The sequence below is a fragment of the Anabrus simplex genome, chromosome X, assembly GCF_040414725.1.
Source record: "Anabrus simplex isolate iqAnaSimp1 chromosome X, ASM4041472v1, whole genome shotgun sequence".
NCBI lineage: Eukaryota > Metazoa > Arthropoda > Insecta > Orthoptera > Tettigoniidae > Anabrus > Anabrus simplex.
In genome coordinates, this window is record NC_090279.1 from 153794628 (window position 1) to 153938806 (window position 144179).

The 144179-nt window shown below is 38.8% G+C and overlaps 2 protein-coding genes across 4 annotated transcripts; one reads left to right on the forward strand and one right to left on the reverse strand.

Moving 5' to 3' along the window:
- Nucleotides 1–9905: 9905 nt before the first annotated feature.
- Nucleotides 9906–18835, forward strand: LOC136885884 (F-box/LRR-repeat protein fbxl-1). 2 transcript variants are annotated; one of them, XM_067158571.2, is made up of 3 exons: nucleotides 9906–10302; nucleotides 14829–15000; nucleotides 17550–18835. In XM_067158571.2, the coding sequence occupies exons 2-3, from the start codon at nucleotides 14994–14996 to the stop codon at nucleotides 18833–18835; spliced, it is 1293 nt and encodes a 430-aa protein (XP_067014672.2). In that variant the 5' UTR covers nucleotides 9906–10302; nucleotides 14829–14993. The 2 variants fall into 2 exon arrangements, with proteins under 2 accessions (XP_067014672.2, XP_068086754.1); XM_068230653.1 differs by lacking the exon at nucleotides 9906–10302 and adding an exon at nucleotides 10407–10532.
- A 22003-nt stretch (nucleotides 18836–40838) lies between these two features.
- On the reverse strand, nucleotides 40839–65635 carry LOC136886304 (F-box/LRR-repeat protein 2). 2 transcript variants are annotated; one of them, XM_067159045.2, is made up of 2 exons: nucleotides 65333–65635; nucleotides 40839–46450 (listed from the first exon to the last, which is right to left on the reverse strand). In XM_067159045.2, the coding sequence occupies exon 2, from the start codon at nucleotides 46437–46439 to the stop codon at nucleotides 45174–45176; it is 1266 nt and encodes a 421-aa protein (XP_067015146.1). In that variant the 5' UTR covers nucleotides 46440–46450; nucleotides 65333–65635; the 3' UTR covers nucleotides 40839–45173. The 2 variants fall into 2 exon arrangements, with proteins under 2 accessions (XP_067015146.1, XP_067015145.1); XM_067159044.2 differs by having other exon boundaries at nucleotides 65153–65635.
- Nucleotides 65636–144179: the final 78544 nt, after the last annotated feature.

Below are 144179 nucleotides of genomic sequence, written 5' to 3' on the forward strand. Positions count from 1 at the left end.
CGTTGGTAAGGCAGTTGACCGCCTCAGCCTTGTACATCCCTCTTTATTACTGTTCTCCACGCTAGAAAACAATGCTAAACTAACATTCTGTAAAAATACTCATTCTCAGTATTACTCAAACGGTTACTTAACATGAATATTAGTATATTTCGTACATTATTGTGTAATTTTTACTCGAGACGGTGACTGTAAAAGCAAGGTCGTTGATAAATTACCTTTTAACAATCAAACTAGACATGTACTCTCACTGGAGCAATATTAGAATAAATCGGTTTTTTATTATTATTATTATTATTATTATTATTATTATTATTATTATTATTATTATTATTATTATTATTATTGATAAGTAGAATGGGTTGTTCGTAAACTATGCGCAACGGTATCTTCAAATGAAATGAGGGACACCGTGGTATTGATATAGGCTACTGTCATTCTTAAATCATGGAATTTGACGTGGTACGCGGTCAGTGTCGAAGATACATAAATTGTGATAGAAGATTTTGATACCATACTTGCGGGAACTTGATTTAGTGCTATTTTCAAAGAAAAATATTCTTTGAACAAAAATAACGCTGAAATGTGATGTACGAAGACGAACACACCCAAGTAACTGGGATTCTTTAAGTTTATTTCTCTCTTCTAAAATCTAGTCCCTTTTATTTACCGCCAACGGCCGTAGCCGTGTTGAAACACCGGATCCCGTGAAATCTCCGAAGTTAAGCAACGCTGGGCGTGGTCAAGATTTGGATGGGTTGCCACGCGCTGTTGGTGGGAGGTAAGGGAATGGAGGAGCGGAAAGGAACTGGCCACCCTACCGTACGTAAACTCCGGCTCAGACACACCTTTGCGGAGGTTCGGACCTGCCTGCGGGCAGAAGGCATTCTATGTGCAAAATAAACTTTTTGATGAGTGTTATGAATCTCATCAGCTTATGCAGTTGTAATGAACGAGGATTTTAGTTTATTCAACCGAATATTCATGAAACAAATGTTATATTATTATAAATTACATTCGGGAAGAGAATAGGAATAGAGTAACTACTTCTATAGCTGAATCTTCTCTCCCAACCTGAAGTATTGCACTGATAATCAGTTACCAGTGACTTGTAAGGAGAGTGACCCACGAGCTGTAGAAAATATTTTAAAAAAACTTTGGCAAAGTTAACAGTACTTTTTTACAGAGATTCCTCTGGTTTGAAGAGAAGTAGCATGATTTCACCTTATTAAACTTGAAAGGGTTGCAACATTGGTTAAATTGCTCAGGCGGCACATTAAAAATAATGTAAGTAATATTTTACGAATTGACTGTCTCCTTTTATTACAATATTTACAAAACAATAACATTCCATTCGTTGTTTACATTTTTCTCTTATTTTCCGAAGTCGTCCCATACATTTTACCTGTTTCCGTACATTCTTATTAAAGTCCACAACAGCATAGGATCGAATTTTGAAGAAGTGTCTAATATTTTTTCTTTTAAATTACAGCACGTTGGAGAACATGTACTGGTACATTTATCATTCAACATTTTCTCCATTACAAGATTTGCACCATTTTGCATTATATAATGCCTATAGTCCCTATAGCAGACCTCACAGTTACAAATTAATTTCATAACTTCACAATTTGGTTTCTTAAGACCACCCAAATTAAAAAAAAACGAATGTTTCAGAGCTTGAGCCAGAAAGCTCATAGTTTAAACCTGTCTGTATATAGGCCTACCACAGATCTTTGTTTACAATAATGCATTTGTTGTACAACCACCAATGTTAAACAAATTATTTCTGTCATATGAAGTTGGTTTTGACAAATATTGTAACTGTGGTGTTTGAATGTTGAACTCCTGTTGCCGGACTTTGGGGCAGAACTGAATATTGAATGATCAGTGTGACTGAATTAAGGGGTGTAGTAATGTAAGTGGGAGCTGGATGCAGGTTTAAGTCAGCAGTTGAAGTAGGTGTAGCAGAGACAGTGGAGGCATAATGCAGGTCAGAAGCAAATCTAAACAACCTGTATCCCGCAGCAGAGACATTACTACAATTAGGTGCAGAACGATCCACCATTATGTAGTAAATACCCTCACAAATATAGCACTATTCTGTCCCTGCACGCGATGATTAAAGCAGTGACGAAGCGAGCGCTCGTAGGAGAAACTAGAGTTTGATCACACGGCCCACTGCGGATGTATGAACCAAAATGGCGGCTAAGCATACCCATCTTATAGAGCCTTAGGCACAGCTATGACGACATACTTACGGGACCTCCTGGGTAGGAGGGGTTTCGGGTGGGGAGAACTTAAAAGATACTGAAGAACTTTCACCTTGTATTTCCTCTCCCTTCACTTTCTTTCAGCCCCCGCCTGTATTTCACCGGCATCCATTTAACCTATTTTATACGTAGTTATTTCACTTATATATTCGCATACTAATCTAATTTTACTTACCTGTTATAAATTCCTGGCGACAGGCCTTTTTGAACCAGCGATCTTCAACTCCGTAGTCCATCACCTTATCCACTCAGCTAACATGTTACTTGATAATTTGAAGCGTAAACGATGTATATATAGGTACATATAGTACATTACCAGTAATAGAGATGACATTGCAATGTAATTAATATTTACCCCAAAAGATGACTCTGTCGTCTCTCTCTGAACTGTCGCCAACTTAACTTTTACGAGGAACAAAAATACATCAAACTCAAATCACGAGTTTCATTACCAGCAGTGTGATTATTGTTTGAAGAGGGAGTACAAGTAGACGAAAACAAAGCAGTCGTGTGTCCAGCTATGTTATAGTCTTGATTGCTGTCTTAAGAGGAAATAGGCCTACAACTAGACGAAAACAATCGAGTTGTGTGTCCAGCTTTGTCATAGTCGTGATTATAGTTTTAAGAGGAAGTATAACTAGAGATAAACAGTCGAGTCGTGTGTTCAGTTCTGTGATAGTCGTGATGATTGTTTTAAGACGAAGTAGAACTAGCCAAAACAATTAAAACTCCCATTCAGTGCTGCATCCATACTAGTAATTATTATTTTAAGAGGGAGTACATCTACGCAAACACAAGAAGTCCATCTTCTGTCTACTCCTGTGCCAACTTTTGGTGAGTACCCATAAATTCATACCCTGTCTCAGTGGTTGCAATATACTCGTGTGTATAGTGTTGCTTTCCTATTCGTGATGTCATCACCGAAAGTGTACTTTCAACAACAGTCGCTCAATTAGCAATGCTGTCGCACCTAACCGAACCTAACCTAACGTGTCACTACCAGTGGTTTTCGGTGGATCACAACCTAACCTGTCACTATCAGTGGTTTTCGGTGGATCACAACCTAACCTGACACTACCAGTGGTTTTCGGTGGATCACCCCGCTAAATTAGTAATGCTGTCGCACCTAACCAAACCTAACCGAACGTGTCACTATCAGTGGTTTTCGGTGGATCACCCCGCTAAATTAGTAATGCTGTCGCACCTAACCAAACCTAACCGAACGTGTCACTATCAGTGGTTTTCGGTGGATCAACCCGCTAAATTAGTAATGCTCTCGCACCTAACCAAACCTAACCTAACCTGTCACTAGCTTTGGTTTTCGGTGGATCACTACCTAACCTGACACTACCAGTGGTTTTCGGTGGATCACCCCGCTAAATTAGTAATGCTGTCGCACCTAACCAAACCTAACCTAACCTGTCACTAGCTTTGGTTTTCGGTGGATCACCCCGCTAAATTATTAATGCTGTCGCACCTAACCAAACCTAACCTAACGTGTCTCTACCAGTGCTTTTTGGTGGATCACAACCTAACCTGTCACTATCAGTGGTTTTCGGTGGATCACCCCGCTAAATTAGTAATGCTGTCGCACCTAACCAAACCTAACCTGTCACTATCAGTGGTTTTCGGTGGATCGCAAGCTAACCTGTCACTATCAGTGGTTTTTGGTGGATCACAACCTAACCTGTCACTATCAGTGGTTTTTGGTGGATCACAACCTAACCTGTCACTATCAGTGGATTTCGGTGGATCACCGCGCTAAATTGGTAATGCTGTCGCACCTAACCAAACCTAACCTAACGTGTCACTACCAGTGGTTTTTGGTGGATCACAACCTAACCTGTCACTATCAGTGGTTTTAGGGGGATCACAACCTAACCTGTCACTATCAGTGGATTTCGGTGGATCACCGCGCTAAATTAGTAATGCTGTCGCACCTAACCAAACCTAACCTAACGTGTCACTACCAGTGGTTTTTGGTGGATCACAACCTAACCTGTCACTATCAGTGGTTTTTGGTGGATCACAATCTAACCTGACACTATCAGTGGATTTCGGTGGATCACCGCGCTAAATTAGTAATGCTGTCGCACCTAACCAAACCTAAACTAACGTGTCATTAACAGTGGTTTTCGGTGGATCACCGCGCTAAATTAGTAATGCTGTCGGCAGCCCTGAATATGGTTTTCCGTGGTTTCCCATTTTCACACCAGGCAAATGCTGGGGCTGTACCTTAATTAAGGCCACGGCCACTTCCTTCCCATTCCCACCTATCTGCGTCAGTGCGACGTAAGCAACTAGCAAATAAAAGTGTTTTTCGGTGAATCACAATTGCTTTCGTAAAGAATGCTAGGGGCTGTTGGCCGCTTCGCGGCCCTAACATGGGGGCTTATGCCCACCGACCCCCTTTTGCTTGTCTCTAGACCAATGGTTTTGCCACTAGCCGGACTTAACCAAACCAGATCAGTGCTTTTCCTACTTGCCGGACGTACTTAATATTCGTAAAGTTTTCGCGAAATCAAGTCAGCCCCATCATATCGCGCGGTTAATATCTATTTCACTATCCAACTAGTCAATTTTTAACCCAATCTAGTGCCAATCTAGTGGCTGTGAATTGTGTTACGCAGTCTCAAACAACTAAATATATCAGACCATTAATTCATACATTTAGCGGCTGCTACAGGTTCCTTCGAATTATCCGCCATGTTTGCAAACATCAACTCGCTAAACACGTCATACATGACGTCATATAGACGCACGAGCAGCAGCCGCGGAGCCCGTGCTCGCCCGTGCCGGCGGATCCTGGACTTATACCGAATGTACCATTTTGAATTTATTTCCAACATCCTCTCAGCATGTAGGGGATCTTTTCTGGACTCAGTGAATATAAAATGTGGAAGTACAATTAGGTTTTCTTCCTTAAGTTCAAATGAACATGAATGGAGCAAAAACAGTTGTATGACATCTCTCAATACAGTTACTGTTAATGTATTCAAGTGCTTAATATTTAGGTGGACAATATCATATGCTCAATGTAATTTTATTGCTGTTTTGCCTACTGTAAGAACCATAGAGGGACCATAAGAACCATAATACATGTTTATGAATGAATGACATTATGAGATTTGAAAATCAATACCCTGCATTCACTGTAGTAGAGGAGGAAAAAATGGTACCATTCTTATTGTTTTTTCTTGTGCATGTAGGTGTGCCTGAACACGAGTCTGGTCCTCGGCCAAGGCCTTCAGCTGCTATGACTGCTGCTCCCACCACCTGCACTCCTACTGCCTCTGCTACTGCTACTACTACTACTACTACTACTACAACTACTACTAATACTACTACTATCACCGGTGATGTTGCTGCCACCACCATCTCCACGCCTGCTGCTACTACGAATAAACTTTTAATGAGTCATTGCTCGTCTGTGCTGACAGTGATATATAACCCTTAGAAAGAAATCTTCCCTTCCTGAGTGGATGTCGTTCATTGTAAAGAGTTGTTATTATGAAGAACTATTGAGGTAATTTCTTATTCTCTTCAGCCTGTGGACTGTAATTGTTGTTTCACTAATTGGTATTTATGTGCTCAGTGTTCTCCCTAGGACCTTTCTAATGGGTGCACCACCCTGCCGGTTTTAGAGACCGCTTGACTAAACCTAGATATATGCTAATTACATAATATTATTAATAGGTACACATTTGAGTCATTGGGTGCTCCAAATTCACCTATAAATACTGTAAATCTGCCAATTTAAATGATAAATCATTACCATAATTGCATCAGTTACATCGGAGATCAAATGTTTAGCTTGACCACTATGTAGTCGCGAGCAGGGGTCTGGATTAGCGTGGAATTGCATGCGAGCCCTCTATTCCGTATGACATCACAAACCTGTATGGCAGTCCACATGTCCACAGCAACCGAGTGGGAGGCCTAAGTCCAGTGTTACATGATTTGGAAGGAGCAATAGAACACTAGACGTTCAACGTACTCTGTTATAACTTGTTCATGATAATAACATTCAAATAGTTCAATTGTGCAGTTAATATTTACCTGTCTGATATTATTGTTAATGCCCTGAGGGGAACGAATTGAAATTTATATTCATATTGAAGTTTTACGTAGTATTCCCCGCCCGGCTACTCATTCTTGCCACCCGCCTGACAAACATTTCTGGGGAGAACACTGGTGCTAATGTTATTATTGTTAATTTTACATTCAAATTAAGCAATTTCAGTTTATGAATGCTAATGATTGTTTAGCAATATATTTAATTTTGTATTACAAAACACCCAACAAGTAGGCTGTGCAGTGTGGTCATGTATCTATGAAATTGCGCTTGGGCAGTGGTGGGTTCGAACCCCACTGTCAGCTGTCTTGAAGATGGTTTCCCTTCTTTGCAATAGGCAGGCAGATACTAAGGCCATACCGTAATTAAGGCCACAGTTGCATCCTTCTGAGGCCCATTCCATCGTTGCCATGAATCGGTGTATGAGCCTCATAGGCAAAAAAATGAGATCATTATGAAGCCCAGAACATCATTATAATTGTTCATAAAGGTGGAAAAATGTTAAGTTCATGTTCAGTGTTGTAATTCAAAATATGCCATACATCTGCATGTTTCAGACCCCCATTTGTCTTAATTGCATTCATAATGACTTTTATAAATTCCTGCCCTACAGTTGTTATATAATCAAACACTTTATTTAAACTTCATGGAACATGTATTATTATCATTAAGATTAGTATTACTATTAATATTATTATAGGGAGATTAAGTACAGCATGAAACATATCTGCTAAATGGGAAGTGAAAAACTGTAATGTGGAGTTATTTTCAAGAGCAATGAACCTTTCAAACATGTGGTTTACTGAACTCATAGTCTGTTCCTTTATATGAGATCATCATTTGTATGATAATATTCAAATACTGAAGTGGAAGTGTCGTGTGATATTGTGTGAATGATTTGTGTAAAGAAGTCATAGTTTTGGTTAAGCATCCATTTCTACCAAAGGAGGTTTCACTGAAAATCTTGTATTTTGGAGAACATTTCTCATCAGAACACAGGAAATATATTATGCTCTCTCCTCTCTTATTTGCAGTTTGTATGCACATCCTCCTATACAAAAGTATGTACTGGTATGTATGCAATGTCCAAGTAACTAAATTAATATTTGTGAATTTTGTGATGTTGGTAACCCATTCACTAGATGTGATGGTAACAGTTCTACAAACTTTCCTTATCATAGTACTGGGCAAGTTGGCCGTGCGGTTAGGAGCGCACAGCTGTGAGCTCACATCCGGGAGATAGTGGGTTCGCAATCCACTGTCGGCAGCCCTGAAAATGGTTTTCTGTGGTTTCCAATTTTCACACCAGGCAAATGCTGGGGCTGTACCTTAATTAAGGCCACAGCTGCTTCCTTCCCATTCCTAGGCCTTTCCTGTCCCATCGTCGCCATAAGACCTATCTGTGTCAGTGCAACGTAAAGAAACTAGCCTTATCATAATTGTCCCCCTGTGGGTAGGGGGTGGGCAACCACGCAGCCCTTAATTGAATTTTGGCATTGTTTCCGCTTACTTGTGCCAGGCTCCCCACTTGGTTGGCCGGGTGGAGTGCATGCTGTCAGACCACAGATCAGCCTACTCTGCAACCACCAACATAGATTTCCGCCTTCGATATACAGTAGGTACAAATGGCACTGTCTGAAGTGAGTTTCCACTGTCTTCAACAGGCATTTCGTCTAGATCACAGCAAAGGCCCTTGCACACCATAATGTGGAAGTAGCAGCATATTGTTCATAATACTGTACTAAATTAGCATACAATTCCTTGGACATAGCTCTTAATAGGCGGAGCTATGTTGTGCCTTGGCATGGTAATGTTTTGTGCTGGATCAGCTGCCATATTATTGTACGTAGATCCTGATGCTACATATTTCTGTCCATTTATTGGAACTCCTCTCCTGCGGATGGACTGAAAGGAAGCATTATTTGTACCTCCTGCATGTTGTAAGAGGGAACAATCAGAGAATCTGTAAGCGCTCTCTTGTCTTTTAAACCCACAAACATATTCATGATTCCATTTTTTTCCATGTAGCAGAAAAATTTAGATATATCCTACTGTCATATAAAATAGAACATTTTTATGTATTGTAAATAGTGCAGATCAATGAATACACGGGATGCATACAATTTTGTAGCTTGACATTGTTTATCATCTAAATGCAGATGACTGATTGAATGATATGTTGTGTTTTGGTGCAGTATGTAGGAACAGAGTATGTGCTATCATGTCTTGGTTTCTTCAAACACTACTCTGCCAGAGATTTGCCATCCTCTAGTAGATGCAAAAGAAGTACAAATCTCAATATTTCTCAGTGTGTGGCCCTAGGTGCCTCATTTGACAGACTGAAAGATGTATCATACAGTAAGTTCCTTGGGACAATACAAATGGTGTTGCTGAAAACTTTTGCAATGTCAGTGCAACGTTAGACTGCAATAAGAGAGAAAAGTATTATGTTGTAACTTGTCAGTTCCAGTCTTTCTTTCCTAAATGAATGATTTTGTATTTGTGTTGTATTGCATAGTTTTCTGGCTGATGAATATTAATTGATGATTGACACTGCTGAATGTAATGTCATGAGATTATGATATACTATGATCACTAAAACTTTTGTGCAAATTTCTACACAATTTTATACCTGTAACACTGTGGATAGTAGGTAGAATATAGCTTCATAAACCAAAAGATCATGTTTCATTTCAATTTATCTTTGAATCCTACAAACTCCCTCCTTATCATATGAGTTTCCTTTCATCATTGTGGTTCCTGTGTATGGTTTTTTTTCTTACATTGTATTTATATTTTATTTCCTGCATAAGTGGCATATCTTGATACTATTGACTGTTACGGTTGGCTTAAGTAGTGTTAAAGAGGACTGATGTACGAGGGGATGTTAGTGTCTATTTCTGTCATAGGTCTTAATCTGAGATAGGGATTGCCAATCCCACTCACCTTCTGGTCACTTCCTTCCTCCCTTTGTGAGTTAGTTTCCATTTTCCTCAGCAGAAACAAACAAAAGCAGCACAGGCAAGGCCCATCCTTCATGGCTTTGTGAATTAGTAAAAGTAAAATATAACTCCATAAACGAAATAATTATAATAAGCAGCACAAGCTGGTAAGCTTTTTTTCTCCAGCAAAAAATTATTATTAATAATAATAATGATAAAGCACAGGCCATCCTCCAGGTGTATTGTTGTTCAGAATGCAGTATTTCAGAAAAAGGTAACAAAGAAGGAAAGAAAGAAAAGGAAATGAAAGAAAAAATATGAGGAAAAAAAAGAACAAAAATATATTTAATATAATATTTAAGAGGGGGGGGGGGGGGGGGCGAGAACCTGGGGACCCTCCGCGCGCTAAACGATTTAAATTGCCCGCCCGGTAATTTTAGTTCAGCCCTGTGCTCACTAGAGGCGTATTGTGCAATCCCTGGCGATCTTTGCGCAACCGTTGCGTACAGAAGTGAAAAATAATGTTGAGAGTCATCTCTTACTCATTCTCTTTGAACAGAATAATAATAAGAAGAAGAAGAAGAAGAATGTTATATTTGATAAATGTCACCCAAACCCGAAATATTTTTATATATAAAGAAGTGTCCCATTTATATGAGGTCCGGCGTCACGGGTTAGATTTGTGTTTTCATAATTATTTCCTCGCTTTTACTTTCACTTGAGAACTCATCGAAGTCAGGGAGCATGGAAGAAAAATCCAAGTTCTCTTAAAGCAGTGTATCGCAGTAGTTCATTGCACATCGTGGGCGAAGTGTATAATACCATATGTGAAAATCTTCATATCTCTAAAAATTAATTATGACACTTCCAAATTCTTGGACAGATATTTACCATGATTATACTATGGCGAGATGATGATACCGTCTCTTCCGGAATATGAAGTAATTTTCCTGTTTTTAGTGTCAGCCGGCAAACAACAGCTCATCCGTAGTCCATTCTCACGTTTTTGGATATGGTACGCACATTATTTCTTTCTTCTGGGAAGTTGCATATCTTTGTTCTATTATTACCCTTATTATAAGCGAAATGAGTGTGCTTCATTCGTTTTGCTATGTATTACAGCTGTACAGGCTACAGGTTATTAGAACAAATTAGCAGTTGAGAATAGGAAGCGTAGAGATCGGTGATAGTGGTGTAATGTGGTGTTTATTGTTTGTATAATTATTGTGATACTAAGATAAACAAGTACGTCCATTAAAACCCAATATGCTCTGAATGGGGAGGTTTATGGTTGAAGTGTACGATTTACCAGTAAGCTCTTGGGCTTATTCAAGTATCAGTTTTGAGTGAAGAGCAGCGCAGATGTACTCTTGTCACAACTTAGGGGTTTGGTTCCACCAATAGACCATCCTCCATTAACACTAATAAGAGTTGTTTCAAACCATTCTGAATGACCGTCACCAATTCTGGTGCAACGGTAGCTCTTATTATACTGACTGGTCCACCAGCCCCTTGTGATCCAGTTTTTTGCATCCCTTCACATTTACTACAATTCTGAAAGACATCGGTCCCTCTTCCTAAACTGGAGTAATATAACGAGATGTATGTTTACAGGCTAGATGACAGCAGGAATCATGAGTGTTGCTATTAATTCATCATAGGTACCTCGAATGAACCCTTGAAAACGAGTGCAGATATGCAGAACACATACTTTAAAACAGCGGGTGGATGCACAGACCAGGAGCACGGTACTGTATAGGCTGGGAAGTGGGCACTGTAGATCAAGTGTCGCAGTAGCTCACATGGCAAGCGGGCGGGGAGATAAGTGATAGTGGACAGTGCTCAAGGTAGGAGGTTCAAATCCCACATAACTTTTTTTAACAGCCAGTTGCCTGGGATGTGGTAACGTTGCATACTTGATAGCTTCCAAGGACTGATTTGTTTATTTGACCCTGCAAAAGACCATATGTATCGTTGCATTGGGTATGATACTGGGATAGACGAGGATGTGGAGATGATGGTCTGTGGCCAGTATAGGCTGCAAAGTGGGCGCCGTAGGTCAAGTGTCGCAGTAGCTCACATGGCTAGTGCGCGGTAGGATGTGTGATAGTTTAGACAGTGCTCGAGGGTTAGAAGGTTCAAGTCCCATGCAAGTACTTTTTTAAGCCAGTTGCCTGGTATGTGGCAAGGTTGTATACTTAATACTGGTATTTTTCACAGACTGATTTGTTTATTTGGCCCTGAAAAGGGCCGTTGGTATGGAGCTGGGTTGATAGAAGCTGGGAAACATGTGACTGGATTTCGGTTATCCACGTCATTTAATGCAGCACCTGCTCGAAGTGACGACCTCTGGCGAAACGGATCAGCATGCCTCAATGATGAGCTGCCTAAGGTGACAAGGACTGGCAGGCTCCTGTGCATACACAAGTTGTTTTACATGGCCCCACAGAAAAAATCCAGGGGCGTACGATTGGGCGACCTGGCGGGCCAGGGGATAGGTCCTTCCCTACGTTGCATGGAGATGGTTCCAGACGACCTCCGCTGCGTGTGGTGGAGCTCCGTCATGTTGAAACCACATCCTGCAGAGGTCAAGGAGAGGCACTCTAATTAACTGCCAGTGAAGCACGAGACATTGATAGGTCTCTGAATTCAGCCAACTTTGAGTGATCATAAAATCAAATCATTAAAAGATTACTCCAATAATTGCAGGCGATGGCTTACCCTAAATATATTCTGTTCTTTGCAGGTTGCTAATCAACTAACACTTTAATTAATATTCTGATATATGTGATTTCCATCCTTAGTAATGTCATTGCACGCAGCCATGTTTGTTGACTACCTGTCAAGCCAGAGAGTATACACTTCCTCTGATGATGGAAGAATACTATTCTCTGCTAGATACTCTTTGATTCTCAGACCTTCCCCAGCAGAACGTTCCTAATAACTTACATGCTGCTAGGAGAAAACAGTCTACGTATGTACAGACGGGAAGGTATCAAGTCGACCAGCTTTCTGTATGACCATTCATAAAGCGCAGGGTCAAACTCTTGAAAAAGTGGGTAGTCTACTTACTTGAACCAGCATTCAGCCATGGCCAATTGTATGTCGCACTATCTCGGGCAAGATCGTTTGAAAATGATAGCGACAAAAATAGTATTGATTAGGTGGAACTTTTCTTTCATTTATGACTTATGGTGACTATCAATACGGAATTTTTAAAAAAAATTAAATTTATCCATCAAGAATGTTAAGAATGGTTGAAGCACAGAGAATATTGTATGGAAAGAATTGTTAGAGACTACATTACGAATGAATCAGTTGTTATATACCGGTATTAAATGTTCATAAAATAATTGAAAAGGGCAGGCAAAACAATATGATAGCGACAGGCATATTGAGACGAGTTATCTGATCTATTTATAAAGAATGCTGTGGAGTAGCACGGGTCCTGTGGTAAGTACTTCAGTTACTTTCCAACTCTGGTTTGATGACCGAGTAAAAACGACTCTTTCTTGTAGATGTCGAAACTCTGTACCAATTTGCTCCCTGAAACCAGAAACCAACTTAATATTCTCATCTGTTGAGAGACTTCATATGATACCGTAAACAAATTTTGCCTGTTTCGAGGACTAACGAAGTACAGTAGAGTCTCGTTAATCTGAACTAATTGGGACCGGAGTCTGTTCGAATTACAAAATTTTCGGATTAACCGGAAAATATTTTCCAATAATAATGTTATTGTTTTTACCTCCCACTAACTACTCCTACGGTTTCCTGAGACGCCTAGGTGCCGGGATTTTCTCCCGAAGGTGTTCTTTTACGTGCCAGTAAATCTACTTACACGAGGCTGACGTATTTGAGCACCTTCAAATACCACCAGACTGAGCCAGGATCGAACCTGCCAAGTTGGGGTCAGAAGGCCAGCGCCTCAACCGTCTGAGGAAAATATTCTATAATACAGTACAGTATATAGGCCTACTGTAATTTGAAAAACCCATTATTTAGCAGTTACATTAATAAAAAAAAACTGTATAAAATTACATTAGGGTAGTTAAGAACACGTAGAGGAGGTTAAAACTTGTCTCCTAAAACTGCTAAAATACGGTAACGGGTTACACTAGTCTCATATTCAGATGCCGCGACCGCCTAGAACTTGCCGTACACTACGTCGAGCAACACTCCGCTACTACGCTCACTGATGTGATGTTCATGAGATTCTGGTTTAACGCTGCATCTTCGAGTAGGTTCCAATCACTACGGCAAAAGAAACTAACAGACTTTATAAAGATGAACGCCCAGTGATTGATGGTTTATGATGTGTAATTATGTTTACATTAAGTTATTCTAATAAAATATGACTAAAAGTGCAAGTAAATCTTCATTCTATAATATGGTCTTTCATTTCAATAAGGACAACTTAAATAAAATGTATATTTCAGTTCGGATTAACCGGACTTTCGGATTAACGGGGTTCGGATTAACGGGACTCTACTGTACGAGGATTTTGATGAATATTGAATTTTCACAACCGCATTGTAATCAAAATCAACTTTCAACCTATTAGGTCGTGTTACGTATGTATAGTACGTGTTAAAGAGATATTACGTACAGAACAAAAGTGGCCAACCGGATATGAGCGGAATCCGAACCCACAATCTTCCGATTTCATGTCGGTTGCTCTAGTAAATAGCGTAATGAGTGAATAAATACTACTACTACTAGGATATATGTTTTACCTAAAAATTATGCAGATTAATTTCTTCAACCACCAGCTTAGAATCACTACAATTTCCTGCCATTCCGTTTCTAAAATTGTTTCCTTTTTCGGCAACTTTATCACAAACTTATCCATTCTGATTATAGCACAGAAGAACTCTACGCACTCCTGTTTACTTGGGTTAAATAGGAAAACAAAGTACTATATAGTAGATGCAGTGTAAAGAAGCCAACATGCAGGGAGTTGATTTCCCAGTTTAGGTCACTTAGCTGTCAGCTTACACTGGAGCCCACTGTCAGTATCCCTGAAGATGGTTTACTGTGGATTCCCATTTTCACATCAGGCAAATGCTGAGGCTGTACCTTAATTAAGGTCTCAGTCACTTCCTTTCCCATTCCTAGACCTGTTCTATCATGTCATTGCTGTAAGACAGAAGCCCAATGAGTTCTTACTGGCTGACTTGTATTTACAATTATATAATGGGGATGGTTATGTAGACCAAAGGCATCCACGAAATGTCACTGTAATATTTGTCCCAAAATAATTCATTTTACTCAAATAAAGTGCAAAATCTGGAGTAAATTAAGAAATAATATGAAATACTTTACTTGCAAGGAATAATATGGATACATGCTTTATTACCTTACAACTATTTTTTCTGCTACGTCGCAGCGCTTCCATATGTGTTTTGTTTGCCCAACACTTCTGTGTGTGATGTCTTTGCTCACTGAAGTTGTTTGAATTAATTAGGTGCCGTTTTCTTCATGTTGCCCATTCGTTTTGTGCCCTAACTCATTCATTAAATGATATATTTATTGGTCCAGGAATCATGATATTTTGCTGTTTGAACTGCCCTCGCTAATCATATGGACAAAGATAATGACAGTTCACAGACATAGCACTCCCATTCATCGGTGCAAGCCCTGGACCTCAAGAAAGAAACAAAACACGGCACGAGCAGCGGAAAACAACACAAATGAGTCCTGTCTATGGCCTGTAAGTACGTATACATATTTCTCTAGTAACGACGGTATTTCTTAATTATTATTAAGAAATGCACACAAGTTGTGTATATATGTTACATAAGTTACATAAGTTTTGGCGATACATTTTACCCTGCATTTTGATTGTACACATTTTAATTAAGCACAATAATCTATCAGGGGTATTACTCGTTTTTTACAAGTGGTAATGTGGTAGCGATCACAAGGTTGATCGCACAAATCACATGTACAGTTATTCCCAGGATCGTGTAAATGCTTGTTCTTGCATACTTTGTGGTGGTACCCATGCACAACTATTGACGTCACCAGGTGACGCAGGTCTTGATTCGTGTTGGCCCAGGATCTATTTACTATGGCTTCTGTAGTATAAAAGTCCAGCCAGATTTCTCTTCATTTCTTTTGTCTTTCAAGGAGCAGTTTATTCGAGCTGTCGGTGGATGGGAGTCTCATACGCAGTTCTTCTATAAACAACGGTTCTCTCGCGAGCTCATATACTAGCCTCGACTTTGTGTGTTTCGAAACACTTAGAGCGGCTTTCAAGAATCTTGATTTAACTTCTTCTAAAGTCATTAGATCTTTTAGACTTAACTTATCCCAAATAATATTTATTCCGTATGTTGCGATGGGAACTATTTTTGCGTTGATTAAGGCCATAGCGGTTGTTAATGATAATCTGGATAATTCTTTGATGTCAAAAATTGCTTTACCGTGGATTTTTCACTTTATTGGTGTAAAAGCAATTATTATGTTCCATTTGGATACCTTTGGTCTACATAACCCAGATTAAAATCAATAAAATTTGATTTTCATGACCATAGATCCCGTATAAGGCTCATTACGCTTTCGTGTTGGAGTTCTGTATCTTTTTCCTGATTAAACTGCATTTCAAAAGTCCTGGTATGTTAATAATGGAACACTTTGTATCTTGTGTAATGCTTATATTGGTGAAGAACAAACTTGTCGAATGTGGTAATGTATGTTACATTTAGTGCTAACAGTGCTGTCCTAAAGCCAAAATGGATTAAATTGGCATTGTTTACCCTTCTAAATTGGCACACATTGACTTGGTGGAGATTGGTTGTCGTGTTCTGTTAATGTGAATTTTCTTACTGTTTATTATGCAGTTCGCATTCACACAGTACACAACGTGATTTTAATCTGTTATAAGTGTTGTTTACTATGCTTTTTAACTACATTCTTAGTTCATCTGCTCGCGCGGCCTGGCGTCATGTTCGTGCTCGCACGGACGGCAGCTTGGCCACCCATCATGTTTGATAATTTTCATTACATTTTCTCCACCTCACTTGCACCGCTTCAAAATAATCAGGACTGCAATTCTGACAAAACTTCACAAGCACTGTTTTAACCAAAAATATTTATTAAATAATTCACATAAATATTCATAATATACACTGCAGAAATCTACAAAATTAATTTATTTCTTCTTATCTTTTGGTTGATAAAATAAAAACACATCTTCAATCCTTCAAGTTTATTTTTTCATTACTATTTCTCCCAAAAAGTAGGTATTTATAGAGAAATATATATATATATATATATATATATATAATTAAAAAAACAGGTTTAAGTCTATGTATTTACATTTTTCTTTTAAAATAATAACGCAAATATTAAGCTGTTGCTTTGCCTTCTTCCTACCCCAGTTCCTCTGGAATTCAAAGAATATCTTCAGAATCGTTTTATCATTGAGTGCTGAACGAAAGAGTAGGTACCTAAGTTGGTAAACTCATCGTTAGTATTTTCTGGCAAAAAATATATATATTTCAACGAAAATATTAACAGGAAAAATTTTTTGTCTCACTAGTTTACTGAAAGATGAATATAATTCCAAAATAATAGCAAAAATAAGTAAATATTTACCTACTTCATCTGATGAGGGATTGAAAACTAATTGTCGTTTCCGCTCGCAAGACGGCAGCTTGGCCGTCACCGTCAGCTTTCGGACTGTACTGAGATGGTAGGGAGTAGTGGATGGGCTGAAATCAAACTTCGGCTAGCGGCAAGATGAATGACTAAGGAATACCTGTCCTTCCCAGGCCTTTTCTAACTCTCTGGCGAGAAATGTGTGACAATACAAAAATGCAGCCAATCTGCCGTCTTTGCGAGCAGATGAAGGTTAAGTGATGTTCAATGACATGTATATGTTATTTTATCTTATGTTCTGAAGCAGCTTAGGATGATCGATTATAGATCGAAACTGGTCCTGCAAATGATGTATTTTTAATGTAACTTGCAACAAGTAGTATTGATTAGATGTAATTATCCCCATTATATAATTGTGAGATACGTCAATACGGACATGAAAACAATAAATTTAGCCTCCAGATCTTTGCAACAAAGTTGATCAGTTGTTCACTTCTCTTCACAAACTTCATGTGGATTTCATCTTTGACCTCAAACTGAATTGTAGCATTAATAATAAGACCAAAATGATTTTTAAGGCTGATAATGGAAATGTCCCAAATGTTCTGTGCTTGAAAATTGTTACTTTTCCTTACGTATATATATCTTTCTTTTCAGCTGCTGCCAAGATGAGTGCGAGGCCAGAAAAGTTGCCTGCAGAGATACTGCTCAAAATATTTTCCTACTGTTCATACAGCGCTTTAGTGACATGCATTCCGTTTGTGTGCCGCTGGTGGCAGGAAGTGTGGAAGGATAGAACTTTGTGGAGGTGCATCGTGTACAGACCAATCTGCGACAGGGCAAGGATAAAATACTTGCTGAAATTGTCTCCCCAGTTTCATGCTATAGATCTATCTAGTTGTGACCTTGATTTTTCTATTGTTGAAACTATGGTTCAGTGTTGTCAGGATATTCATCAACTTTGTATGCCAATGCATGCTTTCTGGGACTATGTCAAATCAAAAGATACTCCCATATTTTCTAATATTAAGGTCCTAATTCTCACCCTAGAACAACATAGTAGCAATGATTTAGAATATCTCGGAGATAATTTACCAAACCTAGAGCATTTAGAGTTTCAAAGTCACTTCTGTACCAAGGCCGATCTTATATATTTCTTAGAGAAAAAGAAACACAAGTTACGCACGTTAGGACTCTATTGCATCACCTCTGATGGGTACTGTGTCCTGCCTCTTTTGTCAGTATGTACAAATTTGAATACCTTGTCCCTGAGAGAATTCTGTGGCAATGTTAGAAACAGACATTTAGAAAGTGTTCTTCAGCTTAGAAATGTATCATCTTTGGCACTTCAGTATTCTTCAGGGTTCTTTTTTTGGGGCCGTGTGCCAACATTTACATTTTTCCCAAATATTGTAGAACTCCAGTTGTACGACTACACCGTTGTAGGCGGTGACCCATTCCGTGTAGTCGCAGTCAACTGCCCGCTACTTAGAAAATTATCGTTCCATCGTTCCTCTTCACTGCAGGATCGTTCTTTAGGAAATCTTCATTATTTTCAGAAGCTCACATCAGTGAGTATTCTGAATAATCATTGTATTACCGATTGGGGAATGCAGCAACTCGAGACAGTGCCAGAACTGACTTACCTTGATGTGTACGACTGCTCGAAGCTCACTGTGGAGTGCTTGAAAATTATTTGTAACTTCAGGAACTTGCAAGTTCTCAAGTTCGATTTAGGGCACTGGGACTCCCCTATTGATCTCAAAGCTGGTGGTGATCGTTCCCTTCAGCTTAATGTCAGTGACATTAAGAACCGGGCCCTTCACCTGATGTTCTATCGCTGGAGGGATTTAACTACATTTGATCACTTGCGGAAGGAGAATATAAGGGTAACTATGCTAGAAGACAAAGAAGAAACTTTAGGTAAATCATTACTCCTTTAGTGATGTTGATAAGGATACATTTTATTCAAGGAAGAAGAAAGAACATTGTAAATACTAAACATTCATACATTGAAGCAAGTGCGGGAACAAACATCTGCGTTACTTTTTTTCTTCAATGGAATTATTTGCAAAAACAAAGATCTGTGATATGTCCTTGACATAAGCTTGCCATAATTCCTCTTGCACAAATCCGGGATTGATGTATTTGTGACAAAAATTGTCAGATTGTCGGCAAAAGAGCTGCAAAAATAATATAGTTATAATAGTAAAAATAAACCTTTTCACACTAAATATATACATTTATCATACTCTGGTACTTGCATTTACACAGGTTTCTTATCATATCAATCATATTTTTCAGAAGTTTGTACTTAATAAAGGCACTTTTTTTTTTTTTTCCAGTGCACATAAGTTAATGAAATTCAGTGCAAGGTACAAGTGATGTGCTATACTCTACTGAATGTAAAGAATGGCCCTAACTAATGATAGAGTTAATCTGTTCTATAGAAATACAATTCTGGACCTCACAGCAACACGTGAATCAAGCAAAGAGGAAACAGAATCGGGTGCTATTCTAAGCGAATCCATCACCGGTATTTGTTCTATCTGTTGTACAGTATTAGAGTTATTGTTGCAAGATGGGCCAGAACGAAACAGTGGGTAAATGTATAAAGAAACAGAGGACATTCACAGGAATTTTACTAAACCAACTGGAACGATTTTTCCATCCTTGAATCTGGAGGAATCTCGGTTTAATGGGGCATATGGCAACCCTATATTTATACTTACGTTGAACATAATAATAATCTGTGATATGCAGATGATACTGTTCTAATTAAAATGAACTTTCAACCTATTAGTTGTGTCCCGTACATATAGTACCATCCAACAACATTGTATTTTGTATTGAAAAAGGTGGAACCTGCTAGATTTTGATTCAATTGTGATCTCAGTTCAATACGGACAAATAATATGAAGTTCCTTACATTTACCGTCTTACTAATAAAAAGTCCTTATACAGTTGTTTAACTCTTAATTAGTTATACAGTGAATAAATCCTGTATAAGCATTTTACATTTTTCTTACTAATAAACGAGGTATACGCATTGTATTACTATACAGCATGTACACACTCTTCCAAGGCATAGGAATCTCTTCCTGCAGTTCACTGACGTATTTCGCACATTCACTGCCTTTATGATCGCTTCTGCTGGTTATCTACGAGCAAAACTTTCCGGAAAGTCGCACAGTAGCACGGCATATCGAAAAGGCAGTGGCAACACTAAGTGAGACAGCTGGAAATTGGCTTATACTGATATCAACATTTCTTCAGCTTACTTGTGTAATGAACGCCAAAAAAAAAGAAATGGAAAGGCGTAAGAAAAGATCAATAGCTCCTGACTGGGATAGTACATAAAACATAAGCAATTTTAATTGAATCGGCAAGTTGAAAGGGTACACATTCCAAAATCCTTACTTTTCAGGAGAAAAGCTAAACGAAAGGTTTGATCAAAAAAGTTTCTATTAGGCATTTATACATCATATTTCTGCATATTCAACTACAAGTATGGAAATCATATTACGTACGGTTTTCAAGTTATACCATTTTTTATGTCAAGCAATATGTCCTTTTTTATACTCAAATTTGAGAAAGATCTAAGATCTTTGTAGAGGCAGATAATGTATAATAAACTCGCAATTTCAAAAGTCTATTAAGCAGTAACACATTATTACACAAACATACGCCCAACTATCATTTCTTTTATAACACCTTATAAATTGATATGCCAGTTTGAAAAGTTAACCAGGATGAAAACTGAGAAGATTTTAAGATGTTATAAATTCTGCACAGTGCAGTCAAGTTGTGTAGGGGAAGAGTTTGTTTTCATCCACAAGAACACTTCTCAAAAATATTCAAGTTCATGAGGGTAAATTGACGCACATCTCTAGAATTTGGTTTTGGACAGCCAGTTTACTTTGAGAGTCTGTAATGAACACACGTGTTAACCGATTTAAGTGAAATAAAAATAATTTTGTGCCAAACACCCTGACATGCCAAAAGTCACGGGATAGGGTCACTGGTCAACAGGCCTGTCCAGGTCGATCAGTGGATCAAGCCTACACCATTATGGAGCTACGACCAACCTTTAAGGTAACTTGTTGACAACTGGGTTCCTTCGCTTCATGGGGCCAGCACCATATCAAAGCCCTACCGTCAGCTCGAAACAACTGGAAGAGTGACTCATCGGACCAAGCAATAGTCACCAGTCCTCCAGGGTCCAGTGCAGGTGAGATGCTGTGCCTTGTGTCATTGTGTTAACAAGGGTATTCTGCTCCCATATTCCACTGACATTAAAGAATGCTGTTGGATATGTGTCTGGTACCTCCTGCATTGTAGTATTGAAAAGGTGGAAACGTTTACGTTGTTATTATTATTACTTATATATTATATCACCGCTAATCGCAGTCGTTAAGTATCCGTGGTCAGCGACAGTGCTGTTCACTGTGGGTTGTAAACCCTTCCAGGAGGAATTCCTGATACACACGTGACACCGTCGATCGAGGAGTGTTATATGTCCACACAGCTTCAACATGGAATGTTCTATCCATCTGCCCCCACTATCATGCTCCGTTCAAATGATGGTAACTTACATCGTGTTCCCACACCCGGCACACACTGTGTTTACTCTTGCTCTTGTGATGTCAGATCATACCTGATACAGGTCTGGGCCACTTCCAAGAAGTTACGGTACGATGGCGCCACCGACTATTTCCTGTAAATACTATCCTGCTACTTCTGGCATTCCAGTGTATAGTAAACTATATGAAACACATTTAATGAGTTATAACTAGGACCTGGAATCTTATGTAATTACATATTGCATTAATTTACTTGTAGGCATCTGAAAATGTCAGCGAATTGTGGTTCTGATATGGTTATATCTATGTTTCATTTTACATATTACGTGAAGAATTTAACATTTTTGTAACATATCCAGCTAATTATTTAAAAATTCTGTCAGCTAGTTTAATTTTAGACTATAGCAAAATAACTGATGAATTTCATCTCATATAGAAGAATATATTTCAACTAGCAGGTGCCCGCATTTACTAATTCAACGGTATTAGATGTTTCTAAACCATTTAATTAAATGCCAAAGGAAAACTGTAATTATTAACATACATTGTTTACACTTTTAATATTGGTCATTTTCTATTATTTTAATATTTCACCCCCTTTCCACCCCCCCACCCATAATGGTGTCTACCCTACATTTTTTTTTTTTTCAAACAGTAAGTCATATGAGTATCATGTTTGGTGGAGAGCTATGCTGGAACATGCATACGTACGTTCATGATCTCAGTCATTTTGGACATTCCTTTCACCCCTTCTAACCCCCATCCTGATTGGGAATGAACTTTGGCTCAAACGACATCTCAGCTACCCCAAAGACTATGAACTCGCCACTAATATCGGTCATTTTTCAGATTTTTACATTTCACTCCTTTTAGGGGTGCTAGGAGTTTCTTTTCCCTACAGTAATTTTTCCAGATAGTAAGTTATATGTGTATCTAGTTCGGTTGAGAGCTATGCTGAAACATACACACACCCGTAATCTCTGTCATTTTCAACATTTTCTTTCTTCACTCCTTCTCACCCCCTATGCCACGGGGACTGAAGTTGGGCTTTTCTTTTTCATATACTGTTTATACAAGCAGAAGAAGAAGGTAAGTTTTAAGAAATACATCATAATCTTGTTGGTTAAGGCAACCCACTGATCAGATTTGTCATGCAGTTTACTTGCCTTTCCATATTTTCTTTTTTTTTCACCCTTCTCACACCCTATGCCGAACTACCTATCAGATTTTGTCCAAACCACTTCCTAAACCCTCCCAGGAGTAATAAGAACAAATTGTGAAATTTTCAGCCAGATTGCTCCAGTAGTTTTTGATTCCATTTGAGACATTCATTTTTATACATAGATTGCTAAAGTTGGCTTTAAAATTCCTTTAAAAAATTGAGATCTAAACCTTTCTCAGAATCTGGGATGGCTAGGTTCCTTTCAGTGGTCAGAGTTTCTAACAAACTCCATGAAGTTTTGAAACGAAATCTGCTTGCAAGGTCATTGGTGGTGAACAAGAAGAGCTCCAGAAGATACTTCACTAGCTAGTTCTATCTTTTAAAATATGCACCTGTGACTTCCTGCAGTGCTGAATGATCCTTCTCAGTATACACTTGATCGGATCAGTGTCAAAACATAAAGTAGTATTTGGTGGCACACTGCGCATCACGATAAAAAAACATTTCCATACTATATGTGTTATTAGGAGTTCAAACACAAAGGCCTACGAGAACACATTCCAAATTCTCGTAGAAAAACAAAGCTATATCTGGAACGACTTTTACTCAACAGATGCCATAATGACAGATGATTGGAAACAAGCAAATTACGAGCTTTGACATGTTATAACGCAATACGCATAACTTGGTTTTCATCACAAGTTCTGCCAAAATAAAAGATTTCATCACCTGCATGAAAATTGTGTGTGTAAATTGTGCAATGAACACTGTGAAAGATATCAGGCAAATATCTGCAGTAAAAGACAAATGCAAAACTAGGACTAGAGGAATGTAATGTAGTTCTTGTATTTTGCACATTGTGAGCATATTCATTAATAAAAATAAAAACATATTTTATACTAACTTATTTAGTAAAATTTATTTGTTTCATTTTCAGGGCATGAGAGCAACTTTGTGATCTACAGTGTATAACATTATTTTTAAATATTTGAAGTATTTTAATTATGCCTTTAATTTGATTATTTAATATGGTCCAAATTAGAAAACTATATCAATTATCTAAAGTAACAATGATGACTTTGTCATAAAATATGGAGGTATTTCAACCAATTTTATTGTCTTATATCATAAATAACAACAAGGCATAATAAAAGGATTATATGAACATTTTTGTAAATTTAGTAGAGTAATACTATTACAAATTTTATGAACATTACATTTTTATGTACATATTTTGTACTTTGATATAACATATACGTCCAGTCCCTAGTTATAACACTGCACTCTATAATAATTGCAAGTCGCTTAAGTGCGGCCAGTATCCAGTAATCGGGAGATAGTGGGTTCGAACCCCACTGTCGGCAGCCCTGAATATGGTTTTCCGTGGTTTCCCATTTTCACACCAGGCAAATGCTGGGGCTGTACCTTAATTAAGGCCACGGCCGCTTCCTTCCCATTCCTAGGCCTTTCCTATCCCATCGTCGCCATAAGACATATCTGTGTCGGCGCGACGTAAAGCAAAAAAAAAATAGCAAACAAATAGTGCATAAAATTTGACAGTGTGACAAATTGATACAAAGCAGAATTTTAGGAAATAACTTTGAGGAAAAAGTAATTACAAAATAAAAAGTTAATTAAGGTCGACCTGATCAATCCCTGTATAACTCGTGACGAATTACAACTGGTCAGTTAATGTTTCAAGTCATCATTATCATCATTTGTAATGATTAGAAGAAAGAGTAGGTCATAGCAATTCCAAAAAGATGCCACTTACCAGTGCTGAACGGAACATCGTCTAGAGGGAGAGGAAGACAATGTAAGCTTGAAGACACTGTCCAACTTCATACCAGTGCAGGCAAATGACTGTAATAAATATGTATTGAAACTGGTTTATTTTGTTAGGAATACAACATTTTTTCACTGTCAACTCAGTTAATAAAATGTTTAAGTTTTCTTGATTGTTGAGACACAAATGCTCATTTCATTTTTTTTACAGGTAATGTTTTAGTATTTCTAAATGTTATAATTCATGTTTCAACAGGCTGTGAATTTAAGACAAAAATAATATTGTGATAGCAAAATTATGTACAGTTGGTTGAAGCTACTATCTTTATTATAACTCTCTCCATTCACCCGATGTTTTCACGTTAAAATAAATCTAGCATCTATGTTCCAAGTCAGCCTACCCCATCTTTTTGCCAGGGTGTTGATGACAAAGACGTCAAGTCCCTTCAATTAATTAATGTGTCCATCAGATGTAATAGAAAAAGAGTACAAATCTGCAGACAAGGGACGGATCCAGAATGTGGATGTGCTGTTGCTTTTTTTTTTTTTTTTTTTTTTTTTTTATACAATGCCTATACAGTAGACTCCCATTTACTCAGCTCAAATGGGTCCAGGTTTGATCTGGAGAGAAGGCTTCGGAACCCACCAAGGGACCTTTTTGACATAACTTGTCTTAATGTGGGAAGAGTCGGGTGAGAAGAAAATTGGATAAACAGAGATAAAAATGAATACAGGTGAGCTTGTCGGAGACTGAAAAGAAATGGATGTAGAAGAACTGGGATTGGTGAGGAGAGAGCCAATCTGTTTGAAGACGGCACTCCCTCACTGTCCTGTCACAGTGTTTGTCCTATTCTGTATTCCTCTTAACCATTAAATGTGCTATTTATTACTTCTTGTAAACAAGGTGGTTTTTCATTCCAAAAGTAATACATTATTTTCAGAAAATGATTTCATAAAAATGATCTACTTCCAATGTAAAATCTGCTCGTCAAATCAAGACTAGTTCGAGGAAACGACTAATAGTTCCATTTCACCATCTACTACTAATACGTTATAGAAGCATGCCTCAAATCAACACATGAAGCAGAATTTTCCAATGCATTTAAGATTTTAAGCTTTAGACACTATTGAGTTTTAATGGAATTTACGACTCAAATTTTAATACAATAAGTCAACTAACAAATTTTTTTTAAACAACAAAGAATTTGAGAATTTTAGCCAAATCTTGTTATTGTGAATATATTACTATGTTTTGGACGTCAGTGTTGTTAGAATTAACGAATATCCCAATTTTAGCACTGTCATTTAAATTTTTAAACTGTCCATTGTGTTTACAAATGCCTATGTTTATGTATTTTACCGCTTAGTTTTTAGAATCATAATTTAGTACAAATTAGTTATAAGCAAATTAACAATGAGAGGTCTTAACCTTGAGAAAAATTACAAAGGCTGAGGATGCTTGAAACCAAGCAAAACATGTCCCTTTTAATGTAGTGTTGTAGCAATGTGAACTTCTAACAACACAAAATCAACTGTATTGAAAAGGTGGAATAGAAAAATAAAAAATACAAATTTGTATGCAAATGTCTGTAGATGTCGCTGATCCTACAAAGACTGACTGCAGCTTCAACCAGGTACCTTGGAATAGTGATGGGCAGTCTGAGACGAGGTCTTGAGATTTCTCGGGATTTCTTGAGACTAGCGCAGGCATTATTTCTCGCGAGAAATTTCGAGAAATCTCGAGAGCGTTGTCCCCACAATGTGCGGCGAGCAGCATTTGGTAGGCCTGCAGGTAGTCGGAGCTGAATGTTGTTTGTTCCGAATATGCGAATAGCCAACCACGGGCCTTCTCATTTTCGTAAATACGTGTCAACAAGCGACTAGGGCGTTCATTTAAACCGAGGTCTATTTTCACGCAGTATAACATAATTATAAAGGATACGCATTCGGGCATTGTATGCACTGGTAGGTACACGAATGAGTGGTTTAAGTACAGAACCTGACGGATACTGTAGGTACACGTAACTGGATACTAGAGGCGTGCATTATTCGAACTCGAGACGAGGCAAGATGCGTCTTGCTGCATATGCAACCAACATTACGCATGAGTGGAATGTGGAATCTAAATTGCTATAGAGTATTCGCGTCATAATCAGGTAGGTACCGTACTTCATATATGACTGTGCAATGTGAACTGTGTCGAATTGTGCGCGACAACTTGAAGACGATGTCCGAAACGCAACGTAAGTCGTGGATGTCGGTTATTTTTAAGAGATGTCACATAGCACAGCCCACTGTGTTGCTTATTCAAAAGAAGTAAAATACATCGGCAGAAATACTTCTGGGATGATCCGGCACTTACAAACGCATAATATGAATGAAGAGGAATCGTCACAGAACACCTCCGGCCCGGTCTGAATCACTAGAAACTACCCTGCCGACGATTGTGAGGCATCCAGGTAGGATTACATCCTAATAGCAATTATTAACAAATTATATGGATTATTCAGCTAAGAAGTCCACCTGAAATAACTCATGAACAGTTTAAGATACTGGCATTCTGTATTCACTTTCGTTAATGGTAAGGAGCTCATAGTTCAACATGCAGTGCTTTCATAGGATTTTGACAAAATTTATCGTCACACACGTTTCCATGTGAGAACTGCTGATGATAACTATCAAGCTTACATTCGTAGTTACTGGGACGTCTCACAGCTCGCAGCACACGAGAATCGGTCTCGAGAGCGTTGCCCATCACCCCTGTTACACGTTCCCCTCATGTGTAATGGGGGTTGCGTATGTAGCTAGGCACATCTTCCCCATCTCAGGTTCGAATAATGCATGCCTCTAGTATCCAAGTAGGTGTATATCCTATCTACAGTTATTCACAATCTGGCTCGAATTCTACTCAACGGAGGCGATGATGAATAGAACATGGACAAAGACCAATCAAGACATGCGACATTTCGTTAACTCGATGGCGGTCCATGCGTATCACCATAAACTTTGCAACACTGAGTACTTCCATGACCCCGACGAAACCTGTGTTTGCAAGCTGTGCAATGAACATTGCAGTCGATATCACGTAATCACATGCAAAAACCGGGGATTATCTATTGTGAACTTATGTAATAGTGAGAAGTGACAGTACATATGACAAACTTTGTTTATACAATGCACAATTTGTGTGCTGTATCTTTATTAATTATGATGATTAATAAAGTGTTTATTATTATTATTCACCTAAGTTGTCCACCCCAAATAAGTCGTGAACAGTTCAAGATACTGACATTCTGTTTCCACTTTAGTTAATGGTATTAGCGGGTTCATAGTTGAACATGCAGTACTTTTACAGGCTTTTGACAAAATGTATTGGCTCACACGTTTTCATAAGAGAACGTTATTTCACGCAATAACTGCCAATGATATACTATCAATTTTACAGTCGTAGTTAGTGGTACGTCGCACAGCTTGCGCTACAGGAGGATCAGTCTCGGGATTCTCGCGAGAGTCTCGAGATCTGCGACGTCAGTCTCGAGAGTGATATAGATGTTGAGCGAGAGCGTTGCCCATCACTACCTTGGAACCAGAAATGTGGCACAAGCCACTAGCGCATCTACCATTGAACACATAGTATCATGCATACAAACATGAACATAATAATATCAACTCTTATACTTTGCTTTTATACAGAAGCATTATATCTGTGTATTACAAAGGCCATGCACTGCACAGCCCTTTGTACTACAGTTCCATGAACCTACTATGCTGGCGTAGCAGGGGGAGAGGTGATACTCCCACGTGGCGCGTCCCACGTGGCGGATAGGGGTGTCCTAACCGGCTTATCGGCGGATTTGAGGGAAATAAAATACCTCTCGCGGACCAAACACACTACCCCCTGTGGGTGGGGGACGCATATGTAGAATACACCCACAGTATCCCCTGCCTGTTGTAAGAGGTGACTAAAAGGGGCAACCAAGGGATGATTGAATTAGGACCATGAAACTACTTTTGATTCGTACCATCATGCAGGGAACACCATGGGTTGCCTGTACTTGCGAGTAGTACCACTACATTAGGTACAAAATAGGTTTGTGATTAGTAGCAGCAAGAGGGGGTTCTCCTGTGGGTTTCCAGTTCCCGTGCGTCGTATCCATGTGAGCAACACCGCGGGTCTGGGCGTTGCCTGTGAGTTGTACCACTATATGAGCGACACCGTGGGTATGCGTTGCCTGTGATTAGTACCCACTATGTGAGGAACACCAAGGGATAGTGCGAGTCCCTGTGGTTAGTACACCTAGGTGAGAAACCTCATCGGTTTACATTGGCTATGAGTGGTGCCGTTGTGTGAGAAACACCATAGGTTTGCGTTACCTATACGAAGTACAATACTTGTGAGTAGTACCATCTTGTGTGGAACACCGTGAGTCTTTGCTACTTTTGATTAGTACCCCAACATGACAAATACCATGGTTCTACTTTACTCGTGACATGTACCATTCTGAGGGGCCTTAGACCTGGTTTTTGGACCCCTTTAGACATCAAGCACCCTCGATTCATTTTGTACAGTGGATTTTTTGAACTTTTTGTTGTCATTTCATTTCGTACCATTAGGGGCTGATGACCTCGATGTTAGGCCCCTTTAAACAACAAGCATCATCATCATCGTACTACAGTTGCCATGGCAATTAGGGCTCTGACAGGACCCAGGTTATGTAGTGCCAGGTTGTTCTTTTAATTTTTTACATAGAAACCAAACTTTTCTACAAGCCTAAAGTGAAAGTCACTTTTTTTTTTTTTGTTATTAAAAAATGCATGCATAATTTTTGAAAAAATCCTTTATTTTGTTACTTAACTGTATTCAAATAGTCAACTCAACTTTACAACATATCCATCCACTGGATGGAATGTACACTGCTGGCCAAGAAAAGCATAACACTTGGATGTTTTCAAATAATATGAATTTAATGAATCCAAAATTGAGTTATAAAATATAATAAATCATCATCTTCTTCCTCCATCCCTTTTCCCAGATCCTGATAATCGTGGGTGGACTTGGCTCTGTTTTATGGCTGGATGCCCTTCGTAACACCAACACTATACGGAGGGATGTATTCTTCAAGGGCGGTGCATGGTATTGTTGCAGTGCTGTACAACTCCCAACAATTTTACACTTTGTCGTCTTTTCTTCTCATTTTGTAGTTTAATAAATTTGACATATACTCTAACATCTTTGGCTGTTCAAAGTACTAATGCTTCGTAATGGACCAATAAACTCTGCCATCTTTGAATCAAACTCGCAGGGTTTACTTTCATATGGCAACTCCCTAGCGCTCAGCGTGCCACAATGTAGTTTCAACAAGGACTACCTAAGCCCGTATACAGTGCATAGCATCAGATAGCAAGCCCGCCAGTATCGGTCCTAGGGAGTTGCACGAGACAAGCAACTCCCCTATCGAGAAACAGTTCCATTTACCATTAGATTGCACCACTCTGCGGAGATGACTTCGAAAGTCAGCTCTTTAAGAATCTTGCCGAATTGTGTGATGTGAAGCTTAAGCGTACCACTCCCTATCATCTGCAGAGCAATGGTAAAGTTGAACGTCTGCATCGAACAATAAAAACTGCTATCAAAGCAGAACAGTCTGTCGTCTGATTGGATCTCGGAATGCACGACCTTTGATTGGGTCGTGCCAAGCAATGGATCCTCTGGTTGGTTGACTGTGGTGTTAGCCGTATGCAAGTCACTGAACGTCGCTGTAAATAACCACCAGCTGACGCAGAACTGCTAGATGGTGTTTCAACATCAATCAATGTAATAAAATGAAATGCTCTCGTAGTGCTTGTTAAAATCATGCTGAAATGTTGTTGGACACTGTCAGGACGGCATATAAAGATGTGGTTAAAACAGATACATTGTGTCTTGTATAAAATTTGCAATTCATTGCGGTGTCCATGAAGTTAACCTGAATAAAATTGGATAAAATTTAATTAATGAATTGAAGGAGAGAGCGTGTTGGTTAGATGGCATAGGTTATATGAGACTTACCTCTCATTGCGGCATGTGGTGTGTGGCCTATTGTTGTGTGTGCCTCGTACTAATGGTTGTGAGAATTAAAGGAAGAGGAAGAGGAAGGGGCAGGACAAGGAGGGAGAGGCAGGGCAGGGGAGAGAGGTGGGGCAAGGCGAGAGGTCGCAAAGGAGAGTGGGTGGAAGGGAGGGGGATTAAGGCTTAATAATTTAATATTTAATAATAATTAATATTAGTATTAATTAATATTAATAATAATTTAATAATTATTATTGTGATTACAATTCAATACAGATCAGAACCATGAAGTTTATATCCCATGATCTCAAATATCATTCCGACACATTCAGCCACAGGCCATGGTACACACTCCAGAGGAACAATACGGTTTCACAGCCGGTAAGTCCACATTACAAGCCATAGAGAAAGTACTATTCTACATATGGGATGCGACCAAGGTAATACAAGGACATTTATTTGCCGCTTTCATAGATTTCACTCAAACTTTCGACAATGTAAACTGGAACATCCTGATAAGATAACTACTATTGTGAGTAGACAAGATGATTTGTTGCTACTAATCGAGAGCATAATGGAGTAAGTCAATCAAGGCCAATAGTCCAAACTAACAGAGTCCTCCAAGATGACCCTCTCAGCCCCTTTCTATTCAGGATATTTAACCATGATGTAGTAAATGTCTGGCCAGTTAATCTGCTATGGTAATGGAGTAAACCATACAGCCAGTGTCTCCACGCAGAGTGTTGGGCGATGGTAAATAGCCTGACCCACTATAAGGACCAACGGCTAAGGGCGGAGGAATCCTTATAGAAGGGAAATGGGCCCTCAATGGAGGAAATGCCACTGAAACCCCATATCAGCTGTAGCGTCTGTACTCCAGAGGAGCTACAAAAAGCGTCTGGTCTCCAAGTTAGGAGCGGCCTACAAGTTTCGGCGGGCAGTAGCTCTAAAATGCCTTTGGGAGTGGCGAACCCATCGTAATAAAAGCCTATATGATGAAAAGTGTACTGAAGCCTCGGAAAATGCTAGGGCGTTCCCTACAAGTGACGAGCAATTCTTGTGATGCTGGAAGAAATATGAGAAATGGGCGACCAGCAACCAAATACATCAAGATAGCGACCATCAATGCAGTGACACTAACAGGGAAAGTGGAAGAAATTGTACATTTTATGGTTGACAAAGATATAGCATTGCTGGGAGTCAGTGAGACCAAATGGAAAGCAAAAGATGACAGGAAACTAAAGAAAGGATACACCTTATACTATAGTGGAGAAAGAGAAGCCAAAAATGGTGTAGGTCTCAAAATTAGAAAAGATCTAAAGGAATACCTAGAACTGGTGGAAAACATAAATGACAGGTTGATTAAGGTCAGACTGAGACTTGAAACTGGTGTTACGGATATAATTCAAGGGTATGCTCCACAAACAGGAAATACAGATATGTATATAGAGGAATACCTTGAATATCTGGAAGGCCATATACAGGACAAACAATTTGAGATCATAGGAGACATGAATGCCCAAGTAGGTCAGGAAAGAAAAGGAAATGAGATTATAGGTCCATTTGGATATGGGAAGAGAAATGAGGATGGAGATTTTTTGGTAGACTTTTGTAGAAGAAATGAGCTGATCATTGGTAACACATGGTTTCGAAAGAAAAACAGTCAGAAGATAACAAGATATATTTGGGATAACAAAATCAAAACTCTGATAGATTACATTTTGGTCGAGAAAGGTAACAGGAAAATGTTGGTAGACATAACAGCCCTCTCAAGTGAATCTTTCGAAGGAGATCACAGAGCTGTGATAGCTAAGTTAAAGATGGGAAAGATACAAAAGATGACTGAAATTAGGTAGAGAAAACTAAGGGTGTGGAAATTGCAGGAGAAGAAAATAAATGAAGAGTTCCAGACACACATTAAAACAAGTATACCTAAGGAAGAAATCGGGAGGGTCGAAGAAGAATGGGCATACTTTAAAACAGTCATGGTTGGGTCTGCAGAAAAGACCTGTGGAAGAGTGAAATGAAATGGCGTATGGCTTTTAGTGCCGGGAGTGTCCGAGGACAAGTTCGGCTCGCCAGGTGCAGGTCTTTTGAATTGACACCCGTAGGTGACCCGCGCGTCATGATGAGGATGAAATGATGATGAAGATGACACATACACCCAGCCCCCGTGCCAGTGAAATTAACCAATTAAGGTTAAAATTCCCGACCCTGCCGGGAATCGAACCCGGGACCCCTGTGACCAAAGGCCATTACGCTAACCATTTAGCCATGGAGCCGGACTGTGGAAGAGTATCAGGCAGGAAGAAAAATCAAGAAACGCGCTGGTGAAATGACAGGGTAAAAGATAAATTTAAAAGGAAGAAACAAGCTTGGAAAAGATGACTGAGAAAAAGAACAACAGAATTCAGGCACTGCAAGAAGGAGTGCTCCAAGGTTGTTCAAGAAGAGAAAAAGAAATGCTGGCGAAAATTCACTGAATCTCTACAAGATACAACCAGAAACAAAAAGATCTTATTCCAGTAGGTTAAAAAGAAGAAAAACCCAGGATAAGATGCTAACGTCATTAAAAATGAACAGGAGGAAGTGATGACACAGAAGCAGGAAGCAGCGGCAGAGTAAGAGTGGTGTGATGATCGGCTCCTGAACATTGTGTAATATCGTGTGTAACATAAAGATACATATCCTGTGCAACCAGTGTAAATGTGAAATACTGCAAGCGTAAACGTATAAACGTAACTAGAACTAGTTAAGAACGGCAGTTTCTTTTATTATTAATAATTACTTTGTGGAGCCAACGAAACACAAGAACATGGCAACCTGTGCTGTATGTGACAAGGAGCTGGGCAAGAAGAAGAAAGTACAGTGTGGACTATGTGAAAAATGGGCTCACGGTAAATGTAGTGAAATGAACAATGGCAAGTGTTGTGGGGCAAGTACGAGTCAAAAGCAGTGCTATTCTATTGAGGACGTGGTAAAGTTGCTACTAGAGCTGCAAAGTGAAATAAGGAAACTCAAATCTGAGCAAATGAAGAGAGAGTGTGAGCTAGGGAAGTCTATAGATCTCTGCCATGAAAAGACAGACAGCAACACTAAGTCTATTGCTGAGCAAGACGACCTTATTAGGAAAATTAGTGAACAGGTGGAAGCAATCCGAGTCGAGAATTCTAATCTCAGAGCTCAGTTGAAAAGTCTCGGTACTTGATTAACAGAGTCTGAACAATATTCTCGCAGGAACACACTTGAAATATTTGGTGTTCCAGAGAAAGCCAATGAAGACGTGCTGGAAACTCTAAAGGGCTCTGGACCTTCAAATAGAAGAACATATGATTGATGCCTGTCACCGGTTACCTAGACTACCCAGCCAGTCTCACAGTGGGATCATCGTTAAGTTTGTTCGACATTCCGACAAGGAGAACTTCATGCAGAGAAGGCGAGTTAAATACAACTTATCAACACGACACCTAGGACTTCCGGGCGACATCATTTATGTGAACGAAAGCCTGGCGCCAGAGAAGAGGAAGCTGTTAGCACTCGCTCGCAGATTCAAGACGGAGCACAACTACAGGTATCTATGGGTAAGAATGGAATCATACGACTAAGAAAGAGTGAAGGTTCAAAGATATGTGTAATTAATGAAACTGAAGACTTGAATAAGTTGAATTAGAAATGCCAGCTATGAATTCAGTTATGTTTCATGTCCTCTGTATTGTTTGTAGTATTAGGAAGGTGAGTGTACTCCGAGTCAGGTATGTTCAGAGAGCAGCGGGCCTAATTTTCTTTACTTTCACTTTGCAAGGGCTTCTATTCAAAGTTACTGGCATTCCTCCCTGCATTAGTTGAAGAGTTCTCTCTAATGAAACGTGTATTACCAAAACTGAGAGGTCTAAGGACCAAGCTTGATTTATTTTATACAAACTTATTAGGCGAGAACTTCGATCTGTTGGCTTTGACGGAGAGCTGGCTAAATTCTTCTATTAGCAATTATGAGCTCTTTGATCAGAGATATAACGTATTTCGATGCGATCGTAATAAAATATCTACAGGTAAAGAACTTGGCGGAGGTGTTGTACTGGCTGTCAGCAACAAATATAAGGCCTCACAGGTTGACATAGATGTTTCGGCTGAGCATGTATGTGTTAAACTTCTGAGGGAAAATCTTGATAGTATCTTTATTTGTGTGGTATACTTTCCACCTAGTACTAAACTGGCTGCATATAATGAATTTTATGAAGGTATTGAAGCCAGTCCTATTTTAAATAGTAAACAGTCAGTAATATTAGGAGACTTTAATTTACCACAAATTATTGAAGAAAACGATATAACGTGTACATCCGTACGCATTAATAATTTCTTACAATTCATGGGATTAAGAAATGTTAACGGCGTTGGTAACAACAATGGCAGAATGCTTGACCTAGTACTGTCGAATATCACTCACATTACTGTCGACCAAAACTTTCATCCTCTCGTACCAGAGGACAAACATCATCCGGCCTTAAACATTACTTTTTGTTACCAAAAGGGAGAAAAATGTAATGATGTGGGAAATAAAATTGTATACAATTATAACAAGGCAGATTTTGAATTGTTACACAGAGGACTTTCACACATAGATTGGAGCTTTCTGGAAAATTACACTGATGTTAACCAGGCACTAGATATATTTTATTCTAAATTTTATTCTGTTTTAAATGTCTGTGTTCCGGCAACCGTCAGGAAAAAGAAATAATACCCTTGTTGGTTTATGCAAGAGATAATAAGAAATATTAGGCGGAAAGCATACCATCACAGGAAAATGCGCGAAGGGCAGAAAAATCAGACTTCCCATTTCTTGAAATTCAAAGAATTGAGAAGAAGTGTTAAGAAAGATATAAGCATCGCGTATAAAGCCTATATCGGGCAGGTAGAGCATGAAATAGGCGTAGATACTAAGAACTTTTGGGCATTCGTTAAAAGTAAGCAGTGTAACGAAATACATGGAAAAGAACTAATAAGCGACAAATCTGTTGCTGACAGTTTTGCAGGCTATTTCTCATTTGTATACTCGGAGAAACGGGCGCGGTATGATTTACCGAAATATGAGAATACGGAAATAGATCCATTGATTAATGTACTAAATGTTAATGAAATTAGTACCACCTACCAAAATTCAAAACGCAATACGAAACCTAAAAAAGCCGCAGGCCCAGATCTAATCCCTCCGTATGTAATTGAAGGCTGTGGAGATATTTTATTACACCCTCTCTCAATTATTTTTAACATTTTGCTAAAAACTGGAACTTTTCCTACAAAGTGGAAGACAACGTGAGTTAGTCCGCTTCACAAATCCGGGGATAGGTCAGTAATTAATAACTACAGACCCGTTGCAATTTCTTCCGCATTAGCAAAAGTCTACGAACAAACCCTATATCGGCATCTGTTCGAACATGTAGAAATTATCATCAGTGACACCCAACATGGCTTCAGACCAGGGAAATCGACGACAAATTTGTTGGAGTTCACTCATGAAGTGTCGGCAGCCATGGATACAGGAGGCCAAGTGGATGTAGTTTTCATAGATTTTAGAAAAGCATTCGATAAAGTTGATCACGATGTACTTTTAAATAAATTAGCTTATTATGGACTCTCTCACAGCTTAATAAAATTATTTGAATCATATCTCTCTGATAGACAATAATTTGTGTCTTATAAAGGATTTGAATCTGAGTATTACAATACTCGATCTGGTGTCCCACAGGGCTCAAATCTTGGACCATTACTCTTCTTACTACTTATTAATGATCTTCCTAAATGCATACAGTATTCAAGCATATTGCTATTCGCAGACGATGTAAAAATTTTCAAAACCATTCGTTCACAGGTGGACTGTAGATTTCTTCAGAAAGACCTCAATAGCATATCACATTGGAGCGTTATTTACAAGTTAGATTTTAACATTAACAAGTGTCATGTAATGGTATTTTCCAGGAATAAAAATAAAATTAGTCACTCGTATAATATTTTGAATACTAATCTGTGAATTTTATCAAGGATCTTGGCGTGCATTTTGATGCTAAATTGACGTTCTCTCTGCACATAAACGAAGTAGTTGCAGATGCTTACAGAATATTAGGATTTATTAAGAGATGCACACGTGACTTCACAAATCCCGAGGCAATAAAGCTATTATACAACTCCTTTGTAAGAAGTCGGCTAGAATATGCACCGACCATTTGGAATCCCACCTTTAAACTATATGAAAACAAAGTTGAAATGGTACAAAACAAATTTCTTAGATACCTTACGTACAAAATAACTAATAATTATCCTAAATTTGATTCGTATGATGACTTAATGAAACAACTTGGCTATAAGTCCTTAGCAAAAAGACGAGTAATTGCAGTTCTTCCATTTGTCTACAAATTATTTAACAATCTTATTGGTAGCTCTAACTTGCTCTCTCTGTTCAACTTGTCTGTCCCTAATCCATCTACACGCCCGAAATATGTTACTTTCTACTGCTCTAGCTCAAGAACCCAACAACATAGTAATTCACCAGTGTTAAACTCAATGAAAATATTTAATAAATATAGCAATGAGTATAGAATAGATATATTTGCAACTACATACACATCCATAGTAAAACAATGTAAACAAATAACTTAATTGTTTTCTGTTCTAAGTTAAATCCCACTTTGCTGATTCCTATTGTTAACCTCACAACTTTAGTTAATATTCTAGTTTCTAGTTATACCATCTAGCTCATCATCATTATCTTCGATAACATCACTACCATCATGTATAATTACAGTACTAATGCAGCTTTAAAGCAGTTCGTAAATCATTTTAATTGTAATATTTTAAATACCTTGTTATAATATGTGCATATGTAGCTGAATATTTGTAATACTATGTTACCGGTACTGAAGAAAAGTGTATTTTTTATTTCATTTATGACTTTATTTTACAAGGACTTTCATAAGAGGTATTATAATTTTAATTTAATATTTGTTTTTATCTAATGTAATAGTATATGTATATGTGTTTCACATCATTAGGTTTGTACCTGTCTGAAGCAAAATAAATAAATAAATAAACAAATAAATAAACAAACAAACAAACAAAACAAACAAACAACGTGCAAAATACCTTGGTAGAAGGAGAAACCGAAGAACCAGATTTAGTGCAGGTGGAAGATAACGAAAACAAGGTGGCCATGGCAGAGATTGAGTGGGCCACTAAAAGAATGAAACGAGGCAAGGCAGCTGGAATTGACGAGGTCACCATAGAAATGATAATAGCAACAGGAATAGTTGGTATGCAGTGGTTGTATAGACTCTTCAGAGCGATATGGAGAGAAAAGACATTTCCAAAAGAGCGGACGAAAGGGGTCATTATACCAATTTTCAAGAAAGGAGACAGGAAGCAATGTGAAAATTACAGAGGAGTGACACTGATACCTCATACAGCTAAGATCCTTGAAAGAATCTTAGATAGACAAATAAGAGACAGAGTAGAGGGAAATTTGTCAGAACACCAGTATGGATTCAGAAGAGGCAGGTCCACATTTGACCCAATATTTGCATTGCATCAAATGATGGAAAGGTATTGGGAATATGGAAAAAACATGGTAGTAACATTTCTAGATATTGAAAAGGCATATAAAGGAATTTGGTATGGAAAACATTGACAGAGGCACAGATTGGAAATGAAACAATGCAGATAGTAATAGCATTGTATCAAAATTGCAAAAGCTGTGTTAGAACAAAAGTGGGTCAAACTGAATGGTTCAGAGTTGAGACAGGCTTAAGACAGGGAAGTGTATTGTCTCCCTTAATCTTCATTATCATCATGGATAGAATTCTACATAATATCAAGAAGATAATGGGTGAGCAAGTAAAGTCTATGCTCTTTGCTGATTACACTTTAGTTTGGGGAGAATAATGAGGAGGAAGTACAGACACAAGTTGATTTATCAAATGAGGAGATAAGAAATTTTGGAATGAAGATTAGTACTGCGAAAAGCAAGACTTTGACCATGACGAGAGGTAACAGAAAATCCAGCAGAGCGAATGGAGGGGCGCTTCCGGTCTGTATGAGCGGACACAGGATGAATTCTATTTTGGGTTCGATTGCCAGCTGGGAGGCAGATTATTACTTCATTTTGCAGTTTCCTCTGGCTTGGGGTCTGGGCGTTTGTCTTAGTGATGGGCAACGCTCTCGCTCGAGACTCTCGAGGCTGACGTCGCAGATCTCGAGACTCTCGCGAGAATCTCGAGACCGATCCTCCTGTAGTGCAAGCTGTGCGACGTACCAGTAACTACGACTGTAAATTTTATAGTATATCATTGGCAGTTATTGCGTGAAATACCGTTCTCATATAAAAACGTGTGAGCCAATACATTTTGTCAAAAGCCTGGAAAAGTACTGCAAGTTCAACTATGAACCCCTTAATACCATTAATGATAGTGAAAGCAGAATGTCAGTATCTTAAACTGTCCATGGCTCATTTGAGGTGGACATCTTAGCTGAATAACCCTGCATAATTTGTGAATAACTGTAGATAGGATCTACACCTACTTGGATACTAGAGGCGTGCATTATTTGAACTTGAGATGGGGAAGATGTGCTTTGCTACATATGCAACCCCCATTACACGAGTGGAACGTGTAATCTAAAATGCCCGACTTTGCTCCAATTCTTTCAGCAGGGGTGATGGGCCACGCTCTCGAGACTAATTCTCGTATGCTGCGAGCTGTGCGATGTGACGTCCCAGTAACTACGAGTGTAAGCTTGATAGTTACTATCAGCAGTTCTCATACGGAACCGTGTGCGACGATAAATTTTGTCAAAAGCCTAGGAAAGCACTGCATGTTGAACTATGAGCTCCTTAATAGCATTAACGAAAGTGAAGACAGAATGCCAGTATCTTAAACTGTTCAAGAGTTATTTCAGGTGGACTTCTTAGCTGAATAACCTGTACAATTTATTAACTGTTATTACGATGTAAACCTACCTGGATGCCTCATAATCGTTGTCGGCAGGGTATGTTCTTGTGATTCAGACCGGGCCGGAGGTGTTCTGTGACAATTCCTCTTCAATGATATTACACGTTTTTAAGTGCCGGATCATCCCAGAAGTATTTCGCCGACATATTTTATTTCTTTTGAACAAGCAACACAGAGAGCTGTGCTATGTGACATCTCTTCAAAATAACCGACATCCACGACTTACATTGCGTTTCGGTCATCGTTTTCAAGTTGTCGCGTACAACTAGTGCAATTTCACATTGCACCGTCATATATCCAAGTACCTAATTATGAAGGGAATACTCTATAACACTGTAAGGAATTATTTCCTTCCTCACCAAAATATCGGTAAACACAAGCAGTGGTCATATGTTATTGAATGTGGGGTCTGATAACGATGTACACCTATCTGTTGTAAGAACTGGAGCAAACTGAAGCATTGTAGATTACGCATTCCAATCATGCGTACTGGTGGTTGCATGTGCAGCAAGGCGCATCTTGCCTTGTCTCGAGTACGAATAATGCACGCCCCTAGTATCCAAGTTCGTGTACCAACAGTAGCCGTCAGGTTCTGTACTTAAACCACTCATTCGTGTACCTACCAGTGCATACAATGCCAGAATGCGTATCCTTTATAATTATGTTATACTGCGTCAAAATAGACCTCGGTAGAAATCAATGCCCTAGTCGCTTGTTGACACGTATTTACGAAATGGAGAAGGCCCGTGGTTGGCTATTCGCATACTCGGCACAAACAACATTCAGCTGCGACTACCTGTAGGCCTACGGCACGCTGCTCGCCACACAATGCGGGGACAACGCTCTCGAGATCTCTCGAAATGTCTCGCGAGAAATGGTGCCTGCACTAGTCTCGAGACCTACCGGTCGTCTCAGACCGACCATCACCAGTTTGTCTTAATACCCTCTTTTTCACCTACACACAACACTACAGCCACCTTTGGATAAGGGTGGTTGAACAAATCCATGGTATCCCCTACCTTTTGTATGAACCGACTAAAGGGAAACCAGGGGCTCTCAACTTGTGAGTCTGGCATTGTTACCTGTGTCGGGCTCTTTTCAGACCTCATTCGTTTCTGACCATGACAGTCTTTTTTGTCCAATACCTTCAATAACTGCTCAGTTGTACTTCCTCTTGAAAAACTTTTCAGGGTTTTCTTTACATAAATCTTCACATGATAGGCATTTAGGAGCTACGGTTATTTACTTAGATTGGAGGTAGGATGTAAGGGGAAAAACTCAAGAATATTGAAGTAGTATTTCATTATTAATTACAATATGACAATTTTATTACACAAAATTATAAACATACAAGCAAAATACATTCAACATTGGAACTAATATTTGATAATGCTGTCATTTTAGAATGTTTAGATACAAGTAATTTTTAACTATAATCTAATTAATTAATCACTAGAATGTTCTGTGGTTTAATATCACCTAATTTTCAATAATACACAGGGTTTTGACAAGGGCGAAGGATCCACATGGAAGTCACGGAGACCACCTTTATTTTGAAATACAAATAAGGGCTTGAAATGTTATACAATGTATACAGTCAACGCGAACTAAGACCTAAAGCGAGGAACGAATTCAGTCCAAACTTGTTGTGAGCAGGGGTCTACTCGCTGTGGTAAGATGTTTAACGATTAAGGCTGTTGGGAGATGGAGTACCAATTACTTGTCCTATCCAAGATTGTTTCCTAGAGCAGAGATACACGCAAAAGTAGCTCACATTGATCTGCCTTATATATAAAATTTCTGAGCATTGCCTTTAAAACTCGTAATACCCAGTGATATCTGGTTACCCAAGATTTACTTGATGTATTCACGTAATAAAAAGCAGACACCCATTCACTCAAAAACAGATCCTCTTATCAAGCTACCCGGGTGCTTGTTTGTTACAATTTTGCAAGATACAAATATAAGATAATGTAAAGACTAGCAATGTCTAAATGTTCAACCGTACTGAAAAGGTAAAAGAGCTTGCGTTAATATTTTTCACCGCATATCCACAAATTTGAAAGGGAGAGATTTTCTTATGGTGAATAGTAGCTACATGCCCACCCCCTTGAGTTGGAATAATTGAACTCATCGACTAATATTTAGTCATCATAATAAGTTCTTATTCCAAGAATATATCATTTAGGTCTACACTTAAACCTGACGACCACACACTAGATGTTTTTGTTAGCAATTATAATGTATAACCATATTGATTAGTACATTCAGTTTTATATAGAGAAGGTAACTCCATAATTTTGCAACAACAAAATTTAAAGCCACAGAATATAGTGGCTTTATGCTACCATCTTAACATGCCACTATTTGAAACTGGTGATTATCCAGTATTGCTAGTATTGAAGTTACCAGCTACCACATAGTACAGCACCAGTCAAAAGTTTAAAGAAATCACGAAATGTCATCTAAAACAAAATTGAGCAACTAGACCTCTGTAATTTCTTTCTGAGCTCTTGCGTCTAATAGGACATTCATCACCTGATTTCATTAAGCTAGTCTAAACACTGTAGAAGTTATTAACTCTTGTAACGTCCCACTAAAAAATAAACCTTATACTCTATTCCGTTGCAAGTATCACCACCAAGAATTTTTTGTAAACTTAGCGATAGGTGGGGGCCATTTTTGTATAAATATAAAAATTCCAAAAATGTGTGGCACCGTATTCTTTGCGTTTATTTTTTTTGAAGCAGTGGCAAGAAAGTTGATTTTTCTTTGTCAAGGTCTCGGGGCGAGCTGCCGGCATGAGAAATAAGTTTCATCTGCACTCTGCGGATGGCAACCGAGAACACATTTCTTATGCCGATAGCTCACAATGAGATCTATGACAAGAACAAGAAAAATTGACCATCTTAGCTCTGGTTTGAAAAAAAATGAACACACAAAAAAGGGTGCCGCATGTCTTCGGAATTTTTATATGTATAATAAAATGACCCCCACCTATTGCTAATTCTACAGAAGAATCATGGTGGTGATACTTGCAACCAATAAGAGTATATAGTACATAGTATTTCCAAAAATTTTAACTTTCTGATGTGTCCTTGGAACAGTGAAAAATGTATAACCTCTACAATGTTTGGAAGACACGTACAACAATTTGCCCCTCCCACATTAATGCTGAAAAGTGAGGATGGAAAAACGACACATAATGACAAGGAAAATGCCAAAATCATGGCAAAAGCATCCATTAAACTTTTGAATTGTGAAGAACCCCAGGAACTTTTAGCAATTAATACAGACACGCCCATGAAAACCCTGCCTGAACTCATAAAACCCCCAACAGTCCAAGAGGTGGAAACAGCACTCAAAGAGTTGAAAAGTTATAAGGCATGCTGAGAAGACCAAGTTTTTGCAGAAATGTGGAAATATGCCAGTGATACAGTTCGAACATCCTTACACATGGCCCTAACAAAAATCTGGGTAACAGAAAAGTTCCCCGAACATTGGACCGCAGCCATAATCCACCCACTCCACAAAAAAGGAGATAAAAGCAATCCAGATAATTACAGAGGTATCTCTCCTTAGACTGCACATACAAGATTTTCTCCAGAATCCTATACAGGAGGATCAGAGAGCAACTAGAGGAAGAATTAGGTGAATACCAAGGAGGCTTCAGACCCTGGGGAAGCGGTGCAGAACAAATCATCACTTTAAAATTAGTCATAGCATATTACAAGAAGCAAAACAAACCTCTTGCAATAACCTTCGTGGACTTTAAAAAAGCTTACGACTGTATCCATTGACCTTCAATGTTGAAAATTTTAAGAAATTTTGGGCTCCATCCAAAATTAATCAAATTGGTAGAACACACCTTAACCAACACTAAATCAAAAGTAAGTTTAGAGGGGAATTCTCTGAGCCATTCATCATAAAAACAGCTTAAGACAAGGAGATTGCTTGTCACCACTGCTGTTCAACTGCGCCTTGGAATATATAATGAGGGAATGGTACAAGAGTAACCCAAAGAACATCCGAATTGGAAGACCCAAAGACAACAGAAGTTTAAATTGCCTAGGATTTGCCAATGACCTTGCTCTCTTGTCCAACAATATTCAGGAAACCAGACAAGAAGTTATATCACTACAGGAAATAGCACAGAAAATTGGTCTTTGAATATCTTTTGAATAGACAGTAATCATGTTTACTGACCCACCGCTCATAAACAAAATTGCCATAGGAAACCAAGAAATCAAAATTGTAGATAAATTTAAATATCTGGGAGAAATCATAGCATATAACCTCAATGAAAAGCCAGCATGGCATAACAGAATAAATAAACTGACCAGAGCACAATATGTCACCAAGAATACCTACAACAAAAAGGGCCTGTCAATAGCAACAAAATTGAAACATTACAAAACAGTCACTCAACCAGAAATAACATACGCAAGTGAAACCATCTTCAAAACAACTAACACTGCACAAATAGACAAAATACTCAAGATAGAGAGAAGAATCATTAGAATGTGCACCAACAAATCATACGAAAAAGATGGACACTGGAGAGTAGCTTCTAATGAAACAGTCTACAAGCAAATAGAACCAGTAATGAGCACAATCAGGAAGAAACGCATTTCATTTTTTGGACATCTAATTAGGACACCAGAGAACAGGATCATCAGAATAGTAGAAAAATTATGGAATAGTAAGTGCAACATTAAGTGGATTACAGAAATCAAGGAAGATTTGGATGAACTACAAATTACAGTGGAAGACCTAAGAAACAAAACCGACAAAATCAAGAAACTTACAGACAAGCAAACCAGACTGCAAATCAGAATCCACAAACAGAAAATAGGAAGGGTGATTTCCAATTAAGAAAGAAGGATAAGATCAGAGAGAATGAAGAAGTACTGGGCTGACAGGAAACTGAAAAATTCTTTATATAAAGTTGGCTAGATTGGTCCAATGAAGGCCATAAAATGTAAATAATAATAATTTGGTGTAACTCAATGAAATCACATAACGTACATCATATTAGATGCGAGAGCTGAGAGGAAAAAATACAGAGGTCTAGTAGTACGATTTTATGTTCTAGATGACATGCCATGATTTTTTTATGTGGTCCTAAACTTTTACTCTATATACCAGAAGGTCTTCCAACTATGCAAGCTGCTACATGGTAGCTAGCAAGGCATCACTGTACCTTGCAGAAGAACTCTCAATTTCTTGGAAGTCTGACCTGGGTAAACAAGTCTACTGTATAGGCATGGCACACAAAATGGAACAGCACATCCAGACTCTGGTTCGCTTCCTTACCAGCATGTTTGCACTCCTTTTCTATCACATCTAATGGACTCATTATTTAATTAATTTAGGGACTTGACACAGTCATCAGCACTGTGGCAAAAGGATGCAAGATTTCTTTTAACAACGAGTGAATGGATAGAGTTACAATTAAGAATTAAATTTCTTCAGGAGTAATTCTGTTATCATATGTTTCACAGGTATTTTAGATCCATGTACACTTAATTTGCAGTTTTGTGTAAGAGAATTATGGCACGTCTAGGTAAAGAACATATCAAAGATCTTTGTTTTCCAATAATTTCATTGAAAAATTCATAATGCATTTATTTGTTCCCATATTTGCTTCAGTGTGCAAATGTTCGGTATTTCACATTCCTTGCTTAGAAGTTATCCTTATGAATATCACTAAAGTAATTTTGAACATCCTAATGCCTTTCTTTTGTCATCAAGTATAGTTACCCTGATATTTTGTTCCCGCAAGTAATCAAATTTAGTTACGTCCCTGCAGCGATAGAACATCAGATGAAGACCCCGGTTCTTAATATCACTAACTTTGAGATCAATACGGGTTTTCCTCAAGTACCATAAATCAAACTTGAGAACCTGCAAGTTCCTGAAGTTACAGATAAGTTTCAAGCACTCCACAGTAAGCTTTGAGCAGTTGTACAGATCAAGGTAAGTCAGCCCTGGCACACTCTCGAGTTGCTGCATTCCCCGATCGGTAATACGATTACTCACAATACTTACTGATGTGAGCTTCTGAAAATAATGGAGGTTTCCTAGCGAACTATCATCCAGTGAAGGGGAACGATCAAATGATAACTTTCTAAGTAGTGGGAAGTTGATTGCAAACGAACGGAATGAGTCACCGTGTGCGACAGTGTAGTAGTGCAACTGAAGCTCGACAACATTTGGAAAATATGAAAATTCTGGCAAACTACCAAAATACAGAAGTGCCAGGGACGATATATTTCTAAGCTGAAGACCACCTTCTAAATGTCCGTCACTAACTTTGTCACAGAAATTTCTCAGGGACAAAGTATTCAAATTTGTACATACTAACAAAAGAGGTATCACACAGTACCCATCAGTTGTTAGGCAACGAAGTGCTAATGTGCGTAACTTATGTTTCTTCCTTTCTAAGAAATATGTAAGATCTGCCTTGGAACAGTAGTGACTTAGCAATTCTAAATGCTCCAGATTTGGTAAATTATCAGCAAGATATTTTAAAGTGATGCCACTTGGTAAATTATCAGCAAGATATTTTAAAGCATTGCCACTACGTTCTTCTTGGGTGAGAATTAGGACCTTAATATTAGAAAATATGGGAGTATCTTTTGATCTGACATAGTCCAAGAAAGTATAAATTGGAATACAAAGTTGTTGAATATCCTGACAGCACTGAACCATAGTTTCAACAACAGAAACATTAAGGTTACACGTAGATAGATCTATAGCATGCAACTGGGGAGATAATTTCAGAATGTTTTTTACTCTTCGTCTGTCAAAGTTTGGTCTATACACGTTGCACCTCCACAAAGTTCTGTGCTTCCACACTTCCTGCCACCAGCGGCACACAAACGGAATACGCCTTACTAAATCGTCGTGCGAACAGTAGGAAAATATTTTGAGCAGTATCTCTGCAGGAAACATTTCTGGCCTCACATTCATCTTGGTAGCAGCTGAAAAAGATAGATATGTATCCATAAGGAAAAAGTATCACTTTTACAAATACAGAACATTCAGAACATAATTTTCAACCATAAAAATTATTTCGGTCTTATTATTAATGCCACAATCCTGTTTGAGGTTAATGCAGAACAGACACATGAAGTTTGTGGAGAGAAGTGAGCAACTGATCAGTTCGTTGCAATGACCTGGAGCTAAATACAAGTCAGCCAGTGGGAATTTGTTGGGGTTCTGTTTGGAACAAGATGAACAATACCTCGAGAGACTGTGGAGTTAGTACAAAGAATAAAGGCTCCTAAAAGAAAACTTGATGTGACAACTTCGATTCAGCAATCATCGTTAAACAGAAGTAACTACCAACTTTATTCATTGGATTCATGAATTGTACGGCATTGTCACAATATATATTTTCCATTGATAGCTTCAATTAAACTTTTTAATATGAACAAATGAACGGAAGACCAATCTGTTTGGAATGCCTGGCTGGGGCGGATCAATTAGATAATCTCTCTCAGCTGATCCGATATATATAGTACAATACTTTCATGAAAATCTATGTATTTCTTATTATATTTTCAAAATCTTCCTCCACTTGGAGGCTGCCAAAGACAAAGAATACACAAACAATTTCATTCAAAAATAAAAATTAAAAAATAAATAAATTATGCCTTAGCCTGGCAAATATAAGTGATGTCTGAATTTCAAAAGAGAACGGCTGAGCGCTTTCAGCCCCCAGTCGATGAAGTCCTTGGTACTGATGTTAAAGGTTCTATCGTTCATCAGTTCTATCATCTTTTAGGGACTGTCTCTCTCTTACCGGTCATGAGAACCCTCACTTCTATGTCGTCCAGTTCATATTTATTCTTATAATACGGCACTGTAGGCAGGTAGATAGACATCTTTTCTTGGTCCACTTCGTCTGGTTGAGTGTGTTTCATATCCTACTGTGAGTTCTAATATATATATCCTTTCTTCCCTTTAATTGGGATCATATCTATCCTTCTCCTGCTGCCATTTACTCCAATGCCATGGACTTCCTCCAGCACTTGAAATCATTTCTCACGGAGCATCTGTGCTATGGATGACCAGATGTGATGTCTAGTGTTTCGAAGAGCTTCACTGAAGGCACAGGAACCCAAGATGTGAGGTAATGTTTCAGTCTCACTACATCTTCTGCAGCGGTTACCATCAAGGGACCTTCCTAGTACAGCTCTTTACAGGTGCAACGTTACATGCCATTTTCAGTGCATCTCTCCACTCCATGCTAGAAAGACCATCATGGTTTTTAACTTAGCGGTTTGCAGGAGGAAACTCCTTGTACAGACACACTCCCTGACCTTTACTTCTCAACCGGCACCATTTCTCAAATTCAGATTCTCGTAATTTATTTCTGAGTTTCTTGGTGTCATACTCACCGTGCCTGTCCTTCATATCCTCAGTTTTACCATTTACATTTAACTCAGTTAAGCATCTGTTAATTTCTTCATCTAGATTTATAGTGGCTTCAATATATTGGTCCCCCTCCCGTTTCAGAATGTTGCAGCTGTTTATGTTCTGAATCAAGGCTTCCCAGCTTGCCCTAAAAACACCTAACCCTTTGTACTGTTTATTTGAGTAAATCATATAATCTGGAGTGTCAGTAGGAAGGGATAAGATCTCCTTTAGTGTACTGTTAACAAGTTTATCAGCATCTTCCAAAAATCACCGTGGTATTTTACCTGCAGGAGCACAGCTTTGACAAATCCGTCCGTCTGTTCTACTGGACCGATTTACTTCATTTTTGTTTTATTCTCTGTGGAATTACCTGTTGGTGAATCATAAGACATTGATAGTTCTCAGTTCGATCAACTTTGGGTAATCATAAAATCAAATCATTAAATGATCACTCCAATAATTGCAGGTGAAGGCTGACCCTAGCCCGAAATACATTCTGTATTTAGCAGGTTGAAAGCAACTAACACTTTAATTAATATTCCGATCTAATTATGTGATTTTCATCCTTAGTAATGGCATTGCATGCAGCTATGTTTCATTACTTCCTGTCAAGCCAGAGTATTCACTTCTTCTGATCATGGAATAATATTATTCTGTGTTATATACTCTTTGATTCTCTGACCTCTCCCAGCTTCTTAATATACTCAACAGATGGCCGAACTTTCCTAATAACTTACATGCTGCTTATAGGAAACATCGACGTATGCGACTAGCGTTCTGTATCACTATTACCAGTAACAAAGCGGGAGGGACAACCTTTTGATAACGTTGATATCTACTTACCCGTACCAGTATTTAGTCACAGCCAATTGTATGTTGCACTATCTCGGGCACAATCGTTTGAAAATATTAAGATCCAGATACGCCCGAATGGTCGAAGCACAGTGAATACTGAATAGAAAAAAGTGTTATAAACTATGTAACGAATGAATCAGTTGTTATGTACTAGTATTAAACGTTCAGAAAAATATTGAGAAGGGCAGGCAATAGTGTATGACTGCGACAGGCATATCAAGATGAGTTATCTGACCTATTTATAATGAATGCTGTGAAGCAGCGCAGGTCCACTAATAATCTTATTAAAATTCCTTTTAGGAAAAATCAAATTATCATAAATATTTATATTTAAAATTTTGGCATTCGGTCTGTAAGACCATGCTGCCAGCTCTATACATTTATTAGGTCTAGGAGTAACATCTTTGCAACATGGGAAAACCACGGTACAGGAACTCAGGTTGGATGCGGATAGTTTAAATACAGACGAGAGAATGGTGCAGGAACTTGGGTTGGATGCGGATAGTTTAAATACAGACTATAGAACAAATGTATCACAATGTTAAATAGGCTTCACTTAAAAATCTATCTTCCAATAATAGTGCGAGATGATGTTACCTAGCAACCATGTATGCTGTGATTGGAATTATTGATGGATGGCCATGACCTACAGATCCAAGGTACTGTTGCTAGGAACCATCAAGTTGCACACTTTGTTACGAAAAACTTTTGTTCCACAGCGAAGTGTTTTATCACGTATTGTGACCTTTTTAATGTGTTCAAATAGTTATCATTTTAATATGTGCACTAAGTCTTCAAACAAACTTTAATATACAAACATTGAACTAACCACTCTGTAATGACTACTTGATGTCAGTCAAATACAAAAAACTTTTTCAATTGGCAAGGCACGCTTAGGAATATGTAATCTAATGTAAATGTATAAGACAGCTGAAGATGACTATGTGAGGAGTCGAAACCGGTTCGGTTATTAAGAAATTTAATAAATAAGTATTGATCAGGTGGATCTTTCTTTTCTCTCTATGATATATGGTAGATATCAATACGGAACATAATGAAATTAATTAATCAAGATGTTATTGCCAACCAGGCAAAACGCAATGCGTATAGATACAGAAACATTAGAATCAAGTTAATGAATGCCACCAAGAACATTGCATTCCTAAAAGAATGCCATGCTAACAACTTAACTCCCAAATTTCTCAGTAAATATAACAATAAACACAGATCCACTAATCAAACGCGTAACACATTGAAATAAAAACAACAAAATCTGGCTAAAAATGGAAATTAAATTCTTTTATCGTAAAAAACAGTATTTGAATAATGAATTATACCCATTACATTTGAAAGTGTCCCAAGAACTGCCACACAACTATTGGAACCACTTCCAACGCATTACTAATGACATGTCTGGGCATGCTGTAATAAAGAATTATTTGGAAAGGTAGAGGTCCTTAGGAAGAGAGCACTAAAAATAATTTTCAAACTGCCCATTCTGACACCGACTAAAGATCTGTATAAATATTGTAATATATTATCACTTCCAAACCTCCGCATAAAGGCTTCTATAATTATGATCTATAAAATTCAAAACAAATTAGTCCGCTCAAACACATCAGTAATTACCAATTCACAGATTCATAATTATGAAACAAGAATTATTTATAATATTCACTACAATCAGATTCATTCCACTAGTTATGGTCAAAACTCTCTTTGGCATTTTTCTATAACTATGTATAACTCGCTTCCAAAAAATTTAAAAATGTTACCAACTTTATCTATCTTCAAAAGTAATCTAACTAAATACTTGAAGTAGTATGGTAAATATGGTTAGGAAGCTTTGTCCTATCTTATCTCTTACACCATGTTAAATTATATACTTACTGTATTTTATTTTGTAATCAGATTGTGAATATAGCTGCCATTGTCATTTATTTGTATTGCACCAAGAAGAGCCTTGGCTCAGGTGCCTATATTGAAATGAAATAAAAAAATTAAAAAAAAAATAGAAAGCTTAGCCATAAAAAAACAAAATACCCTCAGTAAGAAACTAGAGACTTTAAAACAGACACAAAGAACGAAACCCATGATCCCCAGTACGAATAAGACCACTTCATCCCAGTGTAAATTAGACACTGAATATAATTTCCATCTTCCTGTTACAAATCTTACGAACACAGCGTTCGACGAAACAGAAACTGATATATTGAATAGGGGTCCAAAACATAATTTTGGCAATACGTCAGTTTTACAAAATATTACAACTACCGTCACGGAAGCTGAACTAGCAATACAGAAAATTCCATATGACCTACGAGAAGAAGTTAGACATGACATCGCAAAAAAAACTACCACAGTACATTAACAAAGTACAAGAAAATAATTCATACAGTAACAAGGCGAATTTAACACACATAAACAGTCTAAAAAACAAAATTAAACAGAACAATCTTCTCATAACAAAAGCAGATAAAGGTAATACTAGGGTAATCATTGACAAAGATGAATACATTCAAAAAACGAAAGAATGCTTCAAAAATGACACCTTCCGGATCATACGTAAAGATCCTACAAATACGATACAAAGAAATCTCAAGACCTTACTCAAAAACACACATTTCTTACTCACAGAAACGGAAGCAACAAATCTCATAACAATGAACTACCGACTGCAAAAGCTCTTCCTAAAATACATAAAGATAAACATTCCTATGAGACCTATAGTAGATTACAGAACAAGTCCTACATATAAGTTATCACAATTTATTTAAAAATTTCTTTAAAAAACATTACTTTTTCCAAGCTAATAGAACAATACGTAATTCAGTAGATTTCTGTAATAAAACAAAGGAGCTACAGTTAGAACAATACCATTCCTTAGCATCATACGACATAACTAATATGTATTCGAATATACCCACTAAAAAAAACAGATATAATCTCATCCAATCTCAAAACTCACAGTAAACTAAGTAACTTAGAAATCGAGGAGTTCATAACATTACTTGAATTCGCCGTTAATAACAACTTTTTCAGGTTCCATGATACAATTTATCAACAACGAGGCTTACCGATGGGGTCGCCCGCCTCCGGTATACTAGCCGAAATATATATAGACCATCTCGAATATACCTCAATCAGTACAAAAGACAGAATATTTTTTTGGTGCAGATTTGTTGATGACGTTTTTGTCATCGTCGACAACAGACTAACTAATGACAACACCCTTCTGGACAGAATAAACACCTTAGACCCACATATACAGTTTACAAAAGAATCAGAGAATAACTGCAAATTAAATTATCTCAATCTGACTATTACTAGACATGAAAGTCACTTGACCTTCAAAATTTATTGCAAACCCACTCACACAATAAACACAATAAGAACAGATTCCATTCACCCCAATTCCCATAAAAAAGGAGCGTATCACAGTATGGTTTACAGGGCCTTCAACATACCACTATCAAAAACTGACTTCAACGAAGAGATACATCTGATTCAAGAAATAGCAAGAAAAAATGGATACAAGAAAGAAATAGTTAATTCAATCATTCAAAAGATCAAATCTCGACCCAAAACTAAACTATTAAAAATAGACAAACCTAGGAAGGACTACGCAACCTTCACCTTCAATAACACACACATACCCAATAACTAACATTTTCAAAAAACACGATCTCGAAATAGCCTTCAGGACCACGCATAATAGCAGCAGCATCATACTTAATACCAAGGCTATTAATAATAACAATAAATACCTTCGTTCTGGAGTTTACCAAATCAACTGCAATAACTGCTTAACAAGTTACATAGGACGTACCGGTAGAAATATTGTCGTCAGATACAATGAACACGTCAATGCTGTAAAGCACAATCATTTTTCAGCGATAGGTCAACATATGGTCGAGTACAAACATAATTTTACGAATATAGATAATGATATGAAAATATTAAACACAAACCCCAAAGGACCCTTACTCAATATTACAGAAGAACTATACATAACAATAGACCAATACACCAACCCCAATTTCAACATTAACGAAATAACCGAAAAAAAAAAAAGAAAAAAAAAAGAATATTTTATTTAACAAAATTATCCAGATTGTAAAAAATTACTATCTTAGAACAATCAACAAACAACGTCACACGCAAACCACAGCGCAGGTGACGGACATGCCTAACTCTACCCCTACACACATGACAGCTCCTCCTACCCACCCCTCCATTCCCCTCACGACAACAGATACTAACACCAGAAGTACACGCTACAGTACACGCCAAACAGCCAAGCTGCACGCTTCTCAACCATTCAACAACAGTAAGTAACTTGTACGTACGCACACACAAGTAGACACTTTCTGAACACCTTAAAAAAACCTCTAATTTAATTTAATTTACTTTTTACAGATAGTTATCAAATGTCATAGACCGGAAAAGAGCCGCCAACAACAACTGCTTTTACACGCTGTGTAATCTGCATTTAACGGTTTCAAGATTATTTACAACTTCAGCAGCACACACTCATCTTCAAATCTGTACACTTTAACAATATCAGAGAATTTGCAAGCTATATAGTGCTTGGACTTTATGTAAATATAATTAATGATGCAGAGTGCCCCATACGAACTTGGCATGTACACTTTACAATGGCGGAAAATGAGAGTATCCTCCATTCAATACATCTATATTCCGTCATTAGACGGAGCAAACAAATTCAAACATGTTTCGGCTCGCTTGAGCCATCTTCAGTGAAAAAATTAGGGGGGTTGGAATAATTTACATAATGTAAGTTGAAAAAATGCTAAAAAACATAATGAAAGAGCAAATGAAAAAACAAACAAAAGAGAGCCTAGACGGAAACAAAATTAGCATTGATGTATTGAATGGAGGATACTCTCATTTTTCGCCATTGTAAAGTGAAAACCGTCAATACGGAATGATTCTAATATCTTGTAATTGGCATGTATACATAATGTAACAAGTGTTCCATATGAACTCATCTAACTTGCATGAATGATTATACCCTTCACTTGAATTATTACTAGATACCTGCATCTTGGAGTGTACTTTTACCTTGTGTTGTATTTTAATGTATTTTACACAGTTTATACTTAACAGGTCACTTAACACAGGTTTCAAGTTACCTGATATATCATTATTATGAACGTAATACTATTCACTTTGAGAAATGTCAATTCAGCTTCTGACACATATTCTTTCATTTGACAAGGTATACAAGCCTAATACAAAATATTATAAGAGCATATGCAGCTGAATTCAAGCAAAAAAACTTACCTTTTTATGCCTGACGAATTAAAATAACGAATAATGACAAAGTCATTCTAAGAACGTGCTTTACCTGTAAAAACTTGAACAGTAATAGTATATATGTACATAGCAAAGTGTTTTATCATGTATTGTGATCTTTTTAATGTGTTCAAGTAGTTATCATTTTAATATGTGCACTAAGTCTTCAAACAAACTTTAATATACAAACATTGGACTAACCACTCTGTAATATGACTACTTGATGTCAAATTCAAAAAACTTTTTCAATTGGCAAGGCACACTTAGGAATATGTAATCTAATATAAATGTATAAGACAGCTGAAGATGACTATGTGAGGAGTCGAAACCAGTTCTGTTATTAAGAAATTTAATAAATAAGTATTGATCAGGTGGATCTTTCTTTTCTCTCTATGATATATGGTAGATATCAATACGGAACATAATGAAATTAATTAATCAAGATGATTGATGTTTGTTGTTTAAAGGGGCCTAACATCAAGGTCATCAGCCCTAATGGTACGAAATGAGATGAAATGAAATGACAACTTAAAAGCCCAAAATCCTCCACTGACCAGAATTCAAAGCATGAGGACGAAGAATGAATGAATGGATGGATATAAATTTAAAACAATCAGTGGATCCGACCCACAGTGCCTCATATGCACAGAAGCTGGCTCAAAACAATAGTATTACTGACCAGGGACTGCTTCTATAGCACGATGCTGAAGCGATTATGCTTATAGTTGAAACGGGTCCAAAATCCAGGTCATCAGCCCCTCATAATGGTGTTTATCGCTAGGAACATAGAACCACGCTATGTGTAATGTTGCGGTACTAATCAAAGTAGCAAAGACTTGCGGTATTCCACACATTATGGTACTATTCACAGGTAGTGTAATGCGCACATGTAACACAGACCTATGGTGTTTCGCACATTGTGGCACTATTTGCAGGCAATGCAAACCTATAAAGGCAATGCAAACAAATGGCGTTCCTCACGTAAGTGGACTAACCACAGGGACTCGTACTATCCCGTGGAATTCCTTATACAGTAGGAACTGAGCATAGGTAAGGCAGAACCATGGTGTCGCTCATATAGGGGACAAATCTCAGGTACTGTAGGACCCACCTCCTGATTCACACACTGTCGCTACTAATCACAAACCTATTGCGTACCTAACATAGTGGTACTACGCGCAAGTAAATGCAACCCATGGTGTTCCATACGTGATGGTACTAATTACAAGTAGTTTCATGGTTCTAATTGGATCATCCCTTGGTCGCCGATTTTAGTCGCCTCTTACGACAGGCAGGGGATACCGTGGGTGAATTTGTCTGCCTCCCCCACCCACTGGGGGCCAATGACACTACTGTCCGATTTGCGAGCTGAATACTGGAGGCTCAGGATAACAACTGACAGCAGACATATTTGAACTCATTTTAATAGTATAAAATCCTGTGTGTCGTAGGAAGAGCTTTGCTCAAAAGGAGAAGAAAATTTCCTGCAAGTTTCACTTCCAAAATTTAATGGAGAGAGGAAGCGCGTTTGCTCAATGTTCTTTTGCACATTATCCATAAGGTCACAGAGTTGTTGAACATACCGTGAACAAAATTAGTGACTCTGAAGTGTAAACTGGATGTGATGGTAGATCTCGGAGGCATTTGTCACATAATGCAACCACTGAAGAATAAAAAGTTAAAACATAAAAGCTCACATTGATTTATTTCCTCGTGTAGATTGCCATTACTTTTGTAGAGATTCCAAAAAGACTGTACTTGGAAGCCGTTTTTAATTTAATCCTCATGTACTGCTTATATCGAGACAAGTACTGTCAAGAAGAGAGTATCACATCTGTGTCTCTTTGTTTATCGAAGCATTTTCAATTCTTACAATCCACCATTGTCCTTTCATATTCCAAAGAAGGATCAGTGTTCTAAGTGCAATGCTTATCAAGCAGCTACTGATAAAGTTCCTTCACAAGAAGACTGGGATAATCACAAAAGGCAGGAAGTTAATGTAAATCAAAGCTGACAACAAGCAGCAAACAACTAATGATGGAGGCATGACTTTTAGATCAATCAGTTTTGATCTGCTAGCTATCCTGAGTGTACCATATGCAGGTGACTGATATTTACTACAAATCAAATGTAAGCTAATACTTACAAGTTTACTATAAGGGATACCAGCAAAAATGATGGGTTTTGTTATGTATGAGACGAATGCAATGGATGGAAGGGCAGTTCAAAAATTGGTAGTCATCTCGTAAAATACATCTTCAGTTTACCGGACTCTGTAACGCACTTAGCATCGTTCAGTGACACTTGCAGTGGACAGAATGGAAATCAGTTTGTCGTGACTGCAATGATGTATGCAGTAAACAAAAAGTTAAAGTTGGAAACAATTGACCTGATATTCATGGAATTAGTTCATTCTTACCTCAAGGTTGACTCCCATGCACGCAACAATTGAAAGGTAGAGAAAACACCTGAAAGTGTACTCTACCCACGATGTGATTCAAGCATCCAGAATTAATCCTCACCCTGATCAAGTTACAAAGATGAACGATGATGAGTTTTTCAACCTGAAGGAGCAGAGAAAGTTGTAAACAACGTCACAGTTAATGATGATGATGAAAATTTCAACTGGATTAAAATAAAGTGGATTAGGATCCAGAAGAACAAACCATTCATTATTCAGTACAAATAATGTCTTTTGGATGGAACTTTTTCTGTAATAGATGTATCACAATGTCCCAGAAAGAAGACAAGGTTGCAGGAAAATGTGACGAACTGGGAAAATTTCTTTCTAGAGCTAGTGTAGGGGAGAGAGAGGCAATGGGACTCCTCGGGTAATGGGACTCACTCCTCTAAATCCCCCTCTCCTGGTAGCAAGCATTCTGTAATCTGCTTCAATCTAATGGGGAGTCACCATAACATTGATGCGAGCCGAGTGTCAGCCTGAACTCCGTATTTCTTGTGCTGTTCAAAAATATTTGTTTTGTTACATCGTCTTTCATCAGAAGAGTTGAATTTATATTCACATACGTACTAAATTGTCCACCTTTTTCTCAAAAGTCTTCAGTTTTCTGAATGTGAAATGTAATATCTTGTGATACACACGTGATTTCCATTTTTCCTTCATCGGTTATAAAATGCCAGGACAGAAGGTGTCTAGAGGGGTAATCGTACACGCTCTGCATCTCATTACCACTGTAGGGCGTACAATTACCCCCTCTAAACAAAATGGGTTTTATATTTTATCAGAGGTTTATGTGAATGATACATGTACACTATTAGCAAAATAAGTATATTGCATACAATTAAAACTAAGAATTGTACTTTCAGTTGGTTCGAAACCGTAACAGGGCTACAGATAAGGCTTCTTGGTCGGAAGAAATGTTAATTTTTGCAGTTGCTGCTGTTAGAACTGGACGTAAAGTGCATGAGGTTGGGTGTCAAGTTTGATAGGCATGAGACAACTTTAAGGAAGCATTTGAAATGTGGCTTAACAGGAGGACCGAAGATGGGGAGGAAACTGGCTTTACTGAACATCAAGCAAAGGAACTTTGTTCTCACCTTCTTCAGTTGGCTAGGTTATTTTACGGCATGACAATGATCGAACTACGACGTGTTGCGGACAGGATCATTCTTTCTAAAAATTTTAACAAAACTACTAAGTTACCTGGCAAGGACTGGGCGCAACATTTCTTGAGAAGAAACCCAGAAACCCAGAAACCCGAAGCAGTAACGTAAACAGAATTTTATAATTTTATTAAGCAGAAGACTATCATAATCTCTCAACTGTCAGTGAAAAATGTATATTTCCTTCGTCACATATTGATAATGTTGATGAAACCAGCATTTCGACCGTCCAGAAGCCACCTCCAATAATTATCCGCAAAGGTCGAAAGCAAGTAGGGGCGAAATATTACCATATGTTGCATCATGAGACCTATGGGTAACTATATACCACCCATGTTTATACTGTATATTCTGGTGTGAGGATGTCCACTGCAATAACAGGTGGAGGCCCTCCAGGAAGCATTTACATGCGCTCCAAGTCAGGATGGATGAATGAAGACTTGGTACTGCCGTGACTCGAGCATTTCGCTGCACACATGCAATCATCAGTGAAGATTCCAACTCTTCTTTTACTGGGCGACAATTCGAGTTTCACATCACTTCAGTGTTCTCCCTAGGACTATTTTATTGGGCGCACTGCCCCGCCGTTTTTACAGACCGCCCGGCTAACATAACCCAGATACATGCCAGTTATGTAATATTAATACATATTCAAGTCATTGCGTGCTCCAAACTTAAATGTAAATACTGTAAAACTGTTCATTTAAATGATAAATCATTACTGTCAGCATATCGCATCAATTACATTGAAGTTTAAATGTTTTGCTTGACTATAACGTAGTGTCGTGGACGAGCGGTGACTGGATTAGCGTGGAATCACACGAGAGCACTCGATTCCTCATGACGTCACAAACCCGTATGGCACTCTCCAGCAACCGAGTGGTAAGCCCTGGTGTTTGATTGTGAACAAGCAGTAGAAAGAACACTAGAACGTTCTTGTTTGTGATAACACTGTATGTTGGGTTTTCAGCCCAAAGGCTGGTTTGATCCTCTACAGTTCCACCAACAGCTGTCATAGATAGCCTAGGTGACACTGAAGAGGCATACTAGGAAAGTGAGGAGTGAGGTAGTTTCCCCGTTGCTTTCCTCACTGAGCCAGAAGTTGCTATTGCATATCAGTCTGCTAAGCCCACTGAAATGCATGCACCAACCGACCCTATGAGCGATATTTTCACACCATTCAGAACGGGGACTGGCTGCATAAGGAATGGCATTACTGGCATTGCTCGTACCTCGGTCACTTTCATATTGTGTAAGCCAATGATGAGACTGAGTGAGGTCAATGAAAGTAACAAATTTATTCTAGCCCATACCAGAAGACATAGTGCACTGTAAACACTACATCCTGCCAGCAAAGACACACTAAATTAGTTAATGTTTACCTGTCTGATAGTACTGTTAATATCCTTCGTGGATCAGTAGTAGAGATAGTGGGTTTGAACGAGGCAGAGGTAGTCGGATTTTTGAAGGGCAACCTTCCATGTCGTACGATGTCAGCATGTAAAAGATCTCTGGTGACATATATGGTGTTTACACAATAAAAGTCACTAAAACTCCATCTTTGACATTCAAGAGAGATTCAGTTTACTCTGTCATCTAGTAGGCCTAGAGTAAAAGGGAACATCAAAATTGACAAGCAAGCAGCAGATGGCATCAAATTAAAATGTTGGCACACGGTAGCTGAGGTCATATTATTATTATTATTATTATTATTAATGCCCTGAGGGGAATAAATTGAGGTTTTTTTGTATTCATTTTTTACGTAGTATTCCCCACCCGGTTACTCATTCCTGCCACCCAGCTGATGAAAATTTCTGGGGAGAACACTGCACTTTCCTCCTTTAATTTCTGCAAGGAGAACGGAATTGTTGTTGTATCAATTCCTCTCCTATCCCTATCAGTGCATCAACAAAGGTCTAGGCCCAAGCAGCACTATGAAATTTTGACAGCCATACCTAGAAAATCAATATTAGAGGAGTTGGAAAAGAAGAGAGAGAAACGAGCACACAATGGTCAAGAAGACTCGAGTTGCAAATTCAAGAAAATGAAGAGAAAGAAGGTACTTTTTCAAGACAACAACAGTTCCTCAGATGAAATATGTGATGATGAACTTGGTCAAGATGACGATAATGATGATTACACAGAAGCAGTGGTGTCTGGGTTGCCACAGAGGAATACCACCAACGATGTCTGCATCTTCTGTGGTGAAAGAACTACATGCATGCCATTGCTCCACATGGGTGGGTAATGGTACGCAAAATCAATTTCTATATTTTGATACGAGTAGAAGACTCAGGAACTTTACTACTTGTGTACTTGTATTCCACATTCCGTATTCCTAAATATATTTCCTATCAAACTGAGTACTGTAAACAATTTTGATGCATCATAGTACCTTATACAGGTGCTCTGCCTTAGATGCGTGCAAATGCCCCTCTCTCTCCTACAACCATAAGTTGCCGTAAGTGAAAAGAAGAAAAAAATCGCCTGCCGTTGCTGCGAAGTGGAGTGATAGTCAGGAATACAGGCATTTCTTAGAAGAGCTTCCGACAGCCAAAAAGGTTTCGTGTGAAATATCAGAGGAGGAAGACTGACATTAATGATTAACTTTTGAATTTCATTGAATCATGATAACCTTTCTGATCATATTTGTGTGTAATTCCGTTCTCCAGATAGAGATACTTATTATCGTATCTGTCTTAATGATACACAAAAATGCCAGAAGTGTCAAGTGCTTGCAACAAAAAAATTTATTCATTATTACTGCTTAACCATTGTTAGAAGATCCAACTGTTTAATTGAATTTTTACATGAATCAATGTGTCATTTGAGTGTTATCCTTATTTGTTGATATTAGATTGTAATTGTACTGCTGCAAAGTATCAAACATTAACCCAGATAAGCCTCAGGTTTTGGTATTCTAGTCTAGTTCAACAATTCCCTGGTGAGTGATTGTCTTCATAGCCTAGTTACAGTTTTTTGTTGTCATTTGTAAGTTTTCAAGTATTGTAGGTACTGTTGTGCAAATGTGTTCTGATAAGAAGGTAACATGATCTGCTCTGCCATGGCAGACCTTTTATAAGTATTACTTGCCATTATTCAAACATACAACAGTTATTTTATATGTACACTGTAAACATATCAATACAGCATAATATTATGTTACATCTTAGTTATTTCTAAATACAAGGCCTTCAGGTCCACCCAAACCAGGCCATCCTATACAAAGGACGGAAGGCTAATACAAAGAAGTTTGTTCTAAAACAATACCTGCTACATTTTATTACAAAACTTAGCAGTCAACATACCCGTAACGTTAACTGATTAGTCTATTGTTTTTGGTTTTAGGAGAGGCCATATGCACTGTGGAAAATCACTAAACCTTGATGAAATCTTAGAGATATTAGAAGAACAAGCAGATGACCAGATAATGCTGTTGAAAATATTAGTGATGAAGATTCCGGTGATGAATCTGATGTAGACAAATAACCTTCCAGGAAGTATTTTAAGTGCACCAGTTGAGGTTAGGGGATTTGAAGATGAAGCAAAAGAACCCATCCAATTCGACAGAACCTGATGCCATCATGATCTAGCGACATATCAAAAACAACTCAAGATGCAAAGCATGTCCTAAAAAGACACAGAAGGTGACACTGAATTGGAAATGTGATGACTTAGATCTAAGCTTGCTGGACTGGGTACCCTATCAAGGACCGTTGAATAACATGTCACCCATTGATTGGTTTAGTTTATTTTTCGATGGCGACATTATGCATCTGATGGTCACTGAAACTGACAAGTATATTGCTCATAAACATAAGCTAGGAGATGAGATGATACTACACAGGAAATGAAGTGTGTAAAGTCCATCAAGGCATAGAATGTACTGGGAAAACACACTGAATACTAACAATGCACTTGTTGTTTCTACAATATCACGAGATCTCTTTGATTTAATATTCCGACATCTACACATGAATTATGCGGAAAATTTGGATAAGGAAGATGATTTTACTAAAGTGCGACCACTGATAACTATTTTGAATGGTAAGTTCAAATCACAGGCCCCTCAAGCAGAAAACCATAGCATTGATGAAGCTATGGTACCATATTATGGGGGCCATAGATGCAAATAATTTATCCAAAATAAGCTTGTAAGACATGGTTTCAAATTATGGATTGGTGCAACTGACAATGGATTTATCATTTGGTTTGAGTTGTAAAAAGGAGTATCAACTCCAATAAAGGACTGTTACCAGGAATACGGCCTATGTGGCAGTGCTTTATTACAGTACTGTGACGTTGTGAGGTCTATGAATCCAGATGCAGTCTTCATTTCTTTTTCGACAATTTCTTTACTAGTGTCACTTCGCTGCTACATCTAAGAGAACGGAAAATCAAGGCTACAGCCACAATTTGAGATAACAGGACATCAAATTCCCCCCTAGTGGATACTCCAGAACTTAAGAAAATTAATAGGGTCTTTTGATTTCAAAACTGCCTAAGGAACAATAATAACACTAAGTGTCGCATCAAATGCTGTGCCTGTGTACCCGCTGCAGTGTGTTTCACACTACTCTAGGAAGGAAGAGAGGAAAATTATAATTTCTCAGCCTCAAAGTGGGGCCAATTATAACAAACATATGGGTGAAGTCAATCGTTCAGATCAAAATAGATCTCTGTACTCACTAACCATTTGTGGCAAGAAGTGGTACTTCCCAATTATAATGGCAGAGCAGAATGTGCGACTTCTGCACAAGCAAAGCGAAGGGGGCTCGACTACCTTGGATTCAGGTGACGTTTTGTTACTGCACTCTTAGAAACAAGCAAGCAGGCAACTAAAAGGGGACCAAGTAAACCATCACGAATGGAGCACATAGATTCTAGGTACATGATATAGATGTTGATTCCCACAGGGAATCTGAAATATTTGTCCCGATTGAGTAAATTTATAATACCACTATAAATGGTCCGTTATTGGACAATATACATTTTTCTGCTAACTCATTCCTGGTTGCAAGCGTTTCGCGTGTGCTAGGATGGGCTCATCAGTTGGTACCTAGCACACCTACGCAGGCCTACGCAGTGGCCTCCACGATATGCACTAGCCAAAGTCTTGGTAGGTGTGCTAGGCACCAACTGCTGAGCCCAACCTAGCACACGAGGGCGAAACGCTGGCAACCAAGAATGAGTTAGCTGAAAAATTTATAATGTCCAATAACGGACCATTTATATTGGTATTATGAATTTACTCATTCGGGACAAATATTTCAGATTCCCTATGGGAATCAACATCTATATCATCTGATGGCCAAGCAGGCATCAATTTTTGGTAATGAGACAATGTCTCTCATAGTGCATTGGCACTGCCGGTGGCTCCAAGTGGCCTACGCAGTGGCCTCCGAGGTATGCACTAGCCAACGTCTTGGTAGGTGTGCTAGGCACCAACTGATGAGCCCAACCTAGCACACGAGGGCGAAACGCTGGCAACCAGGAATGAGTTAGCTGGAAAATTTATCATGTCCAATAACGGACCATTTATATTGGTATTCTAGGCACAACCGGCTAGACCATTTGATCATCCCTCAAGAAACTATAACAAGATGTTGACATTGTCACCAGGAGACAACAAGGTGCAGAAAGTGTGACATTGGTTTGCATGTCAAGTGTTTTGTCGCGCATCATAAAAAGGAATAGGTACAGTGTTCGATACCTTATTTGAGTGTGTGATAATTTGACCCTGATAATGCGTCAATAATTGAATTTTATGTTGCATTATAAAATACGGTATAGCATTATTATAAATGGTACACAATGGCCAGTACATCCAAGCATTCCATATAGTTTGTCCCAATGTTCTCCTCTAAAGCCCACCATTTTTGAGTGAAAATAAATTAATCGGCAAAGAAAAAAAAAGGTTTCAGGTTTATCTGGGTGTGCCCTAAGCCATATCCCTGCCGTATACCGTTACGTCATTTTCAATCTCAGATTGGATTCGACTATTCTTAGGAGTTTAGTACTTTATAAACATTCATTAGCCATTTTTATTAATATTTTTAGTAGAGCCTCCGTGGCTCAGACGGCAGCGTGTCGGCCTCTCACCGCTGGATACCGTGGTTCAAATCCCGGTGACTCCATGTGAGATTTGTGCTGGACAAAGCGGAGGCGGGACAGGTTTTTCTCCGGGTACTCCGGTTTTCCCTGTCATCTTTCATTCCAGCAACACTATCCATTATCATTTCATAGCATTTATCACTCATTAATAAATCACCTTGGGAGTGGCGACCCCATTGTAATAACAGCCTATATAAGTTTCATTCATTACATCCCTGACCCGGTCAAAGACTGGAAAACAGGTTGCAGGTTTTCATTTTTCATTTTCATTAATATATTTAATGCTATTTATTCGGGGCGCCGACCTAAGATGATCTGCGTGTATTTGGAAATTGCGGAAGTGTATAAAGGACGACACAAACACCCAGTCCCTAGGCCAGGGATGTTAATCGTTTACAATTAAAAACCCCTTGACCCGGCCGGGAATATCGAACCCGGGGCCGCCGGGTGACAGGCGGACGCGTTGCCCGCCACACCGCGGGGCCGGACATAGGCTACTTTACTCTCTCCTTCTGGCATCGACTTGTGGAAATCAAAGAAGTGATCTCATCCCATTTATACAATCAAGTCTCGCATGTTACAAAATGAATCTTAAACTTACGAACTTCCGGGGTGTACATCGCAGCGAGAAGAAAATTTCGCAACGGAAGAGCAAATAAGGCAAGACCAAAGAGGATAGAATAGGCTATCTATAATAAGGAGAAACTTGGGAGAAACAGTCGAAGCAGATGCAGATTCAGTCAGGTACTCTCTGTATTCAGCAGAAGAAGCTGTTTTGTCCCATTGCTTCCCTGTGCTTCATCTCGGTTCCGTAGAACGAAACTCAGTTTGAAACAGATGCAGATCATTGGTGAATGATTTATAACAGGGTATTTTATGAAGCAGCTTCGAGCTATTTCAAAGTAGCAGCTCTTCTTTTTGTTCCATCCCTACTACCGAAATAGATCGGAAAATGTTTACAGACTACCGATACCGCTGTAAGCCGACAAAACGTGCGCCGACGTTCATGTAGATCGGCAGCAACGTTGCACGTGGCAGAGAAAATTCACGCCGTGCCTACTAACATGCAAGGATTATATAAGAGAACGTGTCATTCGAAGAAAATCGTCAAATAAGTAATTTTTATTCGTCCTGAACATTAACAGTAGCAACGGTAGCTTCGGAAGCCGCTCACTGCTCCACCAGCGTTGCCAACAAGCAGCGAGATATTTAAAGTGGCTAAAAGCGGCCAGAAATGGCTAAAGAGTGAGAACCTTTTAGATACGACTGAAAAGAAAGCAAAATTTAAAATTAGTACACGCATTCTTTTTGAATTAGTACGGAGTGTGATATTATGTGACATAACTCACCTAATAGAAATAAGTTACTTCAATCTCCCCTCTGGTGTTAATTCCCTGTTCAGTATTTCGGGTTTTTCTACTGTTTTCACTTATATGTATGGTACGTTTACTCAAAAATGAAGCACAACACCGGATGGAATTTCATAAATTAAAAAACACACACATTTCCCTAGACAGCGAAGTACAAACCTCTGTCTTCAAATCCCTTGTAGAGTATTTACTTCCATTCGGTTTCTGAGTTGTTTTATTCAACTTCGTCCGTGTTTGGTCTCAGCAGGAACTCTAACCAGTAACCATTCTCCAAAATTAAATTGTTTCACTACGGCCTACGGGCCTACTTGACAATCGCGTTCTGAGCGAGCACCAACTGTAATCGGAGTACTTGTCTTGACTTGTCTTTTGACGGGCTTCGCACAATAGCAGTTGTAATCAGAGTAGTTCGAAAACTCGACATGTGGCGCTGGCGGGCTTTTTTTCTTTTTTTTTTTTTTTTTTTTTGCGGTAGAAATGCCTAGAATGCCTACTCTATGGAAGAGATATTTACTTTGATTGCTGATTTGTCGTAATTTACAGGTGTGAAGAATGATATATATGTTAATACTGTTAAAATGATTAATCCTAAAGACTACTTTTGTTGCTAATCGCCAAAATAATGTCGTGAAATGATTTTTTTTTTTTTTACGGGGGTGCCCCCGTAGCCCGCTCCCCCGCCGTGACCATCGACTCAATCTACATGGCCTCCGACATGCTATTAATTTCTAAGAAGAAAGAGATAGCTGGGTAGAGTGGGAAGTGATACAAAGGAGTATCTGCCTGTTTCCATGTCGGGCACGTTACCAGGCGAGATTGTGTTGGTTGGATAGTATTAAGGTAACTTATGGTGTTGAAGGGTCAGGGGAAAACCACATAGGCAGAAAGAAGAAAGAGCCTACATGTAAAACCTGACTTCTTTTGATAGCACATGCAAGGATGTGGGCTGGAGATAGACCAGAGGTTGTGTTGGTTAGGAATATGTGTCATGCAAACATAACCATTTCCTTGCCATTTTCTGTTATTATGGGGATCAGTTCTCCTTGTCACTGCCTGGTGCGGCTCGGGTTTGCTAGCGTCTGGGCTCTGGGCCACAGGTTTGTCCCATTGCCCAGCTGCCAGCAGTCCCTGGTGCCAAGTCTCCTTTTGGAGAGGGGGAATTAAAGCCAGGCCTTACATGATGCAAGGGGCTATCTTCTTCCGCCTGTCGATGTCCCTCTGTGCGGTGTTGTTGGAACACACTTGTCTTTGTAACAATTTGTACACATATATATACATTTAAAACTTTAGAGTGCGGGCCCGAGGCCGACGAGAAAGACAGGCCGCGGCACGCACGTTATACACTGAATGTCACGTGACTCGGCCGGTCTTACTGTAGAGAATCCATCCCCAAGCTCACGCGAGAGACTATCGTAGCGTGGTAAATAAAATACATTTCAGCACATTTTAACCTACTAAAAGAACACTATTGAACTACAGATCAAATGAAACATAGTGTCTCTTACTATACCTGGTGGAACAAAAACTAAAAATAACATTCATGTAAGGAATATCTTATTGAATCGAGGGTGAAAGGTGGGCCTATTGTAAGCTATTTACAAGTCTTACATTTGTTCCACTCTATACCTGGCTTCATCATATCTAATACCGGTACTTAAATTATGTTCCCTTCCCGAAAGTTATCTTGGAACCACCCTATTCAACTAGAAATTAAATGAAACAGTGTCTCTTACTAGCCTTGGATAACAAAAAATAAAAATCATACTGCAGTAAAAAAATACACCGTCATAGAAATCAAATATTGCTAATGAAACTGGTTAATGTACAATTAGGCCTATATTTACAATAACATTCATGTAGAGAATATCTTATTGAATCCAGGGTGAACGGTAGGCCTATTGTAAGCTATTTACAAGTCTTACATTTGTTCCACGCCATACGTGGCTTCAGCATCATATTTAATATTTAAATTATGCTCCCTTCCTGAAAGTTATCTTGGAACCATCCTATTCAATTAGAAATTAAATGAAACATAGCGTCTCTTACTAGCCTTGGATGACAAAAACTAAAAATCTTACTGCAGTAAAAAATACACAGTCATAGAAATCAAATATTGATAATGAAACTGGTTAATGTACAATTAGGCCTATATTTACAATAACATTCATGTAGGGAATATCTTATTGAATCCAGGGTGAAAGGTAGGCCTATTGTAAGCTATTTACAAGTCTTACATTTGTTCCACGCCATGCCTGGCTTCAGCAACATATTTAATACTTAAATTATACTCAATTCCTGAAAGTTATCTTGGAACCACCTCATTCAATTAGAAAGTAAATGAAACATAGTGTCTCTTACTAGGCTTGGATGACAAAAACTAAAAATCATACTGCAGTAAAAAAATACACAGTCATAGAAATCAAATATTACTAATGAAAGTGGATAATGTACAATTAGGCCTATATTTACAATAACATTCATGTAGGGAATATCTTATAGAATCCAGGGTGAAAAGTAGACCTATTGTAAGCTATTTACAAGTCTTACATTTGTTCCACGCCATGCCTGACTTCAGCAACATATTTAATAATTAAATTATGCTCCCTTGCTGAAAATGACCTTGGAACCACCCTATTCAATTAGAAAGTAAATGAAACATAGTGTCTCTTACTAGACTTGGATGACAAAAACTAAAATTCTTACTGCAGTAAAAAATATACAGTCATTGAAATCAAATATTGCTAATGAAACTGGTTAATGTACAATTAGGTCTACATTTACAGTAACATTCATGTAGGGAATATCTTATTGAATCCAGGGTGAAAGGTAGGCCTATTGTAAGCTATTTGCAAGTCTTACATTTGTTCCACGCCATGCCTGGCTTCAGCAACATATTTAATACTTAAATTATACTCAATTCCTGAAAGTTATCTTGGAACCACCCTATTCAATTAGAAAGTAAATGAAACATAGTGTCTCTTACTAGGCTTGGATGACAAAAACTAAAAATCATACTGCAGTAAAAAAATACACAGTCATAGAAATCAAATATTGCTAATGAAACTGGTTAATGAACAATTAGGCCTATATTTACAATAGCATTCTTTTAAGGAATATCTTATTGAACGCAGAATCAAAGGTAGGCCTATCGTAAGCTATTTACAAGTCTTACATTTGTTCCACGCCATACCTGGCTTCAGCATCATATTTAATACTTAAATTATGCTCCCTTCCTGAAAGTTATCTTGGAACCACCTTATTCAATTACAAAGAAAATGAAACATAGTGTCTCTTACTAGGCTTAGATGACAAAAACTAAAAATCATACTGCAGTAAAAAAATACACAGTCATAGAAATCAAATATTGCTAATGAAACTGGTTAATGTACAATTAGGCCTATATTTACAATAAAATTCATGTAGGGAATATCTTATTGAATCCAGGGTGAAAGGTAGGCCTATTGCAAGCTATTTACAAGTCTTACATTTGTTCCACGCCATGCCTGGCTTCAGCAACATATTTAATACTTAAATTATGCTCCCTTGCTGAAAATTATCTTGGAACCACCCTATTCAATTAGAAAGAAAATGAAACATAGTGTCTCTTACTTGGCTTGGATGACAAAAACTAAAATTCTTACTGCAGTAAAAAAATATACAGTCATTGAAATCAAATATTGCTAATGAAACTGGTTAATGTACAATTAGGGCCATATTTACAATAACATTAATGTAGGGAATATCTTATTGAACGTAGGATCAGAGGTAGGCCTATTGTAAGCTATTTACAAGTCTTACATTTGTTCCGCGCCATACCTGGCTTCAGCATAATATTTAATACTTAAATTATGCTCCCTTCCTGAAAATTACCTTGGAACCACCTTATTCAATTAGAAGTTAAATGAAACATAGTATCTCTTACTAGCCTTGAATAACAAAAAATAAAAATCATACTGCAGTAAAAAAATACAGTCATAGAAATCAAATATTGCTAATGAAAGTGGTTAATGTACAATTAGGCCTGTATTTACAATAACATTCATGTAGGGAATATCTTATTGAATCCAGGGTGAAAGATAGGCCTATTGTAAGCTATTTACAAGTCTTACATTTGTTCCACGCCATGCCTGGCTTCAGCAACATATTTAAATTTTGCTACTTCCTGAAAGTTATCTTGGAACCACCCTATTCAATTAGAAATGAAATGAAACATACTGTCTCTAATTAGCCTTGGATGACAAAAACTAAAAATCTTACTGCAGTAAAAAATACACAGTCATATAAATCAAATATTGCTAATGAAAGTGGTTAATGTACAATTAGGCCTATATTTACAATAACATTCTTGTAAGGAATATCTTATTGAATGCAGGATCAGAGGTAGGCCTATAGTAAGGTATTTACAAGTCTTAAATTTCACTCCATATCTGGTTTCAACATCATACTTAATTCTTAATTTTTTCTATCTTCCTCGAAGTCACCTTGGAACAACATGGTTTATCATTTGACTTTTTCTCAAAATTATTGAGTAGAATTTTGTTTGTACAGAGAGATACACTTTCAAGTTTGTTTAACAGTGTGTTGTTAAGAGAACACTTACATTCAGCATTATGTATGTCTGATTTCTCTAATTTTGACAAACTTATTTTTTGAGCAACAAAGAGTTGTTTCCCACATGACATATTCATTCATTCATTCATTCATTCATTCATTCATTCATTTATTTAGCTTCCATAGACTGTACAATTACATATCTTGGAATATGCCAACAGTATAGGAGTTGTCAAGTGATTTCCTAATACTAACAATAATATATGCACAACAATGAACATTTTGAAACAGAAGAAGAACAGAAACACCACATACCTCAATGTTAGGACATCACATCTTAATTTTTTTAAATAATATTAATAACCAATATTTACAAGACAAAATAAAAATATATTGGTGTGGTGTTAATAATGTGAACATAGTCAATGTGACATTAACATATTTTTAAGGCTATATACTAGATTACAAGTTAATAAGTAGTAGCATCATTACCAGCACTTCATCATGTATTCTTCTGTACTGTAGAAGCAGCTACTCAGCAGGAGATTTTTTAAAGCTGTGGTAAATGAACTGACGGGACTAATATCTTTAATCGTATTTGGAAGCTTATTATACAATCTGATTCCAACAGAGTCTACATGTCTCAAGGCAATGGTTTTACTCTTGTGTTCGATAAAAATATTATTTCTTGTTCTCGTCTGGTAATTGTGATTGTCAAAATTCTTTCTGAAGTGATCAATATTTTTTTTCACGTGTAGAATGCATTGCATGATGTATATGCTTGGTACTGGGAGTATCCTTAGTCTCTTAAATAATGGTCTGCAATGATCTAACCTGTTACGTCTCAATATAATTCTGATAGCTCGTTTCTGTATTCGAAAAATAACATCAAGATTTGATTTGTAACAGCCCCAGAGACCAATAGCATAAGTGATGACAGAATGGAAATATCCAAAATATGCCATTCTAACATATTCTTCACTACAACTATTAGACAAAATCCTTAAGGCAAAACAAACAGAACTCAGAGACTTCCCTATTTTTTTAATATGACAATCCCATCTTAATTTTTCATCTATATGGACACCTAAAAATTTTGTGGTCAACGTATTTTCAATTGCATTTGCATTTAATATAAGGTTGTGTTTTTTTGCAGTTTTGTCATGGTAGTTAGATGCCTTGAATTCCATGTACTGGGTCTTTTTAAAGTTCAATGTTAATTTGTTTTTCCTGAACCATGATTCTAACCTAGACAGGACTGTATTTGCTGTAGTTTCTATAGACGTAGGGTCAGGATTATTAATAATTATGTTTGTATCATCAGCATACAGAACTGCTGTTTCTACCTGATTATTGTGAGGAAGATCATTCACATAGATCAAGAAAAGAACAGGCCCCAAAATACTACCCTGCGGAATACCTAAGTCTATGCTTTTTACCTGAGAGTGATATGTCTCATTATGCCCTTTACTGTTACAATGTGTAATTTCAACAAACTGGGATCGTTTATTCAGGTATGATCTAAACCAGTCATTAACAATTCCTCTAACTCCAATCTGATATAATTTGTGCAACAATATTTCATGATCAACAGTATCAAATGCCTTTGAAAGGTCAAGAAATAGTCCTATCACAGTTTCATCATTGTCAAGAGCATTTACGACCAACTGTGTAAAATGTGATAAAGCAGACAAAGTACTTCTGCCAGCTCTGAACCCATGTTGTGCATTATTTAACAAGTTATATTTGATTAAAAATTTAGTAAGCCGATCTTTCATAGCACATTCAAATATTTTTGAAATAACCGTAAGTATTGATATTGGTCTGTAGTTATGTAAATCGTGTAAGTTTCCACTTTTAAAGACTGGGATAACTTTAGCTATTTTTAGGAGATTAGGGAACTGACCACTAGAAAATGATTCATTGATGAGATAAGTTAAAGGCTGTACCAGATAGGGAGCACATTTTTTAATGAGTTTTGTGGGAACTTCATCTACACCTGTGGAAGTTTTGTTCTTCAAAGATTGTATGATTTTAAAAACTTCCAGTTCTGTTACTGGAGTTAACTGCATAGAGTTTTGCACAAAGGTTGGGAGTTCTGGTAATACATCTGATTTATTTGCATTTTCAAGTTTGTATGGTAGGGATAGAAAGAAATCATTTATATAATTAGCCAAATGATGAGGGTCATTCATTTGTATTCCCTTATCATTTTTTATGGCAGCAACTTTATTTCCAACTGCATGTCTGTTGGTTTCTCCCTTGATTACCTTCCATATGGTTCGTGATTTATTGCACGACTCTTTAACTTTCTTGTTATTGTGCATTATCTTAGCCATCCTAAGAACTCTTCGATAGACTGATTTGTAGTTTTTAACATACTTACAAAAAACCTGGTCACAACTCTGCTGTGCTAATCTACTTAGTAATTTACATTTTTGACTTGAGATCCATATACCCTTTGTGATCCATGGCTTTTTTGAAGATTCATTAATTACTGCAAGTTTTTTTGGAAAGTGTAATTCAAATTCCGTTAAAAAAATGCTTAAAAAGGTTCTATACTTTTGGTCAATGCTATGACCGAATGTTATTGGAGTCCAGGTCTGAAGTTTAAGGCTTTCAATGAAACTGTCACATGCAGCTGCAGAGAAAAAACGAGTTAATTGTGCTTGCTTTATTTTGGTTGAATGCTTGCTAGCATTCTCAAATTCTAGTTGTAAAATTTGAGCATGATGATCTGATAATCCAAAATTTATATTGGATGCTTGCATTTTAGAACAATGGAAATTAATACAAATGTTGTCTATCGTTGAATGAAATCTTTTACAAGTAGAGACGCTGCATGCCACACCAATCCAACTGTAAATACAACTACCTCAGATGGCAAAGTGAGTTTACCCCTATCCAGCTCCTTAACAAAATCATATGATGGATCTACCTCAACTTCCTTACTTAACTGAAGCCATACACTACATATATCACATTTAGACTTTTGTAAAATGTTTCTAGCTGCATACCCTCCTATATAGGTCAGTATGGGCAAAGTATGGGCATTCGACCAGTGCAGGATATTGTAAAGAAAAAATGTGTGTGATTAAATTAATTCCATCCCCTGGTCTATGGAGTTTGGACAGCCCAAGTAGGGGACTGCCTGTAGGGGTGAAGTACAGTGGGGACTTCGAGGGCCCTGGGACCGCTACGGTAGCTGTGAAGGTCCTTCAGGAACTCTGAAAAGTGGTGGCAAAAGGGGCTCTGGTTAAGACACAGCAGGTCGTTATGCTACGTATGTTCCAAAATGGGTAAAATATAAATATGTAAATAAATTCAATGTTAATTTTAATCTTATACCAGTTGTATATTATTATCAGAAGTAATTTCACATACTGTATATGAGTTGACTATGTTTGTAAGATATTATAAGTAGAATTTTGTAAACAATATAAATTTATTAAGGATGATGTATGTGTTTAATAGAACAAATTATTAGCGTAAATTGTATAATATTGTATTCTAGGAAAATTTTCTTCGTCTCCTGTTAATTTAAAATTTAGTGCTTGACAATAATGTATTTTAGTGTACCATTTGCCACCGAGGTAGACACCTCATTTGCAAATAAAGAGATTTTGATTTTGATTTGATTATTACAAGGAATAACATCCATTTCGAATGGTACATCCAGAATTTCAGAAAATAGTTGTAAATCAATGTTACAATCTTGCTTCTCTTTAACAGGGATCAAGGTTTTTAAGTTTATATTACCATTCTGAGCTGCAAACAGTACATCACTTTAGAACCTTAGTTTCCTTTCATTTTCTAGAACCTGAATGTAACTAATGTAGTAATTGGCACCACTTAGTTGTCTGTAGGATCCAAAACGACCTTCTAGGCTGTCACTGAAATTTACCCAACAAGATATAATCCACCCTATATTTGTCGAACAAGTATAGAATGATCTGAAGAAAAGATTCAGTTGTTACAATCAAGGACTGAAAGGTCTGTGATGTTAAAGCATCACTCGATTGAACTGAGGCCCTCCAAATTTTCAGCCACTGACACATGCCACTTAAGAACTGAACCTGCTCATCTGTTACTTTTCTAATGGCTTCCCTAAAGGGATCATTGAATCTCTTCCCTTCAAATGCACTTTTAACATTAACGATCTTCCACCAGTTCACAATAATTTGTAGAAAGATGACAGTTTGGTTTATCTCTTCAGAAACTCCAGGTAGGTCTTTCGTGGCATGCTTCAAGGCTACTATGTTATTATCATTAAAAATTTTTAATGCTAATTTCACATTTTGCTTCTGAATAGATGTTGGGTACAAAACTTTAGTTGAAAGCGTATGCCCATATTTAACTAAAGAGTCTTTTTCTTTCTCAAATACCAGTTCCAAATGTCTGTACTGTGCTGACAATATTACTGAATGATTATTCACATCAGGAAAATGCATAGTCTTGTTGACATTACGCTTTGTTTCCCAGTTGTTCCTAATACATTTCAAAATGTGTACAGTGTCAAACATAAAAAACAGTTTCCTGGAGGAATCCAAGGGATGCTCAATACAGGGTTGAAGAATTTTGTTAGGAGTGAAAAGTTCAAATGATTTCCTATTCACACTGTTGTTGTCTGCTATGAGACTAACAACTTTGAAACCAACTCTCTCCACCATGCACAAAACATTAGAAGTTAATGATTTCAGCTGTTCACTTGTCATATTTGCAACTGGAATTATAGCCACCACATCAACATACTTAGACAAAAGAGATGATACCATGAACACTTGAGCAGTTTTTGCACATGCTTGTGCATCAAAATTGCTACTTCCACATATCTCACCACCCTTAAATGACAACTGTGGCTGTATATATATCTCGTCCATCAACAGAGAAACTAAGAGCTCATGTTCTTTTAAATGCTTAACCCTGTTTTCCAAGTAGGAACTGCTTTGTAGTGAAGAGTTCACTAGCTGATAATTACAAATAAGTTTCTGTAAGGTACAAGGATGTGGTAAAAACATTAAATCACATTTTCGAAGAGCATTGTATGCGGAGACTGAATAAATATATAAACAAGATGCTACTATCATAGTTCTGTTACCATATTGTCTGTTGTTTTTTGAGGTCTGTGACACATTAAGTTGTTCTACTACAAATTTTAACTGTTCGTTTTCATCATAATTGGGAATAGTTTGCAAAAGTTGAATAGCGCAGTCAACCTTATCCCTACTATTAGGCACTACTTCTCCCTTTTCCACCTGTGACATAATATTTTCTAGAGCGTTAATAGAGTTCAATATCTTAATGTTTTTGAAGGAAGTATTTACACTGAAGTCATTACCGGTTTTTATATTTACACTGAATGTCAAATCTTCCAGTATAGTGATAAAGGAAGTAACACATGGCATTCCCCTATCAACTCCCAGGAGACAAATAAATAATTTCCCGTCATGTTTAATTACAGTCCACTTATTGGAATAAACTTGCTTGGTTTCTAGAAATAAACTAATATCGTTCAGACACTTCAATGAGTCCTCTGCCAGGTAAATTTTATTGGATTCGATACTATCCTGAATAGCTGTCGAAGATTATCCTCTTCCACATCAGCAAGACGTCTTACTTTGGGAGTGGACTTCGAACAATATGAAGGTGTATTTGGAAAAATAGTTGGCACAGCATTTTCAGTCAGTTTCGGAATTATTCTTGGAAACTCTCTCAGCTCTCCCTTAATTGTAACCCTGTCCACTCGAATTATGCACGACTCATCAAAATGTTTTATGCATACTATTGGGTTTTTCAGTTTAGAAAAATCTGTCGGAATGTAACGAAGCCATAGCTTACGGCGACTTTCATCCGTCGGTAAGGAAAAAGTCGATGTTTTTTCAGTTTTAGTGTCATAATTAGACCGACAGCCGAAGACACTACAGCGACGAGGCATTTTCATATATCTGTAACTGAATAGGAAATAAATGTATTATCTCTAAATCCTCAGCACTGGAGTTGTAACTTATCCAACTTGTGTATTGCAGCCCAACATTGCTGAATGAAGTGAAGAACGTTGAGGTTATATACACATTTTTGTAAATGAATACTTACTTACACTTCCGCACACAACACTATGAATGTAAGGAACTGTTGCACAACACCAACATATTCAAATAAACACAAAATCTCTGTTATTTCCTTCCATAATCCACAACAAACTAGCAATAACACCGCAAGAACACGTGTAATAACCGGCTTCGCTCTGCCATTCCTGGGACTGGTCTTGTCACGTGACTTTAACGGGCCGCGGCCTGTCTCTTTCGTTGGCCTCGTGCGGGCCGCTCTCTTCCGCTCTCATGTCCTGTAGAACAAGTAAATCATATAATGAAAAGATATTAAATGGTATTATCAGTGGTGGGTTATCTGTCCACTCCCCTGTCGTTGGCAGGGGGCGGGGATGGATTGGGTCGTCCCTTATTATGGCTGAGATGCCTTCGTCATGATGTATTTCTTCTCTCAATCCTCCCTCGCTTGATTCCCTGTGGTGGCTATATCTGCAACATAACAACATAACAGCATAACAATAGTAATAGTACGGTTAACATAATCTAGGATAGAGGTAGACATATGTACATATATATACAGTGTTTGCTGTGTGGTTTGTGTGCATAGTATTCAGTGAAGCGGTGTAGTGGGTTGGTGTCAGCTTAGGAGCGAGGGCGGTTTTGGCCCCCCGCCCTCCTAACCCTGTGGCTGAACAGAATGTGTTTCGGCGTGGGGTGTTTTGTGTATAGGTCGACGTCATAGCGTCCTATTCCACTGACAAGTGGGTTGACCTTACTACCCCACGACTTCGTGTACATTCGGAGTGTTTGTTTTCTTATGTGATGCCTTATCGAGCTGACTTTCGCAATTGAGCGTAGTTGGCGTATTGGCGTGTTTTACGGGAGTCTAGCCGCTGCTCAAATGCATTTGTTTTGTATTAGTTCCAGCTTATCCAGGTTCGTCTTAGCAGTGTAGCCCCAGGCGGGGGCTGCGTACGTTATTATTGGCCTAATTAGGGCCTTGTACATGTTGATTGCTACTCTCTTGTTAATACTGGATCTTTTATTCAGTATGGGATAGAGCTGTGACAGTCGTGCGTGTGTTTTCCGCTGGATCTCTTTAATGTGATATAGCACGGTTAGTTTTCTATCTAGGACTACTCCTAAATATTTGACCTTGTCGTGCCATGCTATATCTCGATTGAACAGTTTGAGCGGTTTTATAATGGCTGGCCTGTGTGTGCGTCTGTTCTTCCTAGTGAACATCACAGCTTGACATTTGTCAACGTTGACCTTGATACGCCATTTGGTTAGCCAGGGCTCGAGGGTTCGCAGTGCTACTTGTAGTCTCTTTCGAGTGCATGCTAGCTGAGGGTGTTGTACTGTGATAGCAGTGTCATCCGCATAGAGGTGCGTGGTAGTGAGTTTCGCTGTCGGCATGTCATTCGTAAATAGGATGAACAGGATTGGTCCTATTAGTGACCCTTGGGCTACGCCCGCCCTGATCGGTCGCGTGCTTGACAGTGTGTTATGAACATCTACTTGGAACTCTCGGCCTTCCAGGTATGATTTAATTAATCTTATGTACCCTGGGTGGAATTCGAGGTCTATTAATTTCGCTAATAGGCCGTCGTGCCAGACTTTATCGAATGCCTTCTGGAATCAAGAAATACCGTGCCTGTGTCCCTCCGCTTGTTTAGTCCAATGGTCGCTTGTTCTAGGACCCGGGTAAGCAGTTGCGGGGCGAAGTGGCCGTTCCTGAAACCGAATTGTTCATTTCGAATGATTCCTCTTTCCTTGATATGTGCTATTAGCCTTTTCAGCAGTATTTTCTCGAATACTTTGCTGAGGGCGTCCAGGAGACTGATGGGCCTGTAATTATTAGGGTTAGATTTGTCCTTGCCTGGTTTGCCAAATACAAGGATTCTCACCTTTTTCCACTGTTCCGGATAATACTGCAATTGGAACATTGCATTCTATATTTTAGTGAGTAGTGCGAGGGCTTTCTGAGTTAGCTTTTTGAGTATTATGTTCTGAATCACGTCTGGGCCGGGTGCCTTCTTCGGGTTAAGGTGATCTATTATCCACTTAATTTCGTGGATATTAGTCTTCTTAACCTCGGGCTTAGGTGCGTTTGCTAGGAATTCCGCTACCTTGGCCTCTGTTTGCCTAATGAAGGCGGGGTCTGACGGTTTGTCATTGGGCGTAAAGGCCTCTTCCAGTGTGTCGGCTATCACCTCGGCTTTATCTTGGTTTTCGTAAACCAAGGTCCCTTAATTGTTGGGATCACGTGTGGTTCTCGCGTGGAATATCTTGCTAAGTTCCATACCGGTCTGGTATTAGTGTCAAACGTACTCAGTTTGTTATTCCAGATCCGCGACCTATACTCCATGATTTCGGTTTCGATATCAACTCTGAGTTCATTTTTACGTATTCGGTCTTCATTGCGGTGGTATCGGGCCCATTTGCGCTTGTGTTGGTTGCGCTGGCATATTAGATCTTTAATGTGGGCCGGTATTTCGATGTTAGTGTGTTGTTTAGGTTTGTGTACCGGGATACTCGCAATTGTGGCTGCCTGGATCGCATTTATGAGCGTCTTTAAGGATTCATCCGTTTGGGCTGGGTTTACTGTTTGTATGTCTTCAGTCCCTTGTAGGAGTGAATCGAGTTTTCTTTCGAATTTACCCCATTTGGCTGCTTTATAGTTGAGTCTACGCTTGGGGTTATTCTCATATTCCTCTGGGTTCGCGTCCAGTGTAAGTATCACTGGTTGATGCCTTGACCCTAGGTCGGTAATGACCTTTATGCTGTGTCTATGAGGAATATGCCGCAGTAGGGCTATGTCTAGAATATCGTCGACCTGTTCGTTTGGCGCTAGGAACGTGGGTTCACTGGGGGCTGTTACCACATAGTCCTGGGATAGCATGTGGTTGTACAGCCGTGTGCCGTCTGCGTTAGGTTTCAGGCATCCCCAGCTGGCGTGTTTCGAGTTTCGGTCTCCTCCTAGGATCATGTTTCGATTTAGCCTTAGTACCGATTCGATGTCTTGTGTGTTAAGATGTTTAGGTCTACTAGTAGAATTGACATAATGTATAATTCCTTTATTAACCAGCTACCGCTTAGTACACAAAAACAGAAAGCACAAAGTCATCGAACACAAAGAACTGGTAGCTTGCCATGGATATCTTCTGAACTTCTCAGCCTTATTAAGCGACGTGACATTTTACATGCAAAACTTAAAAATCCCACCCTAAAGAATAACATCAATCTCAATCAGGAATATCGCAGGTGTAGAAACAATGTGACAAATCTAAAAAGGAGCTTAAAAACAAATATTACTCTGAAAAATTTAGAATTCATAACAAGAACCCAAAGGAAACGTCGAAAATAATCAATGAAATCATACATAACAGAAAAACAACAAAAGGTGATAATTGTACATCTCTAGAAATAGATAACAAGATAATTACGGACAGTCAGGAAATATGTGAATCATTAAATTTATATTTTACAAATATTGCTAAAACCCTGGCTTCAGCAATCCCTCCCCAGAGCACTGAAACACTTGCGGTTCCTAGTTACTTGAACTCATTTTACCTATATCCAACTGATGAAAAAGAAGTAAGATCTATAATATCAAATCTAAAAAACAAGAGTAGCTGTGGGCAGGATGGTATAACTGCCAACTTTCTAAAAGAATTCCAGGTATCTTTAAGTGGGATGCTAACAGACATCATTAACGAATCCTTATCATCTGGTACATTACCTAGTGAGCTAAAAATAGCTAAAGTAGTTCCTGTCTTCAAGGGTGGGGACGGGAAGAATCCTAGTAACCATAGGCCTATCTGTATTCTTTCCATAATCTCCAAAATATTAGAAACTATTGTTAAAAAGAGACTTCTCACGTTTTTAAACAAAAATAATTTCTTTTACAATGCACAATATGGCTTTCGTGAGAACTCTAACACTGAAATAGCAACCGTAGATCTCATAAATATGCTGCAAGAGTCAATAGATTTTAATAGTTTTGATGGTGGGTTGTTTATAGATCTAAAGAAGGCCTTTAATACAGTGGACCATGAAAGACTGTTAGCTAAATTAGAGAGAGCAGGAGTTTGTGGTGTTGCATTGAAGTGGTTTGATAATTATCTGTCCGATAGAAAACAGTATGTAGTGCTGAATAACTGTAGGAGCTCAGCAATTAGGGTAACTCATGGCGTTCCACAGGGGTCAGTATTAGGGCCGATTCTCTTCCTAGTCTACATCAATGATATTGCAACTTGCCGCTTGAAAGGACGTATCACACTGTATGCTGACGACACAAACTTGTTCTATATTGATTGCAATATAGACTCCATTGTTAAGGATATGCAGGAAGACCTCAATACTCTGTGCTTTTGGTTTCAAGCAAATAAATTAACTATTAATGTGCAAAAGACTAATTATATGATAATGACAAAACAAGGTCAGAATGAAATCCCACACAGTAAAATATATATGCAGAATACTGAAATAAAACTAGTTAGAACTGTCAAATATCTTGGGTTGGTGATTGATAGAAACTTGAACTGGACAGACCATGTTGAATACATTACTAAAAAGATCACACCTGTTGCAGGAATTTTGAAGAAACTTAGTTATCTTATCCCACAACATCTTCGAAAACAGATCTACTACTCTTTAATTCATAGTCACCTACAATATTTGAATGTAATCTGGATGCGCTGTAAGAAGTCTGACTTGAATGAGCTAATGGTAGTACAAAATAGAGCTGTTAGAAATATACTTAATCTTCCCTACTTAACACCAATAAAATATCTATACCGAAGTGCTAAAATACAACCCCTAAGCATGAGTGCAGAATTCAATACAGCTGTACTCATGTATAAAATAAAACATAAATTTATACAACACAACACTACATATACTCTGAATTCTGACAACCATCCATATAGTACTAGGCATGCAAATGACTTTGCCTTATACAATGTTTGCTCTTATAAATATGGTATAAACAGCTTGAAGTTCTCTGCGATCCAGTTATTTAATAACATCCCTGTGGAGATAAAAACAGCACCAACTTTGGCAAAATTCAAACAAAGAGTCAAGCATTATTTTTGGGAAAGGTACAGTGCTGTTTAAATCAAAATATCAGTTGTCATTTAAGGCATTCTCCCAAACAATCTTGCAAACTGTCCGGAACTATTCTTGTACCTCTACAACATTTATGTTATGTAAATGTAAATACTCTGTAATCTGTTCTTGTACCTCTGCAACTCTGTGTTATGTATATATACTGTAAATACTCTGTAATCAATTCCTGTACGTCTGCAACTTTTATGTTATGTAATTGTAAATAATCTGAAATCTATTCTTGTACTTCAGCAACTCTTATGTTATGTAAATGAAAATACTCCATAATCCATTCTTGTACCTTTGCAATTTCATGCTATGTAAATGTAAATACAGTCAGAAATAATTATCTGTAATCCTCATATTGATGATGTACATATTTTATATATTGTATGTGTTTATATGTTCAACCATTTACTAATTATCTTATATACACAAACTATATTTTGATGTGTAAGTGCCCGCCAGTATGTATTGTCCTGTACAATTCCTATGTATGAGCCTTCAGGCTCGTTGGAATTAATTTAAATGAATGAATGAATGAATGAATGAGTATGCCGATATGACATTGACGAGTGTTTCTCGCACTGGCATGCCAATTCCGCATGCTTCCAGCTCGACCAGCTCTGGTATGTCTAGTTCCATGTGTTTAATGTCCTTCCTTACCAGGACTGCCACTCCTACTAATTTTTGTCTACCTAGAACAAGTGTATCTGGCCAAATTATGATGGCAAATATAGTGATTTTCCACTATTTTACAATGGTCTTCAGGGTACAGATCTCTGCACATGGTTATGAGGGTGTTTAGGGGTTGTAGTAAGGATGTAAAGGAGAGTGCATATAAGTCTCTGGTAAGACCCCAACTAGAGTATGGTTCCAGTGTATGGGACCCTCACCAGGATTACCTGATTCAAGAACTGGAAAAAATCCAAAGAAAAGCTGCTCGATTTGTTCTGGGTGATTTCCGACAAAAGAGTAGCGTTACAAAAATGTTGCAATGTTTGAGTTGGGAAGAATTGAGAGAGAGAAGAAGAGCTGCTCGACTAAGTGGTATGTTCCGAGCTGTCAGTGGAGAGATGGCGTGGAATGACATTAGTAGACGAATAAGTTTGAGTGGCGTTTATAAAAGTAGGAAAGATCACAATATGAAGATAAAGTTGGAATTCAAGAGGACAAACTGGGGCAAATATTCATTTATAGGAAGGGGAGTTAGTGATTAGAATAACTTACCAAGGGAGATGTTCAATAAATTTCCAATTTCTTTGAAATCATTTAGGAAAAGGCTAGGAAAGCAACAGATAGGGAATCTACCACCTGGGCGACTGCCCTAAATGCAGATCAGTATTGATTGATTGATTGACTCTATTAGCCTTGTGCTTCTGTGTAATTTGTAGCCTCTTATGGTGAACTTCTTCCCCGGTGGGAGGAAGGTTTCTGTTAGGAGAGCTACGCGTATAGTGTTCGCGGCTAGGAAGGCTTCGAGTTCGTATTTTTTAGTCCTGACGCCCTGGCAGTTCCATATCAGAACTCGAAGCTCCTGCGTGTTATTGTTATTATTATTATTGTCTTCGTCATGTTGTTCAGTCATCTCGGGTCAGGAGGTCAGAGATCGCTTTAGCCAGGTCCCTTAGCCAGGGGAATGGGAGCATGTTGGCCATCAAAACCCCCGTAGTTATGACTGCCGTGAGGTTCAGGTTCGGGAAGAAGGTTTTCAGGATTTCTTCTATCCTTTCCCTGAACGCCTTTACTGCCATGTTCCCCTCTGGCTGCTGTGCCTGTTGCTGTGTTGGAGGTGGTATTGGTGTGGTGTCGGGGGTGGTGTTGCGGATGCTTGTTTGCTATCGTCAGGTTTCTTGCGGGGGGGGGGGGGGGGGGGGGTGGAGCTTGCCGGGGGGCTGCTCGGGAGGAGTTTGCGTGGTCTTAACCTGCCTTGGTTTCTTCGCATGGGGCTGGGCCTTCTTATTATGGTTGGGGATCTTACTCTTGTTCTGGACTGTGGTGGGGGCTGGTTGGGCTGAGGGCCCAGTGTTGTGTTCACCCTCCGTCCGTGTGGGTTTAAAGTTCAAGAGACTTCCGCCTGATGGGCTCTGGCTGCCTGAAGGGCCTTGTTCTTGGCCCTTTGTGCCTGACGGGCCGGCGGGACCTGAGGGGTCCTTTTTAACTGAGGGGCCTGGGTTCTTTTTGCGTGAAGCGCCTGAGCCTGAAGGGCCTGCTTGGGCTTTAGGGTTGCCACGCTTGTCACCCTTTGGCCCTTTGCCTTGATGTGCGGCTTCGAAGTCCCTGCGGCTGGGACACTCCTTAAAATTAGCCGCATGTTTCCCCCCGCAGTTGGAGCACTTAGAGTACGCGGGGTCGTTGCCGTGGGGGCAGTCGCGGAACAAGTGGGAGGCGGCGCTTCTGCGGCATCTGGGCCCTGATCGGCACGCCGCCCCTGGATGGCCATGCCTCTGGCACACTCCACATTGGGGGCCAGTGGCTGGGGGGCGGTATGGCTCGACCGACACCAGCATGTTCGCTAGCATCCGCATTTTCCTCAGGTTGTCCGCTCCTGGGGTAACCACTACGGCAACTAGGAATAGGTTGCCCTTGGCTGGCCTATTCCCTGTACGCATCCGCACCACGGAGAATGCGGGGATATCCTGTGCTTTCAATGCAAGCTGGATTTCGTCCGCATTACTTCCGTTGATGGGGGTCCTCACTACGAACCGCTTCATAGTGCTGTTGGGCAATACTTTTACAAAATTAAAATTTAGCCCTTAGCACTCCGATAGCAGTTTAGTAGCTCTCAAAGCTAGTCATGTGTAGCCGGATCGCTTCGTGCGCGTCAACTCTCGGCCTAGAGAAGTAGTATTTTCTCTGATCATGTGGTAGCTTTTTGAGGAGCCCCTCTTCAAGTGCCTTAGTGTCTTTGGTGTATACCTCGAGGGGCGGGGGGTAAACCCCTTACGGGTGATTGGTTTTGTTGTCTGGGGTGGCTGAGATGGATTCTGAGGTGTCCGCCTTGTGCGTGTAGTTTGTGTTGTTGGTGGTGGCATAATCGTATTATTGGAAGTGTCAGTGGAGCTTTCGGCTCGGGTACTCGGTTTTCGGCCCCCACCTTGCTGAGCCTTACGGTTCAGAGGCTTGGTGTCTTTCCCTTTCTTCTCGCCTATTCTCTTTCTCCCCCTCTTGGCTTCCCTGAAACCGTCATCCTGGTTTCCCGGCTGGGTGGCTGGGTCCAAGGTTTCGGTCACCCCGTGCCCGCACAGTTCCTCTCCCTCCAAACCTTCAGAATCGGCATCCTGGGATGTGCTTGATACATCGATCACCAGTTTTGCCTCATCCGAGTCGGAGTCCGATTTGCCGGCTTGCTTGGGGGGGGGGGGGGGTAGGACTTTACGTGGTGCCTTCCGCCACGTCCGTTTTTTCTTGCCCTCTTTCCTTCCCTTGGGCGCCGCCTCCTCGCTCGGGTTGGGGGAACTGGGTCCCGCTTACCGGCGGCCGGCTGGTTTGCTACTAGGTTGGGTTTCGGTACAAGGTTTGTGTTGGGGGGGGGGGGAGAAATTGTCTCCTGTTTGTGTATCTCCCCAGTCACTGGCTCTGTGGAGTCATGTGGCTGCTCCTTCCCTGGAGCGAGTTCCGGCACTTCGGAGGCTAGCCCCGGTTCCCGTTCACTCGAACATAACGTCATGCTCACTGTTTCGCTTTCCCTGTGCCGCGCGCTCCTCTCTAGGGGCTCGGCTAGATGGCCAGCTTGCCAAGTGGGCAGCAGCTGCACTGCTATATACTTGCCAGTGGCTACAGACGGGGTGGTTATGGGAGTTGTCCTGGTGGTGGTGGTGGTGGTGTTAGTGGTGGTGGTGAGCGCAGAGTACTGCATGCCTCGCCATGGTACGTGAGCGTCCTGCGTCTGGTTTACTTGCAGAGAATCAGGGGTGAAGTCTGTTCTCTGCTCCTCTGACCCATTCCGCCCACTGCTCACGGGGGGCACGCTGTGGTGGGTCGCCACCGGTCGTGAAATGAAACTGAGGCGAGGTGGTGTAGTCCAGCTCACGTTCTGATATTGCCTTTAATTGCCTATTTCTCTTAATTTAGAGGAATAAATAAGTATGTTACATTGACTAATAATACTGTTAAAATGATTAACCCTAAATGCTGCCTTCATTGATATTTGCCAAAATGACGTCGTGAAATAAAACCGCGGAGAGATGGAAGGTCCAACTGACGTTCCTTAGCCGCGAGGAATAATAGTAATTACTTTTATTATCCACAGCATTTAGATATATAGCAGAACTTACCACAATACTTTTGTTATTTGATGTTAATCTTGAGATTAAAAGTCGTTGTTCAATTACAGTTTTAGAATTGCTGTTAGGAAGGGGGCGTGGACAAAACATAAGTCATATTTTTTCCTACTTAAATATTTGGTTATGGATAACATAACTATTTTAACTCAAGCATGTTTAAATTTTAATTCAATGTATATACTTTTACATTTCATTCATACCTTGCACTAGAATTTTCAATAACAATTCAGAGAGAGAAATGTATTAAATATATACTTCATCGTAACACTTGGCTTACTGACATAACAGTAATGGTTCCTACTAGTCAGCAGTCAGTGTTTGAATGTTAAAGTTCACATTATCTTAGCAAAAATGTGTTGTGTTGCTGTCATGTGGCAAATATGACTCTACCTAAATGATTATTCAATGAAATAAAATTTGGGAGTAATAAATACCCGAAAATAGAAACGGAAAACTAAGTTGAAAGTGCTAATTCAACAGTGGTTGTAGGGAGCTAGAATACAAATATTCGGGGCCGATGACCTTAGATGTTAGGCCCCTTTAAACAAGCATCATCATCATCATCATCATCATCATCAGAATACAAATATAGGTGTTTCAGTCATCCTTGTGCTCGTAATGTCATTTCTGCTTCAGGCATATCTCTACTTTATGCTGGTTGTTCTATAGTGAATTAACATTTGAAAATGAATTTGTAAGTAAATCTCAACAATATCAGAATTCATCAGATTATTTTCTCATAGATTTCATTGTAGTGTTCTCAGCTTTGTGTCAGCTTGTTGTAGTGGGAGACAATAAATAATTTCTGAAAAATGCAAAAACTTAGAAGTGATTTCCTGAAATGAAGGCTACAGACAAACAAAGGAGCAGAATTAGCGTTATAGACAAAGTTATCGCGAGCCACTCCTTAGTTCTGCCCTGGTCTGCGGGGAATTCGTGAAATGATAGTGTCCCTTTGTTTTTACTCTTTTTGGCGAAACATGAACAAGATGGCGACTACTGTGTGTGAGTCTGTGATATCCGTAGTAGATAATGGTGTAAGATGCAGTGAAAAATGTGGCAAATGCAGAAGAGTAGTTAAAAATGGGATTCTGTGTCGTAAGTGTGATGAATGGTACCATTTTCGTTGTGCAAATATTGTAAATAGGACTGATATTGAAGAAAGTGAGTGGCTGTGTCCCGAGTGTAAACAAACTGAGAGTGAGGCAGAACAACAAGAAAGAGAGACTTACGAAACTATAATTAAGATTTTAGGAGTGCTACAAGAGGACTTATGCGCTCTGAAACATGAAAATGAAAGCTTAAGGCTGATTCTCCACGAGCAGGTACAACGCCGCTGTTCGCCCGCCTGAACGCTCAAACGTTTTGCCTATTCTACACGAGCGGTTGAACTGACGCCTGTAAACAGCGCCAAAAACGCCGGCGACACGCGCAGCCATTCTCCACCAGCGATAAACCCGCCATACTGTAATGATGGATGTCGTACAAATAGGTTGTGTTGTCGGAGCTGTTAAACTACAGTTATTAGCAATATTAAAAAGTAAACCTGGTAAGAAAAGACGTTGGTGGACTCACCCTGCGTTAACGAATCGACTCACCACTGGACAATTTCATTTACAGTTGTGCGAACACAGGAACTATCCGGAAATGTTTTTCCAATATTATAGAATGTCAGTTGCTTCATTCGATGAGCTTTTTGAACTTATTAAGTTGCGTATTACTAAATTAGTGAAGTGGTAGTTTAGGGGAAGTCCTGAAATTTAATTCTGAAAAATTTATATTCTTAGTGGTCTTATCAATGAATATTACATAAATCAAGTTATACAGAATTAAATTCTCGATTATTTATGTTTCATACATGTTTACCGTACCGGCTATGATAACAGAGACATTCATGAATTTATATTTTTGTTGCTAAGTCCATATCAACGCGGAACCAGGAGAAAATGGGTTAACAGAATATGATGAAAATCGGTACATAGAGTCGGGGAATAAGAAACTACAGTCTAAGCTATAGACAATTTTATTCACCCTGGATGAAGCTGCAGTTTAGGAAAATGCACCTAAAATATATTTTTTAATACCTACAATAAGTTATTGGTCGTATCGAAAAGTACTCCATAACAAAAGTTAGATATAATGCAATTTCCGACCATTTATGTTTTATTGCCAAAGACCGTAGCCGTGTTGAAACACCGGATCCCGTGAGATCTCCGAAGTTAAGCAACATTGGGCGTGGGCAAGATTGGGATGGGTTGCCACACCGGATCCCGTGAGATATCCGAAGTTAAGCAACATTGGGCGTGGTCAAGCTTGGGATGGGTTGCCATACGCGTTGGTGGGGGTAAGGGAATGGAGGAGCGGAAAAGAACTGGCCACTCCACCGCACGTAAACTCCGGCTCAGGCACACCTCTGCGGAGGTTCGGACCTGCCTTCGAGCAGAATACACCCTTACCTTTATGTTTTATTCAGTTTCACCACACCGACTATGATAAGAGTGGTATTTCAGAGTCGGAAGAAAACTAAATGTGAAGGCTTACTATATCGAAAGCGCATAACATTTATCAACAATAACATTATATTGACCATTGTTTGTTGTGATGTTCTTTGTCTGTTATGCTGCCGCTTAACTCCGATATATGGGATTACTGCTGCGTACAGAGTATAACAGCCTGACTGAATATTGGCGGGAAATACCTGGGGAGTTAAAAAACGTTCATCTTTAGCATTCCATTCCTCTGGTTCATACATTTCCTGATACTGCTGGTACGTAACACACTGGTTCATCATAGTATTCCAGCTATTCCATCCGTACTCTGACGCGCTGTTTTGAATGAGCAGTGTGCACATTTAAGGCAGAGGCTCACTTAGTAGTAGTAGTAGTAGTAGTAGTAGTAGTAGTAGTAGTATGACCTGGTCTAGAATTACAATTTAGGTCTACTCCAAATTATAGCACCACAATTCACTAAATAATTCAAAATTCAACCCTGAAAAGAGCCGTTTCTTAAGAAAAGCTTCTTCCGCTTCACTTTTATTAAATCTATATTCATTTTATTCCAAATTAGCCGTGAAGAGGGGCTTTCTCCTCTGGCTTTGAGGAAAAATTTGCCTCCAAGTCAGATAGTTTCTTCCCCCGCCAGTGTAGTGAATTGAGATTTTCCGATTCATTGTGCATTGCTAGGAAACAGAGTAGTAAAAGGGCATAGTTTTTGCCCTGGGACTCTCCACTATTCGACCCTGCCCCCCCCCCCCTCTGCCCCCGAAAAAAAAGACGAAGAGTGTTCACGGATCACGATTGTCTGCGGCTTGGTCACTCCAGCTATGAAAATTTGGATTGTTAGATTGCCAGCGTAGTACTGTTCATTAAAATTGAGAAAATGTGTGGTTTTTCATTTGATCGAGTATTTCATATCAGAAGATTGCTTTTAATCGTGTCATTCCTACTGACATCGTTATAATGACCTATGTTAATTTCAGTTGGGAAAATGATAAAGACAGTCTTTCTGAGGATGTAAAAAAGGCAGGTGGAGATTGAGTGTCTGCCATTATAATGCTCCCCAACTTGATTTTGACTGACGGTAGGCAAGCGGGCCTATTGTTACAATGGATATTCCCTAATACAGTCTTCATATTAGAAAAGACGTTCGGTGACTATCCCGTTGTGTTTCTAGGGTAACGTTAAGAGCTATGGAACTTAATACAATCTTGCTCACAACATATACACTACCCAACCTAGAATTCTGTATACAATGTAGAATTCCGTAGCGAAGCACAGGTACATCAGCTAGTAAAGAATATACTACACTTCAGGCAATTCCTATCGTGCGACAGAGGCGGGTGAACTGCTCACTGCCGCCACGTGGAGAATGATTCGCTGTTCTACCGCTAGCGGGAATAACGCCTCTGCTGGCGTTAGACCCGCCTGCCCGCTCATGGACGCGTCCACCCGCGGCGTGCGAACCGCCCGTGTAGACAGCTCTACAAATACCCCATAGTTCTGTTCCGCAAGCGGGTTTGTAGCGGGCGAACAGCGGCGTTTTACCTACTCGTGGAGAATCAGCCTAAAGGACAGAATAAAGAAACTGGAAGATAAAGAAGACATTGGAGAAGAAAGATCGCCGTGGACGGAAGTGACGCGTGGCCATTTTAGGCCTAATGTTAAACATATGGGAGAAACTACGTACAACTTAAAACCGGGAAAAAACTCTTTGCAGTGCCAAAATAGATTTCAGTTATTGCAGCAAGTTCCAGAAGAAGACACACCAAGTTTTCCAAATAATTTGAAATCCAGTGGAGGTAAGCTACAGAAGAAGAAAACCAACCGAAAGTCAAGATCGCCAAAGATTCATCTCTACGCAGACAGTCAAGGGCGGGGTATGGCAGAAGGCATCAAGGATGAGCTGCAGAATCCAGAGACTGAGGTTTTAGGACTAATAAAACCAGGTGCCAAAACTGAAGACGTCCTTTCAAGTTATGATCCTGTGCTGTGTTAGAGAAGGACAATTATGTGGTGATTGTGAGTGGTACAAATGACATTGCTGCAAATGAAGGTGAGGAATTAATTACGACTCTCAGAGGTAAGATTTCTAAACTACCTGACTCAAAAGTAATTGTAGTAAATGTGCCACCCAGGTTTGACCTTTTAGAGGACTCATGTGTGAACAAAGCTGTACATGATGTAAATATAAAAATCAAGAGATTAAGTAAGAGTTTTAGAAATGTCTATGTAGTAGATACTTTAGGTCTTGGCAGGCAAATGTTCACTAGACATGGGTTACATCTAAATGGTAATGGAAAAGCAACTCTCTGTAGACAAATTGCTACAATTATCAACAGAGATTTGCAAACTAATCTGTACTTAAGAAAACCCATACCACTAAACTGGCACATACAGGGAAACTTGCCAGAAAACCCAGACCCTTAAAACAAGATCTATGTACAAGGATCTGGATTCCAGGGAAGTTCTCAACTCATGAGTCAAACGTTACCCAATTGCAACAGTCAAGTTTTAGGGAGGAAGGAGGTCTGAGATTGCTCTTGGTAAACTGTCAGAGTGTAGTAAATAAACAATTAAAATTCGGTACATTGATGGAATCTTATGAGACCGATGTGGTGATAGGAGTGGAATCGTGGTTGAGAGAAGGGGTGGGTAACACAGAAGTATAGCCAGAAGGGTATACAGTCTATCGTAGAGACCGAGGAGATAAAAAGGGAGGAGGGGTATTTATTCTGGTGAAGGAAACTTATTGTTCGCATGAATGGTTTACTGATGAAAGGGATGAAATATTAGGGATAAAATTAGTTTGTGATAATATGAAGGAGGTGGGAATTATAGGAACATATAGGCCTGGAAGAGAGGAAAGAGACATGGAAATATTTGAGAAAATAATAGATTATACTCATAAAAACAATAATGATACGGTAATAATTGGGGGAGATCTAAACTTGCCTGATGTTGAATGGAATGGAGCTGCAAGTGAAGCCCATGAACAGAAACTGGCAAATAAGTTAATTTGGGAGGGAGGATTTACACAAGTAGTACAAGAACCAACTCGTCTCAATAACTTGCTAGATGTATTCTTGGTTAAACCATGGGAAATTGTTGATAAAACTGAGGTAATTGAAGGAATATGTGACCATAAGGCTGTAATAATGGATGTAGGACTTGTATCAAAAATGCTTAATAAGAGGGTCACAAAAGACAAGAAATTATACAGAAAAACTAAAGTTGATGAATTTGGGACTTACCTTAAATCACAATTCAGTTGTTGGATAAGAGAAGGGAATAATGTGGATACACTTTGGGCTAAATTTAAAGGAAACATTAGGGAAGGAGAGAAGAGATTTGTACCTGTTAAGAAGGGTAAAATGACCTCAGACCCTATTTATTACACAAGGGAAATAAGAAAATTAAAAAGAAAATGTAGAATAGTAAACAGGAAAATCAAAGAAGGTAGGGAGAGTAGAGAAAGTAGAAAACAGCTAATGAGGGAACTGAATAGAGTGAAAAAGGAAGCAAAAGATAATTATATGAATGGCATTCTTCAAGAGGGTAATGACCACAAAGGGAAATGGAAAAAGCTGTATTCATATATTAGGAATCAAAAAGGAAAAGGAATCAAAATTCCTACAATGGTGGGAGAAGGGGGAGAACACTATTTAACAGATACTGAGAAAGCAAACCTCTTTAGTAGGGAATTCCGAGATTCAGTAGAAGATTGTCAGGACTTGGAAACCGTAACAGAAGATAGAGAGGGAGAGACACAGAGGGAAACAAGAAGCTTCTCATTCACAAGTGAAGATATTTTCAGAGAAATCCAACTGCTTCAGCAAGGAAAAGCAGCAGGAAGTGATCAAATTACTGGGGAGGTATTAAAGACAATGGGGTGGTATATAGTGCCTTATTTAAAATTTCTCTTTGACTATGTCATAAATAATAGTGTGATACCAAAGGAATGGAAGGAATCTATAATAATACCAATTTATAAAGGAAAGGGTGATAAAAGGAAACCAGAGAACTACAGACCAATCAGCCTGACCAGTATAGTTTGTAAAATACTGAAGTGTTTAATAGCAAAGTACATCAGAGGGATATGTGATGATAAAAATTGGTTCATGAGGAGCCAGTATGGATTTAGAAAGAAATTTTCTTGCGAGGCACAACTGGTGGGATTTCAGCAGGACATATCAGATCAGTTAGATTCAGGAGGCCAGTTAGATTGCATAGCCATAGATCTTTCCAAAGCCTTTGATAGAGTGGAACATGGAATATTATTAAAGAAATTGGAGGGAATAGGATTGGATGTAAGGGTTATACGTTGGATAAGAGCATTTCTAAATTCAAGGGTTCAGAAAGTCAAAGTAGGAAATAATATATCACAGGAAGAGAAAGTCTGGAAGGGAATTGCACAGGGTAGTATAATCGGTCTGTTACTTTTCGTAATATACGCAAATGATTTAGGGAACACTATAACATCGAAAATAAGATTGTATGCAGATGACATAATTGTTTATAGGGAAATAAATAACACTGAGGATTGTTCAGAATTACAAAGGGACCTTGACAGTATCCAAGAATGGGTTGAAGAAAATAATATGAAGATTAATGGAGGCAAATCAACTGTTACAACTTTTACAAACAGGAGCTTTAAAACTGAATTTGAATATACTTTGGATGAGGTAGTTATCCCAAAAGATGGCAAGTGCAAATACTTAGGTGTGAGATTTGAAAGTAATTTGCACTGGAAGGGTCATGTTGACGACATTGTTGGGAAAGCATACAGATCGTTACATGTCATAATGAGACTACTTAAAGGATGCAACAAAGAATTAAAAGAAAAAAGTTACTTAAGTATGGTTCGTCCATTATTGGAATATGCAAACAGTGTTTGGGATCCTCACCAAGAATACCTAATAAAAGGACTAGATGGTGTGCAGAGGAAAGCAGCAAGGTTTGTAACAGGGGATTTCAGGAGAAAGAGTAGTGTATCAGAAATGTTAAAAGAACTTGGGTGGGAAACTTTAAGTAAGAGAAGGGAGAAAACTAGACTTATAGGATTATATAGAGCCTATACAGGTGAAGAAGCATGGGGAGATATCCGTGAGAGGCTTCGGTTGGAAAATAATTATATTGGTAGAACTGACCACAAGTACAAAATTAGAAGGAATTTTAGCACAAGCGATTGGGGTAAATTTTCTTTCATTGGGAAGGGCGTGAAGAAGTGGAACAGTTTACCAGGGGTAGTGTTTGATCCTTTTCCAAAATTTGTACAGATATTCAAGAAGAGAATATACAACAACAGAGATAATAAATTAAATGTTAGAGGGCATTCGACCAGTGCAGGATATTGTAAATAATAAATGTGTGTGATTAAATTAATTCCATCCCCTGGTCTAAGGAGTTTGGACAGCCCAAGTAGGGGACTGCCTGTAGGGGTGAAGTACAGTGGGGACTTCGAGGGCCCTGGGACCGCTACTTGAGCTGTGAAGGCCCTTCAGGAACTCTGAAAAGTGGTGGCAAAAGGGGCTCTGGTTAAGACGCAGCAGGTCGTTATGCTACTTAGGTTCCAAAATGGGTAAAATATAAATATGTAAATAAATTCAGTGTTAATTTTAATCTTATACCTGTTGTATAGTATTATTAGAAGTAATTTCACATACCGTACTGTATATGAGTTGACTATGTTTGTAAGATATTATAAGTAGAATTTTGTAAACATTATAAATTTATTAAGGATGATGTGTGTGTTTAATAGAAAAACATTATTAGCGTAAATTGTATAATATTGTATTCTGGGAAAATTTTCTTCGTCTTCTGTTAATTTAAAATTTAGTGCTTGACAATAATGTATTTTAGTGTACCATTTGCCACCGAGGTAGACACCTCATTTGCAAATAAAGAGATTTTGATTTTTTTTGATATAGAAAATCGGTACTCAAGGTTTAGTAACACCTAGCCACCACTAGGTGGCACACGCCAGTAGGGCTGGGACAGATACAACGCAACCGTTTCCAGAACACAACCGTTGTCGAATGAAACCGTTGCGAGAAAATAACAGTTTCAGTTGCAGTGGCGCTCTGCTGTTGCGTTCTTCGCCAGCACCGATCAAGTGGCGTTTTAAGTTTCACAACCAGTACCAATACAAAACTGCCTTCCGCAATCGTTGCGTTTCTGACACTGGGGTTTTCCAGTATAACTCACAAGTCAGATAGGCCGTTCTAGAGAGCTGCCCTGCTATTGAATGAAGCGCCTGACGTCACCGACAGCCATAATAGACAGTGCTACCCCAGATTCAATGGCCCGAGTGTTGTGAGGTGCAGTTAGTCGAGTATTTTTAGAGTTAATCTTGTTAGTTATTCTAATTAGCCTCCATTCAGTCATGAAATACAGAACTAGTGGATCTTTAGATGCCGTGACATTTAACATTTAAAACTAATACGAAAACATTACATGACTTCAAATCCGACTCTGTAATGACAGGTACACTCACAAAGGCGATCGTGAGTTGAGAATCAACCTTTTACGAACAACTAAAATCATAGGTATTAATCAAGGCTTAATACTGCCCCAGTTTAAAGAAGGACGAGAACTACGAGCATTATTCCACTTCTAGGTCGCTGAAAGTACAGTAATTTAAGATTATTTCGTTACGGATTTATAAAATTATCTTGATATTCAGATATAAATATTTGTAATTTCTGTGTTATGTACGGTAGAAGGTTTTTAAAACTTTCCATCGGGGAGTAGGTACGATTCGAGCACACGGTAATTTTAAATACCTCTAACCCACATTTCCAGTAGTCTGAATAGTAACAATGTATAATAGGTTAGAAGAGTGTTAGAAAAAAAGTTATATTACTTCTGTCGACCAAATTATTATGCTCATTAGAATTCTGAGGTTGTTTCTGATATAACCAATAAGCCTATAAAAATCCAATTACACCATACCTTTCCTCGTTTTATTTCACGTTAGTCTCGAACGTTTAGAATTTTAAATTTGCACTTCAATATTTTTTTATGGCAAATGGAACGGAGGAAGTGCCCGTTTTTTAAGTTTTTCAACCATACGTCAATTTTAAGAAATTATTTCTCAAAACACGTCATCAGATCGAATCCAAATTTTAACACAATATACAATGTATTGTTTTATACATTATTTATAAATTTAAGAATTTTATGTTCCGAAGAAAAAAGCTGTTATAGTTTTGTAAGACGACCTTTTCTCGGCTCAGGTTGGTCGGAAAACTGCATTCCTGGTCACGTAATCTTTATATATCCAATGGTTATGCTGTATGACTGTGAAATTCGTAAGTGAATTCAATTTCTTTATATCAGTTCGTACTTATATTGGATAGAATGGTTTTCTGTACATCACTGACTGGCCGGTACAAGGAAACACGTGAGGCGTTGCCGCGCACTCCCTCATTTGTTCGGTAGGAATACGTTATTTTGCAACCGTTTTATACAACGGTTGTGTGCGCGCAACGGTTGCGGCGACAACCGTTGTCTGGGCGCAACTGTTTTGCCCAGCACTACACGCCAGTTCTTCTTCTTTTTTGTTTGTTCTTGGACTCTGCGCAGCGCACTACGTCCACTCACTGGGTTGTTTTAAACTTCACCAATCAAAGTGTCTGTTACAAAAAGGGATAGATTTGAGGGTAGTGGGAAACGGAAGTACACACTAGTGTATTGGGAGAGGTTGTGTAGGAAAGAGACATGAGGAATATTCGAGGCGTCTAATACTACAGATATGTACAACAGAACAAGTTGACATGTGTTAGGTTGCAGGGATTTAGCACGGGGACACAGGGTTCTACATCTTCACGCCAGTGAGATCTATCACGGCGATTTACTACTATAGGCTCCGTGCGCTGCTGGGAAAAATGCACCGCTGCGCTGCGAGTGGCGAATATTGTAAGTTAATGCGATCACCGCGCACATATCTCTGTCGTTTCACAGCGTGTTGCTATGGCCGACTAAATAATAACAGTGCGATTTCAGAGTGTTTTATGCAACAACAATCGGCCAAATTATTCCAAACTTCAAGAAAGCGGTCATGTATTAAATTTACAAGAAAAACTGTTCGCAGGAAATAGCAACAGAGCAAATAACTGCAAATATGTTAAGAGAAAAACGTTGGTTCACTAGAGAGACTACCATTTCACGATAGAGGCAACATAGTAATTTATATATTGTTTGTGGTGATAACGAGATTAATTTTCATGTACACATTCAACAATGCTGTCTTCAGAAAAATATGTTTGGCCTGTCTCTAATACTATATCATGTTAGCGTAGGGAGGCCTTGGTAAAATAATAAAAATATTTCCATGAAATGTAAGCATATTTCTGCTGTTATTTATACAGTTTACTCAGAACATGTCACCTCGTGTACCGATCAACCCTGTGAATTGTCTGGACGTCGCATCTAAAAAGCGCGGAAAGAGAAATAAGGTACAACAAGGAGAAGAGCTTACAGAGGAACTTTTTCCGATAAAAAGGCACAGGTTTGATGTTGGACCAGTCTAAAATATCAGAATATCTTAACGTTGCCAATAAATTATTGTGTCTGTATTTATTATATGATTGCGACCACCTCTATAATATGACGGTTAGCACTACTAGTTTCCTTCGTCGGGGGCCCGGGCTTGATTCCCGATACAGACAGAAATTTAAGGTTGACAACACGGTACATGCAGCTCATGTTCATTAGGGGTTGCTTGATTGCTTGAAAAGAGTTGCACCACCTCGGGGCGAGAACAGAACTTAACGTATGTAAAATGCGGTATTTCTGTGAGCTATTGATATTGTGTAATGGAGGACAATTTCTATAATTAAATTACAGTATATTTGTCCATTGCCTTCTTTAAATCCATGTCCTGAGGTTGTAACAGAATACTCTAAAATTTCACATTGTGGTCTATAGTACGGTATGCTATTATTATTATTATTATTATTATTTATTATGCACCCTTTCGTGGTAACGATATTCAAGCAATTGTACAGATTTTAGGAAATCAAAGCAGAATAAACCTTAATGTAAACTACAGTTTTACGTACAATTTGAACCCATACATTTCCATACAATTCCAGTCGTGGCAATGACCACCGTCTTCTGCATGGTCTTGTAGATGTTGTTGTTGTCATCCAACTTCTTCAATAATTTGTTTGTAATTGTTAACCTTTGCATTATGTTAAGAGTAACTGTGCATTAAATACTGTAAATGTACAAATCCGGAATCACTTCCTGCGATTTACTGCTAAGATCCACCGTCTTTTCAAATCCATTTCGTTAGGTCGTGAATGACAGCTCTGTACTACAGTATCAGTCAAGAACAAGCACATCATTCTGTCAGAACGTTGTGACATTAAAAAATTATCATCTGAAGACAGCACTGTAAAATAATTGAATAAATGCATGTAAACGTCACACACATTCCAGCTTCTTATGGCGAGCTGTTGATGAAGATGACTCTAAGTAGTTCTCGTAGTATCCACCCGCAGCAGCACAGTGCTATACGCACGGAGCCTATAGACAAACATGACCAGATCACAAATAAAGGAGGCAGGATCGTCCAGATTAAATCAGGATATTACATGCGTGAAAAAATTAGTCAGTAACTCAGCTAAGCGAACTGTCGGATGGTATACTAAACAAGAAATAGTGAGAGGAAGTTGAAATCCGAGTGAGAGTAAAGTGGAAATGAGATGTTGTTGCTGTCGGGGATATTTCTCACATTGAAACAAAATATGATTTATAGTGCCGACATAGTGACCACAATTACACAAGTTGTTTTCCTTAATCTTTAAACGATACAGATGTTCCAGTGTACAGGCATGATTCAAGCGAAGTCTGACTAGAGTAGTGATATGACGTCGAGTGTACTTTCCTTTTGCGAACCATGGTTTAATAGCAATGTTATTTTGAATATTGTAGAAATGTTTACCTTTAAATTGTGCAGATTGACGCCAATGTTCGTTCCACGTTTCTCGGAGAAATTTCTGACAAATTGTCCATACATCATTGTGTGGGAGTGCAATATGGTAGCGTAGGCCTTGTCCATCAGCTGCCTCATTGGCCAGTTTATCGGCCATGACATTGCCTGTTATGCCAGAATGTCCTGGCACCCATGTAAATAATACGGCACGATTTAGTATAGTTAGATCATACAATAGTTGTCTTAGATTTTCTATATACCAATTGTCCGCCTTTGTAGGATTTTCTAATGCTTGAAGAACACTGAGAGAATCTGTACAGATGAGGGCCTTTTGGATCGTAGAATGTTTAATATATATTAACACTTGACGAACTGCAAATATTTCGGCTGTGTAGATGGATGCGTATTGGGGTAAGATGAATTGTTTGGATAATTGCAGCAGAGGGGAATAAAAAGCAGCTCCTACGTCGGATGTGCCTTGATGTTTTGATCCATCAGTATAAAATGGAATGTATTGATTATATTGATCTATAATAATTTTGAATGACTTAGTTGCTAGCAGTCTGTTTAAATTCTCGGAGATACTGGAATCATCGAATTTTGTACGTATGATATTAGGTAACTGTATAGTCGCAGGAAATATGATAGAATACTTAGGGTGAGTTCTTGTTTGAACAACGTGAGGTCGTAAATATATAAACTGAACATAAGCCCACAGGAGTGCCGGATATTTGTGTTGTACTACAGGTCCATTTCCAAAATATTCAGATAATAACTGCAGCTTGGGAAGAATCGGATGATGATATCGGGCCATTTTCTTGAGAAGATATTTAGTAGCTACATGTTTGCGTCGTAAATGTAACGGTGGATTGGTAATTTCAGCTAATAAAGCATTTGTAGGAGTCGAATTCATTGAACCTGTAATCAGTCGAGCAGCTTTGTACTGTACTTTGTCTAATCGCTGTTTTTGATCCAACGAAGCCATGTCTATAAACTGACTACCATAGTCAAAAACAGACCTGATAATGTTTTTATATACAGTTAAAAGGGTAGCTGGGTCAGCTCCCCAGGTTCTGTTCGTTAAGGATCTTAATACATGGAGCTTTTGTTCCGTTTTGCGACAGATCTCTGCAATATGATTTTTCCACGATAGTTTATTATAAATCGTTACCCCTAGATACTTAACGGTTTCTTTGACGGAGATTTCCTGTTCACCGCATCTAATGGGAGACTTATCATATATACGTTTGTGGGTAAATATGAGAATGGAACTTTTTGCCGGTGTTATCTCTAAACCATGTTGTATCATCCACGTCTGCAGGACTTCTAAAGTCTTCTCTAGAGTAAGACGACATTCTTCTATGGTATTTTGAGTGCAGTAGATTACTATATCATCGGCATATTGCAGTATCCGAGCCGTTTTTACAATTTCCTTTTCAAGATCCGCAGTATACAACATATACATAATCGGACTTAAAATTTCCCCTTGTGGAAGCCCAACGGATACAGAGCGGCAATTGCTTTGATGAGCGATTTGAGGGAGACTTACGCGTCGATACGTATATAATTGTCCTAAGATATTAAGCAACGTGGAAGGAAAATCCATAGTACTTAGTTTCTGGAGTAGGATGGGAATATGAACATTGTCATAAGCACCTTTAATATCTAAAAAGGCAGCCATAACGTGTTGTTTTCTGGATTTTGCTAACAATATATCGACTAATAAGATATTCAAAGCATCTGTCGTGCTGCGGTCTTTGAGGAATGCAAACTGGTACTTCGGTAGTAAGTCATAATATTCTAGAGCCCACATTATTCTGTTGAGTAAGATCTTTTGAAACAGTTTCCGAATACAAGAACTTAGACAAATTCCTCTGTAACTAGTTGGATCATATTTCGGTTTACCAGGTTTCTTGATAGGTACTAATACGAAATAGTTCCACTCCATAGGTATAGTACCAAATTCCAAGATATAGTCAAATTTGTGAAGGAGGATATTCTTAGCTTGTGGGTGTAAACTTTTAAGCATATGATAGGATATATAATCCATGCCTGGGGAAGTGGTTTTCGTATGATATAAAGCAACATCGAATTCCGATGGGATTATTTGTCGCAGCAAGGTTTGAAATTTATGCGTAATGCCAGTTATCGGATATTGGAGCTGAGGTACGACATAATCAGGAGTTAGAGTTTGATAAAATTGAAGGAGAGTCGTACTATCCCAGTCGTTATGGGGTGGATTATTGCGGTTGGAGTTGCATAAATTTCGAATTGCAGACCAGACGTCTTGAAGAGGAGTTTGCCTATTTAATGAAGTTGTGAACATTTTCCAAGCCAATCGTCGTTTCTCATTGAATAATTTTTGGATCTGGGCGGCTATTTTCTTGTATTGAAGATGAGACGCCATTGTCCCGTCATGCCGGAATTTCCTTAAAGCATTTTTTCGACGCTGTACACATGCCGAACATTCTTCATCCCACCAACGAACGTGTGGGGAAATTTGAGACGGGTATTTAATTTCAGGTGGATGGTACGTGTCTAAATACAGCGTTATAATATTTAGTAATGTCTGGTATTGATCATTATTCCCGTCGTTATCGACAATGGACAGGTTATCCTGAATATACCTTTGAAATAAGGAAGTATCCATATGTTTCATTTGTCGTACACTCTTCGGAAATTTTTTTGGCGTTCGGAGCTCGGTTGATGTGATAGTAATAAAAATAGGAAAATGATCACTTTGGTGGGTATCATTCCCTGTTTGCCACAAAAGCTTATGAGCCAAATCAATAGTTGCAATAGTCAGATCGACAGCACTGGGATTAGTATTGGGCGTAGTGATCCGTGTTGGTGATCCATCATTCAAAATTGTAAGAGGGTATTTATTTATGATGTTCTCGATATCCCGGCCTTTTTTGCAGCAAGAAACACTTCCCCAAATTGGATTATGGGCATTGTAATCTCCCCCAATAATAGTGGACGTGTGGAATTGTGCGAAGAAATTCTTCCATTGGTCATATGTCGGTCTAATTTTAGGAGGACAATATAAGGAAACGACGGTTAAATTATTGATAGTAATTGCGAGTGTTTGAACATTGGGAATTTCATATTTGATCTCTCTGACTTGGAAATCGATACTATTTTTAATAAGGATACACACACCATTCGCAACATAACCATCTAAACGTATGACATTGAAACCAGTGACTCGGAAGTGATAGTTTCGTTTGAGCCATGTTTCACTAAGGATAACGATTTGTGGATCAAAAACTTGTATAATCTGAATTAACTCGTGTTTCTTGTTTAAAATACTCCGACAGTTCCACTGCAAAATTCTCATTTTTAGTGATGTGTTAATAGAGTAATAACTTCATCGTGTAAAACTTTAAGTAAATGACGCCACTGAACATCTTGTCCCATTTGATTCATTATGAAGTCAAATTTTTTCGATAATTCTTGAAATTTCCCCTCAGACTGAATGCGTACATTAGAAGATTCACCCTTCTTAGAGACAGAAGCCTCAGTAACACAGTTCCCAGAACGGACTTGGTCTGTACTAGTAGAACTATGAATTTGGGGTACATTCCCAGAGGTAGAAAGTACCTGAGATCTGATTGCCGGAATAGATTGTTGGTCTCGTGGAGGGTCCCTTATCAAATTCATGTAGTTACTTCTATCGAAACCTGGTCTACATGGTTTTCGGGGTGGGCTAGTTACAATAGCAGAAAACTTCCTTTTACGAGGGGTTAATGGTTCAGATGTACTAGAAGGTACCAACGGGGGGAAATGTTGCGGTAATGTTAAAGGATTAAAATCCTGTTCCAAAGGAGCAAAATAATTTTTTACCTCCAAGAAGGACTTATTCTCAACACTCATGATCCGTTTAATTTCCTTCTGTCTCTGATGTTCGGTACACCTTTCATCCCCTGCCGGATGATTTCCGTCACAATGGATGCATTTCACCAATGTCTGTGTACACTCCTGGGTGTTATGAGTTAATGCACATTTCCCGCAGCGAGGTTCCCTAGCTCTGCAATTTGTCGATGGATGGCCATATCTTTGGCATTTACGACAAATGAGAGGTGCAAAAATGAATGCTTGGACTTCCAGAATGACATTAAAGATAGAAACGGTCTTTGGTAGTTGTTGAGATTGAAAGATGACCTTTACCGTACCGGTAGGTATGTATTCGGTCTTACCCTCTTTGGACGATCTGCGATTCATTCTTTGAACCTTGATCACTGGGTATAGTGAATCAATGTACTGTAATAGTTCAGTCTCTGATATAGTGGTATCAACCCCCCGCACCAGACCAACTCTGTGGATATTGGAGGAAGGTACAAATGCCTTCAAGCGTTTCTCTTCAAGAATCGGGTTGGAAAGAAAATTATTGGCATCCTTTCGAGTGCTAAAAGTAATTTGAATTCGATTTCGGCCCTTTTTATGAATGGCTTTGATGTTGGGAATCTGCCGTTCATAAAAAAGTCTGCCTAAAGCCATCGGGTGTAGGTATCCTATTTTTTTTCCGGATCATCCGATTCGACATAGACAATATACGGCCCTATGTGCATGTCTGAATAAGTGTTGGGTTTATCATTGTGAGACACTGTATTATTATTAGTGTTAGGAGTTGTACCTCTGTCTCTATCCATAACTTCTTGATTAGGTATATCTTTATCCACAATCATCCCTTCTAAAGAAACTTGTTCCAGGATTAGGTTTTCTTTCGATACCGGAATCGAATCTGGAGGTCTACCCAAACCACCACCGCCACTATCTAGAGACATCCCTTAAAACTATGCACTCTATTACTTATCTATAGGTAGCCAGTGACAGGACGTAGTCGCTTCACACACTCCGAACAGTTCAGCACCAGTCAAGAACAGCGAACACTTTCAACGATTTGCTTCAGTTGAATGCTCGCACGACACTGTACACGCCAGTTCACTGTCGCACTAGCAGCGCTGAGAGGGAACGCCGGGAGAGGAACGACAATGCTGCCAACTGTTGGTTTGATATGGCTATACTTTTTTCTTTTTTCTTTTTTTTGCCGTGCGGACAGTATGGCCCCATTCACAATGCAAACGTAACCGTAAACTTAACGACGTAACGTAACCGTAAAATTAACGTAAAATTTGTGGTATTCACAATGGAGGAACGTAACATTAACGTAAAAAGTACATAGCAGTCAATCAAAACACTGCCATGTTATTTAGTTCGGAAGTCAGGTTTTGGGCTATCTCGCAGTTTTATATTTCAATACGGTACCTCGAAGGAATCAAACAACGTGGTAGCGGAATTCATATTACTTCAAACATCTATTGCCTTGCTCCTGGGAGCTGTGTAGGCCTACGGTACCTGAAAAGGCGATCTAAACAACGGTGCAGAAAATGGGTTCATCCCTTGAATCAAAGAAGGTTATCTCAGGGCGATTTCGGTAATCTACTGTAAGAAACACCGCCGTCACGATCCTCCTATACTGCCTGCTCTATGCGAGCCTTTTTGCGACTACGCTGACACAAAATTTCTCCGCTAGATGGCAGACATAGACACACAATGTTCTAAACTTATTCTAATGACGACAGCCTACAAAACACTATGCAGTATGGTCATATGTTCACTGAAGCTCGTAAATTACATCAGTAATATTAAATATCGCCAAAATTACCTGTATGAAGTTGCAGTTGGCCTCTTCATGCACAATTTAAAGATTTTCCTGGACGAAGGCTTGGAGAGGTACCGTACTTTTTGTGTTCTTGCCTACGCAATATAAACAAATAGAGGTCTTACGAACTTGGTTAGGATAATATCACTAACAGTTTGCTGATATTCTTTGACCTCACACTGTAAAAAGCACATTCTGAAAGGTTTTCTTTGCTGGTTGTTTTACGTCGCACCGAAACAGATAGGTCTTATGGCGGCGATGGGATAGGAAAGGCCTAGGAATGGGAAGGAAGCGGCCTTGTCCTTAATTAAGGTACAGCCTCAGAATTTGCCTGGTGTGAAAATGGGAAACCACGGAAAACCATCTTCAGGGCTACCAACAGTGGGATTCGAACCCACTATCTTCCGGACGAAGGCTCACAGCTGCGTGCTCTTAACCGCACGGCCAACTCGCCCGGTATTCTGAAAGAGAAGACGTCGCAAGTTCTCGTATTGAGCTCGAACGTTTGAAGGACGTCGACAATAGGGCACAACAGCTTCAGCGAACTCCTGCATATGCTTCACCAGAGCAAGGTTTTGAATATCGAACTCCTACTCTGTCCTGATGCATAATCAGTTCCATTTAGCGGTTTCGAAGCTCTAGGCAATGAGATGTTGCTGACACAAATGCACACTCCATCCTCTCTTCAACAACATGAACCTAGTACCCGCAAATTAGGATTTGATTTCCTGTTTTTATTTTGATTGGAATATTATCGACTGGATATCTGAGGTTGTCCAAAATGTCTAAACATGAAGACGTTTGCTTTGTGATTGTCCGTCACAATTCTTATCACAAGGAATCCACTATCCTCCACGGCTTGAATCACCTTCTGAAAAAAAAATCTGCAGCCTGTTTCCAGTCATTCGACCGGGTCAGGAATGGAATGAATAAAGCCCCCATCTAGCAGCGAGGATAGGAATTGTGCCGGCTGTCCAAGCCTGTCGCACTCCTCCGGGGTATTGATTAATGAATGACAGATGAAATGATATTCGAAAGTGGTGCTGGAATGAAATATGACAGGGAAAACCAGAGTATCTGGAGAAAAACCTGTCCCGCCTCCGCTTTGTCCAGCACAAATCTCACATGGATTGACCGGGGTTTGAACCACTGAACCCAGCGGTGAGATGCCGGCGCGCTGCCGCCTGAGCCGCGGAGGCTCCATCACCTTCTGAAATAAGGTGTAAAGGCACAGATGCGAGAGTAATCTGAGGATAACCAATTACTTCCTTTATTAGGTCCTTGCCTAGATAAAGCCGACAGCCGCTTTTCTCTTAATTCCCTTCTAGACGGTATTTCATGGAGTCGTATCTTTTCTGGCTGTGAACCACCTTGCCGAGATTGGCAAAATGGTACACAACAGTTGAATATTTCGGAGAAAGAATCTGATGTTTCAGTTCTACGAAAAATAGGACTTACACAAACGAAAAGAAACAAGTACCAACACCTTAAAATCACGTTTGAAATATCTATTAGCATAACATGATTAATTCATTTCACAGTTCTATACAAAATAGCTCTTCTAACAGCGAAGATTGTGCGTCTATTGCTGTACTCTTACGGCGACTTGGAGAAATGTCGGTAGTCGCGCCTTCCTGTGTTAAAATAGTGGCATAGAGCAGGCAGTATAAGAAGCCCGTAAACTCGAGGTACGCAATCAGTACTACAATCAGCCTCCGAGGGACCCCAGATTGAAATCTGCCCTGCTGACAGTAGATGAAGCACCAGGCTCGCATATCGACAAGATAGCCGAGTTATTGAAACCGTACTTCAAAAAGCCGCCGCCGCAGACCAGGCTAAAACCTGCACCGCTGACCACTGACTCCTCCCAGTGGGAAGACGAGGACGACTACGAGTCCGTAGACGAAGGATGCGAGGTTTATCTAGGGGATGAACCCTCGCACAACCTAGTCAACCTCATCCACGAGAAGAAGAAGAAGAAGAAGAAGAAATCAAGTACACCTGCACCTACGGCCGAAAGACAACAGCAGACCCCGGTATCAGAAGAGGTACCGAAGCCGAGAACAGAGACACAGGGCCCTACCACCTCCACCCAGGGTGAAGCAGGAACGCCCTCTACCATGAAGAAAAGGACCTTGGCCGACACGTCACCAGTCATCACCGAGGAATCTGCGCTTCAAACCAAAAGAGTCCATACCACTACGGACGCAGATGGATTCATAACACCACCGAACAGAAAAACTGCCCAGCCGAAGGAAAAAAACCGCTCCAAAACCAGTACCCGTAAACAACAGGTACGAACAGCTAGAGAAAATGCCTGAAGAAATAAACATGGATACAACCAGTAGAACAGCAAGGCGAAAACCTCCTCCCATCATCATCAAAGAGGACGCCATGCCTTACTCAGGCCGAAGAGACTTCATCAAATCGTGTATTAACGGACAATTCACTGCGCGGGTAGTCCGAAATAACGTAGTCAAATATCTGGTGACTACTATGGAAGACTACCACGCGTTAGTGAAGGCACTAAAGGACCAAGGGGTGGCATTCTACACCCACCCCGCCGAACCGAGCGGCAAAATTCAGGCAATCATCAGAAACTTGCCACTTGACACGAAACCGGAAGACATCACTAGCGAGCTGACAGAAAAAGGATACCCAGTCTGTCAGACAACACAACTGAACAAAACCTATAATATAAGAAGACGTACAGAGAACGGCACAGAGGAAGGGGTAATTAGAGAGAGAAAGCCCATCCCACTGTTCGCCGTAACATTCCAATACTCCGAAAAATCCAGACAGATATACAACGAGAATACACTGATGGATTTGATTATAAAAGTCGAAAGACCGAAAAAAAACCCGTAGGACCGCCACAGTGCAAACGCTGCCAGCGCACAGGGCACACGCACAAAAGCTGTAACCTTCTGCCGCGTTGTGTCAAGTGCCCGGGGGCACATAGCACTGCAGAATGTACCCTCACAGACAGTAAACAGTTTACTTGTGTCAACTGTAAGGGCAACCACACTGCTAACTACGGTGGCTGTCCCGTAATAATCCGGGCCAAGGAAGGGCAGACCCTCAGAAAGAAGAAGGAGAAAGAGGCTCCCGGCACATCCACCGCACAGACGTTCCAGCTGAGACTGACAGACTTCCCCCCACTACCTCAACCAGAAGAGGAGGAAAAGTCTCAGCCGGAGAAACAAATGCAAAGACAGAAGAAGCAGGCAGACTACGCCTACCAGACACGAACAATGCCCCCAACCCGACAGGAGGCGCTAGAAATGCTATCTTAAGTACCGCCGGAGGAAAGGCACACAATACTAATGAACCACATCCACTCCAGCGGTATTGCAGACAGAATATCGAACATGTTACTAGACATAATATACCCGCCCAAAGGAATGACCCTGGAGGCAGTCGTCTATCGCCATCTGTTTGCTCGTCAGTAAACGAAGGCGATCGAATCTGAAAAGGGCCGAATACGCACCACTTCAAGGAACATACATGTATATAGTTACCATGTCACATATACACACTGACAATTAATGTTAATTATTAAGCTAAATTTAATTCGTAGGCTTAGATTAATGTTAGGTTAAACACTGTAAATATACCATAGGACACTCCTGAACTCCAGGAAAGAATCACTGTAGCAATTTAATTTAATATAAATTATTCTAATACCAAACACTACCATGAGTTGCACGCTCTACGAGCCTCATATTAAAATGGAATATAAAGGCCGGTCTCCACTGATTAACATTTAACTCCAACATGTTAAATTTAACATGTTACAATTGACATGTATATTGTGTTTGTGTCTTCCAATTGACTTTGCATGTTAACTCAGAATGTTGAGGTTAACACTTTTAACATGTTGGCGTGTTTTCCGCTCCAAGTGGAAAACATGTCAAGTCAATTCGTTCTTCGTGAGATGTTGGCACAGCTTCGGCAACTTCCTTGCCGTTTCCATGTCAACAGATAGCCAAACGGCGCAAACGACGTGCTTCTCGTGAAGTAGGATTATAGTTTCAACACTCCGCAACACTCATTCTCTTTGTTATAAGCTACAAATACAGTACCAGTACCGGTACGCGTACGCGTGTCGTTCTCTCTTCACTAGCCTATACTAAAATTTATAGTCAGAAATGGAATGGAGCAAGATTCCTTTGGACTTAATTAATGATATAATAGAAAGGCCTTGTTTGTGTGATGTCTCATCAAAGGAATACAGAGATAAAGCGAAGAAAGCCGACAATTTCCAGGAACTCTATATTATAATTATTCCCGCGAGTGCATCGAAAAAAACCTAGCGTACCTCCGCTCCCAGTACAGTCGAGTATTGCAAAAAATCAGAAAAAGTCTGAAGTCGGGGGGCGGGAACGGACGAAGTTTATACCTACTTCATAGTGTCTTGCTTTTGAAGCAATGAGCAGGATGAGGGGAGGAAATGTGTCTAATAAAACTGCATTTGTAAATCATAACAAGAAGCAACAGTGGCAATAACAAAGGCCACATCTTTTTCATCTGAGTCCTTTGTCCTTGTTTGAAAATACTAGACACCACCTAAATTTATTACCGCAAACTGATATGATGAACTACCTACATATAAACAAAGAAAGTTAAGTTTTACATGTTTATTAAGTGTGGACACAATGTTAAATGAAACAGTATTTAACATTTAACATGTTGATGGTGTCACCAGTTAACATTTAAGACTTTTAACAATTAACATGTTGTTGTTAAATGTTAATCAGTGGAGACCGGCCTTAAGGACCCAATCGGTCGGTAATTCCAATAGAACCACAGCTGGGCGGCAGCAGTCGCAACGCGAGGCTCAGGCTCAGCCTCAGGCAGTATAAGAGGATCGAGACGGCTGTGGTAAGAAATAACCCTCATCAGTTCGTTTTGGACATGCGGATGAAACCTGAACTGTTTGCCTTTCCTACGATTTGCTTCCCCTTTTGTAATAAAAAGAAATGTAAGATCTCCTTTACCGACATCTATGACCCTATCTACCACACCCCGATGAGATGTTTGGATCTATTTGTTTGGATGATATCGTTTTCGTAAACTAGTAGTCCATCATAATGTTAAGAAATATACAGCGATACTGTTTTATTTATGGCAGGGATTGTCTCTCGTCCGTTTGCCAGCGCTGCGTGCTTGTCTCCCGCCATTTATTGTCAGATTTCATTACCACAGGATATTAATTTCCACCAATTATTTTTCGGTACAGCGTATTTGTAATTCTTTTTCCTTCTATCATATATAGCCTATACACAAAGATTATTTTGAAAGAGAAACAACTGTTTCGTCGAAAGAAGTCATTATATCGTGCACAACACACAATGTTTACCTCTGCTCTGATTAAATGCGCCGCGGCGATAGAAAAGAGCCTCTCGAAGGAAGTGTGGCCCCGAAGGGAGCACTGTTCTCATGACGAAGACTGGCCTGGATGTGCAAGGATAGGTTACAACTACTAAACTACCTTTTTTCTTGCCGTGCGGACAGTACGCGCCGCGGCGATGGCGAAAGAGCCTCTCAAAGGGAAATTGGCCTGGATGTGCAAAGATAGGTTACAATTACTAAACTACATTTTTTCTTGCCATGCAGACAGGATGCGCAGCGGCGAAAGAAAAGAGCCTCTCGAAGGTAGTGTGGCAATGGTTGGTAACAAATTCTCAGCCTCATCCTAGGTGTCGGTGACGTCATCCTCATCGTTACGTGAACCAAATACAGTAAAGACAATACGCGACACTTACGAATTTAGCCTTGTTAAAATGGGAGACAATTCGACGGTGGCGCTCATAGGGACTTGACCTGAAAAGTCGCGCTAAATTCAAATATCAATAGAAATGTATATACGAAAATGAATAAATACGAATAAATACATTACGTCTAGAAAGAAAGTATTATTGAGATATTAACTTCGAAGTTGCTAAAGCAATTCTGGATAAATGAATGAAGAATTATTTAAAAGGTTATTATTTAAAGACTGAAATTAGACATATAGACAAGATGTGAAATGGACTGCTGTGAAATGGCTTGATCTTTCATTTATGCATTACTTTTTTTCCTTTAGCATTCCCGCCTGAACTTTTACGGTTAGATTTGTCTTTTTTCTCATTTAAAAAACATTGTATCATCACATTAAGACAATTGTCAATAAAAATATCGGCACATTCCTTACACACATGATGCAATGAATTAACATTTAAAAGTTGGACAATTTTCCTCTTAACATGAAGCCTACTAACAGAAATAAAATCTATAAAATCCCGGCATTAATCTGAGAAGAGGGATAAAAGAAACAAAAGTGAAAATGTTGTCGACAGTGATGTTTTGAGGAATATTTACATACAATTAGAGTAAGAATGTAACATACCCTTGACTGTATAGTAGAGGATTTTTTAAAGTCGCTGGCCTGGAAATGATCTGAACAGATCTTATAATTCTTATATAAGCGTAACGTCCCTTCTTTCTTGTACACCTTATCCAAATCACTTCTGTGACATTTCAAAACCCTAATTATGATGCAAAACTTCTATAACATTGTAAGGAATTATTTCCTTCATCACCAAAATATCGGTAAACACAATCAGTGGTCATATGATCTTGAATGTGGGGTCTACCTGTTGAAAGAACTGGAGCAAACTCAGGCATGTTAGATTACGCGTTCCACTCATGCATAATGGTGGTTGCATATGCAGCAAGGCGCATCCTGCCTCATCTTGAGTTCAAATAATGCATACCTCTAGTATCCAGTACTTGAAGTAGCCGACAGTTTTCGTACTTAGCTTACTCATTCATGTAAAGAGCTGCATACAAAGCCAGAACGCATATCCTTTATAATTATGTTATGAAAATGAAAATCCACAGCCTGTTTCCAGTCATTCGACCGGGTCAGGAATGGAATGAATGAAGCCCCCATCTAATGGCGAGTATAGGAATTGTGCTGACGAAGTCTGTCACACTCCTCTGGGACAATGATTGATGAATGACAGATGAAATGAAATTATACTGGAGAGTGTTGCTGGAATAAAATATGACAGGGAAAACCAGAGTACCTGAAAGAAAACCTGTCCTGCCTCTGCATTGTCCAGCACAAATCTCACATGGAGTGACCGGGATTTGAACCACTGAACCCAGCGGTGAGAGACCGCCTAAGCCATGGAGGCTCTCTATAATTATGTTATACTACATCAAAATAGACCTACTTTACAAAGGAAATTTAATATGTCCTCCTATTCAATACATACATATCTCCATCATTAGATGGAGTAATAACAGTCATACATGTTTCAATGATGATGATGCTTGTTGTTTAAAGGGGCCTAACATCGAAGATCATCGGCCCCATACATGTTTCAACTCATTTGAGCCATCTTCAGTGAAAAAAGGTTAAAGTTTTTTAATAATTGATGCTAAAAAATATGTTAAAACATAATGAAGAAAAAAATGAAAACAAATGAGGCATGACGGAATTAAAACATAAGTGATTATGGTGAGGTTGCAGACCTCAGTCTAAAAACGTGCAGTGTGTTACAATTAAAAAACGAGGACGAAATCACTGCGCTAAAATTTAAAATGACAGCCTGTCTTCGTTGAGTCACCACCACACATAGTTGATAGGGCAGCAGAAACTTGAGAATCTAAAAGAAAACAACACATACCTTTTACCTTGTATTTGTTATCTTCTCACACATAGTTTCTCAATTTTTCGCTGCACTCTTGACTATTTGAAATAAGGCAAACACAGCTGAGCCAACCTTAGACACGATCAGTGAGAACGGGACCGGTAATTTTGAGAAGGCCAGGCCTTTCAAGAGGGCAAGTATGCAATAAATTTGAACTTCATTGGTGGTTTCCACCATGCGTCACATACACTTTACCTGGCACTTGTATTTGACAAGATTGTTTTCTAGAGCAGGGGTACACACAAAAGTAGCTATCATTGATCTCCCTTATCTACAAAGTTTCTGAGCATTGCCTTTAGAACTGGTGATACCCAGTGATAATTGGTTACCCAAGCTTTACTTGATGTATTCAGGTAATACCCAGACAATAAGAAGCAGACACCTATTCACTCAAAAACAGATCCCCTTATTACCCGGTTACTTGTTTGTTACAATTTTGCAATATACAATTTTATGATGATGTGAAGACGAGCTACACTAAATAATTGGTACAAATCTTTGACTCTAAATACTGGGTACAAATTTTTGACTCATGGAAGGTCACACTAACATTTTTGGTACAGTATTATAATGTACCGTATACTCTAATTAGTGCAAGTATCACCACCACAATTTTGTTTGTAGACTCTAGTATCCAGGTTCGTGTACCTACAGTAGCCGTCAGGTTCTGTACTTAAACCACTCATTCATGTACCTACCAGTGCATACAATGCCAGAATGCGTATCCTTTATAATTATGTTATACTGTGTCAAAATAGACCTCGGTAGAAATCAACGCCCTAGTCGCTTGTTGACATGTATTTACGAAATGGAGAAGGCCCGTGGTTGGCTATTCGCATACTCGGCACAAACAATATTCAACTCCGACTACCTGTAGGCCTACAACACGCTGCTCGCTGCACAATGCGGGGACAGCGCTCTCGAGATCCCTCGAAATTTCTCGCGTGAAATGGTGCCTGCACTGGTCTCGAGACCTACCAGTAGTCTCAGACCGACCATCACCAGTTTGTCTTAATACCCTCTTTTTCACCTACACACAACACTACAGCCACCTTTGGATAAGGGTGGTTGAACAAATCCACGGTATCCCCTACCTTTTGTATGAACCGACTAAAGGGAAACCAGGGGCTCTCAACTTGTGAGTCTGGCATTGTTACCTGTGTCGGGCTCTTATCAGACCTCATTCGTTTCTGACCATGACAGTCTTTTTTGTCCAATACCTTCAATAACTGCTCAGTTGTACTTCCTCTTGAAAAACTTTTCAGGGATTTCTTTACATAAATCTTCACATGATAGGAAATGAAATGGTGTACGGCTTTTAGTGCCGAGAGTGTCCGAGGGCATGTTCGGCTCGCCAGGTGCAGGTCTTTCGATTTGACTCCCTTAGGCGACCTGCATGTCATGATGAGGATGAAATGATGATGAAGACGTCACATACACCCAGCCCCCGTGCCAGAGAAATTAACCAATGATGGTTAAAGTTCCCGACCCTGCTGGGAATCGAACCTGGGACCCCTGTGACCAAAGGTCAACATGCTAACCATTTAGCCATGGAGTTGGTCATCACATGATAGGAATTTAGGAGCTACGGTTATTTACTTAGATTGGAGGTAGGATGTAAGGGGAAAAACTCAAGAATATTGAAGTAGAATTTCATTATTAATTACAATATGACAATTTTATTACACAAAATTATAAACATACAACAAGCATAATACATTCAACATTGGAACTAGTATTTAATAATGCTGTCATTTTAGAATGTTTAGATACAAGTAATTTTTAACTATAATCTAATTAATTAATCACTAGAATGTTCTGTGGTTTAATATCGCCTAATTTTCGATAATACTCAGGATTTTAACAAGGGCGAAGTATCCACATGGAAGTCACGGAGACCACCTTTATTTTGAAATACAAATAAGGGCTTGAAATGCTATACAATGTATACAGTCAATGCGAACTAAGACCTAAAGCGAGGAACGAATTCAGTCCAAACTTGTTGTGAGCAGGGGTCTACTCGCGGTGGTAAGATGTTTAAACGCTTAAGGCTGTTGGGAGATGGAGTACCAATTACTTGTCCTCTCCAAGATTGTTTCCTAGAGCAGAGATACACGCAAAAGTAGTTCACATTGATCTGCCTTATATATAAAATTTCTGAGCATTGCCTTTAGAACTCGTAATACCCAGTGATATCTGGTTACCCAAGATTTACTTGATGTATTCAGGTAATAAGAAGCAGACACCCATTCACTCAAAAACAGATCCTCTTATTAAGCTACCCGGGTGCTTGTTTGTTACAATTTTGCAAGATACAAATTTAAGATAATGTGAAGACTAGCAATGTCTAAATGTTCCACCGTACTGAAAAGGTAAAAGAGCTTGCGTTAATATTTTTCACCGCATATCCACAAATTTGAAAGGGAGAGATTTTCTTATGGTGAATAGTAGCTACATGCCCACCCCCAATGAGTTGGAATAATTGAAGTCATCGACTAATATTTAGTCATCGTAATAAGTTCTTATTCCAAGAATATATCATTTAGGTCTACACTTAAACCTGATGACCACACACTAGATGTTTTTGTTAGCAATTAAAGTATAACCATATTGATTAGTACATTCAGTTTTATATAGAGAAGGTAACTCCATAAGTTTGCAACAACAAAATTTAAAGCCACAGTTTATAGTGGCTTTATGCTACCATCTTAACATGCCACTACTTGAAACTGGTGATTATCCAGTATTGCTAGTATTGAAGTTACCAGCTACCACATAGTACAGCACCAGTCAAAAGTTTAAAGAAATCACGAAATGTCATCTAAAACATAAAATTGAGCAACTAGACCTCTGTAATTTCTTTCTGAGCTCTCGCGTCTAATAGGACATTCATCACCTGATTTCATTATGCTAGTCTAAACACTGTAGAAGTTATACATTTTTAACTCTTGGAACGTCCCACTAAAAAATAAACCTTATACTCTATTTCGTTGCAAGTATCACCACCAAGAATTTTTTGTAAACTTAGCGATAGGTGGGGGCCATTTTTGTATAAATATAACAATTCCAAAAATGTGTGGCACCGTATTCTTTGCGTTTAATTTTTTTGAAGCAGTGCCAAGAAAGTTGATTTTTCTTTGTCAAGGTCTTGGGGCGAGCTACCGGCATGAGAAATAAGTTTCATCTGCACTCTGCGGATGGCAACCAAGAACACATTTCTTATGCCGATAGCTCACAATGAGATCTATGACAAGAACAAGAAAAATTGACCATCTTAGCTCTGGTTTGAAAAAAATGAACACACAAAAACGGTGCCGCATTTCTTCGGAATTTTTATGTGTATACTAAAATGAACCCCACCTATTGCTAATTCTACAGAAGAATCATGGTGGTGATACTTGCAACCAATAAGAGTATATAGTACATAGTACTTCCAAAAATTTTGACTTTCTGATGTGTCCTTGCAACAGTGAAAAATGTATAACCTCTACAATGTTGGGCCTGTTAATAGCAACATTATTGAAACATTACAAAACAGTCACTCAACCAGAAATAACATACACAAGTGAAACCATCTTCAAAACAACTAACACTGCACAAATAGACAAAATACTCAAGATAGAGAGAAGAATCATTAGAATGTGCACCAACAAATCATACGAAAAAGATGGACACTGGGGAGTAGCTTCTAATGAAACAGTCTACAAGCAAATAGAAACAGTAATGAGCACAATCAGGAAGAAACGCATTTAATTTTTTGGACATCTAATTAGGACACCAGAGAACAGGATCATCAGGAGAATAGTAGAAAAATTATGGAATAGTAAGTGCAACATTAAATGGATTACAGAAATCAAGGAAGATTTGTATGAACTACAAATTACAGTGGAAGACCTAAGGAACAAAACCGACAAAATCAAGAAACTCACAGACAAGCAAACCAGACTGCAAATCAGAATCCACAAACAGACAATAGGAAGGGTGATTTCCAATGAAGAAAGAAGGATAAGATCAGAGAGAATGAAGAAGTACTGGGCTGACAGGAAACTGAAAAATTCTTTATATAAAGTTGGCTAGAGTGGTCCAATGAAGGTCATAAAATGTAAATAATAATAATAATAATAATAATAATAATAATAATAATAATAATAATAATAATAATAATAATAATTTGGTGTAACTCAATGAAATCATGTAGTGTACATCATATTAGATGTGAGAGCTGAGAGGAAAAAATACAGAGGTCTAGTAGTACAATTTTATGTTCTAGATGACATGCCATGATTTTTTTATGCGGTCCTAAACTTTTACTCTATATACCAGAAGGTCTTCCAACTACGCAAGCTGCTACATGGTAATTAGCAAGGCATCACTGTACCTTGCAGAAGAACTCTCAATTTCTTGGAAGTCTGACCTGGGTAAACAAGTCTCTACTGTATAGGCATGGCACACAAAATGGAACAGCACATCCAGACTCTGGTTCGCTTCCTTGCCAGCATGTTTGCACTCCTTTTCTATCACATCTAATGGACTCATTATTTAATTAATTTAGGGACTTGACACAGTCATCAGCACTGTGGCAAAAGGATGCAAGATTTCTTTTAACAACGAGTGAATGGAGAGAGTTACAATTAAGAATTAAATTTAATTGTGGTTCGTTTTCTTTATTCAGGCGTAATTCTGTTATCATATGTTTCACAGGTATTTTATATCCATGTACACTTAATTTGCAGTTTTGTGTAAGAGAATTATGGCACGTCTAGGTAAAGGACATATCAAAGATCTTTGTTTTCCAATAATTTCATTGAAAAATTCATAATGCATTTATTTGTTCCCATATTTGCTTCAGTGTGCAAATGTTCGGTATTTCACATTCCTTGCTTAGAAGTTATCCTTATGAATATCACTAAAGTAATTTTGAACATCCTAATGCCTTTCTTTTGTCATCAAGTATAGTTACCCTGATATTTTGCTCCTGCAAGTAATCAAATTTAGTTACGTCCCTGCAGCGATAGAACATCAGATGAAGACCCCGGTTCTTAATGTCACTAACTTTGAGATCAATAGGGGTTTTCCTCAAGTACCATAAATCAAACTTGAGAACCTGCAAGTTCCTGAAGTTACAGATAAGTTTCAAGCACTCCACAGTAAGCTTTGGGCAGTTGTACAGATCAAGGTAAGTCAGCCCTGGCACTCTCTCGAGTTGCTGCATTCCCCGATCGGTAATACGAGTACTCACAATACTTACTGATGTGAGGTTCCGAAAATAATGGAGGTTTCCTAGCAAACTATCATCCAGTGAAGGGGAACGATTGAATGATAACTTTCTAAGTAGTGGGAAGTTGATTGCAAACGAACGGAATGAGTCACTGTGTGCGACAGGGTAGTAGTGCAACTGAAGCTCGACAACATTTGGAAAATATGAATATTCTGGCAAATTACCGAAATACTGAAGTGCCATGGACGATATATTTCTAAGCTGCAGACAGCCTTCTAAATGTCTGTCACTAACTCTGTCACAGAAATTTTTCAGGGACAAGGTATTCAAATTTGTACATACTAACAAAAGAGGTATCACACAGTACCCATCAGTTGTTAGGCAACGAAGTGCTAATGTGCGTAACTTATGTTTCTTCCTTTCTAAGAAATATGTAAGATCTGCCTTGGAACAGTAGTAACTTAGCAATTCTAAATGCTCCAGGTTAGGTAAATTATCAGCAAGATATTTTAAAGCGATGCCACTTGGTAAATTATCAGCAAGATATGTTAAAGCATTGCCACTACGTTCTTCTCGGGTGAGAATTAGGACCTTAATATTAGAAAACATGGGAGTATCTTTTGATCTGACATAGTCCAAGAAAGTATAAATTGGAATACCAAGTTCTTGAATATCCTGACAGCACCGAACCATAGTTTCAACAACAGAAATATTAAGGTTACACTTAGATAGATCTATAGCATGCAACTGGGGAGATAATTTCAGAATGTTTTTTACTCTTCGTCTGTCAGAGTTTGGTCTATACATGTTGCACCTCCACAAAGTTCTGTGCTTCCACACTTCCTGCCACCAACGGCACACGAACGGAATACGCCTTACTAAATCGTCGTGCGAACAGTAGGAAAATATTTTGAGCAGTATCTCTGCAGGTAACATTTCTGGCCTCACATTCATCTTGGTAGCAGCTGAAAAAGGTAGATATGTATCCATAAGGAAAAAGTAACACTTTTACAAATACAGAACATTCAGAACATAATTTTCAACCATAAAAATTATTTCGGTCTTATTATTAATGCCACAATCCTGTTTGAGGTTAATGCAGAAAAGACACATGATGTTTGTGGAGAGAAGTGAGCAAATGATCAGTTCGTTGCAATGATCTGGAGATAAATACAAGTCAGCCAGTGGGAATTTGTTGGGGTTCTGTTCGGAGCAAGATGAACAATACCTCGAGAGACTGTGGAGTTAGTACAAAGAATGACGGCTCCTAAAAGAAAACTTGATGTGACAACTTCTATTCAGCAATCATTGTTAAACAGAAGTAACTACCAACTTTATTCATTGGATTCATGAATTGTATGGCATTGTCACAATATATATTTTCCATTGATAGCTGTATACCAACTTCAATTAAACTTTTTAATATGAAGAAGTGATCGGAAGACCAATCTGTTTGGAATGCCTGGCTGGGGCGGATCAATTAGATAATCTCTCTCAGCTGATCCGATATATATAGTACAATACTTTCGTGAAAATCTATGTGTTTTTTATTATATTTTCAAAATCCTCCTCCACTTGGAGGCTGCCAAAGACAAAGAATACACAAACAATTTCATTCAAAAATTAAAATGAAAAAATAAATAAATTATGCCTTAGTCTGGCAAATATAAGTGGTGTCTGAATATCAAAAGAGAACGGCTGAGCGCTTTCAGCCCCCAGTCGATGAAGTCCTTGGTACTGATGTTAAAGGTCTTCATCATTTCTATCATCTGTTTAGGGACTGTCTCTCTCCCACCGATTATGAGAACCCTCACTTCTATGTCGTCCAGTTCATATTTATTCTTATAATACGGCACTGTAGGCAGGTAGATAAGAGTTCTTTTCTCGGTCCACTTCGTCTGGTTGGTCGGCGTGTGTTTCATATCCTACTGTGAGGTCTAATATATATATCCTTTCTTCCCTTTAATTGCGATCATATCTATCCTACTCATGCTGCCATTTACTCCAATGCCATGGACTTCTTCATGCACTTGAAATCCTTTCTCACGGAGCATCTGTGCTATGGATGACCAGATGTGATGTCTAGTGTTTCGAAGAGCTTCACTGAAGGCACAGGAAACCAAGATGTTAAGTAATGTTTCAGTCTCACTACATCTTCTGCAGCAGTTACCATCAAGGGACCTTCCTAGTACAGCTCTTACAGGTGCAACGTTACATGCCATTTTCAGCGCATCTCTCCACTCCGTGCTAGAAAGACCATCATGGTTTTTAACTTAGCGGTTTGCAGGAGGAAACTCCTTGTACAGACACACTCCCAGACGTTTACTTCTCAACCGGCACCATTTCTCAAATTCAGATTCTCGTAATTTATTTCTGAGTTTCTTGGTGTCATACTCACCATGCCTGTCCTTCATATCCTCAGTTTTACCATTTACATTTAACTCAGTTAAGCATCTGTTAATTTCTTCATCTAGATTTCTAGTGGCTTCAATATATTGGTTCTGCTCCCGTTTCAGAATGTTGCAGCTGTTTATGTTCTGAATCAAGGCTTCCCAGCTTGCCTAAAAACACCTAACCCTTTGTACTGTTTATCTGAGTAACATATAATCTGGAGTGTCAGTAGGAAGGGATGGATAAGATCTCGTTTAGTGTACTGTTAACAAGTTTATCAGCATCTTCCAAAAATGGCCGTGGTGTTTTACCTGCAGAAGCGCAGCTTTGACAAATCCGTCCGTCTGTTCTACTGGACCGATTTACTTCATTTTTGTTTTATTCTCTGTGTGTTATTACCTGTCAGTGAATCATAAAACATTGATAGGTCTCAGTTCGACCAATTTTGAGTAATCATAAAATCAGATCATTGAATGATCATTCCAATAATTGCAGGTGAAGGCTGACCCCCCGAAATACATTCTGTATTTAGCAGGTTGATAAGCGACTAACACTTTAATTAATATTCCGATCTAATTATGTGATTTTCATCCTTAGTAATGTCATTGCATGCAGCTATGCTTCATTACTTCCTGTCAAGCCAGAGTATACACTTCCTCTGATCATGGAATAATTTTTATTCTGTGCTATATACTCTTTGATTCCCTGACCTCTCCCAGCTTCTTAATATACTCAACAGATGGCAGAACTTTCCTAATAACTTACATGCTGCTAATAGAAAACATTGACGTATGCGACTATGGTGGTGGTGGTGGTGGTGATTATTGTTTTAAGAGGAAGTACAACTACGCAACCATCCTCTATATAACACTAATCAGAGAGAAAAAATGGAGGGGCCCGACACTTCGAAAAATGAAGATATCGGCCAAAGGAAGACAAGGGCCACGAAGGGCGTGACAATGAAAGACTCCCTAGCCCTCGCAAACCTAATAGCCTCGGGGTCGGAAATGAACAAGAATTGACCAAGAGAGGATAGGATAGATGAATGTGAGGAGCCTGGCACAAGTAAGTGGAAGCAATGCCAGGACCCAGCTAAGGGCCCCGTGGTCACCAACCCACGCTCCAAAGTTCAGAGCCCCTGGGGCCCCTTTTAGTCGCCTCTTACTACAGGCAGGGGATACCGTGGGTGTTATTCTACCGCCCCCACCCACAGGGGGTCATATGCGACTAGCCTTCTGTATAACTATTACCAGTAACAAAGCGCAGGGACAACCTTTTGATAACGTGAATGTCTACATACCCGAACTAGTATTTAGTCACAGCCAACTGTATGTTGCACTATCTCGGGCAAGATAGTTTGAAAACGTTAAGATCGAGATACGCCCGAATAGTCGAAGCACAGTGAATACGGAATGGAAAGAAGTGTTATAAACTACATAACGAATGAATCAGTTATGTACTAGTATTAAATGTTCAAAAAAGTATTGAAAAGGGCACGCAAAAGTGTATGACTACGACAGGCATTTATTAGAAGGTCAAGGAGCAACATCTTTGCAACATGGGAAAACCACGGTACAGGAACTTAGGTTGGATGCAGATAGTTTAAATACAGATTATAGAACGGTACAGAAACTTGGGTTGGATGCGGATAGTTTAAATACAGACTACAGAACAAATGTATCGCAATGTTAAATAAGCTTCACTTAAAAATCTATCTTCCAATAATAGTGCGAGATGCTGTTACCTAGCAACCATGTATGCTGTGATTGGAATTACTGATGGATGGCCATGACCTACAGATCCAAGGTACCGTTGCTAGGAACCATCAAGTTACAGACTTTGTTACAAAACACTTTCGTTCCACAGCTCTAAAACTTATTTATGTTAAAAAAAAAAGACAATACTGCGAACACTTTAATAACTGGCCTTCTCGTGACAAGACCATTGATCGGATAATAGAATATTTAAATTTTCATTGTCAACTACGGTTAGGTTGAATGGAGCATCCTACCCAAGGTAACTAGAATATAAGGTAGGCTACTCCGGCGGTTGAAGCTTCCATTGGCTGGAGCGCTCTGACGTCACGCGGTATGAACGATAGCGAGTAAGGAACACAGTCGCAGTACAGCAAGCCTGTGAATTCTCGTGCCTGTGAAACATCTTCTCAATCTTTCATCAAATAACAGTCTGGTTTAGTCCAATTCGATAAGTAACGGCACTTCCAATAGATTTAAAAACGTGAAAATTCGTTAAATTTCGTCACATGCTGAGCAGGTAGAACATCAACTATCAAATACATGACATATAATACGATAAGAAATAAAATATTGCCATGCAACTCAAAATAATTTATTTATTTCCTGATGAAGTAAATATTTAGATTAAATGGCATAGGAAAATATGCATCATATCGACATCATTATGGTATTATATTAAATTATTAAAACGTACGTGTCAGGAGACTTAATTACTTGATGAACCAGCCCAAAGCTTAGCCTTCTTATTGGCATATTTTCTCAGTGCTAGCTCCTTACTCTTTGCATTAAAATGCCATATCCTAATAAATGTCCTGGTCCTTACATAGAGACAAATTATTTTTTGTCATGGAATACTGGAAATTTTAACTTAATAATAGAAGTAAGAGGTTTCACTTTTTTGCATCTGGATACAGTCTTACCGTGAAACACACCAAATGAAATTTCGAACTGGGCTATATTTTTTAACCACTCACGACTGGGATGTGTGAGGCCCCCTTTTGAAATAACCGAGATCCAGTAACAGGTCTCTTCTCGCACAACATTTTTGTCCCTTTCTTCGTATTTACTATATATCGGATCATGGATACTGTATTATTTCACGAGCTTCGAAATATATTCAGAAATATAAGTTATTAGCACATAATAATGTTAATGTTATTGGATTTTACATCCCACTAATTATGTTTTTGAGCACCTTCACCACCGGACTGAGACAGGATCGAACCTGCCAAGTTGGGCTAAGAAGGCCAGCGATCTACCATTTGAGTTGCTACTCAGCCCGGCTATTAGCACATAATAATAATTATTGAAAATATGATTTTCATTCAGTCATTTATATCTGACACCTTTTTACCGTATGAGCTGTAATATTGGAGATATTCAAGAGTTTATTACAAAGTGTTTCAATACCCAAGCATTGCTGACGAGGAAGTATTGTTATGCCATCACAGTAGCAAACTAACTGGCTATGATGGTTGTTGTCGTTATTGTCTTTATAATATGCGAAATAATAATAATGTTATTTGTGTTACGTCTCACTAACGTTTACGGTTTTCTGAGACTCGAGGTGCCGTAATTTTGTCGCACGGGAGTTCTTTTACATGCCGACAATTTATAGTGCCACACACGTTTCCATAATATGTTGACTGCATTTTAATCAGTACAATGGTTCTACTTCAGATACTGACAACACAAACACTGTTCACGTAGTGAAGCACTATAAAATTACTATATATCCGTGATCCGATATACAGTAAATACGTAGAAAGAGATAAAAATGTCGGCCGGTCGGTCACTTGCTTTCTTGGCTTACGCTGCGTGAACCATCAACGATAGATCCCAAGTGTAAGCGTACGAAATGTAGAGCATAGAATCCTCTACAAAAAAGTCCGCGATGGCACATACCTATTTCCAACCGGCTGCCCTCTAGAAGAGATTTTATGCTACAGTCCGCGGTAGAAAATGTAACTCCTTAAAATTAAATAAATATTTCGATATTATCCTCGAGTTCCTCATCAAAATAAATTGTTTGACCTCCTCCAGTATTTTATAAGGATTACAATAACCTTGTCAGGACATTATTTGCATGAATGGTTCAGAAGTTATGACCATTTTAGACTGTAGTGGTAATACATGTCAGCAGGACAGGTAACCGCTGTCTCATACCACATGACGTCATGCAGAAGGCGGACAGGGAGAGAAATAAGTGAGCGCGATGCGGGAAGAGACCCCTGTGCATCCTACCTTCCAATTCTTGTTAGCTTTTACTGCCAAAGTTTGGTATCCTTTTAAGCTGAAGATGTTCCACATTAGGAATGAAACATGTACTTTTTTTAAATAATGTAATTAGATTTTAAGGTGGATTATGTTTCATAATTGCATAGATTAGGAGTAAAGAGCAAACAAGTATTGGAAGGTGGGATTCTCCATTCAACCTAACCTTAGTTGAGTTGATGCCAATACAGGACAAAAAATGAGATATATAAATTCAATATCAGTCGAACAATAGGAGTTCCTTTACTGATTTTATACAAACCACAGCCATACAGCCTTCTAAGATGCCATATCAAGGTCAATCAAAATTAGGCATTCGCAGTTCTCAGTTATTTGTTGAGACTAACAAGAATATAGAGCAAATGTCGTGAATTTAAAAAATTCAAATTACAATAAAAAGAACTCTTACTATATTACAAAATATCAATATTTAATTTTTTTTATTCATTTCTGATTGTATAGGTTCATTTAGAAGTCTGCAATTAAAATAATGCCATGTAAACAATTGGATGGAAAAAGTGCACGAGTTAAAAATTAAGTTATATGAAATAAGCCTTTAAAGATTTCTAAATCTTATTTTTCTATAAGAAAAAACCTCTTTGTACTGTTATTGGAATTTTAAATTTTGCAGAGTAATTGGCTGATTAATATTAAATAATGTTTATTTTGAAATTGGGTCTTTCGGGACCTTCTTAATCAAATAAGAAACATTCAATAAGAACTCAAATCTTGGATGTGGAAAATAATGCAGTTGCATATCATACTAAATTAATTTAGGGAATATTAAAAAAGAAAATAAGGGCTGCCTGGCCGAGGCGTTAAAGGCGTGCTCGTCAGGAAGTCGTAAGATTTAAGAAACAAGATTTCCACTTCCAGGGGTGCATATAGCCCTGAGGTTCACTCAGCCTACACCAAAAATGAGTGCCAGGAAAATGTATTGAATAGGTGGTTGTAAATAAAATAATTTTATAATTTTAATTTTTAATTCTGCTCTCTATTCATTATAAATCAATTCTACAATGATAACAGTTTGTATGATAATCAATGCTGTTGGTAATAGTTTACCACCTGTTTTCGTCTTTCCAAGGGCGAGACTTGCTGACTCACTGATGTTTGGTGCACCACCTGGAAGCCTGGGCCTAGTCAATAGTCCTAGAAGTAGCTGGATGACGGGACCTTTGTTTTTAATGGTACTGGAGCATGTCAAGAAAATGACTAGGTGTTCGAAGGAAGACCCTATCATTTTGTTAATGGATAATCACGAGTCCCATTGCACTCTAGATTCTATTCTGTATGCCCGAGAGCATGGTATCATTTTGGTCACTTTCCCCCCACACTGCACACACCGGCTGCAGCCACTCGATGTAGGAGTCATGGGGCCATTCAAAGGAAAGCTCCAAATCGCACAGCACAACTGGATGACTGCTAATCCTGGTAAAACAATAACAATTCATGACTTAGCAGCATTAACGAATGTTGCTTTTCAAGCTTCCTTCACTGTGAAGAACATAACTGCTGCTTTTTCTAAGACAGGAATATGGCCTTTTTCTAGGCTTGCTTTCAGTGATGAGGATTTCGAGCCATCATGCGTTACCAGTGAAGAAGTCACTGTTTCAGAGAACTCCGTCTCTTCTGCTACTACACCTAGAACACCTAGGCCTACTGGAAAACCTTGCGAGGAAACTCAAAGATCACAAATGGAGAACCTTTCACAAGAAGATGTTCGACCCTTTCCGAAAGCTGGACGTAGTTGCGAAAAAAGGCAAAGAAAGAAAGCTAAATCCCGCATTTTAACAGCTACCCCAGTTAAAGACTGCATTGAGGAGAAAACTGTAGCGAGAGCTGCTCTAAAGAACAAATATGACAGGAAGGCTAAAAATCAAAGCAAATTCGAGTAAGTCAGAAGAAACCTAAGAAACAACTGACTTTTTCATCTTCCAGTGAAAGTGATGAGGATATTTCAGTTCACGATGAATCAGATTTTGAGACATTTGAAGAAATCGTGGGGTCTCCTGAGATGGCAGACAATGAAAAAATATTAACAGGTGACTTTCTGTTAATTTTGATACGCTACAAAGAAATACAAGGTGTTGTTTGCAGGTCACGTAATCGAAATATCCGACAGTCTGACATATAAGATAAAATTCATGCGCAGGTACGGGGAGACATGGAAGTTCCTATTTCCGGAAATAGATGATATCAGTGAAGTTGAAAGAGATGATATTGTTGTCAAACTTCCACCGCCATATACTTCAGGTGGAACTGCACGCAGTGCAGCATTGAAAACTTTCGGTGTGAACTTCAAGTTTTGCAAGGACAAAGTTATGTAATCAAGTGAAAAGTGTCCTTCAAACAACATAAATCTTACATACTTAATATATTTTGTACCGATTTATGTATGTTCATAAGTGCCTCATGTGTAGTTCAAAGGTACCCCATGGGTGGGGTAGTTATGAACATGTTACATCCTTATCGTTTTCTATTAATAGAATGCATCAGAGCCTTAATTTTGTGGTTCATTCGATTTGAAACTATGTATAATATGTTACTCTTTCAAGAATAATGTGATTTCGATGAATAAAATATTTTGGATAGTAAGGAAAAAAAAAATTTCTCAAAATTTGTTCAAATGTGCCCCGTTCTCCCCTACTGCTTTAAACGGATGGTATCATCTCCAACTAGAACATCATTTTCAGGCAACAATAAGTTGTTTTCTAGGTAAGGATACAAAGAGCAGTTTTGGAATACCCCACTATCTACAATACGATCATATGAGCCTATATCTACATATCCAAAACAATAATCATGATCCACAACGGCAAATACAGTAGAGACAATACGCGACACTCAGCGAGATATTGAGGAACAGCTATTAGAGCTCTCTCTAGCGGGTAGACCTGAGAACTACTGATTCTGTCATAAGAGCATGTGTATTTGTGCGTGAAGTTTTTGGTGTTATTTATGAGTTTTCAGTGAGTTGACATAATTAAATAGTAGCGTGTGTCATTCCTTGATATCTCCTCTCAACATGAAGGGATAGGTACGTGCTGTGTTTGGCTGCAGTAACTACGAAGTAGAGAAGAATGCGCTGTCTTTCTTTCGCTTCCCTCATGACAAGAAAATGTAAGTAATATTGTGTTTGCATATATATTCTTCCAGTGACAAAGAGATTTTTATAGTACTTCATAATCTTCAGACCTGTTCGACCTATATTTTAACTGGCTTAAAATATAATATGCATATTTTATTGTATAATGTATAGTGCAGCAGTTAACCTTCAATACCGATGTGTTGTAGGTGTGATCTGTGGGTTTTGAAATGTCACAGAAGTGATTTGGATAAGGTGTACAAGAAAGAAGGGACATTACGCTTATATAAGAAATAAGATTTGTTCAGATCATTTCCAGGCCAGTGACTTTAAAAATCCTCGACTATACAGCCAAGGGTATGTTACATTTTTACTCTAATTGTACGTAAATATTCCTCAAAACATCACTATCGACAACATTTTCATACTTTTCTTTCTTTTATGCCTCTTCTCAGATTAAAGCCGGGATTTTATAGATTTTCTTTCTGTTAGTAGGCTTCATGTTAAGATGAAAAGTGTCCAGCTTTTAAATGTTAATTCATTGCATCATGTGTGTAAGGAATGTGCCGATATTTTTATTGACAAGTGTCTTAATATGATGATACAATGTTTTTTAAATGAGAAAAAAAGACAAATCTAACCGTAAAAGTTCAGGCAGGAATGCTAAAGCAAAAAATGTAATGAAAGATCAACCCACTTCACAGCAGTCCATTTCACATCTTGTTTATATGTCTAATTTCAGTCTTAAATAATAACCTTTCAAATAATTCTTCATTCATTTATCCAGAATTGCTTTAGCAACTTCGAAGTTAATATCTCAATAATACTTTCTTTCTAGACGTAATTTATTTATCCATTTTCGTATATGCATTTCCATTGATATTTGAATTTAGCGCGACTTTTCAGGTCAAGTCACTAGGAGCGCCACCGTCGAATTGTCTCCCATTTTAACAAGGCTAAATCCGTAAGTGTCGCATATTGTCTCCACTGTATTTGACGACTGCCATAAGCACTATACTATTTGTTCCTCTGTAATTATAGTATTCACTACCACAATTTGGTGGTGCTTGAATTGTTGTGTTTCCCTTCAATAGCTCCAGAGCATGTTGGAAAATTCCACCCTGAATGGAATCCTACTTGTTTATCTTGCCATTCCTCCATATTTGGTATCTGAAAAATAAAATAGTGTTACTAATTGTGATTTGACTTAAAATAGTATTGTTAAATTCCAAACTAAAATAGTATTGTTAATTTCAGGAACCACATAATGCATCAACGTCAGGGAACGAGTTATCTGAAGAATCTTCAGAAACTAATAACTAGTGGCAATATCAACAACACCGTTGAAATACAACCAGAGAAGCCACCAAAAAGACTAAGATCAAAGATGAAATTGTCACCAAAACCTTCTGAAATTCAAGCAGCTGTGAATGAAATCAATGAACTAAATAACAGTTTAAAAATGTCTGCCCCGAGGCCAAGAGAATCAGAAGATGAATGTGATGTGATTGGAAGACATGTAGCACTGCAGCTCAGAGAGTTACCGCCAATTGATAGAATTGATTCAACGGATGAAATACAGGCAATACTCTCTAGATACCGTAAGAAAGCCCTCTGTGCTAGATTTGTGTAAATACCTTCTAATTACAGTTCTGAATATACTCCATCACCATAGCCGACTGAAGGGTTCTCACCAAGATCGCCACTAACCTCTACACCAACAACGTCTACTTATTATCAGCCTGTTGAACCTTCAGTGTCTGCACACACTACACAATTGGAACAATCCTCACAAACAATACTCGCAAGTGATGTACTTGCTGCAGCAATGACATTCTCTAATATAATAAACTAAGCTATGTACGAGGGTCGAGTCATGTCACGGAATCTTTTTTTTTTCTCGCGAACAGGATACAACAAGGAAAATCTAATTTAGTAGCTGTAGGACTGTGTCCATCTAAAAAGCGGAAGAAGTGTCAAGTTAGTCTGTGTAAAGGCAAAAATCTAGCAATGCCTGCAGCAAGTGTCTCAAAGCAGTGTACGGAAAATGTGCATGAAAAGTACAAGTTGTGTGTACAAAATGTATTTAGGGATTTTTTAATTTTCTTAAAGTATCTCTGAAAATGTATAATTGTTGCAATGTGGACAGCTGGCTAATAAAAGGTGTTCAATTGGTTAATTTTGTGAAAACTCCTTAGAGAAACAGAAACATGGTACAGATGTTTGTGATTATACATGTGTCCACGAGTAATATAAAAAGTCGAGACACTAATGTCAGATTTTGTGTGTAAAATAAATTTGTGGTAACAGAGCAGAACAAAGTACAGTAGAAGTCCGTTATAACGAGAATTCATAACAGCGAACATTTTACTCGCTATATCGGATTGTCGTTATACCCGATTTTTGTACAAAAGTCGGGGAAATCCCCATATACATTAATATCGGCATGAAAAGGCAGTTTGTTCAAAACTTGCGTTACCATGGGTGATATCCACACTATGGCTTACTTGTTTGTTATTTTTCGTGAAAGTGAATGTTTAATTTCATTCTGAAAAAAATTATAGTAGGTACTGTATTTCTCCGAATCCAAGACGAACCCCACTTTTTTCCTTTCCTTCTAAAATTTAAATCAGGTTCAAAAAGTGCTTTGTAAAATCATTGTACAGTACGCAATTTTAGATGCCGAATATTGGCTTTCATTATGCCGTTTTTTGCGGCTGCACAATTATTCTTTATTTACGTGAGTTTAATGACAATTAACTGAAAATTGGCATCATAATACCAAAGAGAACCCATTGAAAATTTGCCGGCATCACCTATTTCATGCGTCTCTACAATACGACGACCATCAGGAAAATATTCTTGCTGTCTACAAAACTGTTACTTTTGTTCAGCGTCAGATATAACCGGCTACCGCTACACGCAGGTCTCGCTTGCCGGGTTTGCCCAACTTCAGCGGCTAGCGATGTATAGGCCTAATCGCGGATGTTGAAGGTCAACGAACGAGTTTATTGCGCCACGGTATGGCCATTCTGCCGTAGAGTTTTTCGTGCACATACCTAGAGTGACAGGCGTATCTGTGGCACAAAAATATCTGTGATTTTTATCGGTGATTCTGTCACAGGTAGCACTAGCATATGATTATCGGCATGGTCCAAGGATCATGGTCACTCTTAGGTCGCGGGTGGCGGTGGGCGGCCAGTATGGAAATACTATAGGTGATATGATGACTAGGTCGGACAGTATTTTTTCGGAAGATTTAGGACATTAGAAGTGGGGAAAATAATATTCACCTTTATAAAGTTTTAATAAAGCATAGGGAAGAGATTGTTAACATTATGTGCAATAACAAACGGAATGTAATTACCCGTGTCTTGTCTCCGGGATACCAATTGCTTACAGTACTTAAATGTAGGTTTAAGAAGAAAATGACTAACTTTTATAACAACAAGTGTTAATTATACAATGTAACGTCACACAAGTATACATACAACAGGGGCTGATACTCAACCTTGAGGTTCGTTACAGAAACGATCTTAACCTTATTTATGTTATACACCTAAACATTTCAATACCTAAGTGCAATACCTAAGATGGAAGAAAATGGAACTGAAATCCCGAGGCATATTATATTCATAGTTTCTTCGCTAACAACGAATAAGAAACTGATAATTTAATACAAAGATTACTCCCATATTTATATTTATCATTCAATACTGTGTTACAGTGTAAACTTTTGCATACCGGTACTTCTTAAAGCTTACCATATAACAGTTGGAAAGTACTGTAACAAACATTCATCAGCTTACAATTTGACACACTTGCTGTTCTGCATCATAATTTAAGTCCTGCCACAAATCAGTTTCTCTCTTTATATCTCTATAAGCCAACAACATTTACAGGTATTCTCTCTTTGCCTGTTAACTGTGCATTTCCAATATAGGGCCTACTTTAACACAGAAGGTAAGAGTAGTAAATATTATGACATGCTCATCACTCTAAAAAGCAGCCCTGCCCCAAAATAAATTGAAAATTCACTGTAACTTACTTTCCATACACATTTATGGATTGTAAAAAACAAAATAAAAATGTGTACCAGTAGGCCTACCTATTAAGTTATAACAATGTACAATTTTAGCAAGTACTGGTAATTAGACTTCCTCTTACAACCTAGACGAAATTTTTCAGCCAATTTTTCTCTTTCATGCATTTAATTTTACAAAATAGGGTTTATTTGAATGGAAATAAATGTGCTTTATAATGTAGCTACTAACTAAAAAGATGACATGGTGCAAAAATGCATAAAATTAAAGTTGCACTTGGAAGTTGCTACTTTAACCTTGTAAAATCATAAAATAGCATTACACAATCTTTATGAACTGAATTTCAAGTATAAGAAAGAAATAACAATGAAAATCACTTAAGTAGTTCTTTGAGAAAAATAACACACATACTATGAGAGGTTGTATTCATAATAAAAAAACATATCAAGGATAACGCATACACAGAGGTGCCAACCTTTGAAGTGGGTTTTCAGTAATTCAACCTGGAAATTTTCGAGTCAAATCCAAAGTACCTTCTCGATAATGACATCTCCTTTTCCCTTCCCGACAGCAATCTATTCTGAAGTATTTCATATTACACAGCAAAATTTGCACAATACCAGTTAGTTCTGTCATAAAATATTCTTTGTAGCTTGTTTCACACCCAACAGCTGCTTTTCAGTGTGGATTTTCTTGAAACATCCTTCCCAATGCGATGGAATTTTCACTTTCTGAACCATAAGAGTTTCCAGTGTAGATGTGCTCAATGTAGACCTAAATACCATCTGATTTTTCCTATCAACACTGAAAACCCTTTCTGTGGGAGAGTTACTGTCAGATACACTTAATACTGTAAATAACATGTTACCTAAGGTTTTATAACGGAGGAGAGCTCTTTCAATCACAATGAATTGTCAACGCTCACGGGTAGCAAACGGAAGGGACGATCGAAGTGTCGTTGCCAACTCACAAGCGTTAAAAAGAGGAGGGTTCAGCAGTAACGCTCGAAAGGATTCATTTCCCCCCTTTCCCTTTTCTCTCCCTAGGAATTTGTTTTTGTGACATTGTCACTTTTTCATAATAATATCCCCTTTGACCGTAATGCCGTAATCGTGAGGTGAAGTCCGTAATAATTATGCATAATCCGTAATAGTTGGCACCTCTGCATACAGTACATGTCCATATTTACAAATGTGCACAAAACGTAGGAAGAACATTAGCATATTTCATTACTCTTCTTCATGACACTTTCTTCAAGATGACAAAAGCAGTCACTGAAATAGTTGTTTTACTAAACTTGCAAAACAATACCTAGCTTCACAAAACCAGTAGCACAACAGCAAAGGTGCTGCTGCAACATGACCACAACCCAGATGAACTGTGTGGAGGAAAGGGAACCAGGGTAGAATGTTATCCAGGAATTAGGTTGAGGCAGATGTTGAGGAAAGTAGAAGAGAAGGAAGAGGGAAAGGAGAAGGTGGTAGTGTTTCACGTTGGTACTAACAACGTAAGACAAGCAGGTATAAGTACCAACATAGTTGGAGATGTGTAGGCTCTGGTAAATGCAGCACGGATGAAGTTTAAGGAAGCGGAGATTGTTATCAGTGGAATCCTGTGTAGGAGGGATACTGACTGGAAGGTGATTGGGGATTTAAATGAGACTATGGAGTGGGTATGTGGGAAACTGGGAGTGAGATTTCTAGATCCTAATGGGTGGGTAGGAGACAGTGATTTGCGCTCAGATGGCCTTCACTTAAATCGCAGTGGTACATATAAGTTAGTAAATTTGTTTAGAAGGATTATAGGCAGGTACATTCAGGGAAACGGGGTGGCCTAGGGAGCGGTGTTAAGGGAACAGGGAATTGGAAATCAAGTAGGGATGACATAAAAATGTTAGTGCTCAACTGTAGAAGTATTGTGAAGAAAGGAATCGAATTAAGTAATTTAATAGATATATACTTACCAAATATTGTAATAGGAGTTGAATCATGGCTGACAAATGATATAATGGATGCAGAAATATTCTCACAAAACTGGACTGTGTATCATAGAGATAGGATAGGAATAGCAGGAGGGGGAGTATTCATTCTGGTGAAAGAAGAATTTGTAAGCTACGAAAAAGTTAAGGATGAAAAACATGAAATTCTGGGTGTAAGGCTCATCTCTAAAGATAATAGGCAACTTGATGTCTTTGGAGTGTACAGACCGGAAAGGGTAACGCTGACGCTGATTCAGAATTATTTGAAAGGATAATCGGCTATGTGGGAAACAATAAGGAAAGGAACATGATAGTAGCAGGTGATCTCAATTTACCAAATGTCAATTGGGAAGGTAATGTGAACGACAGAAAGCATGAACAACAAATGGCAAATAAGTTAATATGGGAAGGGCAGCTGATTCAGAAAGTGATGGAACCAACTAGAGGGAATAATATTTTGGATGTGGTGCTGGTAAAACCAGATGAGCTCTATAGAGAAACCGAAGTAATAGATTGTATTAGTGATCACGATACTGTTTTTGTCCTGGTTAAAAATAAATGTTAAAGAAAGGAAGGTCTTAAAAGTAGGAGTATTAGGCAGTACCATATGGCTCATAAAGCAGGCATGAGGGAGTTTTTAAAAAGTAACTATGTTCGCTGGAAGATGGTAAATAAAAATGTAAACAGACTCTGGGATGGGTTTAAAGCAGATGTTGAGGAATGTGAAAATAGGTTTGTACCTTTAAAGGTGGTAAGGAATGGTAAAGATCCACTATATTATAACAGAGAAGTAAAGAGACTACGAAGGAGGTGCAGGTTGGAAAGAAATAGAGTTAGAAATGGCTGTGGAAGTAAGGAGAAATTGAAGGAACTTACTAGGAAATTGAATCTAGCAAAGAAGTCAGCTAAGGATAACATAATGGCAAGCATAATTGGCAGTCATACAAAATTTAGTGAAAAATGGAAGGGTATGTATAGGTACTTTAAGGCAGAAACAAGTTCCAAGAAGGACATTCCAGGAATCATTAATGATCAAGGGGAGTGTGTATGCGAGGATCTTCAAAAGGCAGAAGTATTCAGTCAGCAGTATGTAAAGATTATTGGTTACAAGGATAATGTCCAGATAGGGGAGGTAACTAATGCTAAAGAAGTATTAAAATTTACCTATGACAACAATGACATTTACAGTAAGATACAAAAGTTGAAAAATAGAAAAGCAGCTGGAATTGATAAGATTTCTGGGAATATACTGAAGACAATGGGTTGGGATATAGTACCATATCTGAAGTACTTATTTGATTATTGTTTGCATGAAGGAGCTATACCAAATGAATGGAGAGTTGCTATAGTAGCCCCTGTGTATAAAGGAAAGGGTGATAGACATAAAGCTGAAAATTACAGGTCAGTCAGTTTGACCTGCATTGCATGTAAGCTTTGGGAAAGCATTCTTTCTGATTATTAGACATGTTTGCAAAATTAATAATTGGTTTGATAGAAAGCAGTTTGAGTTTAAGAAAGGTTATTCCACTGAAGCTCAACTTGTAGGATTCCAGCAAGATATAGCATATATCCTGGATTCAGGAGGTCAAATGAACTGTATCGCAATTGATCTGTCTAAGGAATTTGATAGGGTAGATCATGGGAGACTACTGGCAAAAATGAGTGCAATTGGACTTGACAAAAGAGTGACTGAATGGGTGGCTAAGTTTCTAGAAAATATAACTCTGAGAATTAGAGTAGGCGAAGCTTTATCTGTCCCTGTAATAATTAAGAGGGGAATTCCTCAAGGCAGTGTTATTGGACCTTTATGTTTTCTTATATATATCAATGATATGTGTAAAGAAGTGGAATCAGAGATAAGGCTTTTTGCAGATTATGTTATTCTGTACAGAGTATTAAATAAGTTACAAGATTGTGAGCAACTGCAAAATGACCTCGATAATGTTGTGAGATGGACAGTAGGCAATGGTATGATGATAAACGGGGTTAAAAGTCAGGTTGTGCGTTTCACAAATAGGAAAAGTCCTCTCAGTTTTAATTACTTCGTTGATGGGGTGAAAGTTCCGTCCGGGGATCATTGTAAGTACCTAGACCTTAATATAAGGAAAGATCTTCATTGGGGACAATGCAACGGCATGCTCCAAATCATCATCTGCAGGATCGGCAGGCACCCCTGCCCCAGGTGCTCACACGGTCCACGACGGACCTTACAGGATCTCAAGAGTTACATGAGACAGACGACAGCGCAGCTCCTCCAACACAACTCCCGGAGAACCTCGACTTGCAGGCCCGGTCCGAACGGTCCAGCGCCTGGAGCAATAGCTGCAGGACCGGCACACCAGTCCCGAGCGGTCCCCGGCCCACAGCTGCCGCTCCGAGCCACCCAAAGACCTCGAATCTGAAGAAGATGACACCGATACCATCCCTTGGCGCAGCTTGGCCCCACCATCCAATCCGGCGGGACTGACGGTACCGGAACCGACACGTGCATACCGCTTGGCCGAAGCCCTCAAGCAGTTACTACCCGCCACATCAGTGGGTTGTGATCAGTATGAGGCACAAGGGATTTTCTGGGCTGTTTCCAACTGGGCTAACATGGACCAGGCCCAGAGACGCTTCTTCTTCACCAGGGCCTCTATACTATATCTGGCCCTGACTAAAGGCTGGAACATGGCGGTGCAGGTTGCCAACACCACAGGGGATGACCTGATCAACCTCCCACCCGGGCACAAGCGGCACGGCTCGTCATGGCAGGGGCCGCGACGCTCGCGGGGCCCGAGGTGGAGCCACCGGAGGGACGACCTAATGAGGGCGCTCGGGTGCCGCCTGCCGCCCGACGCGTCCCGTCTTCCATGGAGTCATCGGCATCCATCACGGCTGGGCTTTTTCTGTGTATAGTGTTATTTGTATGTACTTATTCTGCTCTTGTGTTATTCTTGTCAAGGATTTTGTCTTGTTATTGATGACTTCTATGTTCCTTTGCTTGTATCTGCTAACGCCTTAGGGCGTACCCTCTGTACTTGTATTTCTTTAATAAAGTAGCACTTGAAGGTCCCCGACATATATAGCCCATCATCTCACCCGGGATTGGGGAGTACCCGAGTGTGAGATACTCACGGAAGAAGCCCTTCATGGGGATCACTCGCCTAGTCGCCCGGTCGCACGCGGCTGCCGCCAATGTTGCCGATGCCTTCTGGCATCGTCCAGTACACGCGTTCTCTCCAGGCTATATAAGGAGGCTGGCCTGGGCACCTGGCGAGCAGTCTGCTGGTGACCGGAGGACGAAGGTCTATCAGTCTATCATTTTTCTTATCCTCCAATAGGAGTATTCGAGGAAACACATTCTATTTCATTATAAAAATTGAGCTGTTTATTGCTCTACCCTCAACAGGTTTTGGACACATTGACTCAGCGCTCCAGGAAGTGTAGTCTTGTGAACTTGTGACATGCAGCTTGATACTACGATTTTAACCAAGGACATTCTAATAATTTTATGTTAGACAAACACCTACACTGATATCCTCTTTTTATGATTTGTCAGAACAATCAGGATCCTGATTATTCACCATACAGGTTTGAGTTTGAGTCTGATGATGCCCTTAATATGGGCGAAACATGTCCCTTGTAACATTTTATAATAAGATTTAATTCTTAATTTACTAGATCTCTTTGTATTCATTAGGTGGATATTAAAAATAACATTTGTAACATACTTTGTATTTACGTACATTTCAATACAGACCTAACATGAGAATTGTAACGTGTAGGTGGTATCTTCCAAGCAGTTAGTGGAGAGATGGCGTGGAATGACATCAGTAGACGAATAAATTTGAGTGGTGTCTTTAAAAGTAGGAAAGATCATAATATGAAGATAAAGTTGAATTTCAAGAGGACAAATTGGGGCAAATATTCATTTATAGGAAGGGGAGTTAGGGATTGGAATAACTTACCAAGGGAGCTGTTCAATAAATTTCCAATTTCTTTGCAATCATTTAAGAAAAGGTTAGGAAAACAACAGATAAGGAATCTGCCACCTGGGTGACTGCCCTAATTGCAGATCAGTAGTGACTGATTGTTCGATCGATATAACTCAAACAAGATATCAACATTGTCACCAGAAGATAACATGGTGCAGAAAGTGTGATTTTGGTTTGCATGTCAAGTGTTTTGTCGCACATCATAAAAAAGAATAGGTGCAGTGCTCGATACCTTATATGATTGTGTGATAATTTGCCCCTGATAATGTGCCAATAATTGAAATTTTATGTTGCATTATTAAGTAGGGTATAGCATTGTCATAAATGGTAAACAATGGCCAACATGTACATCCAAGCATTCCATATAATTTGTCCCAATGTTCTCCTCTAAAGCCTACCGTCCTGTCTAAAGGACACCATTTATTTCACAAACAAGCCTTTGAATGGCCGTACGACTGTTACAATCGTGTTTATTCTGCGAAATAAGGTTTCAGGTTTATCTGGGTAAAAAATTGATTTACAAAAAATGAAGGAATTGTTACTTACCACAAGTGTGTAAGCCTTTGATGCGTGTCTACCCCGTATACCAGTACGTCATTTTCAATCTCAGGTTGGATTTGACTATTCTCAGGAGTTTAGTACTTTTTAATGTTATTTCTTCGGGCCATCAACCTAAGAAGATCTTTTACCCCGACTTTGCACCATATGTTATGAACCTGCGTGTATTTGGAAATTGTGGAAGTGTAGTGTTGAATGTGGTAAGTAACAATTCCTTCATTTTTTGTAAATCAAATGCTTACGCACATAAACCTGAAACCCTTTTTCGCAGAGGAATGTAAGGACGACACAAACCCCAAGTCCCCAGGCCAGGGATATTAAACATTTGCCCTGACCCGGCCGGGAATCGAACCCGGGGCCGCCGGGTGACAGGCGGACGCGTTGCCCCCTACAGCGCAGGGCCGGTCATAGGCTACCTTACTCTCCCTTTCTGGAAATCAAAGAAGTGATCCCAGCCCATTTGTACATTCAAATCTCGTACGTTCCAAAATGAATCTTAAACGTACCTGTAGAATACCAATATAAATGGTCCGTTATTGGACATTATAAATTTTCCAGCTAACTCATTCCTGGTTGCCAGCGTTTCGCCCCCGTGTGCTAGGCTGGGCTCATCAGTTGGTACCTAGCACACCTACCAAGACGCTGGATAGTGCATACTGTGGAGGCCACTGCGTAGGCTAATTGTAGCCACCGGCAGTGCCAATGCACTATGAGAGACATTGTCTCATTATCAAAAATTGATGCCTGCTTGGCCATCAGATGATGTAGATGTTGATTCCATTTATATGGACCATTTATATTGGTATTATAAATTTACTCATTCAGAACAATTCTTTCTGATTCCCTATGGGAATCAACATCTACATCATCGTACCTGTAGAAGTCGCGCGGTAGATCGCGAGCATAGCTACCAACTTCGGGGCGTACCGTACATCGCAGCGAGACGAAAATTTTGCAACGGCAGAGCAAATAAGGCAAGATCAAAGAGGATAGAATAGACCATCTATAATGATAAGGAGAAACTTGGGAGAAACAGTCGAAGCAGATGCAGATTCCGTCAGGTACTCTTTGTATTCAGCAGAAGATGCTGTTTAGTTCCATTGCTCCCCTGTGCTCCATCGAACGAAACTAAGTTTGAAGCAGATGCAGATCATTGGTGAATGATTTATAACCAGGTATTTTATGAAGCAGCTTGAAGCTATTGCAAAGTAGCAGATCATCTTTTGGTTCCATCCCTACTAAAGAAAAGATCGGAAAATGTTTACACACTACCGATACCGCTGTAAGCCGACAAAACGTGTGCCTAATTTCATGTACAGTGCATAACAGTCTTGTTTGTACACCACACTTACCAGATATACTGTCTTTATAATTTCTAAATAGTACATAACCAATGCACGAGACTTGGACAAGTTATTGCAAAAGGTGTTGAGAACTTGATGTTAGCGATCAATAGTCTCGGTACATCATTTTAAAAGAATAGGAGTGAAATATCTTGTGTAGTAGCCTATTTGCTTGCAACAGTCTTGTTTATACACGCCAAATACTGTAGAGACTATATTTGTACATGCTCACTGCCTCGTATTCACTCGGGAACACTGCTAGTTGGCTAGTGTGTATCTGTGCAGTGCTAGTGTGTATAGTTTCGCAGTTAGTGCACTAGGCCGTGTGTTACATAATGGGTAAAAGTACGGAGTTAAGTGACGAACTAAAAAATGTAATTGTATCTCTAGGATTGCAAGGGTACCGGTATTCTTTGCGTGAAATTGGACGCAAAATAAATAAACCGCATTCCACAATACACTGTGTGTTGAACAAATTCAGATATAGAGGAACCACAAAGAATTTTCCAAGAAAAGACACCGAATAGGAGAGATGAACGCTATATTGTGAAACAAGTAAAACAGAATCCACAATTAAGTGCGCCTAAGATCCGCGTAATGCTGGAAGTACAAAGAAGAAAATGTCGAGTCAGACAATTCGTAGGGTATTGTGGAAATATGATTATCACGGTAGATGACAATGGAAAAGGCCGTTTGTTACTAAGAAAAATCGACAAGCCAGAATGAAATTTTGCACAGAGTATGAAAACATGAATTGTACGTTCTGGAACAAAGTTATTTGGTCCAATGAGACCAAAATATCTCTATACGGTTCGGATGGAAACAGTTTATGTATGGAGAAAAAAAAGACAGCCAATAAACCTGCAAATACACTACCCACCATAAAACATGGAGGTAGATCAATTATGATTTGGGGGTACATGTTGCCTTGTCGAGTGGGAAATATCGAAATCATCAATGATATCATGGACAGATGGGGTTATTTAAACATTTTAAAGAACAATGACCCCAAGCACACAGCTGATATTTGCAAGCAGTGGCTGATATGGAACATACCAACGCAACTGCAAACTCCTGCCCAATAGTCTGACTTGAGCCCCATAAAACATTTGTGGATCGATTAAAAATAAGGGTTTGAGCAGTTAATAAGTATAATCAACGAAGAATGTGGTAAAACAAACCCAAAAAGATGTGAGAAACTGGTTCATTCCATGTAGCGAAGGTGCAAAGCAGTTCTCAAGGCCAGAGAATACTCATCGGGGTATTAAATCCAAGGTAACAAATGTTTTTCAGTGAACTTTCCATTTCCTTTTGTAAGTGTACAAACAAGATTGTTGCACGAAGAAACACCCGGTTTTGGTACATTGTTTTTATTTGTGTTAAATTTTAAGATCACACATCTGTTTTTTTTTACATTGTTTTTTAATTATGTTTTTTTGCTAGCTGCTTTACGTCGCACCGACACAGATAGGTCTTATGGCGACGATGGGACAGGGAAGGATTAGGAGTGTAACTATTACGATATGGGCAATAAAATACAACACAATAATTGTATACAAAAGTTTAACCATTATTTCGTTGCAGTAAGTTGGTGTACAAAAAAGACTGTTATGCACTGTAGATCGGCAGATAAAAACTCACGCCGTTCGTACTAACGTGTCATTCGGAGGAAATCGTCAAATAAGTAATTTTTATTCGTCCTGAACTTAAACAGTAGCAACGGCAGCTTCGGAAGCCACTCACTGCTCGATCAGCGTTGCCAACACGCAGTGAGATATTTAAAAAAGGGTAAAAGTGGCCAGAAATGGCTAGAGTGAGAACCTTCTAGATACGACTGAGAAGCAGAATTTTAAATTAGTACGTACTGTGATATCATGTGACATTAACTCACCTAATAAAAATAGGTTACTTTATTCTCCCCTTTGGTATTAATAGGGATGTATCACGCAAAACTTGTCCGCTAGGCAGCATAATGGTAATACCCGGTATGCGCTTTCCGCTTCTCGATTGTTTTACATGAGACTTATATGAAGCATTTCTAAATTTATGATAATCAAAATGAAACTGTTACTTTAAATGCATGAAAATGAAGTTACCATATTCTGCTGATGTTTTGAAATAGATGGGAAATAATATAGGTGCAATGACGATTGCGGCTTTGAGAACGGAACTGATGGAAAAGGTCGGAAAATCATTCGGAAAGAATCGAATTGAGTGAAAGGGAATGACTAAAAGTAACAACCTTTCCTTTTAGTGTTTTTGTTAAGAGTGATTTCTTTAATCGTTTTGAAAACATGAGTAATACATGTATTTGGTTAGAGGTGTACATAAAGCACGATAGATATGGATTATTTCCTGTTCAGAAAGTCTGGAATTGATGGTGCTCCAGTGTCAAATTATAGGTCACTCTTGTTATTCATGGTACACCACCGCACACGATGTTATGGCTGCTTCCCTACTTCTAAATCTTCTTGCCCTCGGGATTGTTTCTAAGGTGCTGGTGCCACTCCATTAAAATATCAAAGGTACAGTGTTCTCCTTAAGTCTTCTTCTTTCACCTAAATTACAGAATAATACTGAAAATGAAAATCCTCAGCCTGTTTCCAGGCCCTATCTAGCGGCGAGGATAGATATTGTGCCGGCTGCCGAAGCCTGTCATACTCCTCTGGGACAATAATTAATGGCTGACAGATGAAATGAACTTGGAGAGTGTTACTGGAGTACACGGAGAAACCGAGGTGCCGGAATTTTGTCCCGCAGGAGTTCTTTTACGTGCCAGTAAATCTATCGACGCGAGGCTGACGTATTTGAGAACCTTCAAATACTACCGGACTGAGCCAGGATCGAACATACGAAATTGTGCTCAGAACGCCAGCGCTCTACCGTCCGAGAACGTCACTAACTTATTATAAAATTATTTCTTAATTAGAATTAATTATCTCATTCACTCCTTTTAGCAATGACAATATCTTCAACTGCTTCGAGCAGACCAAAGACAATATTATGAGTCACTTTTATTTCTTAGGTCCTGTCTACGAAGCGCATGCTCCTCCTTAGGAAGTTGATGGTATGAATACGACTGGCCTTAATTTTGGAACATTGAAATAGTGCAATAGTCGGGAAAAACAGTTTTCTTGTTTTATTTTCTGCCATTGCGATATATTAAAACTTTAACTTCATCAATTAACTAGACAACTTCCATTAAAAAGTAAAAACACAGAAGAACAAAGGACGATCGACAAGCGCATACCGTAACAACTCGTGAGTCGTGAGACATCTATCGGTAGTGTTTCAGTACATCCCTATGCCCAGTTCAGTATTTCGGGTTTTTCTGTTTTCACTTATGTCAAATACAGTAGAGATGCTTATGTGTATGCTGACTGTACTAAAAAATGTACCGTAGCACAACACCGGATGGAGTTTCAGAAATTAAAAAACACACACACTTCCCTAAACAGCGAAGTACAAACCTCTGTCTTCAAATCCCTTGCAGAGTATTAACTTCCGTTCGGTTTCTCAGTTGTTTTATTCTACTTCGTCCGTGTTTGGTCTCACCAAGAGCTGTAACCCAAAGAGGAGGCTCTGGCTCTAACCAGTCTCCAAAATGAGTTTGTTTTACTATGGGCTACTTGATGCGTCTTGACAATCACGTTCTGAGCACCAACTGTCAAAGAGCCAACTGTTAACCTGGAGTCGAGAGGCTTCATGCGAACCGAGACAGGTTAACAGGTGTTCGGAGTCGATGGAGTCGACACTCTCGATTCCAGGCTTCAGTCGCGCGGGTCGCGCCTATCGCTGACCCTGCGGACCGCAGTTTCCTGCAAGACTTGCGGAGATTTTGGTTGTTCGTATTGTTTCTAAACCATTTTACTGACTCAGGAATTCTTTTTGAAAAATCATATTAAATGTTGTTTTTTGTCTAAACCACCATAACCATATATTGTGTTTTGAGGAAGAAATAATGTACAATACCAATCCATTGCAGTTATATGTTCTACCTACTGACGAATGCAAAAATAATTGTTTTGAAATGAGAAATTCCAAAAATCAACTCATGAGATAAATACAAATTATTTGTAATGGATAAACTGAGATATCTCCGGCTCCATGGCTAAATGGTTAGCGTGCTGGCCTTTGGTCACACGGGTCCCGGGTTCGATTCCCGGCAGGGTCGGTAATTTTAACTATCATTGGTTAATTTCACGGGCACGGGGGCTGAGTATATGTGACGTCTTCATCATCATTTCATCCTCATCACGATGCGCAGGTCGCCTACGGGAGTCAAATCAAAAGACCTGCACCTGGCGAGACGAACATGTCCTCGGACACTCCCGGCACTAAAAGCCATACGCCATTTCAACTGATATATACAAATTGAAAACAACGTATTTCCATACACAAAAAGTGAATTTTAGTGAGAAAAATAAGTAACAAATAATGTGACGAAGTTATGGCGAGGGGGTATGAGAGAAGGAAGTAATTATGAGTATTATTATTTTCTTTTTACAAGTTGCTTTACGTCGCACCGACACAGATAGGTCATAAACTGCGTACTGAAACTGCGATCCAACTTCCGACGATTGTCGCTGAGTCACCCTACGTCACCTCAAATACAGTAGAGACAATACGCGACACTTCTGGATTTAGCCTTGTTAAAATGGGAGACAAGTCACAAGTGGCGCTCCTAGTGGCTTGACCTGAACATTCGCGCTAAATTCAAATATCAATGGAATTGTGTATACGGAAATGGATAAATAAATTACGTCTAGAAAGAAAGTGTTACTAAGATGTTAACTTCAAAGTTGCTAAAGCAATTCTGGATAAATGAATGAAGAATTATTTAACAGGTTATTATTTAAAGACTGAAATTAGACATATAATCAAGATGTGAAATCGACTGCTGTGAAAGGGCTTGATTTTTCATTTATGCATTACTTTTTTAGCTTTAGAATTCCTGCCTGAACGTTCACGTCTAGATTTTTCGTTTTTCTCATTTAAAAGCATTGTATCATCATATTAAAACACTGTCAACAAAAATATTGGCACATTCCTTACACACATGATTCAATGAATTTACATTTAAGAGCTGGACAATTTTCCTTTTAACTTGAAGTCTACTAACAGAAAGAAAATCTATAAATGTAGCCTCAAAAACATTCAGACTTTCCCTACAAACAATACTTGCCACAATGCCATTACATTAGGGTAAAGCAAATTTGCATCATCATACTGTTTCAACAAAATATGTACATTTCTTAAATCACCCATATTTTCTTCAGTGCTTGATAACGCATAACGGCATTCCAAATGGGGTAACTTGGAACACAACCAGCCACACTCATATGCATAACTTATGTATTTTACTGAATTAAATCAAACCCACAGATCACGCCTACAGCAACACATCGGTATTGGAGGTTAACTGCTGCACTATACAATAAAATATGCGTATTATATTTTAAGCCAGTTAAAATATGGGTCGAGCAGGTCAGAAGATTATGAAGTACTATAAAAATCTCTTTGTCACTGGAAGAATATATATGTAAACACAATATTACTTACATTTTCTTGTCATGAGAGAAATGGAAGAAAGACCGCGCATTCTTCTCTACTTTATAGTTACTGCAGCCAAACACAGCACATACATTTCCCCTCATATTGAGAGGAGATATCAAGGAATGACACACACTACTATTTAATTATGTCAACTCACTGAAAACACATAAATAACGCCAAAAACTTCACACACAAATACACTTGCTCTTATGACAGAATCAGTAGTTAGGTCAATCCGCTAGAGAGAGCTCTAATAGCTGTCCCTCGATACATCGCTGAGTGTCGCGTATTGCCTCTACTGTATTTGGTCACCTCACGAACCTGTGTCTCATTTTTCTGCTGGCCTTAATCGGAGTGGTTTCATAACTTGACACGTGGCGCTGGCGGGTTTTTTTTTTTTTTTGTAAAAACGCCTAGAATGCCTACTCCTCTTTGGAAGAGATATTGACTTTGATTGCCTATTTATCGTAATTTACAGGTGTGGAGAATGCTATATATGTTAACACTGTTAAAATGATTAATCCTAAAGACTACTTTTATTGATAATCGCCAAAATAATGTCGTGAAATGAAACTGAGGAGAGGTGATGTAGTCCAGTTCACGTTCTGATATTGCCTTTAATTGTCTATTTCCTTTAATTTAGAGGAATAAATAAGTATGTTACATTGACTAATACCGGTACCGTTAAAATGATTAACCCTTCGTTGATATTTGCCAAACGGGCGAGTTGGCCGTGCGATTAGGAGCGCGCAGCTGTGAGCTCGCATCCGGGAGATAGTGGGTTCGAACCCCACTGTCAACAGCCCCGAAGATGTTTTCCGTAGTTTCCCATTTTCACACCAGGCAAATGCTTGGGCTGTACCTTAATTAAGGCTATGGCCACTTCCTTCCCATTCCTAGGCCTTTCCTGTCCCATAGTCGCCATAAGACCTATCTGTGTCGGTGCGACGTAAGAAACCAAACCAAACCCCATGGCACTACAGCCCTTGAAGGGCCTTGGCCTACCAAGCAACCACTGCTC

What these genes read in the sequence shown, in the direction of transcription:
- LOC136886304 (XM_067159045.2), bottom strand. Translation starts at nt 46,439, where the DNA reads ATGAATGTGAGGCCAGAAATGTTTCCTGCAGAGATACTGCTCAAAATA.